The 144179-nt window shown below is 40.8% G+C and overlaps 3 protein-coding genes and 1 pseudogene across 3 annotated transcripts; all 4 read right to left on the bottom strand.

The window, feature by feature from the left end:
• Nucleotides 1-39677: 39677 nt before the first annotated feature.
• Nucleotides 39678-41232, bottom strand: LOC127083980 (NADP-dependent malic enzyme). The gene is made up of 5 exons (XM_051024344.1): nt 41099-41232; nt 40734-40885; nt 40543-40648; nt 40381-40446; nt 39678-40284 (listed from the first exon to the last, which is right to left on the bottom strand). Exons 1-5 carry the CDS (start codon nt 41159-41161, stop codon nt 40168-40170), a joined length of 504 nt encoding a protein of 167 aa, XP_050880301.1. The 5' UTR covers nt 41162-41232; the 3' UTR covers nt 39678-40167.
• Nucleotides 41233-41272: 40 nt separating this feature from the next.
• LOC127080249 (GDP-fucose transporter 1) lies at nt 41273-42914 on the bottom strand. The gene is made up of 5 exons (XM_051020577.1): nt 41977-42914; nt 41839-41944; nt 41681-41768; nt 41483-41601; nt 41273-41395 (listed from the first exon to the last, which is right to left on the bottom strand). The coding sequence occupies exons 1-5, from the start codon at nt 42765-42767 to the stop codon at nt 41273-41275; spliced, it is 1227 nt and encodes a 408-aa protein (XP_050876534.1). The 5' UTR covers nt 42768-42914.
• A 10605-nt stretch (nt 42915-53519) lies between these two features.
• Nucleotides 53520-53852, bottom strand: LOC127080248 (peroxidase 17-like). Its single transcript, XM_051020576.1, has one exon. It carries the CDS (start codon nt 53850-53852, stop codon nt 53520-53522), a length of 333 nt encoding a protein of 110 aa, XP_050876533.1.
• Nucleotides 53853-84131: 30279 nt separating this feature from the next.
• LOC127089265 (uncharacterized) lies at nt 84132-84231 on the bottom strand (annotated as a pseudogene).
• Nucleotides 84232-144179: the final 59948 nt, after the last annotated feature.

Genomic DNA, 144179 nt, shown 5'->3' with positions numbered 1-144179 from the left:
AAGAGATACAGACACGTCTACCTTTAATGTGATTTTCTGGTGGTTGACGGCCCAAAAACGTGGTCCAAGCCCTTGCACTAATCTCGGATGGTCCTACGACGACTCTACCATTGACACGTAGACCCAAAATCATACTTACTTCTTCTAAAGTTATAGTGCACTCACCAGTTGGAAAGTGAAAAGTATGTGTTTCGGGTCTCCATCATTCAAGTAGAGCATATATAAAACTTGTATCAATTACGATATCCTTCAGTTTTGCGACGTTTGCAAAACCAGAGGTTTCCAAAAAAGGACGTATAATATGTGGGGCATCAATTAACTTATGGTTTCGGGTTCTAAAAGCTCTTTCAGGTTCCACCTGATACATGCAGTGAAAACAATAAACAAAATAACAAATACATAATATATATTTATTTATAAAAAAATAACAAATAATATGTTAAACAATAAACAAAACAATAAGTATCACTTACTAATACTTGAATGTTATCATTAGTTCCCATATGTTTATCACCATCCAAAAAAAACGAGTTTGAGACATACTGAGTTGTGATAAAAATGATAGAAGTTTGAATTGTGGTAAAAATGAATTGATGATAAGTTGCAAAAGATAGAAGTGTGAGTTGTGGTAAAAATGAATTGATGATGGAGTATTTATATATATATATATATATATATATATATATATATATATATATATATATATATATATATATATATATATATATATATATATATATATATATATATATATATATATATATATATATATATATATATATATATATATATTTTCATGAAGTGTTCTAGTTAGGATTTTTACATAATGATATAATTTCATCTACTGTTCTAGGAAAACTAACATACCACTCTAATGGGCCTAAGTTAATGAAATTTAAATAATTGTCAAACATCTCATGTACATCTTCGTCATTACAAATTCAAATTTCTTCATACAACAGCATGCCATTTGAATTGATGTATGGTTTTTGATAGCGCAGAGCAACGATTTCTCTCTCAAATTCGGTAACATGACGTATCTGAGTTTGGATGTCGTTAAAACCGAAGTTTTCCATTATTCTGATTGATATTGGATCAGAAATACTATTGCAAGAATCAATTTTTTCAGATGATATTAGCTTAATAATGTATACTAGACCAATTAGGAGAGCCATGTAGGTAGCTTATGCGTTTAGAATTGTTCAGGCCTGACTTTTATACTGTGTTTGATAAGACCAAACGTGCAGTATATATACAACTTCCAAGATGGTGGACTAAAAAAATACCTTTTCAGAATTTTGTTAGTGTCCTCAATGCAGGATGGCGCATCCCAACATGGTCTCTTTTCACGTGCATTAGATGGCGCACCTACATGGCTATTGGTGCAGGAGCATGTCGTCCCAGATGGTGGACCATAACACATAATATTTCATGTGTATGGCCCCTCCTTCTCAAACTGTGGACCTCTTCTCACTTTTCAGAAGCTAGTTCAGGTCCTCCATCTCAAACGGAGAACGTCTTCTGCATGGCATACACGTTAACTTTTGGTCATTCGTTGTATATAATTGAACACTTAATTTTCAAATTTAATCATACACACAATGGCTCAAAACAATATCATAGTTCAAGTCCATTATAATGGAAGTATTTTTCCAAATGTCAATGTCGGGGTCATATTTCAAAACACAAACGTACAACAACTCAAAATACACCCCAGATCCAATTACACGCGTCTAAAAGAAAGACTCGAAAACAAGCTCCAACAACAAATATCTGATGTTTATGATCGATATCCATGTTTTAATGACGGCGCTAACAATGTGACTTATACAACAACGAAAATAGAAGACGATAATGACGTCAGATTAATGCTCCAATGCCACTCGACTTATAATTTGTCAAGTGTGATTGAATTATACGTGTGTTTAGTAGACCACAATGAGGGTCCTCAAGTAACATATCAGATGCAAACTTCTCAATCTCATCAATATCAAATGAGTCAGGAGACTATATTATCGTTGACACCAGTTCCAGATGAGGATGTCGGGGATGATAGTGACTATGAAGAAGCGCGATACATAAATACACAAAATCTTTTCAGTGGAGAAAGTGACAACTCTGACAATGATATCCCCGTGGTGCATCAACATGAAGTGCAAGATCTGTACAATCCACCACTACACATGAGAAATCCCACATACTCACATGCCGAACATGCATCAATATTTGAAACCACATAGCCACTTCGGATAGAGGGGGGGTTGCTTGGCATGAAATTTAATAGCAAAGAGGGATGTGTATTAGCCATTCACCAATTTCACATCAGAAATTGTCTTGATTATTCTGTTTATAAGTCTGATTCTAAACGACTCATAATCAAGTGTGTTAACGAGGAATGTACCTTCAAATGTAGAACATATGTGGGGAAGGGGAGTGATACGTGGGTGATCACTAAGGTTAGTGGTCCGCACACATGCATGTCTTCCACAATGTCTCAAGATAATAGAAAACTTGACTCTAATCTAAGATGTGATAGTATAAAGTCTCTAATCAACAGCGATGCCTCACTAAAAGTGAAACACATCATCACTCATATTCGGGAGACATTCAACTACACAATCTCTTACAAAAGGCATGGATTTCAAAGAATAAGGCTATCGCTGCTATTTATGGAAATTGGGAGACTTCATACAACGACCTTCCGCAATGGTTGTTGGTCATGAAAACATTTCTACCAAGTACTATAATAGAACTCGAGACCCTTAATGTATTTTCAAACGAAGGGACTCAAATTAGTGGTGCTAGAGTTTTTCACCGTCTTTTTTTGGGCTTTCCAACCATGCATCAAGGGTTTTGCATTCTGCAAACCGGTGGTTCAAGTAGATGGCACATGGTTATATGTAAAATATAGGGGAACTTTGTTAATGGTTGTGGCACAAGACGAAAATAGGAACATATTTCCAATAGCTTTTGCATTGGTAGAGGGTGAAACTCGAGAAGCATGGAGTTTTTTATTGATAAAATCTTAGAATGCATGTTACACCACAACCCAACCTATGTTTGATATCAGATTGACATGAGTCAATAAAGAGTGCCTATAATAACCCGGATAATGGCTGGCAACACCCTCCCTCATCACACGTCTATTGCATCAGACATATAGCGCAAAATTTTATGAGGGAATTTAGAGACAAGGAACTTCGAAAAAAAAGTTATTAACATGGGTATTTTCCTAAACATATCTTTGTTAACATATCTAACAATAACTTCTATATACTAATTTATTTTCATTTTCATACATAGGGTATGCATTAAACGAGGCAACATATGAATACTACAGGGGGGAGATACGTAAAGTTAACATAGCAGCGTTACAATGGGTAGACAATATTCCAAGAGAAAAATGGACGAGATCATTCGATGGAGGGAAACGATGGGGTCGTATGACTACCAACCTTGCTGAATTATTGAACTCAGTTTTAAAAGCCACACACAACCTACCTATTACTGCTTTGGTAAAATCAACATATTATCGATTGGGCACACTATTTGGGAAAAGAGGACATGACTGGACTAAAATGTTGGGTTCTAGCCGACTGTTCACTGAAAACTGCATGAAGGGAATTGAGGAGGAGGTAATCAAATCAAATAGCCACACAGTTATGTAATTTGATCGTGAGAGGTTCTGCTTCATGGTCCAAGAAATTGTGCATCATAATGACGACAGGCCGACTACTCATTACAACGTTGACCTTCAGAGTCTGACGTATGAGTGTGGAAGATTCCAAATGTTTCATGTCCCTTGCTCACATGTTATTGTAGTGTGTTCAAGCATAAGACAAGACTATTCTGTGCATATAGTTGATGTGTTCAAAGTTATAAACATATTTAAGGTCTATGAGGAGAGTTTCCTCGGGATCCCGACCGAAACAAGTTGTCCGCAATATGAAGGTGACACACTTTGCCACAACGACAACATGCGGAGAAAAAAGAAAGGTCGCCCAAACAGTTGTCGAATTAGAATTGAAATAGACAACATTGAAAAAGAAAAAAAGAGGTGTGATATTTGTCGAGAAATAGGACATATGCGCAGAAAATGTCCAAACAGGCCTGACCCTTCTACTTAGTTATGTCTGAAGTTTTAGTCTATTCAATCGCCGTTATATTTCGTGTATTTTCTTTTTCAACAAGTTTTATTTAGAGTGTAACATTTTCGTCTACAACACATGAAAGGTGACAACATAATAACAACTTCAAATAAAGATAAAACACAACAACTATTCCAACACGTTATAACAACTAATCACTCCAACACCTTTTATCATATTAGCATATTAAACGACAACAGCTAAAACAAGTGGATCTTTAACACCTCGACTAACTTCTCCACTATGCGCAGAAAACATACAAGTAACATCCAAATCATTTTCTACACGATCCCAATAATGCATGTATGTACCATCCGGGCTAGCATCCGTCAGAGTTATGTAAGGACAATAATATTCAATTTTTCTAACACGTCGAATCGGACCACCCAGCTGTCCAAAACTAGCGTTGATGGCAGAAACCAATTGTCTGAATTTCCATTGTGGATTCAAACAAACCCTCATCTGCTTATCTGTTTCAAAGAAAACAATAGAACACATAGACATGATTCACAAATATGTGGAACAATTATTTGATACAACTAATATATTCATCTGTCATATGCTTCCTCTATTTATAGAAAACCAAATGGAAAGAAAAAAAATAATATTATAATATTGTTTAGGCGGGAAAAATCTATAGCGAAAAATTATTTGGGCGGGAAAAAATATATTCTACATTTATGTACGAAATATACTATTAATTTTTTTATTTAATTTTTAAAACTTATTAAAAATATTATGTAACAATTTATTTAATTTGTTAAAAAAAATTATTAAATTTTATTTTAAATATTAATTTTTAATTAATATTAAATATTTATTACAAATATTATATAAAAAGGTATATAATTTATTAATATTAAATGATTATTAAAAATATTATATAAAAAAGTATTTAATTTATTAATATTTTTTTAAAAAATTATTTATATTAAATATAATATTTTAATTAATATTTAATATTAATTAATTATTTTAATCATTTAAAAATAATTCATAAATTAAAAAAAAAAGTGCTCCATCCCAAATGGCACATCCCAACTGCACTTCTGAGGTGTCCGCCATCTAGGATGGAGGGTCCTATAAAATATTTAAATATTCGTACTAGAAGACAAAAAAGTGGCATTGGAGGATTTTTTTTGGAAATGTGGCATTATGAGAATACTTTTTCACAGCAGTGGCATATAGGTCAAAATCTCATCTCCATTGATTCATTCAATATGTTCGCACGCGGACGAACCTAAGAAATAAATTTGTCTTTTTATCTAATAAATAAAAGTTTAATGGAAATACAATTTTTTTGATAAATAATTATCAAGTCTGTTGGCAATTAAAATCAATTGCCTAGTTGAAATAGATGTTATGGAAAGAAAATAGAACAAACTGTATTTTATATTGACGAAGGAACAAGAATACACTCATACACTATGACACACAAAGCAACACTTCAATTTCTTTCTCACACACCAAGAGCTCGTTGGAGACTCTTTATCTTTTTCTCCCAAGCTATGTTTCACACTTCTACAAATTTTATTGATTAAAGTGAAGTACAATATCCTTATTTATACTACATTAAATCCGGTTTTACATTGCACCACTGCCATTCAAGATTGTTCTACATAACTAATGGTGTATTCATGATAAGCTAGAGTGATGATGATGTTCACACATGTACAACTTAAAGCCACTTGGTAATTATCAAATTTTCTAAGTCTTTGACTATTTCAAACCTTAGTCATGAAGATTTCAATTCACTAAATTACCATAAGCTTCTAGGAGTTTCTAGCTAGCCAAGTTTAATATCTAACATCCTCCCTTAACTTGGCTTCATCATTCTGAGCATTTTCTTCAGCTTTATGAACAGGTTCACTTTGAGTGGTTTTGTAAAAATATATGCTAGTTGATCTCCTGAGATGCAAAACTCTACCACATTTTCTTTATCTTTGATTAAGTCATGAATATAGTGGTGTTTGATGTCGATATGCTTATTGCATCCATGAAACACTGGATTCTTTGTTAGAGCAATTATTGATTTGTTATCACAAAATACTTTTGTCGGACCATTTTGTTGATGTTGCAATTCGCTCAATATTCTCCGCAACCAAACTGCTTGAGTAACACAATTTGTTGCTGCAATGTACTCTGCTTCTACTGTTGACAGTGCAACTACTTGTTGTTTCTTGGAACACCTTGAAAAAACACCAGCTCCAAGATGAACAACATAACCTGAAGTACTTTTACGAGTTTCGGTTTCACCAGCCCAATCACTGTCTGTGTATCCAACCAACTCTAGCTTGCTAGAACTAGAATGAAAGATCCCTTCATCAATTGTACCTTTGACATATCTCAAGATTCACTTTGCAACTTGCCAATGGGATTGTCTTGGTGAACCCATGAATCTGCTTATGAGCCCAACTCCGTAGACTATGTCAGGTCTTGTTACAGTCAAATACTTGAGGCTTCCAACTAATCTTCTGAAGTTAGTTGATTTGTCAAGATCACTGCCACTTTCTCTTTCCAGCTTCAATCTTTCTTCCAACGGAGTCAGCATCGGCTTGCATGATTCCATCTTGAACTTCTTTAGCACATCTTTTGTATATTTCTTTTGTGAAATAAAGATTCCTTAATCTGTCTGCTTCACTTTAATGCCTAGAAAATAAGACATTAGGCCCATATCTGTCATCTCAAATTATGTGGACATGCTCTCTTTGAATTCTGCTAACAATCTGAGATTATTGACGGTGAATATCAAATCATCCACGTATAAGCAAACAATGATGATGTCTCCAGTCTGGTTTGTTTTGACATATAAAACATGCTCATAAGGACTTCTGTGAAAACCATTGTTGATGAAGTATGTGTCAATTCATGTGTACCAAGCTCTAGGCGCCTGTTTCAATCCATATAGAGCTTTCTTTAGCTTGAAGACTTTATCTTCTTCTCCTTGTTGCTGATAACTTGGTGGTTCCTCTATGTAAACTTCTTCTTCAAGCACACCATTTAAGAGAGCAGACTTGACATCCATTTGAAAAATCTTCCATCTACTCTAAGCAGCAATGGAAAGAATCATGTGTACTATGTCCATCCTTGAAACTGGAGCAAAAACTTCAAAATAATCAACGTCGGGTTTTTGTTTGTACCCTTTTGCAACTAGTTGTGCTTTGTACCGATTTACCTCTCCTTTTGGGCTGTACTTTGTTCTATTCACCCGCTTGACTCTGATTAGCTTCTTTTCTTCTGGAAGTGTTGTTAACTCCCATGTATCGTTCTTCTCGGTGGCCTAAATTTCTTCATCCATTGATTTTCTCCAATAATCTTCATTGGAAGCTTCCTCATACATAACATGATCACAATCTTCAAACAAAGCATGGTAAGTAACTTTTTCCTCCCTATCATCAAGATCCCATCTCTCCCAATTTCATAATCTTGCAAGTGACTTGGTGGGTGCCGCTCCCTCTGAGGATATTTATGAGTTGGAGAATCCATTGTTGCTTCAACTGGTGGTTCATCAGCGTCATCATGGACTTCTTCATTTTCAATAACTGGTACATGCAATAACTCATTTTTCTTTTTGGACCAGTCCCACGTTCCTTCTTCATCAAAGGTAACGTCTCAGATGATGATCATCTTTTGCGTATCTGGATTATACAACTTGTAAGCTTTCGTTTCTTCACAATTTCTGTAGATGTTTGATTGGCTGCATTTTGTGTTAAAACACTAACTGTACTTTGATGTCTTGACTGATGTCATGACATGCTTGAGTAGTATGCTGTAGGATTAGCTAATACAGGATTTACTGAATGTCAAACTGGATGTTATGACATTCATCCCTGACAGCAGATACTGAACTATAGAATAGCTAGTTTTTCTGTTATAGCTCAGTATTTATTGCAGTCTATTTTTCAGGAGAAGACCAGACCTGGCACATAGCCTATTGTCTGAATGTCAAACTGAATGTCATGTCATTCACCCTTGACAGCAGATGCTGAATTATAGGCTGGTTGGTTTTTCTGTTACAGCTCAGTATTTAGTTCAGTCTGTTTTTCAGGAGAATAACAGACCTAGCATATGGTCTATGTTCTGGACGTCAAACTGAATGTTGTGACATCCATTCCTGACAGCATATGCTAAAGTGTAGGCTAGTTAGTTTTTCTGTTTCAGTTATATCTCAGGCTATTTTTCAGGAATCTAACAGCTGAGCTAAAATCCAGGAAACTAACAACTGTGCTACAATTAATAGACCTAACAAATAGCCTATTTGTTAGCACCCTAATATGTGGAAATTAGGTTAACTTGCTTAACCTTAATTTTAGGAAATTCAAGTACAAGGCCCAAGTGCTGCATTATAAAAGGATGGCAATCCTACTTTCAGCAACTCAGGGGTTTGAAGCGTGAAGAATTAATTGTATCATCATATTTCACTGTTGTATTTTATTTGTGTCTTGTATTAGGTTTAACTTGTGAGCCAAGCAATTATCACCTAGATGATTGCATTGGACTAGGGTGTTCATTGAGTTGTAAGTGTTGTGTCACTCTAAGCTTTTAAGTGTGAGTGCTGTGTTTCTTGATTAAAGTTGTTAAGCACAATCAAGAGTTGTTTGAAGTATAACTTCGCCATTTAACTTTAAACTAATTAAAGGTTGTAATCACTGTGGTGATTGAGGGGGAGTGAGTAGGAACTCTGGTCTTAGTTTAGATTGAAATTGCATTGGGTAGGTATTAAGTGATAGGATTAAACAGTTGGTTTAAGGCCTGAATTAATACTGGTAATAGTGGATTTCCTCCCTGGCTTGGTAGCCCCCAGACGTAGGTGTGTTTGTCACCGAACTGGGTAAACAATTCGTTGTGTTATTTACTGTACTTTACATTTAAGTTCTGCATCATTCTTGTCTGCGCAGAATTGGGTGTCATAACATCCAGTGTGACATCGAAAGTCTGTTAACTAGAATTTCAGTTTCCTATAAAAATACATTTTTCTGCTTTGTCGTCAAGCTTCTTCCGTAGTTGATCAGGTATATGTGCATAAGCAACACAACCAAATACTTTTAAGTGAGTGAGATTTGGCCTTTTCCCATTCCAAGCTTCTTCATGAGTTTTGCCACAAACACGTTTTACAGGACACCTATTTAATAGGTATACATCATAAGCCACTGCTTCGGCCCAAAAACTCTTTGGTAACTTCTTACGATGCAACATGTTTCTCACCATATTCATGATAGTTCTGTTATTCCTTTCTGCCCCTCCATTTTGTTGAGGAGTGTATCTGGCGGTCATTTGATGTTTTACACCCTATTTTCTCAAGAAATCATCACAAACAATATACTTTGTTCCCCTACCAGTTCTCAAGATTTTCAAAGTAAAACCACTTCTTCTTTCAACATAGGCCATAAATCTTTTAACAGTATCACAAGCATCAGATTTATTTTTCAAGATATAAACCCACGCCTTTCTAGTAATGTCATAAATGAAATTAATAAAATATTTGCTACCTCCATTAGATGGAACTTCCATATAACATAAATCAGAGTGTACCAACTTAAGTGGTTTTGAGGCTCTGCAGGCACGTCCTTTAGAAAAAGGATCATGATGCTTCTTTCTGACTACACAAGCTTCACATAGTTGATCAAGAGCTTTGATAACAGGCAAGCCAGTAACCCATTTTTTATGTGAAATGAACTTGATGCTTTCAAAGTTGACATGTCCTAACTGCATGTGCCAAAGCCAGTTATCATTATCAGTTGTAGCTTTGTAACAGAAATCAACATCGTACTTTATGTTCATTAGAAACAGACGATTCCTTGTCATGCTTGTCTTTGCTATTAAGCCCATCTCAACGTCTTCAATGGTGTAACCTCCTTTGTTGAACTTTAGATCATAGCCTTTCTCAGCAAATAGTCCAACACTTAAGAGATTCTAAAATATACCAAGTGCATAGAATACATCTGTGATTGTAAGACCCTAATTTTGACCCTAAGATCCCTCATGGCATCATATCATTGCTCAGTGCATTGCCTCAGGGATCATGGCCTGTTTAGCTCCTTAACCCTAGGGTTGGGACTTATGTGAGTGGTTTGAGACCACCAAGCATGCTGGTATTATATATTATTTCTTCTCTTATATGATTACCAACCAAAAGCACAAAAATATGTCACTAACTCTTTTTGTTTTGAAGCTCAAGAGATCATGTGCTCCAATGCTCCTAGGAGGCTCCTAAGCTCAACGCAATGGCTAAATGAAGATGAGAAAAAGCATGACAATGGTCCATAAAGCACTTAATCATCATATATGTCTCCCAAGTATCTCAATTTTCCAATTTGATCAAGATAACCCAAAGGGCTTGAGGATTGTTTCCCAAGGAAACCCTAATTCAACTGTGCCTCAATTGTGCCTTGCTCATGAAGCAACCTCAACCTATGATCAAATTTAATCAAGGTAAGTTCTTTCATTCATTATTTTATGCATATATGAGCCTATTTGAGTCCCCTCAATCATTCATTCATCAAAGATTGGAAGTTTGGCCTTGAAAAGTTGACCAGTCAAGTCATCTAACTAAGCTGAGGATCAATGAGATACAACTTTTGATGTGTTTGTCAAATGATGATGACCCTAAGATACAAAATATTATTAAGAACCATATCAACAAGGAATTCCACTCATGTTTGGTCCTGCTACACGCTTGCACAGGCCCATGCAAGCAAGATTCAAATCCCATGCACACGAGGGAACCATGCTCTACAACCCTCTTCAGCTATAAATAGAGACTTAATCTCATTCATTTCACAACCAAGTGGAGATCTGAAGTGCTGCTGAAATGAAATCCCAACCCTTACCAAAGGAATTTTCAGATTTTCATCTCTTTTTCAAGCTTGAAATTCAACATCATTAGTTGATTTTCAAAGCTCAATTCCTTAACCTATCATCTCCATCACACTTCTAGAGCAAAAGCAGATCAAGATCATGAAGAATTCGTGGCCTTAGAATCTCCATTTCAGAGGTAACATCTCAAACTTTTTGGATCTAGATCTTGCAATTCAATGTGATTTTCTTTGGTTTGGGTGGTTTTCTGAAGTCCTCTCACTTGAGGCAGGCCAGTGGTGGTCTCAATTGTTCATTTCGTGCATTTCCAGTTGACATACCATGATCTTCCATCTCACCTTTCTCTCTAAATAGGAAGAGTGAGGATGATCCATGGATACAGTGGTGATGTACATCACCTGAGCTTCATTTTGATGTCCTTACTTTTTATTTTCATTACAAATTTTTTCCCTGCGCGTGGTGGCCGGAATCTGGTATCTCGCCGGAGAAGATGGTGGTTTCCACCACCATCCCCATGTGTTTGCTTCCCAGTCTTTGGATCGTGTCTCAATGTTATAATCTTGACCATCCAATGTGATTACTTGATTTAATGCATTATGTTGCGCGCTTGACTTAAGTCTACCTTGCATCCGCGCCTCTGAGCCATTGATCCATGCCACATCGATTAATGAATTTGATCTGGTGGTTGTACTTTTTTCTATTTTTCCTATTTTCTTTTAATTTCAGTTAATTCCATTTATTTTCAAAAATTCATAGAAAATTTATTTGAAGTCACAAAAATATGAGACCAATTCCAAATTTTTTCTTGAAAAATCTAGTCTCATTTTGATTTTTAATTATTTTTGTGACTTCATTTAATATTTTTTATGAATTATTTGATTTTTAATAGTTTTAATTCATTTATAATTACTTTCTGATATTTGAAAAATCCAAAAATATTTTCCCTAACACCTATGGATCATGATAAGTCAATGAAAAATAATCTCATCAATTTCTTATTTGATTTGAGATTTATTTGAGATTTTAGTTCATATTGTGTTATTTTTTATTGTTTTTAATTGTTTTAAAATAGTTTCTGATTTCAAAAATTGTTGAGAAAATTTGTCAAAGTTTGTTTGACTATGTTAGACCTATGAGAATTTAATTGGACTTATTGAAGTTGATTTGAATTAAATTTGAGGTTTGAGCATTTTTTTATTTATTTTGCATTTATTTTTAATTCAAAAATTACCAAAAAAATTTGTTTGACTTGTTGACTTGTGATCTTCATTTCTTTCTGTTTGGCATTGATTGGTGATGACTTGGTTCACATTTGATCAATTGAATTTGCTACTTGAATTCTCTTTCCCTCCATTTCATCTTCATCCCATTCTTTTAACATTTGGCCAATGTGTTAATGTCTTATGGTTGGTCTTAACAAATGAGAGGTTTAACCTTCTTTGATCCAAACCAAACTCAATTTGATCCAAGATCAAGTGAGTTGTTTTATGTCCAAGATAGGTTGCTTCTTGGTCAAGCAAAAAACCTAAAGTCCACACAAGGCCTTCCCCTTTTTGTTTTGGCATGGCAAGTTTATGGAGCTTGGCTTACTAGTCATGATCTCTAACTTGTGTTTATTTGCCTATAATTTTATTGACCGGCCTCAGATAGGTGTGACTACTACATTAGTCCACTTAAGATTGCTTAACATAGCGCTACATTGTCTTATGACAAACTAACATAACTTCACTAATTACTAACTTTAATTTGAGCATTTAATTTCTTGCCCTTTATTTTTAATGCTATTTATTTCTTGCTCATTTATTTATATTGCTTTTCATTTTGCTCATTTGAGCACATATTTTATGTTTATGTCATTTTCCTTTTGCTCATTTGATCTTATTATTGTATATAAATATATTGTTGTCTTGTGATTGTCTTGACTTTGTTTTGTGTGAACCTAATGCAAAAAGGAGAAAGGACTTAGAATTAGGATATACCCATGCTTAAAGGAGTTTAAGAGCAACTAGGCCTCATGCCTTTAGAATGCTAAATTTGTTAAAGAGCAACTAGGCCTCATGCCTTTAGAATGCTAAATTTCAAAGTTGACCTTAAAGAACTTCCATCTAAACTTGTTCTTTGTCCATTCCTCTTATTGTGTTGTGAACTTTTTGATGTTTGCTCTTGTGTGGTAGGGATTCCATCTTGAGATAATAAATAGGACCATTGTCATGAGTAGCCAAGTTAAGAGAGACAAGCCAAATGGAGATCCTAGGAGCTTGAATTCAATTGTTTGATTGCTTGTTTGTTTGCTAAGTTCAAAGGAAAGGAGCATCTTGAGTCATCTCTATGACTTCAAGAAAAGGAACTCCAAGGGTTTATCTTTCCCCTCTTATCTTTGTATGCTTTAGGACTAGACTTTCTCTTCTACTCCCCACTCTAACCAAGCCAAAATCCTTTCTTTCAAACTTTGACATTGTTTCAAATTAGAAACCTAGGCCTTAAGCCTTTGACTTTTCAAGATCATTTTTATCAATACTCATTGTGAATAAATCTTAATCCAACTTTGACTTCATTTTTGTAAATAAACTTAATTTGTAAATATAACTCATTTCAAGTTGGTTTTTAGTTCCAATGGCCACCTTATTAAAACCTTTTCAAAAAATTTAGTCATAGGTTTGAGTTATCATAGTGGTTGATATAAATCTCACCTCATCCTTAATGATTGGATTATAAGTCTTCCATGCTTATTATAGGGTTAACCCCTCACTAGCATGTTGAAGCCCTCCTCACATGGTGGATTGTTGGTTTAGGTTGAGTCTTCTCCCTTTGATAACAAAAGACCTTAAGGCTTTTGATCAAATCAATTCACCAATCCTTTTTGTGATTTTTACCCCGAACTACGAGGTTTTGATCCTACCTTTGTGATGGTACGTAGGCAATGGGTTCATCCATTCAAACAATAGAATTTGTAAATATAATCTATTCTCTTCTCATCCCTCCAATCTTTTGCACATATTTTCACAAATACCAACCTATAACACATATTTTTGCAAAAAGGGTTCCCTTAGAGTACTAAGGATGTTTTGGGTGCGTAAAACCTTCCCATTTCATAACCAACCCCCTTACCTAGATCTCTGACATTTTTATTAGTTTTTGATTTAAAAAACTTCTTACTTGGCTTTTGTTCGCTTTTTATCCTTTCCTTTGGACAAATAAAAGTGTGGTGGTGACTCGAATTGTATGTTTACTTTTGGTTTAGTCAATAAACCTAAAGGTAACGAAAACCCCACTACAGAAAAGTGGTGACTCTGCTGGGGACTAGTCTCCAGTGGGTTTAGCCTACTTTTTGCTTATGTGTGTTGTATGTTTATATTTATTGGTGACATATTTTTGTGCAAATTTGGGATGACTATATTGTTTGTAATGTATGAATTGCTTGATATTAATTGCTTGTATGCTTGGTGGTTTCTTGTGAGATGAGTTCTATACCCGAACTCGAGTGCACTTATGATAAGAGAATGGCATAGTCTTGTTGACTTGTGTGGAGTTATTCCTTAACAAGTTGACTTGCAAGCCCATTCACTTGGTGGAGGTCTTGTTGGGATCAATAATGTCACACGAGTAGTCGTGGTTAGGCATTACTCTTTCCAATATAAACCTTAGAAGCCAAGGACCTTAGATACCTAGCCCATCTTGGCCTATTTTAGGACGTAGTGCGAAGGTCGTTCAAGTGTAAGATTTGATACGATTGTTACACGATACTACACTCATAAGAGTCCCTCTTGAGAATATTTTTGGAGAACGAGTAGTCGTTTTATCCGATAATATCCGAAAGATGAGATGATGACTATGGGGACCCTTTTTAGAACATGATTGTCAGGTTTAACCATAGTACACTCCCATTGGGTGGTTCTTAACCGAGACTCCATGCTCGTGACTTACAACAAACCCTTGATTCGCGGTTGGTCCGTTCTCGTACATTCTCAATATCAATGGAACTTGGGTGTTGATAAGGTGTAAACCATAATCCACCAAAATGGATGATTGATATTGACGATGACTTGAGCCATCCCGTGACCTTTGTGTGGTGTGACTTGCTTGATCCTTGAGTGTGATTGTTGCATCCATGCATTCATGCATTCATATGCATCCATATCATCAACAATAAAAATTTTCAAGGAACTTAAGAGGTCCATTTGCAAGTTTTCAAACATGGATAAGCAAAGAAGGAATACGAAGAAGTACAGTTTCAGACAACCCAACTTGAAAGAGTTAAGGAGTTTGACATCTTATGTATTAGAGCCCTTGGAGTTCAAAGATCGTCATGGGAAGCTCCTGTCTATTCTCTCTGCCAAAGTGGATGAAGGTCTGATGAGTGTGTTGGTGCAGTTCTACGATCCTCTGTATCAGTGCTTCACTTTTCTGGATTTCCAGCTTTTGCCTACACTTGAGGAATATGCTTATCATGTGGGTATACCTATTCCTGACCAATTGTCGTTCAGTGGCTTGGAGAAGATCTCGTCTTCTCAAGAGATTGCTGATATGCTTCATGTGGATGTATCTGACATTATTGCTAACATGACTTCCAAAGGTGGAATCCAAGGTCTCCCATCTGATTTTCTGATTGCCAAAGCTACTTTATTTGGGAAGGCCATGAGTAAGGAAGCTTTTGAAGCCTTGTTTGTACTCCTCATCTATGGGCTAGTGTTATTTCCCAACATCGACAATTTCGTGGATGTGAACGCTATTAGGATTTTCTCTTCTCTTAATCCCGTTCCGACTCTGTTGGGTGACACTTATTTCTCTTTGCATATGAGGAATGCAAAGGGTGGTGGTTCCATTGTATGTTGTCTGCCTCTGTTGTACAAGTGGTTTATTTCGCACTTACCTCAGACGCTTGCCTTCAAGGAGAACAAGGGATGTCTACGGTGGTCTGCGAGACTTATGTCTCTCACTAATGATGATATCTCTTGGTATAATCGTGTTTATGATGGCGTTCAGATTATTGATTCTTGTGGTGAATTCTTCAATGTACCTCTTCTTGGTACGTATGGTGAAATTAACTACAACCCTGCTTTGGCTCGCCGTCAGCTTGGGTTCCCCTTAAAGGATAAACCTAACAACGTTTTATTGGAAGGCTTATTCTTTCAAGAGGGTAAAAATACCCAGAACTTGAAGGATGGGATGGCCCGTGCCTGGCGCAAAGTTCATAGGAAAGGAAGGAATGAGCTTGGTCCGAAGAATTGCATTGCTTTGGAACCTTACACCTCTTGGGTAAGGAAGAGAGCTCTTGAGTACCGCATGCCGTATGAATATCCGAGACCTACCCCTGTGGTTATGGTTGGGCCTTCAACCCTCCCTAATCAAGGAGTATAGGAGTTGAGAGATGAAGATCGTTCCCCTGCATGGGTTCGTGAGTGTGAGGAACTTTTTCGGCAACTCAAAGATAAGGATGCAGTGATAGAATTTCTAGAGCATCGGGTTATTGATGAGCCCGATGATGTAGTTACTTCTCTTCTTCCTCACTCATCTAGGTTTTGGAAGAGGAAGTATGATCAGCTTGCCAAGAAGAAGGCCGATATGGAAGCAGCTTATGAGAGAGAGGTGAAGAGGCTTCGTGCAACCTTTCTTCCGATCTCGAAGGCTTTGGACGACTGTTTCTAGGGCTCCATAGGATGTTCATTCTCCTTTTCTCTACCAAAACTGTATTACTTCTTTAGTATAAAAAGTTTCCAAATATTATTACTATGAGTGTTCCATATATTTTCAATTATTTGCAAATAGATCTCTATAAAGTTCCTCTAACAAAAAAACAAACCATATGCACAAACATTGCATGCATCATATGCATAAACAGGTTTTGTTCCGAGCTCTTGATCAGTGGTCTAACTCTTTGCTCTTCATTTATTTTGAAGACAAGCTGACGCACCGGTATAATACCAGAGCAAATCATCCAAAGATAATGGAACATCTCGAGCAAGAGAACAGGGACTTAAAGGAAGAGATTGCTAGGCTGACTGCCATGATGGAGTCAGTCCTGGCCGCACAAAGCCAAGCTTTGCCAACTCCTGCAACTCCTCCCGTGAGGACGGTCATATCTGAGATAGCTGCTTCAACTGTGCCTGCTGCAACAACCCACTTCGCTCCGCCTATGCCAGCTGGGTTCCCTTGGGGAATTCCTTCTAATTTCTTACCAGAGGGTTTCGCTCCTACTCTCGCTTCTATGCCGGCATCTAGCCTCGTCCTGTCTGTGCCACCTCCCGTTGTGCACACCCTTCTCCGCGTTGAAGACACAATTTATCACTCTGAGCCATCTAAGGGCCCAGATGTTTATGAAAAAATGGATGAAATGAAAGATCAATTCCTTGAGCTGCGTAAGGAACTGAAGACTTTGAGGGGGAAGGACCTCTTTGGGAAAAGTGCTGCTGAGTTGTGCCTAGTGCCCAACGTTAAAATCCCTGTTAAATTCAAAGTGCCTGACTTTGAGAAGTATAAGGGAAATACATGCCCGCTCAGCCATCTTGTGATGTATGCTCGCAAGATGTCAACACAGACTGACAACGACCAACTGCTGATTCACTACTTTCAGGATAGCCTGACAGGTGCTGCGCTCCGATGGTATATGGGGCTAGAGAGTGCAAGCATTCGCACTTTCAACGATCTAGGTGAGGCCTTTGTGAAGTAATACAAATACAATATGGATATGGCTCCAGACAGGGACCAATTGAGGGCGATGTCCTAGAAGAATAAGGAGACCTTCAAGGAATATGCCCAGAGATGGCGAGAACTGGCAGCTCAGATAGTGCCACCCCTGGAAGAGAAGGAGATGACAAAGATCTTCCTGAAGACGTTGAACTCTTTCTACTATGAGAGAATGATTGCTAGTGCTCCCTCAGACTTTACCGAAATGGTGAATATGGGGATGAGACTAGAGGAAGGGGTCCACGAAGGACGTTTATCTCGAGAATATGGTTCCTCAGCAAAGAAGTATGAGGGCTTTGCTAGGAAGAAAGAGGGAGAGACTCATGTTGTGTCCTCTCATGTCAAAAGAAGGCCCTCTGTAAGGAGGAAGGAAGTTCGTCCGATTAACAACCAACACCAGGTGGCTCATATAGCACCTGCTTTCAGAGAAGTGCATCATCAACAACAACAACATCGTCAACAACAACAGGCCTACCAACCTCGCAACAATAATAGCACCAGTACCAGCAACTACGAAAGGAAAAGGGTAACTTTTGATCCGATTCCGATGACCTATGCTAAGCTTTATCCTTCCTTGATTGACAGGAAGCTGATAACTCCACGAGATCCTCCTGCTGTACCAACCAATCCTCAGTGGTGGTATAAGCCTGAGCTTCATTGTGTGTATCATTCCGGGGCTCCCGGACATGACGTGGAGAACTTTTATCCATTGAAGACCAAGGTGCAAGACCTCTTGAGAAGTGGGATACTGTTTTTTGAGGACGTAGGTCCAAATGTAAAGAAGAACCCATTGCCCGAGCATGGGAAGGCAGCCGTTAACATGGTCCAGGGATGCCCTGGAAAATACGAAGTCTTGTATGTGAATAACATAAGGCAATCCTTAGTCGAGATGCATAAGCTGTTGTGTGAACACAGCCACTACGAGCATGATCATGATAGGTGCCAGGTGTGCACTATCAATGAGAGAGGATGCCGTAAGGTAAGAAGGGACATCCAAGAGATGATAGATCAAGGGATGATTGAGATACTTCAGAGTCGCAATGAGGACGAAGTTGATGTTATCACCCCTGTGTTTAAAATTCCCGAGCCTGTTGTTATCAAGTATGATGGCAGCAAGAAGAAAGTATCACCAGCTCTTGTGATAAAGCCAGCGGGCTCTGTTCCTTATGTATCAGACAAAGCTGTTCCCTACCGATATAATGCTGTCATGCTAGAGGATGGAAAGGAGGTGACGTTGCCCTTAACTTCTGTGGTAAGCATTTCAGATGTCAGTGGAGTGACCCGTAGTGGTTGTGTTTTCTCGGCTCATCCGAAATCCCACGAATACGTCGTGAAGAGAACTGCTGATAATCCTGCTGGTCCCATGGGGACTTCTTCTCCAAATAATTATGTTCCTGTTGTGAGGGGTGTTGACCCTGTTGCTGTTAAGAATAATAATACTCATATCCTGGTTGGCTAGTCTGGCATTTTGAAAGAGGATGGTGATGAGATGTTGAGGCTCATCAAAAGGAGTGAGTATAATGTTATTGATCAGCTGCTACAAACTCCATCAAAGATATTTGTCTTATCTTTGTTGATGAATTCCGAGCCACACCGCGAAGCTTTGCAGAGGGTGTTGGACGTGGCATACGTGGATCACAATGTCACAATCGAGCAGTTTGATAGCATCGTTGCAAATATAACCGCTTGCAACAACTTAAGCTTTTGTGATGTTGATCTTCCCGAGGAGGGAAAAGACCACAATTTGGATTTACACATATCTATGAACTGTAAAGACGATGCCTTGTCCAATGTGTTGGTGGACACAAGGTCATCCCTTAATGTATTGCCAACGTCCACTCTTGCTAAACTTTCATATCAGGGGCCTCCCATGAGGCAGAGTGGAGTGGTTGTGAAGGCGTTTGATGGATCATGTAAAACTGTGATCGGTGAATTAGAACTCCCGATCAAAATTGGACCTAGTGATTTCTAGATCACTTTCCAGGTCATGGACATTCATCCATCTTATAGTTGTTTGCTTGGCAGACCATGGATTCACGAGGCAGGCACCGTGACATCCACCCTACACCAAAAGTTAAAGTTCGTGAAGAACAAAAAGTTGGTGGTGATAGGGGGAGAGAAGGCTCTCTTGGTCATTCATTTATCTTCCTTCTCCTATATTGACGCTGAGGATGAGGTTGGGAATCCGTTCCAAGCCTTATCTATTGCTGAGCCTTCTAAAGGACTTTCTTCATTTGTCTCCTATAATGATGCAAAGTTGGCCATTCAGCATGGTGCAACTACTGGTTTGGGGAAATGATCAAGTTGGAAGATAATAAGTCCCGAGCTGACATAGGGTATTCTTCTGGTGTTTCCAATGATCGTGGGTTGTTCCAAAGTGGAGGTTTTATCCACACCGTTGAAGATCAGGAAGTTGCTGCCATTGTTGAAGATGATGAAGAGGAAGACCTTGGCAACTTTGTCATACCCAGAGGAATCTGCAATAATTGGGTCCCTGTTGATGTTCCAACAGTTATCCACAAGTCAACGTAATGTGTTCATTTTGTTCAAAAACCCTTCTCCCATGCCAAAAGGAGAAGTGAAGACATTGTTGACACAATTTGATTAATACAATGATATTCATTCAATAATCACATGTTAAATGTTTGTTTTCCAAAATTATTTTTTCTTTTTGCTTTTTGCATGAAATTGGTGATCACTATAAAACCATAAAATCAATCTTTTCATCTGCATAATGATTTGCTTTGTTTGAATTCTGAAATCTCTTTTATACTCGAAATCATTATGCAGGTTAATCAAACCCATTAAACATAATGATCCAACATCATCTCCCAACTTTGAGTTCTCTGTATTTGAGGCAGAAGAAGATGATATTGAAGAGATTCCTTATGAGATTACCTGTCTGCTTGAGCACGAGGAGAAGATCATTCAGCCACATCTTGAGAATCTGGAAACAGTCAACTTGGGGTCTGAAGATTGCATTTGTGAAGTAAAGATTGGGGCACTCCTTGAAGAGTTTGTTAAGAAGGGGTTGATGGAGTTGCTACGAGAATATGTCGACGTCTTTTCCTGGTCGTATAAAGACATGCCTGGTCTAGATACTTATATCGTGCAACATTTCTTGCCATTAAAACCTGAGTGTGTGCCTGTGAAGCAAAAGCTCAGAAGAACTCATCCTGATATGGCAGTGAAGATTAAATAGGAAGTTCAGAAGCAAATTGATGCGGGGTTTCTGGTGACTTCTACATATCCTCAATGGGTGGCCAATATTGTGCCCGTGCCTAAGAAAGATGGAAAAGTCTGAATGTGTGTGGATTACCGTGACTTGAATAAAGCTAGTCCAAAAGATGATTTTCCTCTACCACACATTGATATGTTGGTAGACAATATGGATAAATTCAATGTCTTTTCATTTATGGATGGATTTTCCAGTTATAATCAGATTAAAATGGCATCCGAGGATATGGAGAAGACAACATTCATCACACCTTGAGGAACATTCTGTTATCGAGTGATGCCCTTCGGTTTGAAGAACGCCGAAGCCACGTATCAACGCGCTATGACTACCTTGTTTCATGATATGATGCATAAGGAGATCGAGGTGTATGTCGATGATATGATTGCAAAGTCGAAAACGGAAGTTAAACATGTAGAACACTTGTTGAAGATTTTCCAGCGTCTGAGGAAGTACAAACTCCGCTTGAATCCAAACAAGTGTACATTTAGAGTCCGTTCCGGCAAGTTGTTGGGCTTTATTGTCAGCGAAAGAGGTATTGAAGTTGATCCTGCCAAGGTCAAAGCAATACAAGAGATGCATGCGCCCAAAACTGAGAAGCAAGTCTGAGGTTTTCTTGGCCGCTTGAATTACATTTCGAGGTTTATATCCCACATGACTGCCACATGTGCGCCTATATTCAAGCTCCTTCGGAAAGATCAGCGTCATGATTGGACCGATGATTGCCAAAAGGCCTTTGACAGTATCAAAGAGTATTTGTCTGAGCCTCCGATTCTGTCTCCGCCTGTTGAAGGGATACCTTTGATTATGTACTTGACTGTGCTTGATGATTCCATGGGATGTGTATTGGGTCAGCAAGATGAGTCAGGGAAGAAAGAGTATGCAATATACTAGTTGAGTAAAAAGTTTACTGATTGTGAGTCTCGGTACTCAATGCTTGAGAAGACATGCTGTGCTTTGGCTTGGGCTGCTAAGCGTTTACGCCAATATATGTTGAATCATACGACTTGGTTGATATCCAAAATTGATCCAATCAAGTATATCTTTGAGAAGCCTGCCTTAACTGGGAGAATTGCCCGCTGGCAGATGTTGTTATCTGAGTATGATATTGAGTATCGAGCTCAAAAAGCTATTAAAGGTAGTATCTTGGCTGACCATCTGGCACATCAACCAATTGAAGATTATCAGTCGGTGCAATACGACTTCCCTGATGAGGAGATTATGTATTTGAAGATGAAAGATTGTGATGAGCCTACGCTCGATGAAGGACCAGAGCCTGGTTCCCAATGGGGTATGGTATTCGATGGCGCTGTCAATCAGTACGGAAATGGTATTGGGGCAGTGATTATTACTCCTCAAGGCACACATTTTCCTTTTACAGCAAGGCTAACTTTCAAATGCACGAATAACATGGTAGAGTATGAGGCTTGTATTATGGGTTTGGAAGAGTGTATTGATCTTAGGATCAAACATCTTGATGTTTATGGTGATTCAGCCCTTGTTGTTAATCAGATTAAAGGTGAATGGGAAATGAATCAGCCTGGCCTCATCCCATACAGAGATTATGCGAGGAGGATTTCAACTTTCTTTACTAAGGTTGATTTCCATCATATTCCTCGAGATGAGAATCGGATGGCGGATGCTCTCGCTACGCTGGCTTCAATGATTGTAGTGAAGTATTGGAATAAAGTCCCCAATATTACTGTGATGCGTTTGGATAGACCAGCTCATGTGTTTGCAGTTGAGGAAGTAAAAGATGATAAGCCATGGTATTATGATATCAAGTGTTTTCTCCAAAGTCAGACTTACCCGCCTGGGGCATCTGTCAAAGATAAGAAAACTTTGAGGAGATTGTCTGGCAGTTTCTACCTTAATGGTGATGTGCTTTACAAGAGGAATTTTGACATGGTTCTGCTCAAATGCGTGGATAGACACGAAGCAGACCTGTTGATGACTGAAGTCCATGAGGGTTCATTTGGTACTCATTCCAATGGACATGCCATGGCAAGGAAGATGTTGAGAGCAGGCTACTATTGGCTGACAATGGAGTCTGACTGCTGCAAATATGTGAAGAAATGCCATAAGTGTCAGATTTATGCGGATAAGATTCATATTCCCCCGAAACTTCTGAATTTTATTTCCTCACCATGGCCTTTCTCCATGTGGGGAATTAACATGATTTGCATGATTGAACCAAAGGCGGCGAACGGACACCGTTTTATTCTCGTAGCCATTGATTACTTCACCAAGTGGGTTGAAGCGGCATCGTATGCAAATGTGACCAGGCAGGTGGTCGTGAAGTTTATCAAGAATCAACTTATATGCCGATATGGTGTGCCATACAAGATCATTACTGATAATGGATCTAACTTGAACAACAAGATGATGAAAGAGCTGTGTAGCGAGTTCAGGATTGCACATCATAATTCTTCTCCCTATAGACCCAAGATGAATGGGGTTGTTGAAGCTGCTAACAAGAACATCAAGAAGATTATTCAGAAGATGGTTGTTACATACAAGGATTGGCATGAGATGCTGCCATTTGCTTTGCATGGCTATCGTATATCTGTCCGCACTTCAACAGGGGTAACCCCTTTCTCCCTTGTATATGGCATGGAGGTTGTGCTCCCCGTAGAGGTCGAGATCCCATCAATGAGATTTTTGATGGAAGCCAAGTTGACTGAGGCTGAATGGGTTCAGAGTCGTTATGACCAACTGAATTTGATTGAAGAGAAGAGATTAACTGCCATGTGCCATGGTCAGTTGTATCAACAAAGGATGAAGAAAGCCTTTGATAAGAAGGTCAAGCCTTGTGTGTTCCGAGAAGGTGACCTTGTGCTCAAGAAAGTCTTATCTTTCACGCCCGATTCCAGGGGCAAGTGGACTCCAAACTATGAAGGTCCATATGTCGTTAAGAGAGCCTTTTCAGGCAGTGCTTTGTTGCTTACAACTATGGATGGGGAGAATTTCACTCGTCTTGTGAATTCAGATGCAGTCAAGAAATACTTCGCCTAAAAATAAAATAAAAAAATAGAATAGCTCGCTAAGTTGAAAACCCGAAAGGGCGACTTAGGCAAAAATGAGCGTCTCGGTGGATTGAAAACCCGTAAGGGCGGTCTAGACAAAAATTAGAGACATAAAAAGAAATGAATATATATATATCCCGCTAGATTGAGTACCTCACCATGGGGCAATCTAGGCAAAAATTAGGGATTTGGCAAGTAACTGCATCCTGACAGGACTTTGCTCAACAACTGTCATCTGTTAGGGATTCTCGCTCAATCATCGTCAACCGAAGCATTAAATACAGTGAATTCAGAGTTGGTGGAGAAACGGTCATTATGTTCAATGTAGCCTTTTTCCATATATATCACCAATTTCAAATTTGTAAAGATCCATGGAGTCTCGCCATTTGCGGACTGCCATTCCATTAAATAAATTTGAGCCTTTATCCAATTCTTGGCACTCTTACTTGTTTCTGTTAACAGATGTTTGCATGTTTTAATTGATAAATATCATCGTTTTAAACAAATAAAGTTTTATAAATTGTTTTAAACAGAATGAACATTCACAATGACTAAAAGGATAAATGGAATGTCCTCAGTGCTTTCCCAAGGATAGTACGATTTCCAAAAGGTAAGACATTTGTTCACGTTCTGGCATGTTTATATCCTCTTCATCAGCTGTCATGTTCTCTCCTCAGCAGGAAGTGGTATGGAGCAGTTGGTGGAGGGTCTGTTCCTCTTTCCATCCCTGGTATGTCACGTGTTGACTAAGGATTTGTTTCTGATTCCCTCAGCCAAGGCAGTGTCCTTTGAAGGTTGCCTACAGTTTATCCCCAGCAGGTTACCTGACCCGAATTTGATAATTCGTATCCTCTTCATGTTTGAAGAGTTTCTTCTAAGTATTGAGAGATGATGAGGAGGATGTGTTGCTTCCTTCCCCAGCGGAGCAAATTATTCTTTCTCCCCTTAGCAGAGATGTCTCTCTAGCAGTTAGAAGGGAATATTTTGATTGATGGGTATTTTGTTTGGTGTTGTTCCCCCATGAAATTTCACATCATTCCTTGATAAATTCCCCAGTAGAGTTTCTTCTACGGCGGATCTTATTGATATTCAGCCACCTGTTCCCGAGAATTGAGAAGTCCTTGGTAGTTGAGAGTTGTGACTTTGCCTATCCCCAGCGGTGATCAATGTCTTCCGGTATTTGATCATCCCCACCAGAACTGAATTCTCCTGTAGGCTTTGCCCTTCTTTTTGAGTTGTTGCGTCGGATGTCCGTTCGTGATTCTCGGACTTGTTTGTGTTAGACATGTCTGTTTGTCAGCATTAATCATACACAAATCATACATATACATGCATAATCATATCATTATGATATTTATGATTTGCATTCTTTGCCTTATATCTTTGGTTGTTATCTCCTGCTATTGGTGAAATGTTCTTCCCCAAGCAGACGTTTGTGTCTGATCTCTCCATTTAGAGTCAGCCTCATAGGCAGAAAGTGTCTATCTTTCCTTTTATTCCCCACTGAGTTATGTCCTCATGGATGATTATTGTTTCGGTTTCCTCCCCAGTTGCGTATCGGGATGGAATTACTCCCCCTGAGTTATATCCTCATCGGGTTGAGTCTTGTTTGATTGTGTCTTTCTAGTTTGTTCCTAGACTAACTCCTTTCTTGTTATCCCCTGCAGTTCCCTGTGGTTTAGTTGTTCAATTGCTCAGTAACCAGTAATTGTTCATCCTTTTCCCCAGTAGATCTCGTGGCCTTCTACCCAGTAATCGGTGGTTGTAAGTCCTATTTCTGTGGTTTTCTACCCAGTAGCCGGTAGATGTAATCCCCTATTTGTTGGTTATCTTTACCCAGTAATCGGTATTGATATTCCTTCATTTTTGAGTATACCACCCAGTAACCGGTGATATATCTCTTGGATAATTGCTTTTGTCAGGAAATTTATCCCTTGCGAGTCATCTTTCATTTACCCTTGTTTGGTAATGATTGTTTCTCCTTCTGATTGGTCATCATTATATACCCAGTAACCGATATCCAGATGTCCTTTCTTTTCGGTTGATTTATCCTTCATTAACCCAGTAACCGGTTGTGGATAATCTTCCATGCGAGTATGTTATCTACGTTATGACGGTAATAGATAATATATCTCATGCGCTCTTCAGTCGAAGTCTTCTTCTTCCCCAGTTGAGTAAGATTCGTATTTCCTTGTGGAATCGAATGTCCATCCTGTAAGTCGAGTTTGCTTTTTCAGCCCTCCTTTCGGATGATGAGTGTCTTGGATATGTTCCCAATTCACGCATGGTTGGTCACCTATTATATGCCAAGTAACCGGTATCACTGGTGTTCCTTCCTTCTACTCCCTATTATGACTTTTTGTCCCCTGTGGAGTTAGATTTTCTTGAGTTGAGATGTGCCTTTTGGGTCCTCCTCAGATGTTTTGGATGATTGATATCTCTCACCCTTATACCGGTCTTAGATATTCCTTCTCCCTGAGCATGTTGTTCTCTCACCCAATAACCGGTGTTTTGATGACATGTCTCTCTTTGAGTTTATTACCCGGTAATATCTCGTTATTTCTTCCTCAGCTGGGTCCTTTGTGGACATGCCTGTCTGAGTGCGGATCTTTACCCGACGTGTCCTTTATGGATAGTTTTGCTGTATTGGCATATTTCCCAATACATGCATCTTTGCGTCAGCTCGAGTCTTTCCATCGATTTATTTTCCTGGAATCCCTTCGTGTCTCCCAACAAGTTTTCAAGTCGTGGCCTGCTCACGCATTTTTTACTTTTCCCCAGAGTCTCTATCTCCCTAGTGAGTGCGTTACTCCCATGGATTTTTTCAGTTCCTTCTGATTTCTTTTCCTTTGTGGCAATCATTCACCATGAAGATTTTATTTTGCATGCATACATTTGCATCATGAGGTCTCTTAAGGACCAAAATTCGTCTCTTTGTTATTATTTAAGACCATTCTACCTCGTCGAGACGAAGATTTTAACCTTCATATCTACGGCTAGAATGACCTTAAATAGGGGCATCTGTAAGACCCTAATTTTGACCCTAAGATCCCTCATGGCATCATATTATTACTCAGTGCATTGCCTCAAGGATCATGTCCTGTTTAGCTCCTTAACCCTAGGGTTGGGACTTGTGTGAGTGGTTTGATACCACCAAGCATGCTTGTATTATATATTATTGCTTCTCTTATTTGATTACTAAGCAAAAGCACAAAAATATGTCACTAACTCTTTTTGTTTTGAAGCTCAAGAGATCATGTGCTCCAATGCTCCTAGGAGGCTCCTAAGCTCAATGCAATGGCTAGATGAAGATGAGAAAAAGCATGAAAATGGTCCACAAAGCTCTTAATCATCATATATGTCTCCCAAGTATCTCAATTTTCCAATTTGATCAAGATAACCCAAAGGGCTTGAGGATTGTTTCCCAAGGAAACCCTAATTCAACTATGCCTCAACTGTGCCTTGCTCATGAAGCAACCTCAACCTATGATCAAATTTAATCAAGGGAAGTTCTTTCATTCATTATTTTATGCATATATGAGTCTATTTGAGGCCCCTCAATCATTCATTCATCAAAGATTGGAAGTTTGTCCTTGAAAATTGACCAGTCAAGTCATCTAACTAAGCTGAGGATCAATGAGATACAACTTTTGATGTGTTTGTCAAATGATGATGACCCCAAGATACAAAATATTCTTAAGAACCATATGAACAAATTTCATGTTCATCAAAAATATATTTGAAAATTGGAAGGTCATCATTCATTTCAAAACATTATAGGTCATTTTGATTAAAACCCTAATTTTGGGTCAACTTCCCAAGGACCTAACTTCCTTAATTTTTATGATTTTAAGGTGAGACCAAATGAATTGGAAAGATTAAGATGTCAACTTCAAATTTTATTTTGGACAAAATTTAATAGTCCTAAAATAAATACATGTGATAATACAAAACATTATAGGTCACCTTGGACCTAAGTCATTGAATTAAAAAAAGTGCCAAACTTCAAATGCCCATAACTTTTTCATGAAAAATCCAAATGATGCAAAATTTAAGTCTAAATTGATCATATTTAAAATATATACAACTTTGATGTTGGAGGGTTTTCCATTCGAAGCTTGCATCATGCAAACAAAGGGGTTTGAAGAGGCTTGCTTTTGGTGAAAATTTTCAAAGGGTGACTTAGACATGTTTTGTGCCCAAACTTTCACAGCCAGTTTTCATTAATTTCCAAATGCCAAATGAATTTTTTCCCAACATGACTTTTGTTCCTTATTTCAAGGGCTTTCCAACCATTACTCACATTAATTTTTTGGACTTTCCTTGTGTGAATTTCGAAGAGCTTTCTCTTTATGTTCATTTTTGCATTTCATGATATAACTTGATGTGCGAGCTTGTGTAATTCATTGTGCACGTCCAAAACCATTCCATGAGGTATCAGCAAGGAATTCCACTCATTTTTGGGCCTGTTACACGCTTGCACAGGCCCATGCAAGCAAGATTTAAATCCCATGCACACGAGGGAACCATGCTCTACAGCCCTCTTCAGCTATAAATAGAGACTCAATCTCATTCATTTCACAACCAAGTGGAGATCTGAAGTGCCGCTGAATTGAAATCCCAACCCTTACCAAAGGAATTTTCAGATTTTCATCTCTTTTTCAAGCTTGAAATTCAACATCATTAGTTGATTTTCAAAGCTCAATTCCTTAACCTATCATCTCCATCACACTTCCAGAGCAAAAGCAGATCAAGATCTTGAAGAATTCGTGGCCTTAGAAGCTCCATTTCAAAGGTAGCATCTCAAACTTTTTGGATCTAAATCTTGCAATTCAATGTGATTTTCTTTGGTTTGTGTGGTTTTCTAAAGTCCTTTCACTTGAGGCAGGCCAGTGGTGGTCTCAATTGTTCATTTCGTGCATTTCTAGTTGACATAACATGATCTTCCATCTCACATTTCTCTATAAATAGGAAGAGTGAGGATGATCCATGGATATAGTGGTGATGTACATCACCTGAGCTTTATTTTGATGTCCTTACTTTTTATTTTCATTACAATTTTTTTCCCTGCGCGTGGTGGCTGGAATCTGGTATCTCGGCGTGTTTGCTTCCCAGCCTTTGGATCGTGTCTAAATGTTATAATCTTGACCATCCAATGTGATTACTTGATTTAATGCATTATGTTGCACGCTTGACTTAAGTCTACCTTGCATCCGCGCCTCTAATCCATTGATCCATGCCACGTCAATTAATGAATTTGATCTGGTGGCTGTGCTTTTTTCTATTTTTCCTATTTTCTTTTAATTTCAGTTAATTCCATTTGTTTTCAAAAATTCATAGAAAATTTATTTGAAGTCACAAAAATATGAGACCAATTCCAATTTTTTTTTGAAAAATCTAGTTTCATATTTTGATTTTTAATTATTTTTGTGACTTCATTTAATATTTTTTTTGTGAATTATTTGATTTTTAATAGTTTTAATTCATTTTTAATTACTTTCTGATATTTGAAAAATCCAAAAATATTATCCTAACACTTATGGATCATGATAAGTCAATGAAAAATAGTCTCATCAATTTCTTATTTGATTTGAGATTTATTTGAGATTTTAATTCATATTATGTTATTTTTTATTGTTTTTAATTGTTTTAAAATAGTTTCTGATTTCAAAAATTGTTGAGAAAATTTGTCAAAGTTTGTTTGACCATGTTAGACCTATGAGAATTTAATTGGACTTGTTGAAGTTGATTTGAATTAAATTTGTGGTTTGACCATATTTTGTTTATTTTATTTTGCATTTATTTTTAATTCAAAAATTACCAAAAAAATTTGTTTGACTTGTGATCTTCATTTCTTTCTTTGATCAATTGAATTTGATACTTGAATTCTCTTTCCCTCCATTTCATCTTCATCCCATTCTTTTAACATTTGGCCAATGAGTTAATGTCTTATGGTTGGTCTTAACAAATGAGAGGTTTAACCTTCTTTGATCCAAACCAAAATCAATTTGATCCAAGATCAAGTGAGTTGTTTTGTGTCCAAGATAGGTTGCTTCTTGGTCAAGCAGAAAACCTAAAGTTCATACAAGGCCTTCCCCTTTTTGTTTTGGCATGGCAAGTTTATGGAGCTTGGCTCACTAGTCATGATCTCTAACTTGTGTTTATTTGCCTATAGTTTTATTGACCGACCTCAGATAGGTGTGACTACTACATTAGTCCACTTACGATTGCTTAACATAACGCTACATTGTCTTATGACAAACTCACATAACTTCACTAATTACTAACTTTAATTTGAGCATTTAATTTCTTGCCCTTTACTTTTAATGCTATTTATTTCTTGCTCATTTATTCATATTGCTTTTCATTTTGCTCACTGTCGCAACCTGAAAAATACAGTGCGCGAAAAAAACAACCGGCGAAAGAAAAAGACAGAAGAGTCGCCACCGTGCGTTATTCATCCCAAAGGAGGGAAAGGAAACGCTCGAAGTAAACCTGGAAAAGGAAGGAACAAGACGGGGTCTCGCAACCAAATCTTGGGTTCGGGAGTCAGTTATGCGAAGGGAAGGTATTAGCACCCCTACGCATCCATAGTACTCTACGGGATCCACTTTTGTGGTTTTTGTCTAAAGGGTATGGGTTTACCTAATGTGTTTATTTACTAAAAAGGTTAAGAGAAATGACTCGTGCGGATGTCGCATCCACTGCATACGTATCTCATCTGAATATGAGAATCAGAGTCTTCGTAGCTCGGCTGACCTATGGGTTGGGGGATGTGTGCTCGCTAAGACATCGCGTCTTATGCCTACGTATCTCATCTGGAATGAGAATCAGAGCAAGCCGTAGTTCGGCTAACTACGGGGTTGTGGATTGGGTTTTGGACGAACGACGTCACTACGCAATCTACCGGATGCTCGACCTTTGGAGACTTACTCACCTGTAGTAGAAGGAGTAAACGTGTGTTTAGGAGAAGAAAAATCAATGAAGGGTTAGGGTTTGGGAACGCTCATGCAAAAGGGTAATGAGGATAAGACCTCATAGCTCTTAACCCTGGACAAAGGAACCTGTAAAAAAAAAACACAAAAACATTGCCTCCTATCGAGGTCTTCCAGCTAGGAAAGCAGTAAAATGCGGGAAAAATGTAAAAGTACCACGCGGATAAAGATCCGAAGTAACAGCAATTAGAGGAATGAGAAACCCAGGGATCCTTCCAAGCTAAACACCATCAAAGAAAGTGGGTCAGTACAGGTAATCGGAATGAAACCTCCAGGAGGTATCCCACAAATAAAGTGGGAAACCACGCAAGTTATCCCTGCAAACGTCATGTGAGCCCTCACAAAAACTCAACAAACAGGTTAGAGACAAAAAAAAGGGTAATCAAGGGTTGCCCCCCAAATCAAAATGTAACCACATGAATCATGCCCTTTCAATTCACAAAAAGCTCACAAAAAGCAACCAAGGGTAGGAGGCCTAAACCTCTTGTCAAACACATGCATCAAAAGGGTATCAAATTCACCCATAATACCTCATACATTTAGAGCATTCAAATTAAAGGCATAAAGATGATGGATATAGGGCAAACCTGATTGGAGAGCTTGATTGAAATTGAGTTGCACCCGGGAGGTTTACAAAACAATCTTTAGGGTTTATGTGAGGCAGAAGTGATTCTGTGCAGTTGAGTTCCCTTCAGGGTTTGGAGGCTGCTCTGAACTCTGTTAGTTCTTCTCTCACTATCTTTTTCCTCAGGGTTTTGTTCCAAGGAAACCTCAGAGTATTTTGCTTCTCTTCCTTTTTCTCTCTAGTGAATCTCCCAGTGTAACTCCAAGTGTGTTTTCCTCTACTGAAACTTCAGTATTTATAGACTGATTTTCGTGGGTAGTGGGCTCAAATGAGGGAGACCCAAGTCCAAAAAAATTTGTTATATTTTATTTATTTATTTAATTAATTTTATTTATTTATTTATTTTTAACTTTTTTTTTTTCGTTTTTTTTTTCGTTTTTTTTCCCAGGAAAAATGAAGGGTATATTTTGGGGTATTACAGCTGCCCCTATTCAATCAACTGGAGACCCGGAAAGAAGATGGCAGCTGCTTTCGTACTTTCGAGGTATCAAGGGATTGAATACAATAAAAGCCCAAAAATTTGCACTGAAGTGAAGTGAAGTAACAATGTCTGTTAGAATCGGCAAAGAGGTGGTCTTGAAAGAAGAATCCGTCTGGTACGGTGAGAGTCAGTCTGAATATCGAAAAAGAATGTTAAACTGGATACCAAAATAAATGGTAACACAGAAATAACCATGGCCTGAATGCCGCTCATCAGTCTGAATACTGGAAAGGACTTCGATCTGAACATCGGAAAATTGGCCTGAATGCCACAAGTCGCATCGACCTGAACGTCGGAAACTTCTTCGATCTGAACATCGGAAAGACTTGGCCTGAATGCCACTTCGATCTGAATATCGGGAAAACTGGCCTGAATGCCACTTCGATCTGAATATCGGAACACTGGCCTGAATGCCACTTCGATCTGAATATCGGAACACTGGCCTGAATGCCATAAGTCGCATCGACCTGACCGTCGAAAACTTCTTCGATCTGAACATCGGAAAACTGGCCTGAACGCCACTTCGGTCTGAATACCAGAAACTGGCTTGAACACCACTTCGATCTGAATATCGGAAATTGGCCTGAACGCCACTTCGATCTGAATATCGGAAATTGGCCTGAACGCCACTTCGATCTGAATATCGGAAATTCTTCATACCTGTCAGCATCGGCAAAAATAGGGAATGATAATAGAGGCGGCGCATGGGCCAATGACACTTGCTGGGGATAACCAAGGTGGGTCATGAACAATCTTCAGTCTGATTATTGGAAACAACTTCTAGCTTATCACTTGGGATACCGAGAATGTTTTATGCTTACATGCGTATGTTTGAATCTTTCAATGGTGTAATGCTCCATGAAAATGGAAATGCTACGCGATTTGGGAGGATGCAATGCAATATGATTCTACATGCAGGGATGCGAAATGCTGGGTAGAATGCCAAGCTGAGGCAAGGGGATCTACTGGGGAAATGATCACCATCCTTCTGGATTCTGGCAAGGCTGTTGGAGATGCACAGCGCAAAGAATTCTGTGGGGAAATGACCCGCCACACGGTGTTCTAGCAATGACAAAATACCGAGATTCTGACTGGGGAGAGAACGACACTGAACACCTGCTGTTGGGGAAAGCGATAGTGGTTCTGGCAACCACGATCTGCGAGAGATGACTCAACAGGGGAAGCAAACACTGATACGGTACCGAGGTTCTGCTTCAAGGAAAGAAACCATGGATCTGGCGTTGGGATTATCGATTTGGCCTCGAACTCTAAGGAGCAGCCACTTCTGCTGGGAAGATACAGTCTGGCACTGTCAACTCCGCTGGGGATATATAGTCTGGCACTGTCAACTCTACTGGGGAGTGTATGTCCTGAAACAAACGCTTGGGGAAGTACAGTGGTGAGAACCTGCTGGGGATTGAAGAATCCAACACTCTGATCAGCTCTGCAGGGATAAGACACCAGATTCGTTTGTTGGTGACTTCACTGGGGAAGATATTCACGATCATCTGTAGGGGATTTTACGGAAATTCCCCGAGGGTATCTGTTCTGAATAGACGATCCAAAGCACTTAAAATTTACAACAATTTTAAATGTTTATTAAGCATGTACCTGTAAAGCCCTTATGTGTCATGATGCAATGTTTATCAAAAATTCGGACGTCATTTTTGCAAACAAAACAGTAAAATGAAAATGAAAACAGAGATATACTGAATAACATGATTTTATTGATTGAATGGCCTCTGAATAGGCATTTACATCAGGAAGCAATCCCTGGAAAGAGGTAATCGCACAAAAGATAAAAACAGAAATTAATCTAATGGCAATGTGAAATGGATTTCTATTGGGTTCCAATTCTGCTATGACTTGCTCGTCTTCAAGATCCTCCAGATGATCAGCCTTCTGAAAAGGTGATTGGACTGTTTCCTACCTTTCGAAAATTTCCAGTCATCGACATGAGATGAGATTCAGAACTAACTCAGAACGCAGTCATTCGCTTAATCCCTAACTTTTGCCTGGATCGCCCTTTTCGGGTTTTCAATCCACCGGGATACCCATTTTTGCCTAAGTTGCCTTTTCAGGTTTTCAACTTACCGGGTGTACGATCTTTTCATTTTTAATCCCTAATTTTTGCCCGAACCTTTTCATTTTCTTGGTTCGTCGGGATGCCCATTTTTTGCCTGGACTATTCTTTTTACTGTCCAGCGGGTCTATTTTATGCGAAGTATTTTTTTTACTGCGTCTGAGTTCACAGGGGAAGTGAAGTTTTCACCATCCATAGTTGCAAGCATTAAGGCCCCACCATCAAAAACCTTGGTGACAATATACGGTCCATCATAGTTAGGAGTCCACTTGCCCCTGTGATCTGTCTGAGGAGGAAGGATCCTTTTCAACACTAAATCTCCGACTTGGAAACAACGAGGACGCACTTTCTGATCAAAGGCTCTCTTCATCCGACTCTGATACAACTGCCCATGACAAATGGCTGCCATTCGCCTCTCTTCGATAAGACTCAACTCATTGAACCTTGTCCGAATCCATTCGGCTTCGTCTAACTTGACATCCAACAAGACTCTTAGAGAAGGAATCTCCACTTCAACAGGTAGGACTGCTTCCATACCATATACCAGGGAGTAAGGGGTTGCCCCGGTCAATGTACGTACTGAAGTGCGGTACCCATGCAAGGCGAAAGGTAGCATCTCATGCCAATCTCTGTACGTGACGACCCTCTTCTGCACAATCTTCTTTATGTTCTTATTTGCCGCCTCAACAGCGCCGTTCATCTTAGGGCGGTAAGGGGAAGAATTGTGATGCTGAATGTTGAAGTTCTGACACAACTCCTTCATCATTTTGTTGTTTAGAACCATTATCAGTAATGATTCTTTCGGGAATCCCATAGCGACAAATGATTTCTTTCTTGATGAAACGTGCAACCACATGTCTGGTGACATTCGTGAACGACGCTGCTTCGACCCACTTGGTGAAATAGTCGATGGCAACAAGGATGAAGCGATGCCCATTGGAAGCAGTCGGCTCAATCTTTCCAATCATGTCAATGCCCCACATAGCAAATGGCCACGGCGAAGACATCACATTCAGAGGATTCGGCGGTACATGCACCTTATCAGCATAAATCTGGCATTTATGACACTTCCGAGCATACTTGAAACAATTTAATTCCATGGTCATCCAATAATAACCCGATCTCAACAATTTCTTAGCCATTGCATGTCCGTCGGCATGAGTACTGAAGGAACCTTCATGAACTTCCTGCATTAACATGTCCGCCTCGTGTCTGTCCACGCATCTGAGCAAAACCATGTCGAAGTTCCTCTTATACAGCACATCGTCTTTGTTCAAGAAGAAACTGCCTACCAATCTTCTCAAAGTCTTTCTGTCATTGTTGGATGCCCCTGCAGGGTACTCTTGATTCTTCAGAAAGCACTTGATATCGTGATACCAGGGCTTGTCATCGACTACCAGTTCAGCAGCAAACACATATGCGGCCCTGTCAAGGCGCATCACATCGATCCTGGGAGCATGGTTCCAACGAATTACCATGATCATGGAGGATAGAGTAGCAAGTGCGTCTGCCATCTGGTTCTCATCACGAGGTATATGATACAATTTTACTGTTATGAAGAAAGTCAACAGTCTTCTCGTGTAATCTCTGTAGGGGACCAGAGTGGGCTGGAGAGTATTCCAATCACCATTTACTTGATTGATCACCAGAGCTGAATCTCCGAAGATGTCCAAAGTCTTGATTCTCAAATCAATGGCTTGCTCAATACCCAAGATACAGGCCTCGTACTCAGCTTCATTATTTGTGCACTCAAAAGTCAAACGAGCGGTGAAAGGTATGTGGGCACCTTTCGGAGTTGTAATGACAACACCAATTCCACTTCCTCTAGCATTGACAGCCCCATCAAACAACAAAGTCCACTTTTCGTTTGGATCAGGTCCCTCCTCAACAACTGGCTCTTCACAGTCTTTCATCTTGAGGAACATGACGTCTTCATCTGGAAAATCAAACTTCATCGGCTCATAATCATCAATCGGCTGCTGAGCAAGATAGTCCGACAGAACACTCCCTTTGATGGCTTTCTGGGATGTATACTGGATATCGTACTCTGTCAGTACCATTTGCCAACGAGCCACCCTTCCGGTGAGAGCTGGCTTCTCGAATATGTATTTGACTGGATCCATCTTAGAAATCAACAAGGTAGTATGGTTCAACATATACTGCCTCAGTCGGCGAGCAGCCCAGGCCAAAGCACAACAAGTTTTCTCAAGCTGCGAATATTTGACTTCACAGTCGGTAAACTTTTTGCTAAGGTAGTATATGGCATGCTCTTTTCGACCAGACTCGTCATGCTGTCCCAATACACACCCCATCGAGTTCTTAGTCACTGATAGGTACATTATCAGAGGTCTCCCAGGAACTGGAGGTATAAGGACCGGAGGTTTCTGTAGATACTCTTTTATCTTCTCGAAAGCCCTTTGACAATCTTCATTCCACCTGATAGCCTGATCTTTCTTCAGCAATTTGAAAATTGGCTCACACGTGGTTGTTAGGTGAGAGATGAACCTTGCAATGTAGTTCAACCTCCCTAAGAAACTACGAACTTGCTTCTCTGTTCTTGGCTCAGGCATTTCCTGTATTGCTTTCACTTTGTCAGGATCCACCTCAATCCCTTTTCCGCTAACAATAAAACCCAGCAATTTTCCCGATCTCACCCCGAAAGTGCACTTGTTCGGGTTAAGTCTCAGTTTGAATTTCCTCAAACGCTCAAACAGTTTCTACAAATTCACCAAATGTTCTTATTCTGTCTGAGATTTGGCAATCATATCATCCACATAAACCTCGATTTCATGATGAATCATATCATGGAACAGAGTTACCATAGCTCGTTGATATGTTGCTCCGGCATTTTTCAGACCAAACGGCATCACCTTGTAGCAGAAGGTGCCCCATGGGGTTATAAAAGTTGTGTTTTCCATGTCTTCTGGTGCCATCTTGATTTGGTTATAGCCAGAAAAGCCATCCATGAAGGAGAATACCGAGAACTGAGCTGTATTATCCACCAAAACGTCGATGTGAGGTAATGGGAAATCATCTTTAGGGCTAGCTCTGTTCAGATCCCGGTAGTCGACACACATCCGTACCTTTCCATCCTTCTTAGGTACTGGGACGATGTTTGCAACCCATGGCGGATAATTGGTGACTGCTAGAAACCCTGCATCCAACTGCTTTTGCACTTCTTCCTTTATCTTGACAGCCATCTCTGGTCTTGTTCTTCTGAGCTTCTGCTTGACCGGAGGACAACCTTCTTTGAGAGGCAAGCGGTGTACCACAATGTCTGTGTCCAGCCCAGGCATGTCCTGATAAGACCAGGCGAAGATGTCAACATACTCTTGCAGCAATCCAATCAGCCCTTTCTTCACATCATCTCTCAAAACAGCCCCTATCTTGATTTCTCTCTTGGCGTCCTCGGTGCCGAGATTAATCACTTCAACAGACTCTTGATGCGGTTGAATAACCCCTTCCTCTTGTTTTAATAACCTGGTAAGCTCTTCAGGGAGTTCACAGTCTTCATCACCCTCTTCTTCAGCTTGAAAGATTGGATTTTCAAAGTCGAAACGAGCCGTAGCAGAAACGTTATCAATAGGACCCGATGATATGCATCTGCATGAGTGATGGTATGTGCTTATGAGTGTGAACAAGAAGTGAAAACTAAACAAAACATTGCCATTTTTTTTTATTTTGAAAAACTGCAAAAATAGAAAGACAGGGAACGAAATATTTGAATGCAAAAATACGTCCTTTATTTATGATAAAAATGCAAGTGTCACATAGACGGGCCCTACAATAAGTCATTACGCCCTGGGAGGAACGTAAGACTTGGATATGCATGAATAAACAAAGAAAATTACTCTTCAAGAAGAGTGACTTGGATAATCTCTTCAGAAGACCAATTGTTGATGACTTCACCCGGGATCCTCGGACGCACCCAGTTGTCGATGTCACAATCACTATCCTCATCTTCCTCGTTGACCGCAGAGACTTGGCCATACTGAATGATGCCAGCACTGGAGAAAGTGATCGGCCCCTGAAGTGTTGTAGAAGTCAAAACTGGCTGATACCCAATCCCGAACTTATCTTCTTTCACTGGTAATTCCAACACACGCCCCCAACCGGGAGCAACACCTGAATCCACCACGGCCCGTGCCTGCTTAAAGGATGAGATAGAGGCACCCGCTTTAACCTCTTCCACAGACTCTTGGACAGACAAATCTTCAACCTGGAGGATACCTTTGTCGAGCAAGGTCTGGATACCCTGCTGTAGCTTCAAACAACCTCCACTCTGAGTGGCACAATCCAAACAACCCTTCCCACAACCGGGGAAAACATCGGCCTTCAGCAAGCATCCTTTGATATCCAACAATGGAGTCTTCAACTTCAACACATCCTTAATGGACTTGGCTTTTCCCTCTATCATGTTAACGTTCGTACCACCATGCTGGGGCATGGGATTGTTGACGACATTAGGAGCCGGTGCAAGGTCGATGGCCTTTGAATCTATGAGGTCCTGAACTACGTGCTTAAAAGCTTTGCAGTTCTCAATATTGTGGCCAGGTGCCCCAGAGTGGAAGCTACACCTAGCGTTGGCGTCGTAACCCACCGGAAGTCTACCAATAGGAGGAGCCAGAGTGCGCAGTTGCACAAGTTGTCACTACAACAAACAAGACCTTAGACAACGCTCTTTTTAGCCTTAGACAGCGCTTTAAAGCGCTGTCTAAACCTCCGCTGCTAAAGGTTTAGACAGCGCTTTTTTAAATCTTAAAAGCGCTGTCTAAGCCCCCCCCCCCTTAGACAGCGCTTTGGCCAAAAGCGCTTTATAAGACCCTCCTATTTTAATTTTTTTAGGTATACCTTAGACAGCGCTTTTTAAAAAGCGCTGTCTAAGCCCCCCCCTTAGACAGCGCTTTTCAAAAAGCGCTGTCTAAGCCCCTCCTATTTTAATTTTTTTAGGTATACCTTAGACAGCGCTTTTCAAAAAGCGCTGTCTAAGCCCCCCCTTAGACAGCGCTTTTGCCTAAAGCGCTTTCTAATCCCCCCCCCCCTTAGACAGCGTTTTTTACAAAAGCGCTGTCTAAGGTATACGAAATTTTTTGAAGCTTTTGTTTTAAACCACATTTTTTCCAGGTTTATAAACCAGAATTTCTACCTGTTTTCAACCAGATTTTGACAGACAATTATCACATTTTATATATGCCATTTTGGCCTTTTTTCTACCAATTTTTGGCTAACAAATATATATATATATATATACCAATTCAAACCACTCATCTCAATCTCATTACTCACTCAACATCTCAATTAAGCTGATTAGTATTCAGACAGATCATTTAAGCTGTCAAAATGACTTTTATTTTGGGTCCAAAGTTTGATTATTTTATGAAACAAGACATTGACCCAATCCATTTAATGTGTATGATCCATTCAATTAATTTAGGTTAAGTACCTGTACCACCAACTTTTGATTATTGGATTAAGTATAGTGAAAAATTGTGTAATCCTTAAAAGCAGTGATTTAACTAGTAGTGAATGAATGAAGATATATAAATATAATTGTAAACAACACTAAATAAAGAAATTGAATGGATGAGTATGAAAGTGACGAATCCAATAGCAATGAATAAATTTTGTCTGTACAGATAAAGATTAAACTTAAGAACAAAACAAAATCTAATCCAAAATTCCCCAACCCAATTTAATTTAAAAGAAAATAAAAACAAGAAATTGAAAACTAGCTAGTGCGTGCTAGAATATGTGCGATTCATATTCACTGCACTATATAACAACAAATTCAATTCAATTTAATTAAAAATAAAATAATTTTACGGTGTGTGAATAAAGCTACGCCGTTTCGTCATTGTCTTCGTCCGAAAACAAACGAGGCCGTTTGGCGGTTACCGGTAACGGACTTTCCGCCTCTTGTTCACCGTTTCCGGCGAGATTGACGTTAATTTTGTTCTTCTTGGAATCACCAGCGGTGAATTCTACCGGAGACCAGAATTCAGTGAGAGGTGCGGGTAGGTTGAGGTCAAAGCCAACAAAATGTAGCCTCATATAAATACAAGTAAAATGTAGCCTCATATATATGTAATACAAACCTTCCCAGTTGCCCTCTTTTGTCTAAGGCCAATGTAAAACTCATCATTCAGTAATTTCTCATTATTTGTCCCCACGTCAATCGTAATCGGCAAACACTAGCAACCAGAAAGGGAAAATAAGAAGAATGAACAACAAAATCATGCATGATACAATGATAAAATGAAAAGAGACATTAGATGGAAAATGCTTACTGCTGAAGGACGAACTCCTCCTAGTGCTGAGTACAAAGCCAATTTACCAACAGGAATTCCCATACCCTGAAGCACATACAACACAGTTAAATCTATTTTACCATAAAATCAAGGTGAATCATAAGGTCTTAAGAGTTTGATTTTAATCTTGTTGAGAAATACCTGGCATCCGAGATCTCCGAGTCCCAAAATCCGTTCACCGTCAGTTACAACAATAACCTGAATACTCCTTTCTGGCCAGTTTTTCAAAACCTCAAGAATTTTACCCCTGCAAAAGTCAACAGCAGATGTATATAAGCCTGCAATGAATGCCGTCCTTAAAATTGTATACAAACGGAAAAATGAAATCATACTTTTCTTTCAAACTAATGTAAAGACCCTGAGGACGCTTGAATATGCTCCCATATTTCTGGCAAGCCTCGCCAACAACCGGAGTATATACAATCGGGAGTAATTCTTCAACATTGTCGATAAGAAGTTTATAAAACAGTCTTTCATTCCTCTCCTGTTGACCACAAAACAACATCATGCTTCTGTGTTACATTTCAACTTTCATATACTCATTGCATATAAATGTCACAAGTCATCATGTATTTGCAATGATCATGCATTGCAGACAACATGAGTAATACTAATAGCAGTATGATGAACAAAAGAATAACAAATATGATGTTGTTAATATCATGTAATAATGATGAGTTGGAGGGTGAATGCATGCCTGAAGGTCCATCATGGCCATGTACTTTTGCAAGGGAACCTCGTATTGACGGATGTTATGCATAAGTTTCTTCTCCTGGAGAAAATAAATAATACTATTGAGAACCAAACAAAGAAAAGGAAAACAAGATCCTGAAATATTTATCTGATTTATGGATAAAATAAATAAATAATACTATTGAGACCAAGGTGGAAGGTCATGATGGCTATTTCCAAACGTAACCGTTGCAGCCGATTTCGTGTCATAATTTGCAAGAAATGCAACACAAACACTACTACTTATGTAGTACACATGTGCCTATAAGATCAAATTAACAAAACAAATCTTCAACACAGTAACAATTTTGAACCTTAATTTTATCATGAACTAGATAATAGAATTTACCTCGAGGTTTTTCCCGAAATATGTGACCGTAGGATCCACAGCAATCAAAGCTGGCTCACACTGTTTTATTGCCTTATGCAAGTCTCTCAAATGTCCCCATTTTGGTTCATTCACAAGTCCTAACATTTTGTAACACTTTAAAATGTTTCTAACTGTTATAACTCAAAACACGCAAACAATTTAAACCTTAACGCGTACCATATTCGTCAATAGGAGCATCATAATCATAGCTTGTTGCAATGAAAAGACCACTCGATGTTCGACCAAAATTAGTCCCTCCATGATACTGCATTCAAATATAAGATATCAGACAAAAATCAAAGTTTCTATAACATAAACTTAGATGTAACATATACCATGTAGTAGTTAACAAAGGAGCCGCGATTTTGTATGAATCTTGCAACTGAGTATGCCAAATCTTCGATCGGTCTATGAGATATACCGCTACCAAAATCAGTGTACCTGTAGAACATGTAACAAAAATTAAACATTTGACCCCAGTAACCGTAAAAGCAGTAGCCGAAACCGCTTTTCTCGCAGCAAATCCAAAGAAACTGATAAGCAAACCAAACACACAAGACAAAGAAACCGCAAGAAACGCATTCATCTCAAACAAACTCCCGGTACTCGAATTAATCGCATTCGAAACCTCAAAATTCTCTCCAGTTAGAAACCAAAAGAAAGGAGCAATCATTAAAGACAAGACATTGTTATAAAGAACAAAACCCCAAGTATTCAACCCAAGACTCATAACCATATGCTTGATATAAACCATCTCAGTAGTAATCGTAACCAAATAAGCAAAAGCCCATGAATAAGCGGTAAGAGTAAAACCCGAATCGGTAGCAACATAACCAACGGCACCAGCAAGAATAACAACAAGCGAGAAAAAAGTAAGGTTAGAAGGCGAAGGTTGACCTCGAAAAGCGGTATCAGCGAGAGCAACAAGAAGAGGGGCAAGAGATCTGAAAACAATGAAGGTATCAACGTTAGCGTGACGGAGTAGATTCGTGTTGGTGAAGATAGCGAGGAAGAAAACGAGTGCGGCAGGGAAGAATTTCTTGGCGATCGGAATGGTGAAAGGATCGTGATGAAGAAACCCTAATTTTCCGAAAAGGTAAACGCCGAGAGCTGAAGTGAGGTACTGTAAAGCGGTTAAGAGACCAGGGTAGTTGAATTGAGTGATGGCGTATTTGTTGATTATCGCTAACAAGCTTGAACAGGGAGCGTAACCTATCACCAAACCGCTTGTGGCGTAGTGCGGTGGCTTGGTTGATGATGACATTGTTGCGGTTTTTTTTGAAGGATTCAACAATGGTGTGAATTGGTTGGGATTTTTTTTTATGGTGTTTGAAAATGAAGTGGATCACCGACACTAGAGAAAAATGGGGTTTTTAGGGTTGATTGGATTGGAGGAAATTGGTGTTTGTGTGTGTGTGTGTCAGTGAAGTGTAAATTGGGAGCAGAATGAGTAGAGGAAAAATGAAGAGGGAAAGAGGACAGCGCTTTTGTTTTTAATTTTTTTTTTAATTTAAAGACTTTAGACAACGCTTTATCAAAAGCGCTGACTAAGGTCTATATTTAAAAGCGCTTTCTAAAAGCGCTGTCTAAGGGGGGGTCTTAGACAGCGCTTTTAGAAAGCGCTGTCTAAGACCCCCCCTTAGACAGCGCTTTCATTATTCTTTTGGAACATTTTCCGTGTTTTATTTTAATTTTAACCTTAGACAGCGCTTTCTTTTAAAAGCGCTGTCTAAGATGCGCTGTTAAAACTCATTTTTGGCGTAGTGTGTAGTTGTTGAAGACTAGAAAGCAACTGAGCGTACGACATTGGAAGGGTGTCGAAACGCCGGTCCATCATCCTTTGCCTCTGTTGATAAGCGGGTCTATTACCCGGTTGCTGCTGCTGTTGATACTGAGCTGGTTGACGTTGTGATTGTTATTGTTGTAGTGGCGCTGCAGCTGGAATGGTCACAGCCGCAACATACGGTTGCTGATGATAATTCTGAAAATTATTCCTCCGGTTATCCCTGTTCTGATAAGAAGATATGGCATTTGCATCCCCTTCTCTCCTCTTCTGTCCCTGAATGAACGACTTCTTCACCCCTGATGAGGATCCACCTCCACTCTGGCTCTTATAGGTCTTTAGGTAATTCTCCCCCTTTTCTCCAGTAGAGACCACATCAGCAAAGTTGGAAGCATTGCACCCCACCAGACGCTCCAGATAAGGTCCAGGCAGCGTATTCATGAACATGTTGGCCATTTCCTTTTCCAACATAGGAGGCTGAACACGTGAAGCTGTATCCCTCCAGCGTTGAGCGTATTCCCTGAAGCACTCATTGCTTTTAAGAGACAGATTCTGAAGTTGAGTTCTGTCCGGAGCCATGTCTGCATTATACTAATACTGCTTCACGAAAGCCTCTGCCAAATCCCTCTAGCAACGGATGTGGGCTCTGTCCAGCCTCATATACCATTCCAAGGATGCCCCAGCTAGGCTGTCCTGGAAGAAGTACATAAGTAGCTTCTCGTCATCAGAGTATGCAACCATTTTACGGAAATAGGCTTGCACGTGAATTTTGGGGCAAGAGCTGCCATTGTATTTGTCAAATATCGGGACCTTGAATTTTGGTGGCACTCTCACACTTGGGACCAGCCCCAAGTCAGCAACATCTACTCCCAGAAGATTCTGTCCTTCCACTGCTTTCAACCTCTCTTCCAATCTTCTAAGCATGGGGTCCATGCCAAAGTCTTCCTGAAGCAAGGGGAACTGATCATCCTGACCATCCTGAATGGGTTGTTGATCTAGGTTGACATGCGGGATCGGGATAGGCCCCGGTCCATTGGGACCATTAGCCTCTCCAGCTGGAGGATCAACCAACGTCTCTGGTTGAGTAATAGGGGGATCCCTCTGTACCAACAATCTAAGCTCCTGCTGTCCTTGAGCCACCCCTTGAACCAAATCCATGAATTGATTCATGCGAATCTTCATCTCGGCGAGCTCTGCTTGTAGGCTCTCCATCGCTCTCTGTTGATTCCTTCGGGTACCGTATCGGTGAATGCCTGAGTCAGCTATCCTGCTAGTGGGACACCAAACAATATGAGAACACTGCAGCGGTACCTGTTATGCAAGATATGACAATGAATATGTAAATGCAATGCCATGTTTATCAAATCCGAAAGGTATTCTACCCCCTTGATTCCAGTCTCACATCAGGCGAATAGTGCAAGAAGACTGAGTCATGGATAAACTTCTGAGATCAAGATGCAACAAAGGGAAACCAACATACAAATGAGTTCCAGGAAAGGGGCTTTAGCCAAAAGTACATCAAAAGAGGATCCCCACAACAAGCTTGTGGATTATCACTACACAGCAACAAAACAAAAAGTAAAGGGAGGAACATAAACCAGGGATCAGCCTCCTGTATACAACCCATAAGGACTGCTCCTCACTTCATCCAGTAATGCCACCGTGTCGGGATGATCTGGAGATTCTGTCAAATGCCGGATAAGCAGATTCCTCTTGTGAATGATCCCATCCAGTTCGTTGATGTGCTCTCTGTAGTAATTCCCATCATCTTCTCCGAATACCTCTTCAAGTCTGGATTTCTTCAAACCTGCCAACACCTTGAGTTCTTCAATCTGTCCTCGAGCCTCATGGAGTTGATCTGTGATGTAGCCATTAGTAGAACGGGCGCACAGAAGCTCATTGTTTTTCCCCTTCAGCAAAGTCGTCAATTTCTCTATCTGACCAGTCAGTTCGGCTACTGTCTCCTCCTCCTTTGCCTTCCGAGAAGTTGAAAATGCATCCCATTGCTCCTGCCACCCAGCTAATTTACCATGAGCATCTACTAACTGCTGCTTGACTCGCCTCAACTCAGAACTGGATGATCTCAAGGCTTCGTCTGTCTTCCTGAAGAAGTCCTCCTCCACAGCAAATCTCCTCTCTGCTTCCTTTTGCAATCTGACGGCTTCCCCCTTCTGATATTCTGCCTCATGGAATTGATGCATACAGTCTTGCAACTTCTCGCTTAACTCTGAGTTCTTGGTTTGAAGTCCCTCCATGGCACTCTTCAACTTGTCGTACTCCTCTCGACTCACCATTGTTGACTGCCCAGGAGTAGGTGGATACAAAGGTTCTTCAATAGGGAACGGCAGACCAAACTCTTCGACTCTTCCTTGAAGCCACTCTTCATACCGAGGGTAAGTTCTACAATCTCCTTTTCCAAGGACGGTTCTTCCTCTCTTGATCACCTTGAGCCAGGCCTCAGCTGCCTTACGGGGATACCGTCAAATCAGGCGAAGAATGGATTAAAGCATATCCAAACTGTCTAACTGCTAGAGAAGGATTATAGTTGATTCCTCCTCTTCTTCCTACCAACGGAACATTTGGGAAGTTCCCACAACTATGAATAATATCTGCCCGAAGCAAGCTCCGGTCGGACCACCCAGGAATATCTTCAGCTCTCAACCCCATCAATCTCTTCGACCAACTCAACGAGTCCTTGACATTAACGAACACTCCTGATTTGGGTAGGTGAGAACTGAACCACCTATAAAACAAAGGCACACAACAATTCAACAATCCCCCTTTTCTATTCTTATTTCTGTGGTGCACTGAATGAAAGAAATCTCCTAGCAAGGTCGGTACTGGATTTCTCAACACGAAGAGGCGTATTGCGTCCATGTCCACAAATTTGGCAACATTAGGGAACAAGACAATCCCATACACGCAAAGAGCCAACACAGCATTGAAACCCCTCTGGTTACCGTTTTCCAGCTTCTTCTTTGCTTCTCCCAGTAAGAAACTCAGATGAAAACCACTAACTTCTCCCTTCTGACACATATTAGCCTTCCAGACTGATTCCTCCAAATATGTGGTTGAAGCAACCATGCTGAGATCAGGCAGAAACTCAGAACTGTAGAACAATAACTGTGACCTGATAGGAACTCTGAGAAAACTGGCAATCTCCTCCAGAGTAGGGACCAAGATATAATCCGGGAATGTGAAACATCTCAGTGGAGGGTCATAGAACTGTAGCAGTGTGAATAGGGCGTCATGTTGATCTTTGGAAAGAACCGTGACGAAACTTAGAATCAGACCGTAATCCTCTCGAAATCCTTCTAGAGAACCAGGATCCATTAACTGCATCAACTGTTGGATGGGCTCCAGACAGACCACCGGAAACTTGTAGGCGACAAGTCTCTTTCTGTCAATATCCATCTTAAGAGAACCAGAAAAACTCCGACTGGAATCAAGAAGAAGATGTAAACCCCCTTGAAATGGATAAACATGTGTTAAATGATATGAATGCAAATGATGTGATGATGTGAATGCAGTGCAGTGGTATGTCACTCAGGATTGCTGTATCTACTTGAACATCTGTCGGGTTACACTGTCTGAAGAGAAAACCACTGAGGAATATAATACAAGATCAAAGCTCTGCTCCAGAAAACCGGGTTGGTTGGAGGTTAAGGTTTCCTGAATTTAGCCCGCCCCTCACTGGTAGGTTCTAAGAACAGAAGTTCGTCAACTTCAGTCCTTCAGTCGCGAATAATACGTTTACCACTGAAGGTTTGGCATTATTACGGGATAAAAGACCTCCACTGACTCCCCTCAACAGGACATCCTAAAGCAAGTTCCCAGTCTCGGGGTCCTCGGATTGATCAGCGAGAATGCGCCCACCAGAGCTAACATAATCACGTCTCGGAGGAGAGGCCTCGACTGAGTTCTCGGGAAATGGTCACCAGAGTCGACGATTTCTAAAGGAACATCATGTCGTTACGGAACATCCGTAGGACATAATTTATCCAAGAGAAACCTCGTCTGGGTGTGGTTCTTCACGAACGACTTAACGTAGCAACATGCCACGCAAGCCTCATGATCATCCACTCTAAAACCTGTGTGTACACTCAAGCCTGGGTAATGAGCTTATCTCTCGTGGAACATCCCATCCCAACAAACAAACAACAGCTCCAACAGATACAACAAGTAAGTAAATAAATGTACAAAAGCATGAACACCCAATGAACAAGAAAATCACACAAGCTAGGAGGGACTCGCTTAGGGAAGATGGACCAGCAAGAGGTCAACTTCTTGGTTCCCAGCAGAGTCGCCAGCTGTCGCAACCTGAAAAATACAGTGCGCGAAAAAAATAACCGGCGAAAGAAAAAGACAGAAGAGTCGCCACCGTGCGTTATTCATCCCAAAGGAGGGAAAGGAAACGCTCGAAGTAAACCTGGAAAAGGAAGGAACAAGACGGGGTCTCGCAACCAAATCTTGGGTTCGGGAGTCGGTTATGCGAAGGGAAGGTATTAGCACCCCTACGCATCCATAGTACTCTACGGGATCCACTTTTGTGGTTTTTGTCTAAAGGGTATGGGTTTACCTAATGTGTTTATTTACTAAAAAGGTTAAGAGAAATGACTCGCGCGGATGTCGCATCCACTGCATACGTATCTTATCTGAATATGAGAATCAGAGTCTTCGTAGCTCGGTTGACCTATGGGTTGGGGGATGTGTGCTCGCTAAGACATCGCGTCTTATGCCTACGTATCTCATCTGGAATGAGAATCAGAGCAAGCCGTAGTTCGACAAACTACGGGGTTGTGGATTGGGTTTTGGACAAACGACGTCACTATGCAATCTACCGGATGCTCGACCTTTGGAGACTTACTCACCTGTAGTAGAAGGAGTAAACGTGTGTTTAGGAGAAGAAAAATCAATGAAGGGTTAGGGTTTGGGAACGCTCATGCAAAAGGGTAATGAGGATAAGACCTCATAGCTCTTAACCCTGGACAAAGGAACCTGTAAAAAAAAAACACAAAAACATTGCCTCCTATCGAGGTCTTCCAGCTAGGAAAGCAGTAAAATACGGGAAAAATGTAAAAGTACCACGCGGATAAAGATCCGAAGTAACAACAATTAGAGGAATGAGAAACCCAGGGATCCTTCCAAGCTAAACACCATCAAAGAAAGTGGGTCAGTACAGGTAATCGGAATGAAACCTCCAGGGGGTATCCCACAAATAAAGTGGAAAACCACGCAAGTTATCCCTGCAAACGTCATGTGAGCCCTCACAAAAACTCAACAAACAGGTTAGAGACAAAAAAAAAGGGTAATCAAGGGTTGCCCCCCAAATCAAAATGTAACCACATGAATCATGCCCTTTTAATTCACAAAAAGCTCACAAAAAGCAACCAAGGGTAGGAGGCCTAAACCTCTTGTCAAACACATGCATCAAAAGGGTATCAAATTCACCCATAATACCTCATACATTTAGAGCATTCAAATTAAAGGCATAAAGATGATGGATATAGGGCAAACCTGATTGGAGAGCTTGATTGAAATTGAGTTGCACCCGGGAGGTTTACAAAACAATATTTAGGGTTTATGTGAGGCAGAGGTGATTCTGTGCAGTTGAGTTCCCTTCAGGGTTTGGAGGCTGCTCTGAACTCTGTTAGTTCTTCTCTCACTATCTTTTTCCTCAGGGTTTTGTTCCAAGGAAACCTCAGAGTATTTTGCTTCTCTTCCTTTTTCTCTCCAGTGAATCTCCCAGTGTAACTCCAAGTGTGTTTTCCTCTACTGAAACTTCAGTATTTATAGACTGATTTTCGTGGGTAGTGGGCTCAAATGAGGGAGACCCAAGTCCAAAAAAATTGTTATATTTTATTTATTTATTTATTTTTAACTTTTTTTTTTCAGGAAAAATGAAGGGTAAATTTTGGGGTATTACACTCACTTGAGCACATATTTTATGTTTATGTCATTTTCCTTTTCCTCATTTGAGCTCATTATTGTATATAAATATATTGTTGTCTTGTGATTGTCTTGACTTTATTTTGTGTGAACCTAATGCAAAAAGGAGAAAGAACTTAGAATTAGGATATACCCATGCTTAAAGGAGTTCAAGAGCAACTAGGCCTCATGCCCTTAGAATGCTAAATTTGTTAAAGAGCAACTAGGCCTCATGCCTTTAGAATGCTAAATTTCAAAGTTGACCTTAAAGAACTTCCCATCTAAACTTGTTCTTTGTCCATTCCTCTTATTGTATTGTGAACTTTTTGATGTTTGCTCTTGTGTGGTAGGGATTCCATCTTGAGATAATAAAGAGGACCATTGTCATGAGTAGCCAAGTTAAGAGAGACAAGCCAAATGGAGATCCTAGGAGCTTGAATTCAATTGTGTGATTGCTTGTTTGTTTTCTAAGTCCAAAGGAAAGGAGCATCTTGAGTCATCTCTATGACTTCAAGAAAAGGAACTCCAAGGGTTTATCTTTCCCCTCTTATCTTTGTATGCTTTAGGACTAGCCTTTCTCTTCTACTCCCCACTCTAACCAAGCCAAAATCTTTTCTTTCAAACTTTGACATTGTTTCAAATTAGAAACCTAGGCCTTAAGCCTTTGACTTTTCAAGACCATTTTTATCAATACTCATTGTGAATAAATCTTAATCCAACTTTGACTTCATTTTTGTAAATAAACTTAATTTGTAAATATAACTCATTTCAAGTTGTTTTGGGGTTCCAATGGCCACCTTATTAAAACCTTTTCAAAAAAATTAGTCATAGGTTTGAGTTATCATAGTGGTTGATGTAAATCTCACCTCATCCTTAGTTATTGGATTATAAGTCTTCCATGCTTATTATAGGGTTAACCCCTCACTAGCATGTTGAAGCCCTCCTCACATGGTGGATTGTTGGTTTAGGTTGAGTCTTCTCCCTTTGATAACAAAAGACCTTAAGGCTTTTGATCAAATCAATTCACCAATCCTTTTTGTGATTTTTACCCCGAACTACGAGGTTTTGATCCTACCTTTGTGATGGTACGTAGGCAATGGGTTCATCCATTCAAACAATAGAATTTGTAAATATAATCTATTCTCTTCTCATCCCTCCAATCTTTTGCACATATTTTCACAAATACCAACCTATAACACATACTTTGCAAAAAGGGTTCCCTTAGAGTACTAAGGATGTTTTGGGTGCGTAAAACCTTCCCATTTCATAACCAACCCCCTTACCTAGATCTCTAACATTTTTATTAGTTTTTGATTTGAAAAACTTCTTACTTGGCTTTTGTTTACTTTTGCCTTTCCTTTGGACAAATAAAAGTGTGGTGGCGACTCGAATTGTATGTTTACTTTTGGTTTAGTCAATAAACCTAAAGGTAACGAAAACCCCGCTACAGTGATATAGTTCAATGATTCATCCTTCAATCTGATGGCGACCTTCCTTTTTCCCAACACCTCAAGCTTCGAGTTATCACCAAGCTTGACCTTGGCATGAAAATTTTCATCTAGATCGAAAAATAAATCTTTATTCTTGCTTAAATGATTATTGCAACCTGTATCTAACAACCATTGATTCTCATTTTTTTCCGCAGCTACAACGTGGCATGTTGTAAGCACCATCTTCTTTCATCTTCAGTTTCCGTAACCCGAGCATGGCTATCTCTAATATTCACTGGTCTAACACGACACTTTCGACTATAGTGACCATACTTTTTACAGTTATGGCACTGAATGTGAGATTTGCATTCCGATTGAACGTGTTCTTACTTGTGGCATTTGTGACATTGAATATTATATTTATTTTGAAAAGAATCATTACCTCGTGTTCCGTGGCCCGAATCAGTTTGAGGATTCTGCCATCTGCCTCTGAAATTCTGACCCCTTTGGAAGTGGTTCACCTTTCTCTGCAAAGATCCCTCTTTTCTCACATTAGTTTGAGCTTTCAAAGCTTGCTCAAACGTGCCATGTGTTCTCTCATTCATCCGCATCTCACGAGACTCCAAAGATGCTTGCAAATCATTTAGAGTCATCATGGAGAGATCTTTTGCTTCCTCAGTAGCTGCTACACCGTAATCAAATCGTGTTGAGAGGGTGCACATAATTTTCTCCACAACTTCTCTTTCTTTTACGTCATAACCGTTGGATTTCATTTCATTAACGAGTTTGTCTATCCGTGAAAAATAATCATGAATACTCTCATCTCTTCCTTACTCCATCAGCTCGAACTGACGTTTCAAGCCTTGCAAACTTATCTGTTTGACTGGATCAACACCTTCATATGTTTTGAGTAAAATTTCCTAAGCCTCTTTTGCTGATTTGGCATGGAAAATATTCTCAAAAACATGCAACTCCACAGATTGACATATCAAGAACAAAGCCTTCTCGTTAAGCAAACGATCTTTCACAACTTGTTGTTCATTGGCTTTTCCTTTATCTTCTTTCGTTGGTTTGGTAATACCTTTCCTCAAAATTTCTCCATACCCACTGGTTGTTAAACAAAGATCCATCAAGAGTTTCCACATTTCAAAATTTAATTTGCCATCGAACTTGAAAACAGTTGTTTGCACCTGCTGACTTGATCCTTCACTTGCACTTGCCGCCATGTTGATACAACCAGACTCTGATACCAGATGTTGGCAATTAAAATCAATTGCCTAGTGTAGCGGGAAATTCATGATCATCAAGTTATTGACAAGCTAGAGATCAATTAACAAGAGTCGCCACCGCGCTTTTATTGTTTCCAAGGGAAAAGGGAAAAAGTATGAACAAAACCCAAATAGTAAGAAGTTTTCAAATAAAAACTAATAAAAGTCAGAGATCACAGGTAAGGGGGTTGGTTACACAGAGGGAAGGTGTTAGCACCCAAAGTGTCCTAGGTACTCCTATGAAGCCCTTTTTGTGTGCATATGTATTTTGTACAAAGTGATGTTTACAAACTAATAGAATGGGGGGATGAGAAAAGAATTCATTAATTATATTTTTTTGTGTTTGACAAGACCTTCGGACTTGTGCCTACGTACCAACATAAAAATGAGGGATCAAAACCTCGTAGTTCGGGCTACAAATTTCAAAGTGGATGCATTGATTTTAACAAAATTTAAGTTTGAAAGGCACAAAGGCCTAAAATGATTTGAATGAGTTAGTTCTTTTTGGCTTTTTTGAAAGTTTAAGTCAAGTATAGTTAAGTTTATTTACAAGTTTGATTTAAGAAAATAAGTTTGAAAAGACAATGGCATAAGGCCAAAGTTTCTACCTTTTTGCAAAAGTGGTCAAAGTTTAGAACAAAAATAGTTCACACAAAGAAGATTTTGAAAATGGAGGGAGATATTTTGAAATTAAAGAAATGGGGTCTTTGCTGTTCAAAAGGAGTGTTTCTGCAAAGCACTTTGGATGCTCAGACACAGAATTACCCTATGCATGTTAGATTCAAGAAAAGGTATCCTTTCTTCTCTGCTTTGACCTCATATCAATTTGGGATGTTTTTTTGGACTTTGCCCTCTGACTATTGGTTAATGGTTTTGCACTTTAGGTTTTGCAAATTGACTGATTAATGTGTTCCCCCCTTATTTTTTTTTTACCGCAGTAAAAGAATGGTGAGCATGGTTTGCTGCAACCTTGTTGAATTGGCCTTGCATTGCCCTGTTGGATCCCTTCGTTCAGTTCATCAGGTGGTAAGTGGCTAAGCATGGTTTTTCTTATGTGAGGCTCATGTTGGTTTTGGCCACTGCAGGATACAGGACCAATGCATTTGCTTCCAAATTCATGCCTCAAGGATAGCCATTACAATGGGATAGCAAGTCCTGTAAATCCAATGTGTTGGTAGCTTCATTTGGATTGTTGTAGCCTGAAGTGGTGCTGCACAGGGCCAAGACTTTGATGGATTGCAAGGCATGGGTTTAGTTTATGGGTATGCAGTAGGATGTTGGCTTGTCTACAAGTATTGGTTGTGATTGAGTTTCAAGGTAATCACCTTGGTTCAGCTTGGCCTGCTACAAGGTATGTCTTGATCAGTTGTGTGGTGAAATCTCCATGACCTTGCACTTGTTTGTTTCATCTTGGGGCAGTACAACACAAAGAATGGAATTACAAATCGTGATTAAATCCATGTTGATGTGCACCTCATGGTGTGGACCGATAGGATATGTGCTTGCACTTGGCCTGCATCATTTATTCACTGATTTGTTCTTGCTTCTGGTTGAGCTTGTGCAGGTTTGGCATTGCAGCAGGGTATAGCAGGGCAAATGGCTTTGAGTTAGAAATATGTTATGTGTACTGCAGGTTTCATTGATCCATTATTATGCTGCTTTGATTCTTCTTGAACAGGGTGCAGTATTAGGCTACTTGGACTTGGCATGATATTGTTTGAGTCTTCTTGCCTTGCTGTTAAACTGTCTAATCTTCCTAACTTCACTTCCCAATCAGGTCCTCCTGTCAGTGCTACAGCATCTCTAGAAGCCATGATTATGATATTAGCACAAGAAACAACTCCAGGACAAGCTTTCTCAAGAGCCTCTTTAACCCTGTCAACAACCTCAAATGATCTCAGAGAATTTATATTAGAAAGGGTCAATTTCTCTCCAAGCATCGTTGGTGTATCATCAAGCAACATAGAAGCATCACACCCATTAGTTCATCTTCCTGGGGAACTATTTCTGCAGTTTGCATCTGCATTGAGAATTGAAATTAACCGAGGATTTTCTGCCTTAAGGTTCAATTGGAAAACACAACATTGGCGAGAAGTAAGAACAGCATCAACCAACACAAGAATTCAATGTTGGATCTCCTTGTTGAATTCTGCTGGAAAGATTACTAAAAATGCTTCAGATGTTTCAGACGCACAATTAAGCACAACATCATCCTGTTTCATAGCAACCTCAACATTAATTTCAATTGACACAAACACCAGTGATATTGACTGTTCACCATTTTGAGGTAACTCATTCAATTTACTGTCAGAGCCTTCTGCAATTATCTGATTTGGCTTGGGATTTTCTCACTTGTCTGTTATAATCATCTTCTGTTTTCTGCAGCAGTGAACTCAGTTCCTCTAACTGTCCATGGTTTTTTTTTGTCTGTTGTAGGTTCAGGTCGTATGGTTCATGGTTGTATGGCCTAGCTCAAACCATTGTTCCAACTTCAGTCATCATATCATGACCTTATGGAGTTCATGTTTTGATTTGGCTGCTGCAGTACCATGATGGCAAGATGTGTCAAGGTGAGTGCAAAACCATAATTCATGTGCATTGCTTTGTTAAATTAACCATGTATGTGCCATGTTTGATCATGTGATTAAGGTGTCTGGTTTTGATTTCTCTTGCCTTGGTTTGCAGTATTGCTGCAGGATGGTGTTTAGCAATGGTTTTGCAGATTTTGTGCAAAGTTGTTATGGTTTGGTTAGCATGACTCGGGTGGCAGTGTGCTTAGGAGTTGTTGATTGGTACAGGTCAAGCAGGACCACTGCAGACTCCTGGTTTTGTTGCCTTGCAAATCATAGTTTTACTTGCTTCATCATTTGGCCAGTTTTTTTTTGGGCTGTGAGTTGGCTTTCCTACAGGATTTACACAAGTTGGACTCAGTTGTGCATGCTAACTCAGTTTATGGACTGCTGCAAGCAAGTTTCCTCCTGGCTTGGATAAGTACCAACTATGCTGCCAACTGGTTTTGCAGGCTTGGTTGTAGTTGCTGCAGATGGTATGCTCGATTTTGCATGGTTGGATCATGGTTCTGATGAAGTAGGTTAGGTTGTTTCATGATATATCAACAACATTTCATGGATTGTTCATTGATGGAGTTTCTTGTTGGTTATGACTTGGTGATGTAGCAGGTCCGAGATTTTGGAAATTCCCTGGTTTGTTGTAAGTTGCTCCTTACACTTCCAGTGTTGTTGCTCACTGCATGTAGCAGGTCTGGTTTGTATTGTATGAACTGGAACATAATGCCTTGTACCTTACTGTCACCTATTGTTAACTGTGGCTCAAGTTTGGTGCAGGATGGCTTGAGTCAGCAAATAAATGTTCCCAGTGGAGAAGGGTGTTGGTGACTGCAAGTTCAACTCCAGTTGGATTGATCGAAATCAAAGGCTATGTGGTGATGATCAAGGTAACTTAACCATTATCTCAAGCTGTGCATCATTGTCCTGTTTCTGTTGGGAGTTCATGGCCATGTGCTATTTGGTTTTGCCTGCTGCTGATGCTTCATGGCTGCTGCAGGAATCTTAATGACAACATGTTATTCGTGTGAAACCAAAACCAAACTCGAGCATCATCTTTGGCCAATGTAAATGTGATGTCTAGTGCAACTGTGATATTTGGTTGTAGTGACTGTCAGCCCATTTAAGTCGTGCAGAAGCAAGGTTTGGCCAAACCAAAGGGACAAGTCCAACCAAGATGCACATGAGGTTAACAAAGAGAAGTTTCTTGGCCAAGAAGATACAAGGTCAAATTCATCACACAAGACTCATGGATGGTGAACAAAGGCTAAAGTGGATTAGATTAGGTTTAAGAGAGTAAAAAGAAAGAAGATTAACTTTGGTCAAAGTTGACCAAAAAGTCAACTGTTGACTAAAGTCAACAAATGGTCAAAATTCTCCTTTCTTTGTATTTTTCTTGTAAAGGGGCATTGAATTTATAATTATGGGGAAACTTTTGGGTTTAGGGAATTTGGGTTGACTTTGGTCAAAGTTGACCAAAAAGTCAACTGTTGACCAAAGTCAACAATTGGTCAAAGTGTCAATTTTTTGTATTTTTCTTGTATGGAATCATATGTACTGGTTTAAACAATGACATGAAATAAATTGAAATGGATTAACAAATGGTTGAAATTGGTTTCACAATTGGCTTGAATGTTTGACTTTTGCAAAGAAAAAAAAAACTTGACTGATAATGTATATGAACAAGACCATGAAATGAGACCATAAGGTTAGGGTTTTGGCATAGTATCCATGAACCAATAACAAGACTAGCAAGTGGCTAGAAACACAAGAAACTTGGTTGTTCAGATGACCCAGACCATAGATGTATCCACAATCACAACACCATGACTCTGGATCAAAACCACAATCCTCATACAAAACCAAAGTAAAGTTAGGCCAAGCATGCCAAACAAACATAAAAGATTTAGGACCAAAATCGGGGTATGACAGCTGCCCCTATTTAAGCGTCTTCAACTAGAGAATATGAAGCAGGGTATTCTTCATATGATCAAAGTGGGAGATGGTTAAATACTAAGAAGACCCGGATTTTGATCCTGAATCCGTATGAAATAATTAACAATGTCTGTCAGAATCGGCAAAGAAGCAATCTCGAAAGAAGAGTCCGTCTGGTACCGTGAAAATCGGCCTGAGTACCGAAACAGAAAGTTGACCTGGATACCAAAATAAATGGTAACACAGGAATACCCATGGCCTGAATGCCACACATTAGTCTGAACACTAAGCATTGGAATATGAGAGTATCAATGTTGGTCTGATCACCGGAAATCTGGCCTGAACGCCACTTCGGTCTGGATACCGGAAACTGGCCTGAATGCCACAAGTTGCATCGACCTGAATGTCGGAAACTTCTTCGATCTGAAAATCGGCGATTGGCCTGAACGCCACTTCGGTCTGGATACCGCCTCGGTCTGAACACCGGAAAATCGGCCTGAATGCCATAAGTACATCGACCTGATCGTCGGAAACTTCTTCGATCTGAAAATCGGAAATTGGCCTGAACGCCACTTCGGTCTGAATACCGCCTCGGTCTGAACACCGGAAAATTGGCCTGAATGTCATAAGTACATCGACCTGATCGTCGGAAACTTCTTCGATCTGAAAATCGGAAATTGGCCTGAACGCCACTTCGGTTTGAATACCGCCTAATTACTGGCCTGAATGCCACTTCGGTCTGGATACCGGGAGCTACTGGCCTGAATGCCACTTCGGTCTGGATACCGGGAACTACTGGCCTGAATGCCACTTCGGTCTGGATACCGGGAACTACTGGCCTGAATGCCACTTCGGTCTGGATACCGGGAACTACTGGCCTGAAGGCCACTTCGGTCTGGATACCGGGAACTGGCCTGAATGCCACTTCGGTCTGGATACCGGAAAAAACTGGCCTGAATGCCACTTCGGTCTGAATACCGGAAACTGGCCTGAATGCCACAAGTACTTCGACCTGATCGTCGGAAACTTCTTCGATCTGAAAATGGAAATTGGCCTGAACGCCACTTCGGTCTGAATACCGCCTCGGTCTGAACACCGGAAAATTGGCCTGAATGCCATAAGTACATCGACCTGATCGTCGGAAACTTCTTCGATCTGAAAATCGGAAATTGGCTTGAACGCCACTTCGGTCTGGATACCGGAAAAAACTTCATGTCTATCAGCATTGGCGAAGATAACAAAACAGTGATACGTGAGCCGGCACGCATGCCAAAGACCCAAGCTGGGGATAACAATCGAAAGATTGACCAAAGAGTGCATGAGATATATTATCTGTAGCCGTCAAAATGTAGATAATACACTCGCATGGAAGATTATCCATAACCGGGTTGTAGGTTGTTAAATGAATAATCGACCGAAAAGAAAGGCATTAGGGTACCAGGACCATGCATGCAAAAGATGACCAATCAAAAGAGGATAAAGTTGCTAACTCGGAGCAAATACCCAAAAGAAAGGGGAAGACCCACTGGGGACAATACTGCTTGATCAGGGCAAGTATCCAAAGGGGACAAGACTATCAATACCACAAAGAGGGGATTACATCTACCGGTTTGTAGGCAGAAAACCACAGAAAAGTAACCAGTCATCGACCAGGATGAGCACAAAGGGTTAACTCTGCTAGGGGATGAAAGTGGGATTTTACAACTACCAGTTAGTAGGTAGAAAACCACAAAGATAGGACTTACAACTACCGGTTCGTTGGTAGAAGCCAAAAATTCCGCTGAGGATGAGATGAATGAGTGCCTAGGTCAAGAGTCGGTAAACATCTCTCGATCATAAACCAACACAAAGAGTTTTAAATAGAAACAAAGTTTTCATCATATATTTACCATTAAAGAGTTTACATATGAGGATCCTTACATTTACACACAAAGCTAGTAATCACCTACATCTAACCTTGACAAATGGATGACTTAGCTACTCATTTTCATGGTAGCTTGGTCGGCAAGTAAGGAAAGAAGGTTGATCAACATCCAAGTCGGATAATCGAAGTTGGATGGGAATCCACCTTCTTTTTGTAGAAGATGGTTCTAAGATGAAGAGAAATGAAAACTAGGGCATAAAGATCCCAAGAACAATGCTGCAAAAATATCTAGAAGAAAGTACAAAAGTGGAAAAAGTTGGTAAAAATGAGGTATGGTGCTCAAAAGTGGCACCTGCTACTTATAGACCACTGCTGGGCTGTCATGTTCGCTAGGCGAGCAGAATGGCTCGCCTAGCGAGGGTCTAAAATGGGCACATAAGGCCCCTGCGCCCAGAGAAAACAGGGCCTGATGAACTGTCATGTTCGCCTAGCGAACATACCTTCGCCTAGCGAAGGACACGCTTCAACCTTCGCCCCAGCGAGGTTGAGAGGTTTTGCTACTGGAATGCTCGCTGGGGACTCGCTAGAGCTTCGCCTAGCGAGTGAGTGCTGACTGCGTTTTTCACCAAAACAGAACGAACTCGCTACCACCTTCGCCTTCAGCTCGCCTGGCGAATTAATTTGACAATTTACTGGAGCTTTTCGCCAGGAACTCGCCTAGCGAACCAATGCTTCGCCACAGCCTCGCCTAGCGAGCAGGCTGATGAAATGCTTGTATTCTTTGGTTCCTTTGCCAATTTTCTTGTGTCTTCATTTTCAATTAGTTCATGTCTTTCCTGCACAATAACACACAAATCAAAGGCACCAAGCTTGTTTATCAATGTAATGCATTCCATGTAAAACAAATGTGGTTTTGACAATTTTAGCAAGGAAAAAGAGTGAAAGATGCCCACATATGATAGCTCAAATAAGCACTTTTGGGCATCTAACAACTCTCCCCAACTAGATTCTTGCTTGTCCTCAAGCAAAGTATGCCTCTTGAAGGACAAGAGGATTTGCTTTAAGAAACTGGTTTCTCCGAAGTTGGATAAACGGCTCAAACACAAGCGAAATCAGCAAATACAAGTTCCCAACGGTTCGAATAAAATAATACATAAGAACTAAAACTTAAATAGCAATGCAAAATATTTATCTATCTACAACAATACTATTCTGAATGAATCATCCTATCTCTCCTCTTCGAATAAGGAATGAAGATTTTGCGCGTTTGCAACCGCGGGACTAATCTCACTCTCTAACAAATAATGAAGAAATCAAATAGATTCATACAATGTCTAACAATTAAAAATGGTACTGTGGAAGCATAAAGATCACTAAGGGCTTTTCGGTTGAAGCTTGGTTAGGTTAACAAACAAGGGTCATTTCTAAGGCCATTGAAACGAAAGTGCCGATGCAAAAGAGACATTCACAGTATTATTCACACTACTCGACTTTGTTTCATTTGTTTCTTATTTGAAACCTTCACAACACATATTCCACAACTCAATTTTTATTTTTCACTATTTTTCTTCCAAGCAAGCATTCATTTTCATTTTTTCTATTTTTGTTCTTTTCTTTCACATCAAATATACAAAACAGATGTTTCTTTTCTATATTTTCTATACATATATTTTTCTCTGCTTGCTCGGTTTTTCTTTTCTTTTTCAAGAGTTGTGGTACTTACCAATTCTTTTTCGTTCTCCCCAACTTATTTCTTCCACACCCTAAGTGAATGCTCTTAACTTTTTACGGCAAAAGAACAATAATCAAGATTTTCCGGGTTGTAAAAAAAAAGATTTTTGAGATCTCGCTTTATTTCAAGCCGAGATTCAACTGTTTAGGCTCAAAGGGGTTAACAAATACTCTCTCTGCTCACAGGTAAGTTGTTTTTGGATGTAGTTGTGCTCGAAAGAAAACAAGTGCCTTGATCATTTCTAATTGCTTCCACAATTTCACAATAATAAAAGACAAAGAATGAATCACATGAATCAACAAAACTTATTAGAATTCAGCATTTAAGTGAACAATGGAGGTTTCCTCACAATTTGTGGTTTTAAGTTCTAGATGAAGCATTCATTCAATTATGTTGCAAAAAGACAATATTCAATTTACCAAAAAAAGTAAAGTTCCTAATGCATTCTAAAATTCTAGCCGAAGGTAACCATGTACCTTAGCTTCATTCACTTGTTTATTCTTATCATTGCCATCCAAGCTCGGATGCACCTTCATTGGGTACTTCTTGAGGAGCAACCAATCTAGAAGGGTTTGCCACTCAATCAACCAAAAATTTATTAAACACACAAAATTAAAAACATAATTAAATAACATTAACTGAAAATATAAATTTGTTCATGGGGGATAAAACACCCCAATAGTACAACACCAAAATCAAGATACAAAATCCGAAAATACAAATAGAAATAACATAAAAACTGAAAACACACAAAAACTTAACCCACTAAGGGCTCAGGACTCCTCCTCGCTATCGGCCTCAGAACCGGTAGCCTCATCATCAACATCATCATCATCAGCACCCACCCCCTCACCATAGACAGGCCTATCCACAGGCCAGTCAGCGTTAAGCATAAACTGCTCACGCGCCAACACTGTAGTAGGGCGAACCTTAGTTACACGGATTCGGAAATGTGAAGTGAGAAGAGTTTGCAATCGACCGAAAAGAGCAAGTGTTGGTGATAAAGATGCAAATGAGAGAGTTTGAGAAGCCTAGCACAAATTCCTCAGCAGAGCCGTTCAGAAATTTTTTTGAAGGTTTGGGGCAAAATGGCCCTGCTGAGATTTAAATAGTAAACAGTACTGCAGCGCTCGCTGCTGCCTCGCCTAGCGAGCAGCTAGCGAGCGTGCTCGCTACTGCCTCGCCTAGCGAGCTGCAAGCGAGTGTGACAGCAAGTTCATTGGCAAATGCAGCACTTGCAAGTCATCCAGCATGGGTTTAGCACAGTGTACTCAATACAACATAAAACATAAAACAGTAAATACTTACAATGTTGGGGTGCCTCCCAACTAGCGCTTGTTTAACGTCGGCTAAGCTCGACGGTGCGATGCTCACAGAGGAGCATCGAGCGGCTGAGCACAACTCTCGCGATCCACATGACCGCCGAGATACACTTTCAATCGTTGGCCATTCACGGTCCAACTATCTTTCTTGTCCATGTCTTCAATGACAATGGCCCCGTACTCTTTTACTTCTTTCACCCGAAATGGCCCGGACCATTTTGATTTCAACTTCCCGGGAAACAACTTCAACCGGGAGTTGAACAATAGGACCAATTGTCCGGGCACAAATTCTTTGCTACGGATCTTCTTGTCGTGATACTTCTTTGCTTTTTCCTTGTACAACCAACTTGAGTGGTATGCGGCATTGCGCATCTCCTCCAACTCAAGTAGTTGTACTTTCCTTTTGTTACCGGCCAACTCATGTTCAAAATTTAAAAACTTTAGGGCCCACAAGGCCTTGTGCTCCAATTCAACCGGCAAATGGCAAGTTTTACCAAATACCAATTGAAAGGGAGTTAGGCCAATTGGAGCTTTAAAGGCCGTACGGTAGGCCCATAATGCTTCGTCCAATTTTTGGGACCACTCTTTTTTAGAATTAGACACGGTTTTTTCTAGGATTCTCTTAATCTCTCGATTAGAGACCTCCGCTTGCCCGTTAGCCTGAGGGTGGTACGGAGTTGTCACCCTATGCGATACACCATAATGTTTTAGAATTGTTTCCAAAGGTGCATTGCAAAAGTGTGACCCTCCGTCACTTATCAACACTCGGGGGGTTCCAAAACGGGAAAATATGTTTTTCTTTAAAAATTTTATCACCGTTTTGGCATCCGCCCGAGGTGAGGCAATCGCCTCAACCCACTTAGAGACATAATCGACAGCAACAAGCATGTACTCATTCCCATAAGAGGGTGGGAAAGGTCCTACAAAATCTATGCCCCAACAATCAAACACTTCCACTTCTTGGATATTTTGGAGAGGCATCTCATCTCTCTTACCTATACCACCGCTTCTTTGGCAACTGTCACAACTTTGCGCATGGGTATGTGCGTCTTTGAAAATAGTTGGCCAATAAAATCCCGATTGAAGAATTTTAGTGGCCGTTCTAACCCCATTATAATGTCCGCCATAAGGCGAGTTGTGACAATGCCAAAGGATGCTCTGGGCTTCATCACCAGTTACGCATCTCCTTAACAGGTTATCGCTACCCAACTTAAACAAGTATGGATCATCCCAAACATAATACTTCGCATCCGAAAGGAACTTCCTCTTTTGGTTCAAAGTTAGGTCGGCAGGCACAAAACCACTAGCCTTGTGGTTTGCAAAGTCTGCAAACCACGGCCTAACTTGAACCTTAAACAATTTTTCATCAGGAAATTCTTCCCGGATTTCTTTTTCAGACGCGGTAACCTCCACGTTCACTAATCGGGATAAATGATCCGCTACCAAGTTTTCCGACCCCTTCTTGTCTTTGATTTCCACATCGAATTCTTGTAACAAGAGGATCCAACAGATGAGCCTTTGCTTCGAATCCGGTTTGGTTAGCAGATATTTAATCGCCGCGTGATCGGTATACACAACGACTTTAGACCCTATAAGATAAGACCTAAACTTTTCTAGCGCATACACTATTGCGAGTAGTTCTTTTTCCGTTGTGGCATAATTTATTTGAGCCTCGTTAAGAACCTTACTCGCATAATGTATCGCATGAAAAGTTTTATCTTTTCTTTGGCCAAGTACCGCTCCAACAGCATAGTCACTCGCGTCACACATTAGTTCAAAATTTTCATTCCAATCGGGAGCGACTATTATTGGAGCGGTAACCAATTTTTCTTTTAAAACCTCAAAAGCTTGCAAACAATCTTCGGTGAAGAGAAATACCTGGTCCTTGGCGAGCAAATTGCTCAAAGGCTTAGCCACCTTTGAGAAGTCCTTGATGAAGCGCCGGTAGAACCCCGCGTGCCCCAAAAAGCTACGGATGCCCTTCACATTCACCGGAGGGGGTAATTTTTCAATTACTTCAACCTTAGCTCTATCCACTTCAAGCCCCCTTCTAGAGACTTTGTGGCCTAGCACTGTCATACCCCGATTTTGGTCCTGAATTTTTTTATGTTTTTATTTTTGTTTAGCACGCTTAACCTGCACAGACCAAAGCCAAAAACCAAGCATAAGGTTGATATTGACACAGTGGAGAAGTTTCAGACTTTAAGGAAGCAGGAGCAGAAATATTTTGATGACATGGTTCAACAATGCAAGGATGTAGGCGCAACCCTTGTTATTTGCCAATGGGGTTTTGATGATGAAGCAAATCATCTCTTGATGACAGGAACTTGCCAGCTGTTAGGTAGGTTGGTGGTGTTGAGTTGGAATTGATTGCCATAGCAACAAGTGGAAGAATTGTTCCCAGGTCCCAGGAATTAACTGCAGAAAAGTTAGGAAAGGTTGGTATCGTCAGAGAGAAAGCATTTGGAACAACTAAAGACCGGATGCTGTACATTGAGCACTGTGCTAATTCAAGGGCTGTGTTGTGGTGATTTCTATATATTTCAAGGATGTTTCTTTCAGAAGGTCACAAGCATCAAGTTGTTTTCAGTTTATGGTTTTGTTTCTATTTGGTGCTTATTGCTGCACAGGATAATATCACTGACCCTACCGAAGTTGAAGCATTAAAAGCCATAAAAGAAAGGTTGATTGATCCTAATGGAAATTTGAGCAGTTGGATACGCGGAGACCCATGTACATCTCGCTGGACAGGAATTTTATGTTTCAATGAAACATTAATTGATGGCTATTTACACGTTCAAGAATTGCAACTAATGAATTTGAGCTTGTCCGAAAATTTGGCACCAGAAATTGGCAGCTTAGCTTATATGGAAAGATTGAACTTCATGTGGAACAAAATAATTGGGAGTATTCCAAAGGAAATTGGCAATATCAAATCTCTAGTCCTCCTGCTATTAAATGGAAATCTATTAACAGGTTCACTGCCGGATGAGCTTGGCTTTCTTCCGAACCTTGGCAGAATACAAATCAATCAAGTTCATATATCAGGACCTCTACCAGCATCATTTGCAAACCTGAACAACACAAGCAATAACATTCAAGGGTTGTTCATATTCCTGTCAGAAGTCTGCATAATCCATTACTACAATTGTTCCAAGTTACATCAAGAATCTAAATTTTGTGTATTCTTATTACATATAATAAGCATTACATTACATCATCAAACATCTACTGCCTAGGTGTACTCCTTTTGAGTTACTAGTTCATTTTGACTCTAAAAAAGCACATATTGCAACAATGTCTGATCTTCATCGTAGGATTCTTCCTCCAGCTTTCCTATCAGAAAATCCTAAGGAGGCTGGCTTTTGTCTTTGGCTGCTGCATCCAGAATCTCTCCATCACCACTCAACCAGAACAAAATTCGCAGCAGACCTCAAACCGGTATGTTTTGTCAGCCTGCAAGGTTTCATCACAAAGTTCAATCAATTTCCAAATGACAACCCCATATCCTTATCATTTGTGTTCCAACTAATCATCATAACCATACCTTTGTGACCTGAGATCAATGTGAACCTGTAAGGCAAGAGCAACTTCACACATTGAGTCATCAATCCATATTGACCATGATGCTGCTTCCCATACCAGGGCGCATACTAGCTGAACCAGGCTAGTTATCCTGCTGCACAAGCCCTGCATTCACCACAAACAAGACACCACAATGACATGATCATGTACTACACTTACAGTGGTTAATTGGACAAGACAACTCATTTGGATTTGGCATTGAATTCACTTTGGCAAGTATTCTGCAATTCAGTTCTGAATTCTACTTGGAAATTCCCATTGCTGTTTTGGTAAGATTGCTTCAATCTGGATCAGAGACCATGGTTAGTAGTGCATTAAGTGCTCTTCTTGTATTGGAAAGTGATGATGGAACTAGCGCAGTCGCAGAAGCAATGGCTGAAACTGGTGCCGTAGAGGTACTCTTGGAGCTCCTAAGATCTCACCAGGTATTACACAACTGCATACAAACATTCACCAAGTTGACTTGCAGCGAACCTAAGGCAGTCTATGAACCTGTACAACAACATGATTACTAGACCTGCATCGAAACAACAGTCAGCAGTCAGGTTGCAGTGAAAACAAACCACCCTCCAAGGGTGCATACTAATTGAAGCCAAGCCAAACCTCCAAAGCCATCACAGGGATATGTCCTGCACCAACAAAACAGTTACCAAGTCTAAAATCTTGTTGAGGCTCGCTACTGAATTTAATGTCATTGTCCTGAACTGTGAACTACTAACACAGTGAGTTTACTTGGATTTGAAAGCAAGGGGCATTGGCCATGTATCTTGCAGCATCCATGTCCATCATCAAATACCAAGCATACAGTGATCACAAAGAGTATAGTAACAGTTCACTACTAACACCAATTAACAAAGATAACATGCCATGAGTATGGTTCGGTGATTGTGCTCAATACCTGCAGTCCACACAACACGTTGCCAAGCCAGTTGCCTTGTCGTGCCTTGCTGCAATGCCGGACCTGCACAAGCTCAAAACCAGAAACAAGAACAAATCAGTGCATAAATTATGCAAGCTTAGTGCAAACACATATCCTATCCATCCACACCACGAGATGTGCCTTAATATGGATGTAATCATGATTATCAGCAGACAGACCAACTCAAACCTACCAAACATGGACACCACCACCAACAACAACCATCTTCGATTCCAGGATGCTGATGAAGTTATCGAAGATGCTGCTGAAACTTCCAACCTTGACCAATCCATGGGTGGTTGCGAACTTGATGATTCAAATGACAAAACCAGCGTTGATTACTACTTTGATTCTTACTCTCACTTTGGGATTCATGAAGAAATGTTGAAGGACACTGTTAGAACCAAAATTGAAATTCATCAGACACCATTTTCACTGCATTAAAAAGGTAAAGGTTAATTAGCCCACAGTAAATTTCAAAACATCAGAAAATTCCCAAATTGGAGTAGAGATAAAGTTCAAGGAAGAAAGCGAAGGTTCAGATTACCGTTTCGAACATAGTATCAAAAAGGTCAATCCAATTTCTGGACACCGAAGAGACTTCACAGAGTTACTCCTTTTGAACAGCAAGGACCCTTTTGAAACCCTAATTCAAAAAATATAAAGAGAAAGGTTGAATCAGTAAAGGGACAACAACGAAAAATTGGAGAAAACAACAACAAAAATCGGAGGCGGACCAAACCCACCAAATCAAAACCCTAAATCCCAAATCAAAAAAAACAGTGTTGGAAAGGAAGGAAAAGACTCGAGCTCACCTAATTCGTCGTCTCCAAAGGTGAGATTTCTTTTGTTGAGCATTCGAGTTTGAATGAGCGTCTGAGTTTGAGAGAGACGAGATTGAGAAAGTTTGCTGAGAGCGTGAGAGAGTTCGTGGGTAGCGCCGGAGGGCGAATGAGAGATTGGGAGAAGCGAGTGAGGTTAAGCGAAGGTTGAGGACGATGAGAGAGAGATTCTTCGAGAGTGTGAGAGGAGTTCGTGAGAGTGTGAGTGAGATTGGGAAACAACGAGTCTGCTACTATTCCAATTTTATTTTCTTTTTCTTTAAATCACTTTAAATAGGATAGTTTTTAGAAACCTTAAAGATTTTGTTTAAACTTCCTAAGTAGCTAATAAGTGTTTCCATGTTTCCAATTCATATTCCCTGGAAAAACCCAACAGCCAGGCGGCTGGGTTTAACTACGGGTAGTCTAACAGACTTTTTTTTTTATTTCAGTTTTAATTCCTTTTTTAATTTATCTTAGTTTATATATTTAACGTAGTATCACAGTAGCAGATAATCATAAGTGGTCTGGTGGAGAAGGGCAGTGTTCATATTCTTGAGTGGGGTGGGTTCAATACTCATGTGTGGCTTTTTTTTTGGCATTTTATTTCTTTTAGCTATATTATTTTTTTTTCTTTCTTTTAGCATTTTCGTTTCTTTTTATGTTTATGCCTTTATATGTTCATTTTGTTAATAATGTAAAGTTGTTGTATTTTAATTTAATTCAAAACCATTTTAAAACTATAAAAATCATATTTTTCTCGATTTAATATCGAGCCCATTTTTTACACCCTTGTAAGTCGATTGCTTTTTAAGCATCGCCATCAACCTCACATAGCTTACTCTTGGGCTTCCTTACAATGAGACATGTTCCTTGCACTTACACTCATACATTGTTTAATGCTTCATTATTTCATTCTTTGATTATTTGATTCGATTATATACTTGTTTATATCTTACTTGTTTGATTAACTGTGGCCTACTTGTATGGTGTATAAGGCATGTATTATTATTGTTTGTTTGCCATGAACAATCCCCATTCATAACAAATGTATCCCTCTCCCATGAAATGTATAATATTTATTCTTTCATTCTTTATTCATCTGTTAATACAAGAATTAAAATGAACATTCGATAACCATTTCAAAGCAAGATTAAAACCTCGATCCAACGTCGAGTAATCATTTCTCAAAACCTAACAGAACCAGCACGTATTCATCCACCCTTTTGTAAGTCGATTGCTTTATGCATCGCCATCAACCTTGTAAGTCGATTGCTCTATGCATCGCCATCAACCTTGTAAGTCGATTGCTTCATGCATCGCCATCTACCCTTATCCCTAACACTTCTCCTTGCTCCATTCGTCGATTCTTGTTCCGATTAGGTAGCACCCATTAGATAGAACCCTTTGCATGATAACATAGGTAGGATTCCCATATCCTTTTGCATGATAACATAGGTAGGATTCCCATATCCTTTGTATGATAACATAGGTAGGATTCCCATATCTTTTTGTATGATAACATAGTTAGAATCCCCATTTCCTTTGCATGCTAACGTTAGGTAGATATTCCCATTTGTAAATCCTAACACCTAAGTACACATTGCATGACAACTCTAGGGCAGAGCTTCCCCATTTCTTTTAGACCTTTCGTGTGTCTCCGATCTTGTGGCATGTAGTCCGTTCTATTGCAAAGAGGTAACTGCCTAAGACTCGATTCAGCGAGCTGCGACACCTACTGCTAGGACGTGAACACATCGCCCACTCTCCTTTGACACAACTGGTGTCCTCCTTTCGTAAGTCCATATTCAGATGGAAACCCCCACCAGGGGAACTACGTCGCCCTGATTCTCATACCAGATGAGGTACATAGGCAGGAGATCGTGCGAGATCTCTCCGGGCACCCTTTTCTTTCTTTTTGTGTGTGTGCTTGACAGTTATAGGCTCGAGTTCCCGACTCCCTATTAACTTGTTTGGTTGTTGTGTGCTTGGAAGCTGATGTAAGTCCATCGAGTGGCATTCGGGTTCCAGTGTGCGTGTGTTTTGGTTCGGATGCCGATGTAAGTCCAGTAATTGGCGTTCGGGCTCCACGTTTGCCTTCTTGTGTGTGTTTTGGTTCGGATGCTGATGTAAGTCCAGTGATTGGCAGTCGGGCTCCACGTTTGCCTCTTTGTGAGTTTGTTTGGTTCGGATGCTGATGTAAGCCCAGTGATTGGCATTCAGGCTCCACGTTTGCCTGTGTTTTTTTGTGTGCGTGTTAGCCGAACTACGGCAACTCTGATTCTCATGTTCAGATGAGATACGTAGGCACAAGATGCGATGTCTTGCCGAGTTTGACTAACGACTAACAACTAACCCTTGTCTGCTTTCGCCCTTGTTGCGATCCTTTCTCTCGCCCTCGTTGCGATCGAGACCTTTCCTTTCTCTTGCCCCAGTCGTAATCGAGACCCTTATTCCCGTAGTTAGCCGAACTACGGCAACTCTGATTCTCATGTTCAGATGAGATACGTAGGCATAAGATGCGATGTCTTGCCGAGTTTGACTAACGACTAACAACTAACCCTTGTCTGCTTTCGCCCTTGTTGCGATCCTTTCTCTCGCCCTCGTTGCGATCGAGACCTTTCCTTTCTCTTGCCCCAGTCGCAATCGAGACCCTTACTCCCGTAGTTAGCTGAACTACGTTTTTGCTCTGATTCTCATTCCCGATGAGATACGTAGGCATAAGACTCGATGTCTTAGCGAGCACACTTATCCTTAACCCATAGGTACCCGAGCTACGAAGACTCTGATTCTCATATTCAGATGAGATACGTATGCAGTGGATGCGACATCTGTGCGAGTCATTTTCTTTGACCCTTTCTTTTAGTAAATAGTACATTAGATAAACATACACCCTTTAGACAAGAAACAACAAGAGTGGATCCCGTAGAGTACTACGGATGCGTAGGGGTGCTAATACCTTCCCTTCGCATAATCGACTCCCGAACCCAAGATTTGGTTGCGAGACCTTGTCTTTTCCTTTCCTCTCTTCAGGTTTACTTCGAGCGTTTCCTTTCCCTCTTTTGGGATAAATAACGCACGGTGGCGACTCTTCTGTCATTTCTTTCTCGCCGGTTGTTTTTTCGCACCTCTGTATTTTTCGGGTTGCGACAGCTGGCGACTCTGCTGGGGACGTGGTTTCCCTAAGCGAGTCCCTCCTAGCTTTTGTAGGTTTCTTGTTTATTGGGTGTTTATTCTTTTGTACAGTTATTTATTTTCAGCATTTACCTGCTTTACCTTATTGCATTCATGTGCATATGTTTGCTGTATCTGCTGTCGTTTATCTGTTTGTTGGGGTGGGGTGTTCTATGAGAGGTAAGCCCATTACCCAGGCTTGAGTGTACACACAGATTTTAGAGTGGATGTTCATGAGGCTTGCGTGGCATGTTGCTACGTTAAGTCGTTCGTGAAGAACCACACCCAGACGAGGTTTCTCTTGGATATATTATGTCCTACGGATGTTCCGTAACGACATGATGTTCCTCTAGAAATTGTCGACTCTGGTGACCATTTTCCGAGAACTCAGTCGAGGCCTCTCCTCCGAGACGTGATTATGTTAGCTCTGGTGGGCGCATTCTCGCTGCTTAATCCGAGGACCCCGAGACTGGGAACTTGCTTTAGGATATCCTGTTGAGGGGAGTCAGCAGAGGTCTTTTATCCCGTAATAATGCTAAACCTTCAGTGGTAAACGTATTATTCTCGACTGAAGGGCTGAAGCTGACAAACTTCTGTTCTTAGAACCTACCAGTGAGGGGAGGGTTTGATCTCTACAGATACGGCTTCTGCCAGTGGTGCTGTGATGGTGACTTTGGTTCAGCCAAATTTATGGACGTTTATTTCTGGGACGCCGGAGTTATGTCCGTGGTTTATCAGCGGGTTCCGTTTATTTCGGATCCCTGGGCTGAATCTGAGGGTGCTCACTCAGATGGTGACTCAGTTCTCCAGACATGGGTTCAGATGCCAGTTGATCAGATTGACTTTGGGTTTCAGATGGTTGTGATCAGAGTTCAAGCCGAAGCTTCGGATCCTGTGTGCCGAGATGCACAGCCTGCCAGTCTTGGCTCCATCATTTGCATCATAGCATGTTTATTTTCCAAAAAATAATAATGCATGAAAAAAGTTAACTCGCATGTGCATATCCTTTTCAGGATCATTCATGATAAAATAGTATCCGCATCATATGCATATCATGCACATATCATCCTTGCATTGCAGACATGCTTGGGAGAGACTTCTCACTCTGGGTTTTGACTGAGACTGGATTGTTGATCATCGTCCGCACCGCAACCAGATTGAATCATCAGAGGAGTATGGATCAAGTCCAAGCTGAGTTGGCTGAGATGAGGGCAAACATGGCCCAGTTCATGACCATGATGCAAGGAGTTGTTCATGGGCAAGAGGAGCTGCGTGCCTTAGCCCAGAGACAGGAAGCTGTGATTCTGCCGCCCAGTCGTGCTTCACCAGAGGGGGTCCTTGTCAATGATCAAATTACTGCTGTCACTATTCCCGTCAACAACTATGCCGTGGGTGAAGATTTGAGGGGTATTATAATCAGTGGACAGCCCCTTGCTACAGAGACTGTTAATGTCAGAGCAACTCTTGCTCCGGTTCGCCATCCTGGCTCTTCAAATCCTTCAAGTTCTAAAAAGCCATCCTCTGGGGCACCCAGAAGGGGAGAGGGTGAAACAAACGTTATGCACCGTCGGAGGAGTGTGAACAAAGGACAGTATCGGCAAGTTGCTGCTGTGACTATTCCAGCCACTCAAACTCAACAACAACAGAGAAGACCAACTCAGCAATATCAGCATCAACAACATCGTCCTCAGCAGCAGGCTTACCGGCCTCCCAATGGTAATCAAGCCAGTACGAGTAATGAGAGGAAGAAGATCATTTTTGATCCGATCCCTATGTCCTATGCAGAGCTGTATCCCTCTTTGATAGAGCGGAACTTGATTACTCCCAGAGACCCGCCGGCTATACCCGTCAACCCTAGGTGGTGGTATAGGCCTGAACAGCATTGTGTGTATCATTCGGGTGCTCCTGGTCATGATGTGGATAGTTGTTTCCAGCTGAAGATGAAGGTTCAAGACCTTGTGAGGTCAGGGATTCTGAGCTTTGAAGACTTAGGTCCCCGTGTTAATCAAGCTTGAAGACGGCAAGTCCCGGGTTGGCGATGGTTGTTCTTCTGAGGTCTTCAACGAAGAGGTTTGTTCAAAAGCAGAAGTTGCTGATGCAAAGGATACTGACAGTTGTTATCCCTGGTGGGATCTATCACAAATGGGTCACTGTGGGTGTTCCTACAGTTGTTCAGAAGTCAGAGTAATAATCACTTTGTTTAAAAACCCTTCTCCCATTCCAAAAGGAGAAGTGATGACATTGTTGGCAACATTTTGTGCAATGATATTTTCATTCAAATAAATGCATGTTAAACATTTGTTTTTTCCAATTGTTTTCCTTTTTCGCTTTTTACATGAAATTGGTGATCACAAAAAACCCTAAAAACAGGAATAAAAACAATCTTTTCATCTGCATAACGATTGTCTTGTTTGATTTCCAAAAAGCTTTTCATATCAAAATCATTATGCAGGTTGTTTCTTAAACCCATTGAACACAATGATCTGACGTCATCTCCCAATTGTGAATTCCCTGTATTCGAAGCGGAAGAAGATGATGTTGAAGGGATTCCTGACGAGATTTTCCGACTTCTTGAGCAAGAAAAGAAGATCACTCAGCTGTATCTCGAGAATCAGCAGAACAGCCAACTGGGGAATAAAAAAAAAGAAAAAAGAAAATACAAAGAAAGAAGAGGGTGCAAGATCAAAAGAAAGAAAGAAAGAAACAAAAGAAAAAATAGCACCCTCAAAGTCCCAAGTTGACTGATGCTGAATTCGATCGAAAAGAAGAGATTAACTGCCATGTGTCATGGTCAGTTATATCAGCGGAGAGTGACGAAAGCACGCTATAAGAAGGTCAAGCCTCGTGTGTTCCGAGGGACCCGGTGCTCTGAGACTTACAGCAATGGATGAAGAAGTTCACTCGTCCTGTGAATCCAGATGCAGTCAAGAAATACTTCGCCTAAAACAAAAGAAAAGCAAAAAAGCTCGCTAAGTCGAACACCCCAAGGGGCAACTTAGGCAAAAAGGAGCGTCTCGGTGGATTGAAAACCCGAAAGGGCGATCCAGGCAAAAGTTAGAGACATTAAAAAAAAAAAAAAGAATTCGCATCCCGCTAGATTGAGCACCTCACACTGGGGCAATCTAGGCAAAAATTAGGGATTTGGCAAGTAACTGCATCTTGACAAGACCGTGTTCTATATCTATCATCCGTCAGGAATCTTCGATGCGTCGTCGACTGAAGCTCTGAATACATCGAAATTCAGAATGGTAGAGTAAGGGTCATTATGTTCAATGTAGCCCTCTCCAATATATATCACCGATTTCAAACTTGTACAGATCTATGGAGTCTCGCCCTTTGCAGACTACCATTCCATCACATCAATTTGAGCTTTTATCCAATTATTTGCACTCTTATTTGTTTCAACTCAACAAACGTTTTGCATGTTTTAATTGATAAAGTATCATTGTTTTTCAAAATAAATAAATTTTCAAAATTGTTCTCAAACTAAGTGAATATTCACAATGATGGAAGGATACTTAGGAGACCCACAGTGCTCTCCCAAGGGCGGTATGATTACCAACAGGTAAGACAATTGTTCGTATCTCGAGCATGACTGTATCTTTTCCCTGTAGAACCTCTCATGGTTTCTCCTCAGCGAGATTGCCCAGTGTAGTGTTGGTTGAAGTTGTTCATCTTCATGTCCCCGGCAGTGCAGTTTTTTTCTTCCAAGTCCCTATTAGCACCTATAGTGGGGCATCCCCAGTAGAGTGCTGTTTGAGCCCTATTGTGGGGCATCCCTAGCAAGTTTGCTGTTTGGACGCTTTTGTGGGGCAGTCCTAGGCAGAGCATTTATTGAAGACTTCGACTTTCCTCTCTCCAGCAGAGCAGTCTTCCTCCCTCCCCCATCATGGGTGCTCTTCTTGGAAGATTCAGTATTTGGTGGATTGACATCCAGTACTCCATCATGTCCTCAGATAGATCCCCAGCGGAGTTGTTAGCATGAGGAGCTTTATTAATGCCTATCTATCTTCATCAGAGATCTGGTTGCTTCTGAGTATCTCTGATTTCCAGCACGAGTTGTTGTGGCGCGTCCGCCAGTATGTTGAACTCTTTTCTCCGGTTATGACTGACGATCCCTCCGGAAACCTCTGGTGGCCTTCCTCCCCAGCAGGATGGTGTTGCTCCCTGATATCCCAGTCTCCAGTGGATTTTCTTGGCTCTCTGGTGACTTTGGTTTTCCCTCTGAAAGAGTGGTGCCGGATGGTTGATTCCCGGACCTGTGTGTTGAGCATGTCTGTTTGTCAGCATTCATCATACATTTTTTTAGATATAATGCATACATGCATAATCATAGCATTCGGATACTCATGATGCAGCTGTTGCCGTGTATCTGTTGATGGTTGTCTCCTGCTATTTGTTGATACAGATCTCTCCAGTAGATCCTCCTCTAGCAGATGTGGGTGTGTCTGATCTCTCCATGTAGATCCAACCCCTTAAGCAGAAAGTGTCTATCCTTTACTGCCATTTCCCCACTGAGATACATCCTCGTGGATGACGGTTGTTTCCGTTCCCTCCCTAATGGGATGGATTTTCCCTATTGAGTTCTTTCCTCATTAGGATGAGTCCTGATCCAGTCTGCCTTTTTGGATCGATCCTAAACTGGCTTCCTGTTGGCTGTCTCCCGTGCTTCCCTGGGGCATAAATGAATAGTCGCTCACTAACCGGCACTCATTCATCTTATCCTCAGCGGAATTTGTTGGCTTCTACCTACGAACCGGTAGCTGTAAGTCCTTTCTTTACGGTCTTCTACCCACTACCCGGTAGTTGTAAATCTTTTTTTTTTCTCACTCTGTCTCTCAGCAGATCGTTTGGTGGCTTCTACCAACGAACCGGTAGTTGTAAGTCCTATCTTTGTGGTTTTCTACTTACAAACTGGTAGTTGTAAAATCCCACTTTCCTTCCCTAGCAGAGTTAACCCTTTGTGCTCATCCTATTGATGACTGGTTACTTTTCTGTGGCTTCTACCAACGAACCGGTAGTTGTAAGTCCTATCTTTGTGGTTTTCTACTTACAAACTGGTAGTTGTAAAATCCCACTTTCCTTCCCTAGCAGAGTTAACCCTTTGTGCTCATCCTATTGATGACTGGTTACTTTTCTGTGGCTTCTACCAACGAACCGGTAGTTGTAAGTCCTATCTTTGTGGTTTTCTACTTACAAACTGGTAGTTGTAAAATCCCACTTTCATCCCCTTGGTGGAGTTAACCCTGTGTGCTCATCCTATCGATGTCTGGTTACTTTTCCGTGGTTTTCTGCCTACTAACCGGTAGATGTAATCCCCTCTTTGTGGTATTGATAGTCTTGTCCCCTTTGGATACTTGCCCTGATCAAGCAGTATTGTCCCCAATGGGTCTTCCCCTTTCTTTTGGGTATTTGCTCCGAGTTAGCAACTTTATCCTCTTTTGATTGGTCATCTTTTGCATGCCTAGTCCTGGTACCCTGATGCCTTTCTTTTCGGTCGATTATTCATTTAACAACCTGCAACCTGGTTATGGATAATCTTCCATGCGAGTGTATTATCTACGTTTTGACGGCTATAGATAATATATCTCATGCACTCTTTGGTCAATCTTTCGATTGTTATCCCCAGCATAGGTCTTTGGCATGCGTGCCGGCTCACGTATCACTGTTTTCTTATCTTCGCCGATGCAGATAGACATGAAGAAGTTCCCGGTATCCAGACCGAAGTGGCATTCAGGCCAGAGTTCTCGGTATCCAGACCGAAGTGGCATTCAGGCCAGTTTTCCCGGTATCCAGACCGAAGTGGCGTTCAGGCCAGTTCCCGGTATCCAGACCGAAGTGGCATTCAGGCCAGAGTTCCCGGTATCCAGACCGAAGTGGCATTCAAGTCAGTCTTTCCCGATTTTCAGATCGAAGAAGTTCCCGGTATCCAGACCGAAGTGTTATTCAGGCCAGAGTTCCCGGTATCCAGACCGAAGTGGCATTCAGGCCAGTTTTCCCGGTATCCAGACCGAAGTGGCGTTCAGGCCAGTTCCCGGTATCCAGACCGAAATGGAATTCAGGCCAGTTTTCCTGGTATCCAGACCGAAGTGGCATTCAAGCCAGTCTTTCCCGATTTTCAGATCGAAGAAGTTTTCCCGGTATCCAGACCGAAGTGGCATTCAGGCCAGAGTTCCCGGTATCCAGACCGAAGTGGCATTCAGGCCAGTTTTCCCGGTATCCAGACCGAAGTGGCGTTCAGGCCAGTTCCCGGTATCCAGACCGAAGTGGCATTCAGGCCAGAGTTCCCGGTATCCAGACCAAAGTGGCATTCAAGCCAGTCTTTCCCGATTTTCAGATCGAAGAAGTTTTCCCGGTATCCAGACCGAAGTGGCATTCAGGCCAGAGTTCCCGGTATCCAGACCGAAGTGGCATTCAGGCCAGTTTTCCCGGTATCCAGACCGAAGTGGCGTTCAGGCCAGTTCCCGGTATCCAGACCGAAGTGGCATTCAGGCCAGAGTTCCCGGTATCCAGACCGAAGTGGCATTCAAGTCAGTCTTTCCCGATTTTCAGATCGAAGAAGTTCCCGGTATCCAGACCGAAGTGGCATTCAGGCCAGAGTTCCCGGTATCCAGACCGAAGTGGCATTCAGGCCAGTTTTCCCGGTATCCAGACCGAAGTGGCGTTCAGGCCAGTTCCCGGTATCCAGACCGAAATGGCATTCAGGCCAGTTTTCCCGGTATCCAGACCGAAGTGGCATTCAAGCCAGTCTTTCCCGATTTTCAGATCGAAGAAGTTTTCCTGGTATCCAGACCGAAGTGGCATTCAGGCCAGAGTTCCCGGTATCCAGACCGAAGTGGCATTCAGGCCAGTTTTCCCGGTATCCAGACCGAAGTGGCGTTCAGGCCAGTTCCCGGTATCCAGACCGAAGTGGCATTCAGGCCAGAGTTTCCGGTATCCAGACCGAAGTGGCATTCAAGCCAGTCTTTCCCGATTTTCAGATCGAAGAAGTTTTCCCGGTATCCAGACCGAAGTGGCATTCAGGCCAGAGTTCCCGGTATCCAGACCGAAGTGGCATTCAGGCCAGTTTTCCCGGTATCCAGACCGAAGTGGCGTTCAGGCCAGTTCCCGGTATCCAGACCGAAGTGGCATTCAGGCCAGAGTTCCCGGTATCCAGACCGAAGTGGCATTCAAGCCAGTCTTTCCCGATTTTTAGATCGAAGAAGTTTTCCCGGTATCCAGACCGAAGTGGCATTCAGGCCAGAGTTCCCGGTATCCAGACCGAAGTGGCATTCAGGCCAGTTTTCCCGGTATCCAGACCGAAGTGGCGTTCAGGCCAGTTCCCGGTATCCAGACCGAAGTGGCATTCAGGCCAGAGTTCCCGGTATCCAGACCGAAGTGGCATTCAAGTCAGTCTTTCCCGATTTTCAGATCGAAGAAGTTCCCGGTATCCAGACCGAAGTGGCATTCAGGCCAGAGTTCCCGGTATCCAGACCGAAGTGGCATTCAGGCCAGTTTTCCCCGTATCCAGACCGAAGTGGCGTTCAGGCCAGTTCCCGGTATCCAGACCGAAATGACATTCAGGCCAGTTTTCCCGGTATCCAGACCGAAGTGGCATTCAAGCCAGTCTTTCCCGATTTTCAGATCGAAGAAGTTTCCGGTATCCAGACCGAAGTGGCATTCAGGCCAGTTTTTCCGATATCCAGATCAAAGTGGCGTTCAGACCAGATTTCCGGTGATCAAACCAACATTTATACTCTCATATTCCGATGCTTAGTGCGGTGTTCAGGCCATGGGTATTCCTGTGTTACCATTTATTTTGGTATCCAGGTCAACTTTTTGTTTCGGTACTCAGGCCGATTTTCACCGTACCAGACGGATTCTTCTTTTGAGATTGCTTCTTTGCCGATTCTGACAGGCATGGTTAATTATTTCATAGAGATTCAAGATCAAAATCTGGGTCTTCTTAGTATTTAACCATCTCCCACTACGATCATATGAAGAACGTCCTGCTTCATCTTCTCTAGTTGAAGACGCTTAAATAGGGGCAACTGTCATACCCCGATTTTGGTCCTGAATTTTTTTATGTTTTTATTTTTGTTTAGCACGCTTAACCTGCACAGACCAAAGCCAAAAACCAAGCATAAGGTTGATATTGACACAGTGGAGAAGTTTCAGACTTTAAGGAAGCAGGAGCAGAAATATTTTGATGACATGGTTCAACAATGCAAGGATGTAGGCGCAACCCTTGTTATTTGCCAATGGGGTTTTGATGATGAAGCAAATCATCTCTTGATGACAGGAACTTGCCAGCTGTTAGGTGGGTTGGTGGTGTTGAGTTGGAATTGATTGCCATAGCAACAAGTGGAAGAATTGTTCCCAGGTCCCAGGAATTAACTGCAGAAAAGTTAGGAAAGGTTGGTATCGTCAGAGAGAAAGCATTTGGAACAACTAAAGACCGGATGCTGTACATTGAGCACTGTGCTAATTCAAGGGCTGTGTTGTGGTGATTTCTATATATTTCAAGGATGTTTCTTTCAGAAGGTCACAAGCATCAAGTTGTTTTCAGTTTATGGTTTTGTTTCTATTTGGTGCTTATTGCTGCATAGGATAATATCACTGACCCTACCGAAGTTGAAGCATTAAAAGCCATAAAAGAAAGGTTGATTGATCCTAATGGAAATTTGAGCAGTTGGATACGCGGAGACCCATGTACATCTCGCTGGACAGGAATTTTATGTTTCAATGAAACATTAATTGATGGCTATTTACACGTTCAAGAATTGCAACTAATGAATTTGAGCTTGTCCGAAAATTTGGCACCAGAAATTGGCAGCTTAGCTTATATGGAAAGATTGAACTTCATGTGGAACAAAATAATTGGGAGTATTCCAAAGGAAATTGGCAATATCAAATCTCTAGTCCTCCTGCTATTAAATGGAAATCTATTAACAGGTTCACTGCCGGATGAGCTTGGCTTTCTTCCGAACCTTGGCAGAATACAAATCAATCAAGTTCATATATCAGGACCTCTACCAGCATCATTTGCAAACCTGAACAACACAAGCAATAACATTCAAGGGTTGTTCATATTCCTGTCAGAAGTCTGCATAATCCATTACTACAATTGTTCCAAGTTACATCAAGAATCTAAATTTTGTGTATTCTTATTACATATAATAAGCATTACATTACATCATCAAACATCTACTGCCTAGGTGTACTCCTTTTGAGTTACTAGTTCATTTTGACTCTAAAAAAGCACATATTGCAACAATGTCTGATCTTCATCGTAGGATTCTTCCTCCAGCTTTCCTATCAGAAAATCCTAAGGAGGCTGGCTTTTGTCTTTGGCTGCTGCATCCAGAATCTCTCCATCACCACTCAACCAGAACAAAATTCGCAGCAGACCTCAAACCGGTATGTTTTGTCAGCCTGCAAGGTTTCATCACAAAGTTCAATCAATTTCCAAATGACAACCCCATATCCTTATCATTTGTGTTCCAACTAATCATCATAACCATACCTTTGTGACCTGAGATCAATGTGAACCTGTAAGGCAAGAGCAACTTCACACATTGAGTCATCAATCCATATTGACCATGATGCTGCTTCCCATACCAGGGCGCATACTAGCTGAACCAGGCTAGTTATCCTGCTGCACAAGCCCTGCATTCACCACAAACAAGACACCACAATGACATGATCATGTACTACACTTACAGTGGTTAATTGGACAAGACAACTCATTTGGATTTGGCATTGAATTCACTTTGGCAAGTATTCTGCAATTCAGTTCTGAATTCTACTTGGAAATTCCCATTGCTGTTTTGGTAAGATTGCTTCAATCTGGATCAGAGACCATGGTTAGTAGTGCATTAAGTGCTCTTCTTGTATTGGAAAGTGATGATGGAACTAGCGCAGTCGCAGAAGCAATGGCTGAAACTGGTGCCGTAGAGGTACTCTTGGAGCTCCTAAGATCTCACCAGGTATTACACAACTGCATACAAACATTCACCAAGTTGACTTGCAGCGAACCTAAGGCAGTCTATGAACCTGCACAACAACATGATTACTAGACCTGCATCGAAACAACAGTCAGCAGTCAGGTTGCAGTGAAAACAAACCACCCTCCAAGGGTGCATACTAATTGAAGCCAAGCCAAACCTCCAAAGCCATCACAGGGATAAGTCCTGCACCAACAAAACAGTTACCAAGTCTAAAATCCTGTTGAGGCTCGCTACTGAATTTAATGTCATTGTCCTGAACTGTGAACTACTAACACAGTGAGTTTACTTGGATTTGAAAGCAAGGGGCATTGGCCATGTATCTTGCAGCATCCATGTCCATCATCAAATACCAAGCATACAGTGATCACAAAGAGTATAGTAACATTTCACTACTAACACCAATTAACAAAGATAACATGCCATGAGTATGGTTCGGTGATTGTGCTCAATACCTGCAGTCCACACAACACGTTGCCAAGCCAGTTGCCTTGTCGTGCCTTGCTGCAATGTCGGACCTGCACAAGCTCAAAACCAGAAACAAGAACAAATCAGTGCATAAATTATGCAGGCTTAGTGCAAACACATATCCTATCCATCCACACCACGAGATGTGCCTTAATATGGATGTAATCATGATTATCAGCAGACAGACCAACTCAAACCTACCAAACATGGACACCACCACCAACAACAACCATCTTCGATTCCAGGATGCTGATGAAGTTATCGAAGATGCTGCTGAAACTTCCAACCTTGACCAATCCATGGGTGGTTGCGAACTTGATGATTCAAATGACAAAACCAGCGTTGATTACTACTTTGATTCTTACTCTCACTTTGGGATTCATGAAGAAATGTTGAAGGACACTGTTAGAACCAAAATTGAAATTCATCAGACACCATTTTCACTGCATTAAAAAGGTAAAGGTTAATTAGCCCACAGTAAATTTCAAAACATCAGAAAATTCCCAAATTGGAGTAGAGATAAAGTTCACGGAAGAAAGCGAAGGTTCAGATTACCGTTTCGAACATAGTATCAAAAAGGTCAATCCAATTTCTGGACACCGAAGAGACTTCACAGAGTTACTCCTTTTGAACAGCAAGGACCCTTTTGAAACCCTAATTCAAAAAATATAAAGAGAAAGGTTGAATCAGTAAAGGGACAACAACGAAAAATTGGAGAAAACAACAACAAAAATCGGAGGCGGACCAAACCCACCAAATCAAAACCCTAAATCCCAAATAAAAAAAACAGTGTTGGAAAGGAAGGAAAAGACTCGAGCTCACCTAATTCGTCGTCTCCAAAGGTGAGATTTCTTTTGTTGAGCATTCGAGTTTGAATGAGCGTCTGAGTTTGAGAGAGACGAGATTGAGAAAGTTTGCTGAGAGCGTGAGAGAGTTCGTGGGTAGCGCCGGAGGGCGAATGAGAGATTGGGAGAAGCGAGTGAGGTTAAGCGAAGGTTGAGGACGATGAGAGAGAGATTCTTCGAGAGTGTGAGAGGAGTTCGTGAGAGTGTGAGTGAGATTGGGAAACAACGAGTCTGCTACTATTCCAATTTTATTTTCTTTTTCTTTAAATCACTTTAAATAGGATAGTTTTTAGAAACCTTAAAGATTTTGTTTAAACTTCCTAAGTAGCTAATAAGTGTTTCCATGTTTCCAATTCATATTCCCTGGAAAAACCCAACAGCCAGGCGGCTGGGTTTAACTACGGGTAGTCTAACAGACTTTTTTTTTTATTTCAGTTTTAATTCCTTTTTTAATTTATCTTAGTTTATATATTTAACGTAGTATCACAGTAGCAGATAATCATAAGTGGTCTGGTGGAGAAGGGCAGTGTTCATATTCTTGAGTGGGGTGGGTTCAATACTTGATAACACGAAATTATATCGCTTTTTAAGACTTAATTCAATTAAATTATTTTATCATTTACACTAATTTATCCCATTTTATCAGATATTATGCAGTATTTCTCTTCTATTTATATCAGGTACCCATTTTGAAGCAAAAGTGAAAAAGGGAAGAAAAGGAGGTGTAAAAAGCAACAAAAAGGAGAGAAAAGGAACCAAAGGCCAAAGCCCAGCCCAAAGCGCACAAGTCACCAATGCTGTGCCTGTGACGGACGTCACAGGACGCGTGACGAGCGTCACGCGAAGGAGCCTTGTGACGGACGTCACACATAGCGTGACGAGCGTCACGCAACCCCACTACCTTTGTGGCGCAAGTATCGCCCTCAGAAGGACTTGAAGAATAACGTTAAGGAATTGGTCTCCTATATGCACGCCGTGGATATAGCCACGCTGAAGAAGGAGAGAAACGGAATGCTGCTACCAAGGCTATTATAAATAGCCGTCTCACAAACCAAAAGTTAGACAGTTTTTGCACGCTCAGTTTTGCGGAAGCTCTGCCAAATTTATTTTTTTCACGCCTTTGCTTATTTTTCTTCCTTTCCAGCATCGTCCATTTTATTTATTTTATTTTGCAAGCTTTGCTTTCTTTTTCCCTTGCAATTTATTTTCCCCCGTTCATAGCTTTTAGATATTTTTCGCGTAGTAGTTTCTACACCGGAAACTACTGGGCAACTTTATACCGGATTTAACCTTACGTTATATTCGAGTTTTTTTATTTCCTTGATTTAATTTACTGTTTAATTGAAGAATCGAAGAACAAATCCTGCCGGCTTGTGGTGGAGTGTTCAAGACCATTGTATTACGCATTCAGGTTCTTTAATTGTTATTTAATTTTTATGCTTTATTCTATTGTTTATTTGCATTGCCTGCCTGAAATGAGTCTGTGTATGCATGATATTAATTATTATTTAGTAAGCATGTCTGGCTAATTTGCCTAGGTATCGGTATGTAAAGTAAGCAGAAAGAGGGATCAAAACTAAGTCGGTCTATTCAAACTTAAAATTAGAATCAATCTTTTTACGGTCTTAACTTACAGGTTTAATAACAAGATTTTTTACAAAGGTAAAAGACATAAAGAAGTTGAAACCAACAGAGCGAGAGTTTGAGGTTTTAACTGGACAGTGTAAGTTAGTCATTAAATCTATCTCAGGGCGAGAGCAAGTTTTAGAATTAATTAAATTCTGACCTTTTTCCAAAAAGTATTTTTAAAGATTGAATGTGAGGACGAGAGTTAAGCATTTAGATTTAATTGTATAACCTAAGTCAACAGAGCGAAAGTTTGAGATAAGGGTGTTTAAAACGGTCAGTATTTTCTTAAAAAGAGTTTCTGCAACTTTATTGTTTTCAAAATATGATTTTTGACTTAATTATAAGTGACAGCAACATTAACATAAGATCATGGTTTCTTCAACAGAGCGAGAGTTTGAGATAAAACCTTTAACCAATAAAGTTAGTCGAAACGATTTATTTTAAAACCGAGAGACCGACAAGGAATTGATTCCCTAGTTTTGACGAACCACATACCGATATCCGTTTTATTAATATTTAATCTAGATATTAGTTTAGCTCTTAGCTCCCTTTTCCCCAAACAATCAAACATTTTCACCTTAGATTTACGTAGTAACCTTAGATAACGGTACATCGATTCATAAGTCCCTGTGGGATCGATATCTTTTAAAACTACGCGATAGAACTGTGCACTTGCAGTTTGTATCCCATTCTCGACTCGCACAGTCGAGCGATCAAGTTTTTGGCGCCGTTGCCGGGGACTTTTATTCAATCGATATCGTAACTCTTCCGTTACGCTGTAGAGACTAAGGTTTCTTTTTCCTTCTATTCTTTCTTTCGTTGATTTGTATGCCACGCACTCGCTCTCAAGGCGAACCGCTCTATTTACGAATCAACGATATCGAACTATATCTCCGAGTCTTACGACGAATTCGGGAATATCGTGCTGAAAACAATCTCCCTCCTATAAACCTTCCTGATATCAAAAACATTTTTCCTTCTTTAACCGAGATGGCAGAACCAGCTCGTGCTCTTAGAGATTACGCCGCTCCATCGCAAGATGAACCGCATTCAAGTATTGCTCCGCCCGCAATCGAAGCAAACAACTTTGAACTTAAACCTTCACTGCTGCAGGCTGTGCAACAGAACCAATTCTCTGGAAATCTTACCGAAGATCCAAACCTTCATTTATCCGTATTTGTTCAATATGCTGATACTGTTAAAGCTAATGGTGTCACTTCAGAGGCAATTCGACTTCGTCTTTTTCCTTTCTCATTAAGAGATAGCGCTAGAAGATGGCTTCAATCTCTACCTTCCAACTCAGTCACCACATGGAACGAGTTGAAGAAAGTTTTCCTTGCCCGATATTTTCCGCCAAGCAAAACAGCTATGTTAAGAGCCCAGATAAACGGATTTAAACAGAAAGACAACGAGTCTCTTTTCGAAGCATGGGAAAGATACAAAGACATGATGAGACTTTGCCCACACCATGGTTTGGAAGACTGGTTAGTAATTCACACATTTTATAATGGTCTCTTATACAATACAAGGTTAACAATAGACGCCGCTGCAGGTGGTGCATTAATGAACAAACCTTATGCTGATGCTTACCAGCTTATCGAGAGCATGGCCCAAAACCACTATCAGTGGGGAACCGAACGAACAACAGTGGAAAAACCTCAACCGAAAACTGGCATGTACGAGATAAGTAACCTTGATCACGTCAATGCAAAAGTGGATGCTTTGGTCCAGAAGATTGAAAGTTTAAATGTATCACCACCAACCGCCGTGGTTGCTATAGCTCAGAATTGCGAGGTCTGTGGAATCCAAGGCCACACTCCTGCGGAATGTCAACTCTTGACTGGAATCCAAACAGAGCAAGTAAACTATGCTCAAGGAAGCCCCTATTCGAATACCTATAACCCAAATTGGAAGAATCATCCAAACTTTTCATATAAGAGTAATAATGCTTTATACGCACCTGGACAGTCTCCGAATCAAACCCCATCTATACCTCCGGGGTACCAGAAACCAAATCCTAACAATAATACCCCTAGAAAATCCAACTTGGAAATCATGATGGAAAACTTTATAGCTTCCCAACAACAAACCAATAAAGATTTCTTAAACCAGAACATACACACTGGCGAACAACTTAAACAACTAGCAAGCAAAGTAGATGCCTTGGCTACCCATAACAAAATGTTAGAAACCCAAATATCTCAAGTAGCTCAACAACAAGCACCTACTGCTGCACCAACTGGTACATTCCCTGGACAGCCCCAACCTAATCCGAGAAGCCAAGCTCATGCAATTATATTAAGAAGTGGAACGGAAGTGGAAGGACCGTCTGATCCAAGGATAGAAAACCAAAGCCCTAAGAAATCTACTGAGGAAAGTGAACCTAAGGAAAAGGAAGAGAGTAATAAGGATACCCTAGAAAAGAAGGAACCTTATGTACCTCCACCACCTTACAAACCACCTATACCTTACCCTCAAAGGCTTGTTAAAACCAAAGATGTAGGTCAATTTAGAAAATTTGTTGATCTCCTTAAGCAATTAAACGTTACAATTCCATTTACCGAAGCTATTACGCAGATGCCCTCATATGCTAAATTCTTAAAAGAAATTCTTTCTAATAAAAGGAAACTTGAGGATAGTGAAACCGTTACACTCCCTGCCGAATGTAGCGCTATAATCCAAAACATGCCCCCTAAACTCAAGGATCCAGGTAGCTTCTCTATACCCTGTCACATAGGAAAATTTGTCATCGACAAAGCCTTATGCGATTTAGGAGCCGGAATTAGCGTTATGCCTTTATCCATATGTAAGAGACTGGAAATGGGAGAATTAAGACCGACCAAGATGTCTGTACAACTAGCAGATCGTTCCATCAAATATCCTGTAGGAATCCTTGAGAACGTTCCCGTACGCATAGGTCAGTTTTACATTCCCACTGACTTCACAATTATGGATATTAGAGAAGATGATACTACACCTATTATACTAGGAAGACCATTCTTAGCAACTGCCGGTGCAATCATAGACGTAAAACGAGGAAGACTCACCTTCGAAGTAGGTGAAGAGAAAATTGAATTCATTCTTTCCAAATTCTTGAAAGCACCTGCAATAGAAGATACATGTTACTTCATGGATATCATCGATGAATGCATAAAAGAAGCAGAGTCAGGAGAAGACAAATCATCAGACTATCTTTTAGAAGACAAATCTAAACAATGCTTAGCAATAACACCAGATCCTACGCAGTGTCTTAACAAACCAACCCCTGATTTGAAAACACTTCCCAAAAATCTGAGATATGAATTCCTAGACTTAGAACTTGAACGACCTGTGATAGTCAATGCAGATCTAGGAAGACTCGAAACAGAAAAACTCCTACATATCTTAAGAAAATATCCAACCGCACTAGGATACCACATAACCGATCTTAAAGGAATAAGCCCTTCTATTTGTATGCATCGCATCATGTTAGAAGAAGACGGTAAAACCTCTAGGGAACACCAGAGAAGACTAAATCCGATCCTAAGTGAGGTAGTAAAGAAAGAAATAACCAAGTTATTAGAAGCAGGTATTATATATCCTATATCTGATAGCAAATGGGTCAGTCCCGTACACGTTGTACCAAAGAAAGGAGGCATAACCGTTATTGAAAACGAAAAAGGAGAAACTATAACTAAACGAATCGAATCGGGATGGAGAATGTGCATTGATTATAGGAAACTAAACAAAGCAACCCGAAAAGATCATTTCCCTTTACCATTCATTGACCAAATGTTAGAACGACTAGCTAAACATTCACATTTCTGTTATTTGGACGGTTATTCAGGCTTCTTTCAAATACCAATTCACCCTGATGACCAAGAAAAGACAACATTCACATGCCCTTTTGGTACCTTCGCGTATAGACGAATGCCGTTTGGTCTGTGTAATGCCCCTGCAACTTTTCAAAGATGCATGATGGCAATTTTCGCCGACTTTCTCGAAAACATCATGGAAGTATTCATGGATGACTTTTCTGTATACGGACAAAGTTTCGAAGAATGCCTTGAAAACCTGGAAAGAGTTCTTGAACGATGTGTAAAAGTAAACTTAGTACTTAATTGGGAAAAGTGCCACTTTATGGTACAAGAAGGAATTGTTTTAGGACACATCATCTCGAACAGAGGAATTGAAGTAGACAAAGCCAAAATAGAGGTAATCGAAAATCTTCAACCCCCAAGAACCGTGAGAGAAGTACGAAGCTTTTTAGGACACGCCGGTTTCTACCGACGATTCATCAAAGACTTCTCTAAGATAACTAACCCTTTAACCGGACTATTAATGAAAGATGCTGAATTCATATTCGACGATAACTGTTTAAAAGCATTTCAAACTCTTAAACAAGCATTGATCTCCGCACCCATTATGCAGACACCAGACTGGAATGAACCATTCGAAATAATGTGCGATGCCAGTGATTATGCTGTAGGTGCTGTTTTAGGACAAAAAAAGGATAAAAAGCTTCATGTTATATATTACGCTAGCAGAACCCTGGATGAAGCACAGATGAATTATGCCACAACCGAGAAAGAACTCCTAGCAGTAGTATTTGCGCTAGATAAATTTCGTTCTTACTTGGTAGGAGCCAAAATAATAGTTTACACTGATCACGCTGCTATCAGGTACCTTCTAACAAAAAAGGATGCTAAACCTAGACTCCTAAGATGGATCTTGTTACTACAAGAATTCGACTTAGAAATCAAGGACAAGAAAGGAACTGAGAACGTAGTAGCAGACCACCTCTCTAGACTTGAGAACCTTGAACCAGAAAGAACATCCATTAATGATGATTTCTCGTATGACAAACTCATAGCTACTTTGGAAGAGAACAACTCCGACATGCAAGTAGAAACCACCTTAGCTATATCTGTCATACCATGGTACGCTGATCTAGTCAATTATTTAGCTGCCGGAATAGTTCCACCTACTTTATCTTACCAGCAGAAGAAAAGATTCTTCCATGACATAAAACACTATTACTGGGATGATCCCTTACTTTTCAAAAGAGGTCCCGATGGTATTTTCCGTCGATGTGTACCCGAAGAAGAGGTAGAAAATATAATCCAACACTGTCACTCCGCGCCTTATGGTGGACACACAAGTACATCCAAGACCTGTTCTAAAATCCTACAAGCTGGCTTTTATTGGCCAACTATATGGAAGGACGTACATGCGGCTATTAAGGAGTGTGACAGATGTCAACGCACGGGAAACATATCTAGACGTGACGAGATGCCACAAAAAGGTATTTTGGAAGTAGAGATTTTTGACGTGTGGGGAATAGACTTCATGGGACCGTTTCCATCCTCCTTCGGTAACAAGTACATACTCGTGGCGGTTGACTACGTATCAAAGTGGATCGAAGCTATAGCTTCTCCAACTAATGACACCCGAGTAGTAACTAGACTCTTTAAAAATATAATATTTCCGAGATTTGGCATCCCAAGGATAGTAGTCAGTGATGGTGGATCGCACTTTATATCCAAGATACTCGAAAAACTACTACTTAAATATGGAGTGAGACATAGGATAGCAACACCTTACCACCCTCAAACCAGTGGACAAGTGGAAGTATCTAACAGAGAAATCAAGCAAATATTAGAAAAAACGGTCGCCACTTCAAGGAAAGATTGGTCATTGAAATTACCAGAAGCTTTATGGGCATACCGAACTGCTTATAAAACTCCCATAGGGACGACCCCATTTAAGCTCATTTATGGAAAATCCTGTCACCTCCCGGTAGAATTAGAACACAAAGCCTATTGGGCTATTAGAAATTTAAATTTGAATTATAAAACCGCCGGTGAAAAGAGAATCCTTGACATAAACGAACTAGAGGAACTCAGAAGAGACGCCTATGAAAATGCCAAAATCTATAAAGAAAGAACAAAACAATGGCATGATAAGCGTATATCAAGGAAAATCTTCAAGCAAGGCGACGCAGTACTCTTATTTAACTCCAGACTAAAATTATTCCCGGGAAAACTACGATCCAGATGGTCAGGACCTTTCCATATCACTAAAATCTTTCCCAGTGGAGCGGTAGAAATTAAAGGACAATCTACAGAACCGTTCACCGTAAACGGGCAACGTCTGAAACATTATCACTATGCGGAAACCAACGAGGATTCGCAAATTCTACACTTAGACGAAACGCCCCCAGGACTCATAGACTATATTTAACAGTTTCTTTGTCGAGCTTGCGACATTTAAACAAAGCGCTTAGTGGGAGACAACCCACAAATTAATCTGTTATTTTATTATTTTATTATTATTATCATTCCTCTATTTTTCTCTTAATTATTCTTTTAATTTCTATTTAGTATTCATTATTGATTTATTCAAAAAGAAAAAAAATATATCTATATATTATAATAATAATTCTATTCTTCTTTCGGCATTTGGCCAAATCCTGACTTAAACTCATGTTTTCTTTTCTCTAGTTAACACTAACCAGATGGGACATTCTGACCGTATGGGTATCAAGTTCAGAGGAATGGCTCAGAAACGAAGGTTTGAAGAACTAGCCACTAGGGAGATGCTACCTAGTTTATATGCTGATGATTGGGCTATGACTGCCCTTGGACTGAGACAGAGTGTCCTGTTTTTGCTGAATCAGATAGGATGGGAGACCTCCCCTATCCTGAGACCTTTCACCACCTACCGGAGGCTCACACTAGAATTCCTTAGTTCATTAATCTATCTACCTAGCCATGGAAAAGGAATTACCAGAGGTTTTATCCAGTTCAGAATGTTCAATATGGAGTACCAATTTAATACTAGAGACTTCACCAACCTTTTGGGTTTTCCTACCTCCTTTGATACATTCACTATAAGCCAGGAAGAACTTCTTGAATATAGAGAGCTTGAACACTTTTGGGGTAAGCTGACTGGAAATGATGAGCCCGAAGAACATGAGTTTCTCTCTGGAAACATACATAACCCGGCTTTTCGCTATTTCCATAAGATCCTGACCCACACTTTATTTGGGAAGAAGCCAAATAGTACTTCAGTTTCACGTGATGAACTCTTCATCATATTTTGTGCTTCCCAGAACCGTCCAGTAAACGGTGCTACTTTTATGTTAGCTAATTTGGACCACCTTATCCAGGATGAGAGAGCACCCATTAGAATAGGCGGCCTGATAACTATGATAGGTAATGCTATTGGACTACGTCAGCCTATGCTTGACCTGAACCCTTTTTGTGGCATTACCACTATGAGTATACCTTTCCTCTTCAACACTATGTTTATAGCAAACATAGGGTCTGATGAGTTTGAGCTTGTTATTGATAACCAGGTTCTCTGCCTATTCACCCTGCCCGATCCTAGGACTAGTGTTCATAACCAAAGGAACTGGCTCTATAACCTGAATGAAACCCCAACTCCTGCTGGATCCACTGAATCCATCCAGGATTATGAGATTTGTGATGACTATGAGCACTATATTGACCATACCTCTCTTGCTGAATCTGACCCTCAGACTCCATCCGGCTACCATGATATTGATCCTCCTCCTCAGCCTGTCCTGACCGAAGAATCAGCCATGCCTGATCTCCGACATCATATGCCAGGAACAGATATTAAAACCGTCATTGAAGCCTTGATGTCAGAACAAAACGCCCTCAGGGAAGATTTCCACAGCTTGAGACTTGCAGTCCTAGAACACATGAGCAGCACGGCAAGTCAGTTACGTATGTTACGGCATCATGTTAACTCTTTTACTCCTCCGGCCAGAGATCCGAAGATAGATGGAATTTAGTTATTTCTTCATTCTAAGTTATTTAGTTTTAGGCTAGATTTTTTCATTAATGTTATTTGAATTCATGTTTATTTCTATTTCATTTTATTATTTTCCCTTCCTGTAATACATTATGATCCTTTTTATTGAAGCTGTTTAGTTAATTTATTTTGCAATGCCTATTATGCTCTACTGTTATTACTTATTATTATTATTATACAAAGCAATTATTATTATTATACAAAGCAAGTAAGCATGCATACTAAATTAAGCTACAGACTAAAACGTTCATAAGCAGAATAAAATATTTAATTACGCTACCAAGTGATTCTGTGAAGCGCTACTAAGCCTTTCCAAAAGGAAGTGTGACGAGCGTCACACCATCCGTGACGGGCGGCACACTTAGTACCTGTTACGAGCGTCACAGCCTTGTGACGAGCGTAACGCCTCTCAGATATGTGAACGTTAGGGAGCCGTTGGAGACGAACGTTACACCCCCCACCTTTTTACATTCCCCATTCATTTTTCATTTACCACAATTAATTACTTTTCAACCACTCTTTCTTTTCACCTCCCACATTTTACCTATAAATACCCTCCAAACTTCCTTCTTTCACCACAAACAACTCTCTCATATCAAATATACACTTCTTTTCCTTTCCAAATCACTCATTCAAAAATCCATCACAATGGCGGGAAGTCAAAACTTCGGAAATATCATCTTCCGATCCGGAGATGACAACTATCAGCAAGAGCAATTCGAGCGCTTCCAACAGCGAGGCGTCGCTCCCACCAGGTACCCCGATTTAACTTGTTTACAACAATTGGGCTTACTCCACGGTATCGAGTGGATGCTCCGTAGAGCCGATTTAACCTTCCTTTGCACCCATAACCAACCCACCTATCCTTCCCTAACCTTAGAATTCCTAAGCTCTTACGACTACACCACTCCCGCCGGTGAAGGTGAATTCCTAACCGGTACAGCAACCTTCCGTATGTTTAACACCGAGTACTCTCTAACCCAACGCCAATTGAGTGCCATGCTACAATTTCCCACAGAAGGTCTGCTCCATGCCAGAATTCCCCCAACCTCAAACTGGAACACAGTTCTAGTTTTCGACCTTTTTAAGAAAATTTCCGGTATAAATACCAACAACTGGGAAGAACTCCTTCTCTCCCACATCCATAACCCCACCATCCGTTATTTTCTCCGTATCCTGCAAAACACACTCTTTGGAAGACCAAACAACAGTAAGGTCAACTCAAAAGAACTCTTTTTCCTCCAGTGCGTTTTCGAATCGGATACTACGGTAAACGCCGCCTCTTTTCTCCTTCATCATATCCGCACCTTATGTGCTAGAGGCCGGCAACCATTCATAATTGGCGGATTAATAACCTCCATAGCACTTGGCCTGAACCTAGGGGATAAACTCCAAACTTTAGAATCCCTTCCACCCCTGTCTATGGATATCGGCTATTGTCGCTCCAGCCGCCTGATTAAAAACAGAGTAGGCGGAGGCTATTATCTGATGGTGAACAACCAAGCAGTCCCAAGTGTTGTGCTACCCAATACCACCCTAACCGATGTCACAAACCCGAACCGCCACCTCTACGATCTTAGCGCTCCTGAAACCACCGAGCCTTCACAAACAAACCAACAAACAGATGAGTTTGAAGAAATGGAACAAGGCGATCATCCGCCAACACAACCGTCAGTCCCGCTCAACCCTTCCAGTAATGCAGCCGGCCCATCCTCCCAACGTCGTCGACGACGAAGGCCTGCGACCAACGATGACATTATGGATGCTATCGATGGAATGCAGGCACAGAATACAGAGATGATGCAGATGATGCGTCAAATGCAACAGCAACAGGATGCTCGGAATGCCATAACCGACCAGCGGTTTACTGAGTTGTTTAGCAGATTCGACAGCTTAGACATACGTCAAAGATCACCAGGACCAAGAACCAGAGGTGGAAGGCAGCCTTAGTTGTATTTTTTCTTTTTCCTTTCCATTTTGTATTTCTTTCCCTTCAAACATCGAGGACTATGTTTAGTTCAAGTATGGGGGGGAAATTATTCTTTCCATTCCCATCTTTGTTTCAAGTTTGTACTCTCCCTTTTCATTGTTATTTCCTTATAAAAACAAATTTTTTTTTTTTAAGTTAAGTCCTGAATGTGAAAAAGTTTCTATTATCTATTTCCCTCAACTTTCTTGAGCCATAACAAAAATTTTAACACACCCAATAAGTATAAAGGTCGCCTACTTTATAAAATTTGAGTGAAATCAAAACAAAATCATTACCATAACAACGCTCTGAGAACCTCAATATGTTAGATCAGGATAAGTACCTATCATACCGATTCCTCGAACTTTTAGTTCTATGGCAACCCCAAGTAGTTTATACAGAAGTCAGCACCATCTTAATAGCAAACTACGTGGAGAGCCGATGAATATAAGTGAATGATCCCCAAAGTAACCTAAGATAATTAAATTAGGTGACCCTTACCGGATCATTTAATCTAAAGGTTGCAAATCATGCAAAAGCACAATACGAAAGATCCATTATGAATTGGTTCAGTAGGAATCTGGTACTGAACTTGGTAGGGCGGACTACGGTTCGATCCCCCGCAATTTGCAATGGACTGAATAATGAAGTTATCCGACTTATGTACCAGAACTTCTAGCTAAAAGCGGATCATAGACACTAACCGGTTACTCCACTATGTGCGCGAAAGGATAAAGGGCTTAATGTGATTTCGCTAGAATGAAAACGGGCAAAATAAGACTAAAGGAACCAGGATAGCTATCATAGGGTACTTGAACTGATTGGCATAAGGTAGGGTTATCTAAGTTGTAACGGTAGTTGTTGATGTCAAGATTTAACTCAAATCCTCCTAAACAAAAACCCATTGGCAACCTAGTACGAATTGATGTGTGCTTTAAAATTTCATCCGGCTAAAACTTTTAACAAGTTCTATACTGAATTTTGCTTGAGGACAAGCAAAGATTTAAGTATGGGGGAGTTTGATAACACGAAATTATATCGCTTTTTAAGACTTAATTCAATTAAATTATTTTATCATTTACACTAATTTATCCCATTTTATCAGATATTATGCAGTATTTCTCTTCTATTTATATCAGGTACCCATTTTGAAGCAAAAGTGAAAAAGGGAAGAAAAGGAGGTGTAAAAAGCAACAAAAAGGAGAGAAAAGGAACCAAAGGCCAAAGCCCAGCCCAAAGCGCACAAGTCACCAATGCTGTGCCTGTGACGGACGTCACAGGACGCGTGACGAGCGTCACGCGAAGGAGCCTTGTGACGGACGTCACACATAGCGTGACGAGCGTCACGCAACCCCACTACCTTTGTGGCGCAAGTATCGCCCTCAGAAGGACTTGAAGAATAACGTTAAGGAATTGGTCTCCTATATGCACGCCGTGGATATAGCCACGCTGAAGAAGGAGAGAAACGGAATGCTGCTACCAAGGCTATTATAAATAGCCGTCTCACAAACCAAAAGTTAGACAGTTTTTGCACGCTCAGTTTTGCGGAAGCTCTGCCAAATTTATTTTTTTCACGCCTTTGCTTATTTTTCTTCCTTTCCAGCATCGTCCATTTTATTTATTTTATTTTGCAAGCTTTGCTTTCTTTTTCCCTTGCAATTTATTTTCCCCCGTTCATAGCTTTTAGATATTTTTCGCGTAGTAGTTTCTACACCGGAAACTACTGGGCAACTTTATACCGGATTTAACCTTACGTTATATTCGAGTTTTTTTATTTCCTTGATTTAATTTACTGTTTAATTGAAGAATCGAAGAACAAATCCTGCCGGCTTGTGGTGGAGTGTTCAAGACCATTGTATTACGCATTCAGGTTCTTTAATTGTTATTTAATTTTTATGCTTTATTCTATTGTTTATTTGCATTGCCTGCCTGAAATGAGTCTGTGTATGCATGATATTAATTATTATTTAGTAAGCATGTCTGGCTAATTTGCCTAGGTATCGGTATGTAAAGTAAGCAGAAAGAGGGATCAAAACTAAGTCGGTCTATTCAAACTTAAAATTAGAATCAATCTTTTTACGGTCTTAACTTACAGGTTTAATAACAAGATTTTTTACAAAGGTAAAAGACATAAAGAAGTTGAAACCAACAGAGCGAGAGTTTGAGGTTTTAACTGGACAGTGTAAGTTAGTCATTAAATCTATCTCAGGGCGAGAGCAAGTTTTAGAATTAATTAAATTCTGACCTTTTTCCAAAAAGTATTTTTAAAGATTGAATGTGAGGACGAGAGTTAAGCATTTAGATTTAATTGTATAACCTAAGTCAACAGAGCGAAAGTTTGAGATAAGGGTGTTTAAAACGGTCAGTATTTTCTTAAAAAGAGTTTCTGCAACTTTATTGTTTTCAAAATATGATTTTTGACTTAATTATAAGTGACAGCAACATTAACATAAGATCATGGTTTCTTCAACAGAGCGAGAGTTTGAGATAAAACCTTTAACCAATAAAGTTAGTCGAAACGATTTATTTTAAAACCGAGAGACCGACAAGGAATTGATTCCCTAGTTTTGACGAACCACATACCGATATCCGTTTTATTAATATTTAATCTAGATATTAGTTTAGCTCTTAGCTCCCTTTTCCCCAAACAATCAAACATTTTCACCTTAGATTTACGTAGTAACCTTAGATAACGGTACATCGATTCATAAGTCCTTGTGGGATCGATATCTTTTAAAACTACGCGATAGAACTGTGCACTTGCAGTTTGTATCCCATTCTCGACTCGCACAGTCGAGCGATCAATACTCATGTGTGGCTTTTTTTTTGGCATTTTATTTCTTTTAGCTATATTATTTTTTTTTCTTTCTTTTAGTATTTTCGTTTCTTTTTATGTTTATGCCTTTATATGTTCATTTTGTTAATAATGTAAAGTTGTTGTATTTTAATTTAATTCAAAACCATTTTAAAACTATAAAAATCATATTTTTCTCGATTTAATATCGAGCCCATTTTTTACACCCTTGTAAGTCGATTGCTTTTTAAGCATCGCCATCAACCTCACATAGCTTACTCTTGGGCTTCCTTACAATGAGACATGTTCCTTGCACTTACACTCATACATTGTTTAATGCTTCATTATTTCATTCTTTGATTATTTGATTCGATTATATACTTGTTTATATCTTACTTGTTTGATTAACTGTGGCCTACTTGTATGGTGTATAAGGCATGTATTATTATTGTTTGTTTGCCATGAACAATCCCCATTCATAACAAATGTATCCCTCTCCCATGAAATGTATAATATTTATTCTTTCATTCTTTATTCATCTGTTAATACAAGAATTAAATGAACATTCGATAACCATTTCAAAGCAAGATCAAAACCTCGATCCAACGTCGAGTAATCATTTCTCAAAACCTAACAGAACCAGCACGTATTCATCCACCCTTTTGTAAGTCGATTGCTTTATGCATCGCCATCAACCTTGTAAGTCGATTGCTCTATGCATCGCCATCAACCTTGTAAGTCGATTGCTTCATGCATCGCCATCTACCCTTATCCCTAACACTTCTCCTTACTCCATTCGTCGATTCTTGTTCCGATTAGGTAGCACCCATTAGATAGAACCCTTTGCATGATAACATAGGTAGGATTCCCATATCCTTTTGCATGATAACATAGGTAGGATTCCCATATCCTTTGTATGATAACATAGGTAGGATTCCCATATCTTTTTGTATGATAACATAGTTAGAATCCCCATTTCCTTTGCATGCTAACGTTAGGTAGATATTCCCATTTGTAAATCCTAACACCTAAGTACACATTGCATGACAACTCTAGGGCAGAGCTTCCCCATTTGTTTTAGACCTTTCGTGTGTCTCCGATCTTGTGGCATGTAGTCCGTTCTATTGCAAAGAGGTAACTGCCTAAGACTCGATTCAGCGAGCTGCGACACCTACTGCTAGGACGTGAACACATCGCCCACTCTCCTTTGACACAACTGGTGTCCTCCTTTCGTAAGTCCATATTCAGATGGCAACCCCCACCAGGGGAACTACGTCGCCCTGATTCTCATACCAGATGAGGTACGTAGGCAGGAGATCGTGCGAGATCTCTCCGGGCACCCTTTTCTTTCTTTTTGTGTGTGTGCTTGACAGTTATAGGCTCGAGTTCCCGACTCCCTATTAACTTGTTTGGTTGTTGTGTGCTTGGAAGCTGATGTAAGTCCATCGAGTGGCATTCGGGTTCCAGTGTGCGTGTGTTTTGGTTCGGATGCCGATGTAAGTCCAGTAATTGGCGTTCGGGCTCCACGTTTGCCTTCTTGTGTGTGTTTTGGTTCGGATGCTGATGTAAGTCCAGTGATTGGCAGTCGGGCTCCACGTTTGCCTCTTTGTGAGTTTGTTTGGTTCGGATGCTGATGTAAGCCCAGTGATTGGCATTCAGGCTCCACGTTTGCCTGTGTTTGTTTGTGTGCGTGTTAGCCGAACTACGGCAACTCTGATTCTCATGTTCAGATGAGATACGTAGGCACAAGATGCGATGTCTTGCCGAGTTTGACTAACGACTAACAACTAACCCTTGTCTGCTTTCGCCCTTGTTGCGATCCTTTCTCTCGCCCTCGTTGCGATCGAGACCTTTCCTTTCTCTTGCCCCAGTCGCAATCGAGACCCTTATTCCCGTAGTTAGCCGAACTACGGCAACTCTGATTCTCATGTTCAGATGAGATACGTAGGCATAAGATGCGATGTCTTGCCGAGTTTGACTAACGACTAACAACTAACCCTTGTCTGCTTTCGCCCTTGTTGCGATCCTTTCTCTCGCCCTCGTTGCGATCGGGACCTTTCCTTTCTCTTGCCCCAGTCGCAATCGAGACCCTTATTCCCGTAGTTAGCTGAACTACGTTTTTGCTCTGATTCTCATTCCCGATGAGATACGTAGGCATAAGACTCGATGTCTTAGCGAGCACACTTATCCTTAACCCATAGGTACCCGAGCTACGAAGACTCTGATTCTCATATTCAGATGAGATACGTATGCAGTGGATGCGACATCTGTGCGAGTCATTTTCTTTGACCCTTTCTTTTAGTAAATAGTACATTAGATAAACATACACCCTTTAGACAAGAAACAACAAGAGTGGATCCCGTAGAGTACTACGGATGCGCAGGGGTGCTAATACCTTCCCTTCGCATAATCGACTCCCGAACCCAAGATTTGGTTGCGAGACCTTGTCTTTTCCTTTCCTCTCTTCAGGTTTACTTCGAGCGTTTCCTTTCCCTCTTTTGGGATAAATAACGCACGGTGGCGACTCTTCTGTCATTTCTTTCTCGCCGGTTGTTTTTTCGCACCTCTGTATTTTTCGGGTTGCGACAGCTGGCGAATCTGCTGGGGACGTGGTTTCCCTAAGCGAGTCCCTCCTAGCTTTTGTAGGTTTCTTGTTTATTGGGTGTTTATTCTTTTGTACAGTTATTTATTTTCAGCGTTTACCTGCTTTACCTTATTGCATTCATGTGCATATGTTTGTTGTATCTGCTGTCGTTTATCTGTTTGTTGGGGTGGGGTGTTCTATGAGAGGTAAGCCCATTACCCAGGCTTGAGTGTACACACAGATTTTAGAGTGGATGTTCATGAGGCTTGCGTGGCATGTTGCTATGTTAAGTCGTTCGTGAAGAACCACACCCAGACGAGGTTTCTCTTGGATATATTATGTCCTACGGATGTTCCGTAACGACATGATGTTCCTCTAGAAATTGTCGACTCTGGTGACCATTTTCCGAGAACTCAGTCGAGGCCTCTCCTCCGAGACGTGATTATGTTAGCTCTGGTGGGCGCATTCTCGCTGCTTAATCCGAGGACCCCGAGACTGGGAACTTGCTTTAGGATATCCTGTTGAGGGGAGTCAGCAGAGGTCTTTTATCCCGTAATAATGCTAAACCTTCAGTGGTAAACGTATTATTCTCGACTGAAGGGCTGAAGCTGACAAACTTCTGTTCTTAGAACCTACCAGTGAGGGGAGGGTTTGATCTCTACAGATACGGCTTCTGCCAGTGGTGCTGTGATGGTGACTTTGGTTCAGCCAAATTTATGGACGTTTATTTCTGGGACGCCGGAGTTATGTCCGTGGTTTATCAGCGGGTTCCGTTTATTTCGGATCCCTGGGCTGAATCTGTGGGTGCTCACTCAGATGGTGACTCAGTTCTCCAGACATGGGTTCAGATGCCAGTTGATCAGATTGACTTTGGGTTTCAGATGGTTGTGATCAGAGTTCAAGCCGAAGCTTCGGATCCTGTGTGCCGAGATGCACAGCCTGCCAGTCTTGGCTCCATCATTTGCATCATAGCATGTTTATTTTCCAAAAAATAATAATGCATGAAAAAAGTTAACTCGCATGTACATATCCTTTTCAGGATCATTCATGATAAAATAGTATCCGCATCATATGCATATCATGCACATATCATCCTTGCATTGCAGACATGCTTGGGAGAGACTTCTCACTCTGGGTTTTGACTGAGACTGGATTGTTGATCATCGTCCGCACCGCAACCAGATTGAATCATCAGAGGAGTATGGATCAAGTCCAAGCTGAGTTGGCTGAGATGAGGGCAAACATGGCCCAGTTCATGACCATGATGCAAGGAGTTGTTCATGGGCAAGAGGAGCTGCGTGCCTTAGCCCAGAGACAGGAAGCTGTGATTCTGCCGCCCAGTCGTGCTTCACCAGAGGGGGTCCTTGTCAATGATCAAATTACTGCTGTCACTATTCCCGTCAACAACTATGCCGTGGGTGAAGATTTGAGGGGTATTATAATCAGTGGACAGCCCCTTGCTACAGAGACTGTTAATGTCAGAGCAACTCTTGCTCCGGTTCGCCATCCTGGCTCTTCAAATCCTTCAAGTTCTAAAAAGCCATCCTCTGGGGCACCCAGAAGGGGAGAGGGTGAAACAAACGTTATGCACCGTCGGAGGAGTGTGAACAAAGGACAGTATCGGCAAGTTGCTGCTGTGACTATTCCAGCCACTCAAACTCAACAACAACAGAGAAGACCAACTCAGCAATATCAGCATCAACAACATCGTCCTCAGCAGCAGGCTTACCGGCCTCCCAATGGTAATCAAGCCAGTACGAGTAATGAGAGGAAGAAGATCATTTTTGATCCGATCCCTATGTCCTATGCAGAGCTGTATCCCTCTTTGATAGAGCGGAACTTGATTACTCCCAGAGACCCGCCGGCTATACCCGTCAACCCTCGGTGGTGGTATAGGCCTGAACAGCATTGTGTGTATCATTCGGGTGCTCCTGGTCATGATGTGGATAGTTGTTTCCAGCTGAAGATGAAGGTTCAAGACCTTGTGAGGTCAGGGATTCTGAGCTTTGAAGACTTAGGTCCCCGTGTTAATCAAGCTTGAAGACGGCAAGTCCCGGGTTGGCGATGGTTGTTCTTCTGAGGTCTTCAACGAAGAGGTTTGTTCAAAAGCAGAAGTTGCTGATGCAAAGGATACTGACAGTTGTTATCCCTGGTGGGATCTATCACAAATGGGTCACTGTGGGTGTTCCTACAGTTGTTCAGAAGTCAGAGTAATAATCACTTTGTTTAAAAACCCTTCTCCCATGCCAAAAGGAGAAGTGATGACATTGTTGGCAACATTTTGTGCAATGATATTTTCATTCAAATAAATGCATGTTAAACATTTGTTTTTTCCAATTGTTTTCCTTTTTCGCTTTTTACATGAAATTGGTGATCACAAAAAACCCTAAAAACAGGAATAAAAACAATCTTTTCATCTGCATAACGATTGTCTTGTTTGATTTCCAAAAAGCTTTTCATATCAAAATCATTATGCAGGTTGTTTCTTAAACCCATTGAACACAATGATCTGACGTCATCTCCCAATTGTGAATTCCCTGTATTCGAAGCGGAAGAAGATGATGTTGAAGGGATTCCTGACGAGATTTTCCGACTTCTTGAGCAAGAAAAGAAGATCACTCAGCTGTATCTCGAGAATCAGCAGAACAGCCAACTGGGGAATAAAAAAAAAGAAAAAAGAAAATACAAAGAAAGAAGAGGGTGCAAGATCAAAAGAAAGAAAGAAAGAAACAAAAGAAAAAATAGCACCCTCAAAGTCCCAAGTTGACTGATGCTGAATTCGATCGAAAAGAAGAGATTAACTGCCATGTGTCATGGTCAGTTATATCAGCGGAGAGTGACGAAAGCACGCTATAAGAAGGTCAAGCCTCGTGTGTTCCGAGGGACCCGGTGCTCTGAGACTTACAGCAATGGATGAAGAAGTTCACTCGTCCTGTGAATCCAGATGCAGTCAAGAAATACTTCGCCTAAAACAAAAGAAAAGCAAAAACGCTCGCTAAGTCGAACACCCCAAGGGGCAACTTAGGCAAAAAGGAGCGTCTCGGTGGATTGAAAACCCGAAAGGGCGATCCAGGCAAAAGTTAGAGACATTAAAAAAAAAAAGAATTCGCATCCCGCTAGATTGAGCACCTCACACTGGGGCAATCTAGGCAAAAATTAGGGATTTGGCAAGTAACTGCATCTTGACAAGACCGTGTTCTATATCTATCATCCGTCAGGAATCCTCGATGCATCGTCGACTGAAGCTCTGAATACATCGAAATTCAGAATGGTAGAGTAAGGGTCATTATGTTCAATGTAGCCCTCTCCAATATATATCACCGATTTCAAACTTGTACAGATCTATGGAGTCTCGCCCTTTGCAGACTACCATTCCATCACATCAATTTGAGCTTTTATCCAATTATTTGCACTCTTATTTGTTTCAACTCAACAAACGTTTTGCATGTTTTAATTGATAAAGTATCATTGTTTTTCAAAATAAATAAATTTTTCAAAATTGTTCTCAAACTAAGTGAATATTCACAATGATGGAAGGATACTTAGGAGACCCACAGTGCTCTCCCAAGGGCGGTATGATTACCAACAGGTAAGACAATTGTTCGTATCTCGAGCATGACTGTATCTTTTCCCTGTAGAACCTCTCATGGTTTCTCCTCAGCGAGATTGCCCAGTGTAGTGTTGGTTGAAGTTGTTCATCTTCATGTCCCCGGCAGTGCAGTTTTTTTCTTCCAAGTCCCTATTAGCACCTATAGTGGGGCATCCCCAGTAGAGTGCTGTTTGAGCCCTATTGTGGGGCATCCCTAGCAAGTTTGCTATTTGGACGCTTTTGTGGGGCAGTCCTAGGCAGAGCATTTATTGAAGACTTCGACTTTCCTCTCTCCAGCAGAGCAGTCTTCCTCCCTCCCCCAGCATGGGTGCTCTTCTTGGAAGATTCAGTATTTGGTGGATTGACATCCAGTACTCCATCATGTCCTCAGATAGATCCCCAGCGGAGTTGTTAGCATGAGGAGCTTTATTAATGCCTATCTATCTTCATCAGAGATCTGGTTGCTTCTGAGTATCTCTGATTTCCAGCACGAGTTGTTGTGGCGCGTCCGCCAGTATGTTGAACTCTTTTCTCCGGTTATGACTGACGATCCCTCCGGAAACCTCTGGTGGCCTTCCTCCCCAGCAGGATGGTGTTGCTCCCTGATATCCCAGTCTCCAGTGGATTTTCTTGGCTCTCTGGTGACTTTGGTTTTCCCTCTGAAAGAGTGGTGCCGGATGGTTGATTCCCGGACCTGTGTGTTGAGCATGTCTGTTTGTCAGCATTCATCATACATTTTTTTAGATATAATGCATACATGCATAATCATAGCATTCGGATACTCATGATGCAGCTGTTGCTGTGTATCTGTTGATGGTTGTCTCCTGCTATTTGTTGATACAGATCTCTCCAGTAGATCCTCCTCTAGCAGATGTGGGTGTGTCTGATCTCTCCATGTAGATCCAACCCCTTAAGCAGAAAGTGTCTATCCTTTACTGCCATTTCCCCACTGAGATACATCCTCGTGGATGACGGTTGTTTCCGTTCCCTCCCTAATGGGATGGGTTTTCCCTATTGAGTTCTTTCCTCATTAGGATGAGTCCTGATCCAGTCTGCCTTTTTGGATCGATCCTAAACTGGCTTCCTGTTGGCTGTCTCCCGTGCTTCCCTGGGGCATAAATGAATAGTCGCTCACTAACCGGCACTCATTCATCTTATCCTCAGCGGAATTTGTTGGCTTCTACCTACGAACCGGTAGCTGTAAGTCCTTTCTTTACGGTCTTCTACCCACTACCCGGTAGTTGTAAATCTTTTTTTTTCTCACTCTGTCTCTCAGCAGATCGTTTGGTGGCTTCTACCAACGAACCGGTAGTTGTAAGTCCTATCTTTGTGGTTTTCTACTTACAAACTGGTAGTTGTAAAATCCCACTTTCCTTCCCTAGCAGAGTTAACCCTTTGTGCTCATCCTATTGATGACTGGTTACTTTTCTGTGGCTTCTACCAACGAACCGGTAGTTGTAAGTCCTATCTTTGTGGTTTTCTACTTACAAACTGGTAGTTGTAAAATCCCACTTTCCTTCCCTAGCAGAGTTAACCCTTTGTGCTCATCCTATTGATGACTGGTTACTTTTCTGTGGCTTCTACCAACGAACCGGTAGTTGTAAGTCCTATCTTTGTGGTTTTCTACTTACAAACTGGTAGTTGTAAAATCCCACTTTCATCCCCTTGGTGGAGTTAACCCTGTGTGCTCATCCTATCGATGACTGGTTACTTTTCCGTGGTTTTCTGCCTACTAACCGGTAGATGTAATCCCCTCTTTGTGGTATTGATAGTCTTGTCCCCTTTGGATACTTGCCCTGATCAAGCAGTATTGTCCCCAATGGGTCTTCCCCTTTCTTTTGGGTATTTGCTCCGAGTTAGCAACTTTATCCTCTTTTGATTGGTCATCTTTTGCATGCCTAGTCCTGGTACCCTGATGCCTTTCTTTTCGGTCGATTATTCATTTAACAACCTGCAACCTGGTTATGGATAATCTTCCATGCGAGTGTATTATCTACGTTTTGACGGCTATAGATAATATATCTCATGCACTCTTTGGTCAATCTTTCGATTGTTATCCCCAGCATAGGTCTTTGGCATGCGTGCCGGCTCACGTATCACTGTTTTCTTATCTTCGCCGATGCAGATAGACATGAAGAAGTTCCCGGTATCCAGACCGAAGTGGCATTCAGGCCAGAGTTCTCGGTATCCAGACCGAAGTGGCATTCAGGCCAGTTTTCCCGGTATCCAGACCGAAGTGGCGTTCAGGCCAGTTCCCGGTATCCAGACCGAAGTGGCATTCAGGCCAGAGTTCCCGGTATCCAGACCGAAGTGGCATTCAAGTCAGTCTTTCCCGATTTTCAGATCGAAGAAGTTCCCGGTATCCAGACCGAAGTGGCATTCAGGCCAGAGTTCCCGGTATCCAGACCGAAGTGGCATTCAGGCCAGTTTTCCCGGTATCCAGACCGAAGTGGCGTTCAGGCCAGTTCCCGGTATCCAGACCGAAATGGCATTCAGGCCAGTTTTCCTGGTATCCAGACCGAAGTGGCATTCAAGCCAGTCTTTCCCGATTTTCAGATCGAAGAAGTTTTCCCGGTATCCAGACCGAAGTGGCATTCAGGCCAGAGTTCCCGGTATCCAGACCGAAGTGGCATTCAGGCCAGTTTTCCCGGTATCCAGACCGAAGTGGCGTTCAGGCCAGTTCCCGGTATCCAGACCGAAGTGGCATTCAGGCCAGAGTTCCCGGTATCCAGACCGAAGTGGCATTCAAGCCAGTCTTTCCCGATTTTCAGATCGAAGAATTTTTCCCGGTATCCAGACCGAAGTGGCATTCAGGCCAGAGTTCCCGGTATCCAGACCGAAGTGGCATTCAGGCCAGTTTTCCCGGTATCCAGACCGAAGTGGCGTTCAGGCCAGTTCCCGGTATCCAGACCGAAGTGGCATTCAGGCCAGAGTTCCCGGTATCCAGACCGAAGTGGCATTCAAGTCAGTCTTTCCCGATTTTCAGATCGAAGAAGTTCCCGGTATCCAGACCGAAGTGGCATTCAGGCCAGAGTTCCCGGTATCCAGACCGAAGTGGCATTCAGGCCAGTTTTCCCGGTATCCAGACCGAAGTGGCGTTCAGGCCAGTTCCCGGTATCCAGACCGAAATGGCATTCAGGCCAGTTTTCCCGGTATCCAGACCGAAGTGGCATTCAAGCCAGTCTTTCCCGATTTTCAGATCGAAGAAGTTTTCCCGGTATCCAGACCGAAGTGGCATTCAGGCCAGAGTTCCCGGTATCCAGACCGAAGTGGCATTCAGGCCAGTTTTCCCGGTATCCAGACCGAAGTGGCGTTCAGGCTAGTTCCCGGTATCCAGACCGAAGTGGCATTCAGGCCAGAGTTCCCGGTATCCAGACCGAAGTGGCATTCAAGCCAGTCTTTCCCGATTTTCAGATCGAAGAAGTTTTCCCGGTATCCAGACCGAAGTGGCATTCAGGCCAGAGTTCCCGGTATCCAGACCGAAGTGACATTCAGGCCAGTTTTCCCGGTATCCAGACCGAAGTGGCGTTCAGGCCAGTTCCCGGTATCCAGACCGAAGTGGCATTCAGGCCAGAGTTCCCGGTATCCAGACCGAAGTGGCAATCAAGCCAGTCTTTCCCGATTTTCAGATCGAAGAAGTTTTCCCGGTATCCAGACCGAAGTGGCATTCAGGCCAGAGTTCCCGGTATCCAGACCGAAGTGGCATTCAGGCCAGTTTTCCCGGTATCCAGACCGAAGTGGCGTTCAGGCCAGTTCCCGGTATCCAGACCGAAGTGGCATTCAGGCCAGAGTTCCCGGTATCCAGACCGAAGTGGCATTCAAGTCAGTCTTTCCCGATTTTCAGATCGAAGAAGTTCCCGGTATCCAGACCGAAGTGGCATTCAGGCCAGAGTTCCCGGTATCCAGACCGAAGTGGCATTCAGGCCAGTTTTCCCGGTATCCAGACCGAAGTGGCGTTCAGGCCAGTTCCCGGTATCCAGACCGAAATGGCATTCAGGCCTGTTTTCCCGGTATCCAGATCGAAGTGGCATTCAAGCCAGTCTTTCCCGATTTTCAGATCGAAGAAGTTTCCGGTATCCAGACCGAAGTGGCATTCAGGCCAGTTTTTCCGATATCCAGATCAAAGTGGTGTTCAGACCAGATTTCCGGTGATCAAACCAACATTTATACTCTCATATTCCGATGCTTAGTGCGGCGTTCAGGCCATGGGTATTCCTGTGTTACCATTTATTTTGGTATCCAGGTCAACTTTCTGTTTCGGTACTCAGGCCGATTTTCACCGTACCAGACGGATTCTTCTTTTGAGATTGCTTCTTTGCCGATTCTGACAGGCATGGTTAATTATTTCATAGAGATTCAAGATCAAAATCTGGGTCTTCTTAGTATTTAACCATCTCCCACTACGATCATATGAAGAACGTCCTGCTTCATCTTCTCTAGTTGAAGACGCTTAAATAGGGGCAACTGTCATACCCCGATTTTGGTCCTGAATTTTTTTATGTTTTTATTTTTGTTTAGCACGCTTAACCTGCACAGACCAAAGCCAAAAACCAAGCATAAGGTTGATATTGACACAGTGGAGAAGTTTCAGACTTTAAGGAAGCAGGAGCAGAAATATTTTGATGACATGGTTCAACAATGCAAGGATGTAGGCGCAACCCTTGTTATTTGCCAATGGGGTTTTGATGATGAAGCAAATCATCTCTTGATGACAGGAACTTGCCAGCTGTTAGGTGGGTTGGTGGTGTTGAGTTGGAATTGATTGCCATAGCAACAAGTGGAAGAATTGTTCCCAGGTCCCAGGAATTAACTGCAGAAAAGTTAGGAAAGGTTGGTATCGTCAGAGAGAAAGCATTTGGAACAACTAAAGACCGGATGCTGTACATTGAGCACTGTGCTAATTCAAGGGCTGTGTTGTGGTGATTTCTATATATTTCAAGGATGTTTCTTTCAGAAGGTCACAAGCATCAAGTTGTTTTCAGTTTATGGTTTTGTTTCTATTTGGTGCTTATTGCTGCACAGGATAATATCACTGACCCTACCGAAGTTGAAGCATTAAAAGCCATAAAAGAAAGGTTGATTGATCCTAATGGAAATTTGAGCAGTTGGATACGCGGAGACCCATGTACATCTCGCTGGACAGGAATTTTATGTTTCAATGAAACATTAATTGATGGCTATTTACACGTTCAAGAATTGCAACTAATGAATTTGAGCTTGTCCGGAAATTTGGCACCAGAAATTGGCAGCTTAGCTTATATGGAAAGATTGAACTTCATGTGGAACAAAATAATTGGGAGTATTCCAAAGGAAATTGGCAATATCAAATCTCTAGTCCTCCTGCTATTAAATGGAAATCTATTAACAGGTTCACTGCCGGATGAGCTTGGCTTTCTTCCGAACCTTGGCAGAATACAAATCAATCAAGTTCATATATCAGGACATCTACCAGCATCATTTGCAAACCTGAACAACACAAGCAATAACATTCAAGGGTTGTTCATATTCCTGTCAGAAGTCTGCATAATCCATTACTACAATTGTTCCAAGTTACATCAAGAATCTAAATTTTGTGTATTCTTATTACATATAATAAGCATTACATTACATCATCAAACATCTACTGCCTAGGTGTACTCCTTTTGAGTTACTAGTTCATTTTGACTCTAAAAAAGCACATATTGCAACAATGTCTGATCTTCATCGTAGGATTCTTCCTCCAGCTTTCCTATCAGAAAATCCTAAGGAGGCTGGCTTTTGTCTTTGGCTGCTGCATCCAGAATCTCTCCATCACCACTCAACCAGAACAAAATTCGCAGCAGACCTCAAACCGGTATGTTTTGTCAGCCTGCAAGGTTTCATCACAAAGTTCAATCAATTTCCAAATGACAACCCCATATCCTTATCATTTGTGTTCCAACTAATCATCATAACCATACCTTTGTGACCTGAGATCAATGTGAACCTGTAAGGCAAGAGCAACTTCACACATTGAGTCATCAATCCATATTGACCATGATGCTGCTTCCCATACCAGGGCGCATACTAGCTGAACCAGGCTAGTTATCCTGCTGCACAAGCCCTGCATTCACCACAAATAAGACACCACAATGACATGATCATGTACTACACTTACAGTGGTTAATTGGACAAGACAACTCATTTGGATTTGGCATTGAATTCACTTTGGCAAGTATTCTGCAATTCAGTTCTGAATTCTACTTGGAAATTCCCATTGCTGTTTTGGTAAGATTGCTTCAATCTGGATCAGAGACCATGGTTAGTAGTGCATTAAGTGCTCTTCTTGTATTGGAAAGTGATGATGGAACTAGCGCAGTCGCAGAAGCAATGGCTGAAACTGGTGCCGTAGAGGTACTCTTGGAGCTCCTAAGATCTCACCAGGTATTACACAACTGCATACAAACATTCACCAAGTTGACTTGCAGCGAACCTAAGGCAGTCTATGAACCTGCACAACAACATGATTACTAGACCTGCATCGAAACAACAGTCAGCAGTCAGGTTGCAGTGAAAACAAACCACCCTCCAAGGGTGCATACTAATTGAAGCCAAGCCAAACCTCCAAAGCCATCACAGGGATAAGTCCTGCACCAACAAAACAGTTACCAAGTCTAAAATCCTGTTGAGGCTCGCTACTGAATTTAATGTCATTGTCCTGAACTGTGAACTACTAACACAGTGAGTTTACTTGGATTTGAAAGCAAAGGGCATTGGCCATGTATCTTGCAGCATCCATGTCCATCATCAAATACCAAGCATACAGTGATCACAAAGAGTATAGTAACAGTTCACTACTAACACCAATTAACAAAGATAACATGCCATGAGTATGGTTCGGTGATTGTGCTCAATACCTGCAGTCCACACAACACGTTGCCAAGCCAGTTGCCTTGTCGTGCCTTGCTGCAATGCCGGACCTGCACAAGCTCAAAACCAGAAACAAGAACAAATCAGTGCATAAATTATGCAGGCTTAGTGCAAACACATATCCTATCCATCCACACCACGAGATGTGCCTTAATATGGATGTAATCATGATTATCAGCAGACAGACCAACTCAAACCTACCAAACATGGACACCACCAACAACAACAACCATCTTCGATTCCAGGATGCTGATGAAGTTATCGAAGATGCTGCTGAAACTTCCAACCTTGACCAATCCATGGGTGGTTGCGAACTTGATGATTCAAATGACAAAACCAGCGTTGATTACTACTTTGATTCTTACTCTCACTTTGGGATTCATGAAGAAATGTTGAAGGACACTGTTAGAACCAAAATTGAAATTCATCAGACACCATTTTCACTGCATTAAAAAGGTAAAGGTTAATTAGCCCACAGTAAATTTCAAAACATCAGAAAATTCCCAAATTGGAGTAGAGATAAAGTTCACGGAAGAAAGCGAAGGTTCAGATTACCGTTTCGAACATAGTATCAAAAAGGTCAATCCAATTTCTGGACACCGAAGAGACTTCACAGAGTTACTCCTTTTGAACAGCAAGGACCCTTTTGAAACCCTAATTCAAAAAATATAAAGAGAAAGGTTGAATCAGTAAAGGGACAACAACGAAAAATTGGAGAAAACAACAACAAAAATCGGAGGCGGACCAAACCCACCAAATCAAAACCCTAAATCCCAAATCAAAAAAAACAGTGTTGGAAAGGAAGGAAAAGACTCGAGCTCACCTGATTCGTCGTCTCCAAAGGTGAGATTTCTTTTGTTGAGCATTCGAGTTTGAATGAGCGTCTGAGTTTGAGAGAGACGAGATTGAGAAAGTTTGCTGAGAGCGTGAGAGAGTTCGTGGGTAGCGCCGGAGGGCGAATGAGAGATTGGGAGAAGCGAGTGAGGTTAAGCGAAGGTTGAGGACGATGAGAGAGAGATTCTTCGAGAGTGTGAGAGGAGTTCGTGAGAGTGTGAGTGAGATTGGGAAACAACGAGTCTGCTACTATTCCAATTTTATTTTCTTTTTCTTTAAATCACTTTAAATAGGATAGTTTTTAGAAACCTTAAAGATTTTGTTTAAACTTCCTAAGTAGCTAATAAGTGTTTCCATGTTTCCAATTCATATTCCCTGGAAAAACCCAACAGCCAGGCGGCTGGGTTTAACTACGGGTAGTCTAACAGACTTTTTTTTTATTTCAGTTTTAATTCCTTTTTAATTTATCTTAGTTTATATATTTAACGTAGTATCACAGTAGCAGATAATCATAAGTGGTCTGGTGGAGAAGGGCAGTGTTCATATTCTTGAGTGGGGTGGGTTCAATACTCATGTGTGGCTTTTTTTTTGGCATTTTATTTCTTTTAGCTATATTATTTTTTTTTCTTTCTTTTAGCATTTTCGTTTCTTTTTATGTTTATGCCTTTATATGTTCATTTTGTTAATAATGTAAAGTTGTTGTATTTTAATTTAATTCAAAACCATTTTAAAACTATAAAAATCATATTTTTCTCGATTTAATATCGAGCCCATTTTTTACACCCTTGTAAGTCGATTGCTTTTTAAGCATCGCCATCAACCTCACATAGCTTACTCTTGGGCTTCCTTACAATGAGACATGTTCCTTGCACTTACACTCTGTAAGACCCCAATTTTGGGCCCTAAGATCCCTCATGGCCCATATCATATCATGTCATAACCTCAAGGATCATTGCATGCCTTTGTCCCCTTCTAGTGGGTAGGTTGCCTTGTGGTTTGTTTCTTGATCACCAAGCATACTTTGCATTTGTATATTCTTGCTTTTCATATGTTTATTAACCAAAAAGTACAAAAATATTGTCAGTCTAACCTTGTTGCTTGCAGTGGAAGCAATCATCAGAAATTAGGTCAAAGACAGTCATTGATCAGTCAAAGCAATGGATGATGGCCATTCTTGTGGAATTTGGGCATCAGGATCATTAATCAAAGGTTCATACATCTTGAGACATCATTTGAAGACAAGTTCTCAAGGAATTAGGGTTTGGAATTCATCAGAAGTGGTCCAGTCACTCAAAACCCTAGAAAAGTCAAACTTGGTCAACTGTTGATTTAATCAAGAATTTGATGGATAGAATTGATTTGAAGAAGCTCATTCATGCTTGTATAAGCCTCATCTATCATGTCAAACCTCATCATGGAATAAAATCAAGTCAAATCGGAAATTTTCCAGAAATAGCAAGTGGACCTGTAATTTCAACTGCCAAAAATGGAAACTTCTTGATCTTAAACTTACATCATGATACAAGCTTCAAATGAATTTTTGCCCAACAAAAAAGTTGAATATCTTGTTCTCCCATTTTCAAAAAGTCCAAGAACTCTCAAATCCCATGTGTGGTTGTCAAGATATGATCAAATCATTTTCACCAATTTTTGAACTTCAACAAGCCATATCTCTCAAACCATAAGGCCAAATTTGGTGGGGTTTTTTCCTACAAACCACATTTTTCATCCTCTTTCCAAAAATATAAATTTCATGACCTAAAACCTCACCATTCAAAATGGCATTTTTGGACCTTTTTCATTTAAATTCAAAGTTTGACCAAACTTTGACTTTTTGAGTTTTTGACTTTTTCTTGATTTGGTCAATTGGGAAATGCTTTAAACCATATTTGAAACTTGCTCAAAGTCCTAAACCATCATCATACCACTTTTTTACCATCATTTTAACCTAAAATTCAAAGTTGGCAAAAGGTGCAAAAAGGAAGTACATAAGCAAAACACATACAACAATTCTGCAGCAGACCAAAAGCAGCAATTGGCATGGTCATTTGCAGCATGCTCAGGCCCAACTCGAGCCAGTTTGCACCTCCAATTCCACATTCTTCCACTTAGCAAAAATGCATTTGGTCTTCATTAAGCTAAACCAATTTACCACATGATTAAGTGATGATTAACAGATGATATTTAAAGCCATTCTTCTGCATTTCCAACCCTAGTCTTTAGCAGCCACCAACAGAAAAACACATACTCTCTCATTTGCATTTTGGCTCGAGTGAATTTTTCTGCCAAACCCTTGGAAACCCTTGAACCACCTTCATCCCTTCGTCATCCAAACCACATTTTGAAGCTTTCCCAACCTCAATTCCCTTGCTGTAACAGCTTTCCCACTCTGTTTTCTCAAAGCTCAACAAATGGCAAATCGAGCTGTGAGATCTTCCAAGCATTCTTGAGCTTGTCTACACCAAGTATCCTTCATTGCCAAGCACGAGGAGGGACTGTTCGAGCACAACAGCTTCAAAACACCACTGCATCACCATTGTGCTTCAAGTTTGGTAATATTTCGAACTTCATCATTCATTAAGCCATGCCATGTTCCATGTAGGTCTCACTTGGTAGTTTGATTTAAGCTTTGAATCACATTAAACAGATGACTATGCTGTGAGATATCTTGATTTTCATTTTGGTGAACAAATGCATATTCCCTCGATTTGGCTTGGTTATAATGATTTGATGAAAAGCAATGCCATGTTTGTAATACTGAACGTTTGGTGATGCTATTTGTATGCTTGATTGGTGATTCTGGGATTTTTGCTCTTGGTTGAATGCATGATAATTGAATGTTTACATGCTACTGTTAACCTTGCCCTGCCCAGAAAAATTGCATGAATGTGCTTATGCTGTTTTTGATTGATGTTAGTTGACGTTAGTTATTGCATGAGCATTGAGGCTGGTTAGGTTTATTTTGTTCATGGTTGATAAATGTTGCTGAATGATGTTGCTTTACCATTACCATGCTGATGTATGTTTGGTCGAGTCATGTTTGTTTTGATGTTGGTAACTACACAATGAACCATGCTTAAAAATCCATGAAACATGTTGTGTGCTGTTGTTTGTTTTGTTTGAATGTTGATGAACAACCATTGGCCATACTTTTCCTTGTGTCTGTTTGAAGTTGCCTGCATGATGGTGAAGCATGATAAATTGATACTACTGCTGTCCAAATTTATGCCCTGTCCAGAAATTTGCCATACTCGTGTTTATTAGTTGCTGGATGATATTACCTGAACCAATGCCATTTTATTGTGGGATGTTGCTTATGAACTGAACATGTTAGCCATGCTGTTGTTTGTTTGCTTGTTGGTTGGAACTTCAATTAATGATGGATTTTGATGAACACATTATGCTATTGCTGAACCATGGCTGCTGTTTGAACCTTAGAACTTGCCCAGGATTTTTGCATTGAATGTGTAGGGTTTGTGTTGTTTGGGTGCATGAGTATGGTTGCATCATTGCCATATTGTGTTTTTTTTCCTGCTGTTGGAATTTTGCTGTTAGTTGAGCAACATAAGCTTGACTTGCTGTTTTGCTGTCTTAAGTTGACCAGAAAATCCACATAATTGATGTTTGATTGTGTTGGTCATGGATGTTTGACTTGTGTGTTGTTACATGTTGCTGTTCACTTGTTGTTGTTTTTTTTGATCGATTGATTGAAGCTATCAACCATGCTACAAATTGATGATGAACTTGATACCATGCTCATTGCTGTTATGAAACCTTACTGCAGTTTAGAAAAACCTCATGAATTGCATTTGAATGCTGAATGCTATGCTGCTATGTGCTTTTGCTCATGTGTTGGGTGATTTAAATAATGAACATGATGCTGCATGAATTTCCAGAAAATCTATTTGAATGATGATTACATGATCTTGATTGTTTGCTGCTGTTGTTGCCAATGCCATGTGGTATGCTGTTGATTGCTTGATGAGTAAACATTGCCAAATGCTATGCTGATTGCGTGTTTGCTGTTTGATGCTGTTTGGATGTTGGCTGAATTTGTTTGAAGTTTAACATGAGCCATGCTGTGTTAGAAACCCTAAGGGTTTTATGTGAAAAAAACAGAAAATATGAACATGGATTGGCCCGAGTACTGTTGCATTGGGCAACAGCCAATCACAACATTTCATCACCTTTGCCTTATGCTGTGTCGTTTCATTTAAGTTGGCAGAAATTACAAGTCTGCCATCGGTTGACTCCTAGTTGACCAATTTGCCATGCTTTCATGTTCATATTTCATCAATTATTCATCAAACTTCCATAATTCATTTTCAATTCAATTTTTATCCAAAAATCTTGAAATTTTTTCCTCATACTCATGAATGTGTCTAGAATTTTATGGTGAATTTTAATTAATTTTCCATTGGTTGGATTTTAATTGATAATTATTTTCTTGACATGTATGCCAAAATGATACATTGTGCCATTCCTTTTGTGAAATCGTCATATTGCATCCAATGCCTTTGAAATTTTTTGTGGTGAAACTAGACACATTGACCTTCATTTCCATATAAAGTTTGTGCATTTATCATTTGTGGATTGAGAGTTATGATTTTTTTGAAGTTATGTGTTGAATTTGGTGCTATACCATGATCATGCATTTTCACAATTTTTTTTTCACACACTTCCCTACATCCAAATGACTCCAAATTTTGCATGAATGATCCCTTGTATGTCTAATTGATGTATGAATTTTCTTGGAATTAATCTTGCTGTTTTCCATTTGATTGAGAATTTTCTTCCATATGTGGTCATTTGTTGATTTTTTGTGCTATGCCTTGCCAAATCTTTTGTGAAATTCTCAAATCTTATCATATGTCCATGAAATTTCATATGTGATAACTAGACATCTTGAGCTTTGCATTGGTGTTAATCTCATTCATTTCTCTTCTGTTTTCAAATTGATATGATTTTTTTGAAGTTGACCTATGCTTGTTGACTTTCACCATGCTTACTTGAATTTGGTTTGACTTCATGATTTTACTTGACTGCCTTCCTCTCATCCAAATGCATTGAAATTTGACATGCTAGCTATGTTAGATGTTAGGATTGAGTGTGATTTATTTCATGATTTTTGAGATTGTTTAAGTTGACTTTTGAATGAAGTCTTTGCTGTTGACTTTTGTATGCTTCTCTTGCCATGCTTTGCATCCTTTTGCACATGAAATGACCATGATGCATGATATAATTATGATTCCAATTGAGAATGCTTCTTGAATGATTAAACTTGGTTTGAGTTGACTTTTCCTTGCTGCCTTGACTCTTTCTTTCATCTTTGACCCTAGGCTAGCCCTAGTGGTCTTCTAAGCTTATGTTGAGTTCATCTGTTTCAGGTTGAGCACCAATGCCCCAAAGACCTTTCAATTTTGATTGAGTTGGTTTGTTTAATGTGCTAACCTTTGTGTTGTAGGTGACTCATGTGCTTGAGTCTTTGTGCCTTGCACAATTGATCCCTCTGTGGTTGACTTTTGTTTATCCATTTGCCTTTGATTTTGACTGTTGAACTGTTTGCTAATAAGTTTGACTTTTTCAGGTACTTTAGTTGCCTAAGTTCTCTGAACTTGCTTGCTTTGCTTTTTAGCATTTGCTTTGAGGTATAAATACTTCTTCTTCATGTAGTCTGGAGACCCGGTCTGTTATTTGACCGGGCAAACTGTCTGAAGTCCTCCCTAAGAGGCAATGCCTGTGTTTGTTTAAAATTGTCCCAAGCAGGAAAAGTCCTTCAAGTAAGGCAATTGGTGGAAGGTAGGGATAAGCAATCTATCCCCCACTATTCAGTGTGTCCTCTCTTTGCTCCCATTACATGGTTGAAGCAATGAGATAAATACCCAAGATCTAATCGAGTCAATAATGTGGAGAGAGTTCCTACTTTCTGAACTCCCACACTTTCTTTGATGCTCTCTCTGATCTGAGATAGAAGCAATGAGGCACACCCCTCATCTCCTTTTCATCTGCTTCACCTGAGCCCCTCAATGGCCAAGTTAAGAGCGACCTTTACCTATTACAGTGGACTTTCAAAGTCAAACCCTCTTGTGTGAGCCCCCATTGTTTGGCTATAGAGTGTGCTGTTTGCTATTCATTGATTGATTGATTGCTTCATGTGCACTTGCTTGCTTGTATGCTATGCATTTATCATCATCATCAATTGTCATTAGTGCATGATCATCTCATTTGTTTTGTGATGCTATCATTGTTGTTTGCCCATTGAGGACAATTGTAAGTCCATTGCTTTGGCATTTGCTCCTATGACATGGAAATGAGTATAAGACCATCACTTTGGCCACTCATCTTATCTCTGCTCATTGCTTTGTTTATTTGTATGTGAGGATACAACTGTAAGTCCCTGCAAGTTGGCGTTTGTTATCCTAGGATCATACTGTGGATGTTAGAGTAAGCCCAAACAGATTGGCATCTTACATCCATGCTTTGCTTTTGTTTGTCTATGTGAGGATACAGCTATAAGTCCCTGCAAGTTGGCATCTGTTCTCCTGTGATCATAAGTTGATTTGCTTGATTGTATGAGAAATTGCAATTGTAAGTCTCTGCAAGTTGGCTTTTGCTTTCTCATCATCTCATGTTGCATTGCTCTTGTATGTGAGGATCCTTGTAAGTCCCTGCTATGTGGCATTGGTTTTCCTAGGACCATACAGTGGAGTTAACCTAAGTCCAGACAGATTGGCAGTTAACTTCCATAGTTCATCTTTGTTTTTCTTTTGAGGAGATTAGTGTAAGACCATTGAGTGGCATCTGATATCCATTTCTGTTTTAGGAGACTGGTGTAAATCCATTTATTGGTATCCGGTATCCGTTTCTATTTCTTTGCCTGTGGAGATTAGTGTAAGTCCATTGAGTGGCATCAGATATCCCGTTTTGTTTTAGGAGATTGGTATAAGACCATTGATTGGCATCCGATATCCGCTTTTGCTTGCTTTGCTTGTTTGTTATTAATTGCTATTCCAAAGGACACACTTGAATCATCTGCTATATGATTTCAAGAAGTGAACCTTCTAAGAAGTTTTACTTTCCATCTTCATCCATTCATCATTCATTATGTCCTAGACTTTTCACACTTTATCTTTCAAACTTGACATAAGTGTTGTGCAAACATCTTCACGTTTTCTAACTAAAAACCTGGACTCAAGTCCTTGACTCTTTTTTCAAAACTCCATTTCATAATACTTATCTGAATCAATCTTAATCATACTTTGACTTCACTTTCATAATCACAATCAATTAACTTCACTCATTCACTTGTTTTGGCTCTGTCCATTGTTAATCTTTTCACATTAGCCATAGGTTTCAATTATCTTTGTGGTTGATGTAAATCTTGCCTATCCTTAGTGAGTCGACAGTAAGACTTCCGTACTTCAAACAGGGCTAACCCCTCAAGTACGTCGAAGCTATCCTCGCATGGTGGATGTTGTTTTTGGTCGAGTGTTCTCCCATGGATAATGAAAAGCCTCAGTGCTTGTGTTTAAAACTGAATCCACCAACTTTTGGAAATCTTTTAGCCGAACTACGGCGTTCTGATCCTTACCTTTGATGGAAGGTACGTAGGCAACGGGTTCATCCGTTCGAACCCAATAATCCCAATAACACAAAAATAAATAACTAACTTGTATATTCTTTTCTCATCATCCCAATCATGTTTGCACAATCTTTATGTCATAACAAATAATAATTTTGCATAACAAGTGTGAAAAGGGCTCCCTAGGAGTACCTAGGACGTAATGGGTGCCTAACACCTTCCCATTGCGTAATTTACCCCTTACCCAGAATCTCTGATCTTTTTATTAGTTTTCTACGTGTAAAACTTCTTAGGCTTTTGTTCGCTTTTTAGCCAGTCCTTTGGATAAATAAAAGTGCGGTGGCGACTCGAAAAATTTCAATGTATCTCTTAGCTTATGATTTAATCGATAGATCATATAGCGACGAATACACCGCTACAGAAAAGTGGCGACTCTGCTGGGGAGAATAACTCCTTGGTGGTATTGCCTACTTTTCACCCTTGTTGTGCTATATTGTTATTCTTTATCTGACATATTTTTGTACAATTTGGGATGAATGTATTGATTGTAATGTGTGAATTGCTTGATATACATTTGCTGTTTGCTTTGGTGATCTGTGAGATGAGTTCTATACCCGAACTCGAGTGCTCTCTAGGATAGGAGAATGGCATAGTCTTGTTGACTGGTGTGGAGTAGTCCTTAGCCAGTTGACTTGCGAGCCCATTCACTTGGTGGAGGTCATGTTGAACTAATAATGTCACACAAGTTATTTGTGGTTAGGCATTATTCTTTCAATCATGTTCCGCAGAAGCCAAGGACCTTAGTTTACCAAACCCATCTTGGCCTATTTTTAGGACCGTAGTGCGGAGGTCGTTCAGATGTCAGTTCTGATACGATTGTTACGCGATACTACACTCATAAGAGTTTATCTTGAGAATATTCTTGGAATACGAGTATTTGTTCCTCCGATAATATTCGAAAGATGGAACGATGATTATGGGAACCTCTGATAGAACATGTCTGGCAGGTTTAAACCCTAGTACACTCCCTTTGGGTGGTTCTTAACCGAGACTCCATGCTCGTGACTCTCAACAAACCCGTGATTCGTGGTTGAGTCGTTCAAACATTGTTAATATCAATGGATCCCGGATCAGGTGTAAAACCTAAGATCCACCAAAGCGGCTGGTTGATATTAAGAATGTCTGAACCGGTTCGTGTACCGTTAATATCAATGGAACTTGGGTGTCGATAAGGTGAAAACCTAAATCCACCAAAATGGATGATTGATATTAGGGATACAATGAGCTTTCCCACGACCTTTGTTTGGTGTGCCTTGCTTGATCCTTGAGTGTGATTGTTGCATTCATGCATTCACGCATTCATCTACATCCATATCATCAAAAAAAAAAAAAAAAAAAAAAGAAAATTTTCAAGGAACTCAAAGGAGTTTATTTGCAAAAAATTTCAAAACATGAAAAAACCGGGAAAATTTTTTCACCTGATATATCTGATGAGATATTCTCATGTATGATCAAAATGCTTAAAACTTCAAAGTTTGCAAATAAAACCCTCGGGTTCCTTTGATAAAAAACAAGCATATGCATAAACACTTCATGCATCATTTACATAAACAGGTGTTTTGTTCCGGTCTCCCGTCCTGTGGTCTGACCCTGCGATCTTCATTTATTTTGAAGACGCACCTTGCCGGTATTATACCAGAGCCGACTCTGCCAGATTGATGGATCATCCTGAGCTAGAGAATTGTGAACTCCGAGGAGGATTTTGCCGGCCTAAGTGCTTTTGATGGATTTACTCCTGTTGATGGATTTATTCCTGTTGATGGATTTATTCCTGGTTAACCGATCCCGGGCTGGCATTGGCTACTGTTCTGGGGCACTTAAGGAGTAAGGTTTGTTCGCAAGTGGAGGATTCATCCATGCTGATCAACCTGCAGAAGAAGAAGAGGCTGCTGCTATCTTGGAAGATGCAGAAGATCTGAATAATTTCATCATTCCTGGTGGTGTTTTGCCACAATTGGGTCGCTGTGGATGTTCCTACGGTCATTCATAAGTCAGCGTGATTTGCTCATCTTGTTGAAAACCCTTCTCCCATGCCAAAAGGAGAAGTGATGACGTTGTTGGCAGCATTTAATACAATGATGTTTTCATTCAATTAATGCATTGTTAAACATTTGTTTTTCCATTTGTTTTCACTTTTTGCTTTTCTTTATGAAATCAGTGATCACAAAAAACCCTGAAAAACAAAAACAACTTTTTCATCTGCATAACTGATTTGCTTGTTTAAAATTCAAAAGCTTTTCATTATCCAGAATCATTATGCAGGGATTTCTAAACCCATTGAACATAATGATCCAACGCCATCTCCCAATCTTGAAGTCCTTGTATCTGAGGCAGAGGAAGATGATGTTAAAGGGGATTCCTGACGAGATTACCCACCGCCTTGAGCACACAAAGAAGCTCATTCAGCTGTATCATGAAAATCAGCAAACCAGTCAAACTGGGGATTTTAAAAAAAAAAAAAAAAAAAAAAAAAAAAAAAAAAAAAGAGGGTGAAAAAGATGAAAAATCAAAAATCAGCAAAATTTTTTTTTTTTTTCAAAATCTTTTCAAAAGAAAAAAAGAAAAATTATACCCTCAAGTCCCTAGTTGACTAATGCTGAATGGATTCAGAGTCGTTATGACCAACTGAATTTGATTGAAGAAAAGAGATTAACTGCCATGTGCCATGGTCAGTTGTACCAACAGAGAATGAAGAAAGCATTCGACAAGGAGGTCAAGCCTCGTGTGTTCCGAGAAGGTGACCTTGTGCTCAAGAAAGTTTTGTCTTTCGCGCCCGATTCCAGGGGCAAGTGGACTCCAAACTACGAGGGTCCATATGTTGTTAAGAGAGCCTTTTCAGGCGGTGCTTTAATGCTTACAACAATGGATGGGGAGGATTTCACTCGTCCTGTGAATTCAGATGCAGTCAAGAGATACTTTGCCTAAAAAAAAAAAGTATATGCAAATGAAAAAAAAAAAAACAAATGAAAAAAACAGAATAGCTCGCTAAGTTGAAAACCCGAAAGGGCGGCTTAGGCAAAAATGAGCGTCTCGGTGGAGAACCCGCAAGGGTAATCCAGGCAAAAATTAGAGACTTGAAAAAAGAGATATATTTGCATCCCGCTAGATTGAGTACCTCACTCTGGGGCAATCTAGGCAAAAATTAGGGATTTGGCAAGTAACTGCATCCTGACAAGACTTTCTGTTCATCAGTCGTCATTTCGTCAGAAGATTCTCGATTCGTCGTCAACTGAAGCTTCGGATACATCGAGATTCAAATTGGTAGAGAAAGGATCATTATGTTCAATGTAGCCCTCTTCCAATATATATCACTGATTTCAAATTTGTACAGATTTATGGAGTCTTGCCATTTGCAGACTACCATTCCATCAAATCAATTTGAGCTTTTTATCCATTTATTTGCACTCTTATTTGTTTCAATTCAACAAATGTTTTGCATGTTTTAAATTGATAAAATGTCATTGTTTTAAACAAATCAAATTTTTCAAAATTGTTGTTTTAAACAAAGTGAACATTCACAAGATTGAAAGGATACTCAAGAATATCTCAGTGCTCTCCCGAGGGTGGCATGATTCCCAACAGGTAAGACATTTGTTCGTATTCCTGGTTTGGGTGTATCTTCTTTCTCCAGACCTTTGTTGAGGTTATCCCTCAAGCAGAGTTGTTGTTGGGGTTGTTCCCCAGTACAGTCGCAAGTAAGTGTTGTTGAAGACTTCGTTCTCTCCAGCAGCAGTTCTTTCCCAGCATGGGTATTTTCTTGAGAAGTTTCGGCGGTTGATGGTTTGTCATCCTGGTGCCCCGTCACTTTCTCCAGTGGGTTGTATCCCCAAACTTTATTTGTCTCCTCGGCACAGTCATGAGTATAACTGATTGATTGATACTCCCCTCGGAGTCGCGAGTAGAACTGTCATTGATATCCCCACCAGAGTTGCAAGTGGAGTTGTTACCGCTTTTCCCCATGCAGTGCGCCAGCAGGATTTGTCTGTTTCCTCAGCACGATCGTTTTCTTTTTGAAGATTCGGTAAGTCAGTGGTTTGATACCCGGTACTTTACCCTTTCCCCGGCGAAGTCGTCTGTGGAATTGTTGCTATCTCTCCATCAGAGTTTTTCTCTTCAGCAGAGCAGGATTTATTTTCCTACTCAGTGGTTGTTTGGGTTGACATCCCAGTATATTTCAACCATCTTTTCCTCAGCGTAGTCTGCAGAGTGTTTGTTGTGGCAGTTTTCGCCTGTTGAATACTCTTCAATCCCCAGTATGGTCGGATGATGGCTTTGGCCTCCAGTGAACGGATTTATTTCCTGACTGTTTGTGATCCCCAGTAGAGTGGCTCGTATTGCAGAATCTACTTGTTGTGATCAGTTTGCTTTGAATATTCTCCCCAAGTGGAGCGGTTCGTCGCAGAATCTACTTGTTTGATCTGTCCTCCCTCAGTGGTTTGTTCCCCAAGAGAGTAGCCGACAGTTTTCCCCAGTAGAGTTGCTCATGCAGTTACACTCTATTTGGATGATATCATTCTCCCTCAGTGGGTTGTTCCCCAATGGAGTTATGTGGATTTGCTTCTACAGCAGTTCGTGTTCGTGCTTGTGCTTATGCACCTTTCGTTTCTCAGTTAACACTGGGATCCCCTGCAGATACTTTGGGATTTCTCTTGTTCCCCTACAGATTTGTCTTGGTGGCTGTTTTTGCCCGTTGTGACTTTCTGTACCCTGTTTTAGGATGTTTCCTGATACCTCTTTTTCTCTGCTTCTTCAGCAGTACTCGTAGATCTTTGCTTTACAGCATGTGGATCTCCACAGATTGGCTCTCCAGCTGGTTTTTCCCCTGGAAGTATAATACCGGACGTTTGTTCCTGAACCTGTTTGTGTTAGAATTGTCTGTTTTGTCAGCATTCATCAAACATCAATCACGCATATTCATGCATATTCATAAACATTCAGATATTCATGTTGCATTTCTCGCCATATATCTTTTGTTTATCGTGTCTCCTGCTATGGTGATATAGATCTCTTTACAGATCTCCCCAAGCAGATGTCGGGTGTTTAAAAATCTCTCCACATAGAGTCAGCCCATAAGCAGAAAGTATGTTGTCTTTCCTTCTGCAGTTCCCCACTGAGATTATCCTCGTGGATGACGGTTTCTTCCGTTTCCTCCCAACACATATATTGGGATGGATTTTCCTATTTGAGTTATATCCTCATTAGGACGTGTCTTTATTCAGTCTGTCTCTTCGGATCATTCCCGAATTGGCTATTTGTCAGATATCTTGTGTTTCCCAGTGGGTTGTTCCCCAGTGGAATGTTTTTCGGGCCTCTGCCTACAAACCAGCAGTTGTAAGTCCTATCTTTCCTGGCTTTTCTTGACAGAATTTGTGGTTATACACCCTTTTATTCTCCAGCCAGAGTTTTGGTTTTCTACCTACTACCCGGTAGTTGTAAATCCTATTTTTCTTGCTCTTCAGCAGTTTGTGGTTTGTTATAAACCCTATTTTGGTTTCCCGTGCGGATTTGTGGTTTGTTCTATCCCCACGCGGAGTTGTTGGTCTTCTACCCCGTATTCGGTAGATGTAAACCCTAATTTTTGTGGTTGTCTTCATCCAGTATTTGATGATGATTTTCCTTTGCTTGTATAAGTTGCTCAGATCAGCACTTATATCCTCAGCAAGTCTTTTGTGGATAATTGCCGTATGCTAGCAATTTTATCCCCAGTGGGTCTTTTCACCGTATGCTAGTGATTTTGTTCCCCGGATCATTGGTTGTTCACCAGTGCATCCCCAGCTAGTCTTCTGTGGATAATTGCCGGATGCTTGCAAATTATCCTCAGCAGGTCGCCTTTCATTTACCCTTTTGTTGGTAATGTCTGTTGCTCCCTTTTGATTGGTCATCACTATACACCTATTCTGGTATCCCGATGCCTTTCTTTTCGGATTTTTATCCTTAAACAACCCAGTAACCGGTTCAGGATAATCTTCCATGCGAGGTAATTATTCACGTTTTGACGGCTATGAATAATATATCTCATGCGCTCTTTAGTTGGAATCCTTTGTTGATTTCCCCCAACTGAGCAAGATTCGTATTCTTTGTGGAATTGAATATCCATCCTTTAAACAAGTCTGCTGTTCTAGCTTTCTTTCGGATGATGAGTGTTTTGGAACACACACCAATTCACGCTTTTTGCCCATCCTTTAACCAGTTTGCGTTTAGGGTGATGAGTGTTTTGGAACACACACCAATTCACGTTTTTTTGACCATCCTTTAAACAAGTCTGCTGTTCTAGCTTTCTTTCGGATGATGAGTGTCTTGGAACACACACCAATTCACATTTTTTCAGCCATCCTTTAAACAAGTCTGCTGTTCTAGCTTTCTTTCGGATGATGAGTGTTTTGGAACACACACCAATTCACGTTTTTTGCCCATCCTTTAACCAGTTCGCGTTTTGGATGATGAGTGTTTTGGAACACACACCAATTCACGCCTTTTGTCCATCCTTTAAACAAGTCTGCTGTTCTAGCTTTCTTTCGGATGATGAGTGTTTTGGAACACACACCAATTCACGTTTTTTCTCCATCCTTTAAACAAGTCTGCTGTTCTAGCTTTCTTTCGGATGATGAGTGTTTTGGAACACACACCAATTCACGTTTTTGACCATCCTTTAACCAATTTGCGTTTTGGATGATGAGTGTTTTGGAACACAAACCAATTCACGTCTTCGGATTTTATCCTTAAACAACCCAGTAACCGGTTCAGGATAATTTTCCCTTCGAGTATATTATTCACGGTCTGCCGGTAATGAATAATATGTCTCGTTCACTCTTGGGTCAATCCTTTGTTGTTTTCCCCTCAGAGTAAGATTTGCATTCTTTACAGAATCAAATATCCATCCTATAAACAAGTTTGCTTTCGCTCACTTCAGGATGATGAGTGTTTTGGAACACACACCAATTCACGCTTTGGTCGGTCACCTGTTACATACCTACAACCCGGTATCCTTGGTGTTCCTTCCTGAGTTTGTTACCCTTACCGGTAGCATCTCATTTTGCTTGTTACTTCCCCAGTGGAGTTTTCTTTTGCTTCTCCTCAGGAGTCAGCTTGTGTCTCCCCAATGGACTTATTTTCCTTTGGAATTATTTTCCAGTGTGAGTCCTTCACTCCCCAGTGAGTTCTCCAGTCTGTTTTCCTTGATCAGAATCGTGTTTTGATCACGTTATGTCAGTTTTGTTTTTCCCCAGTTTGGAGTCGTGTTTTGTTCACACATTTCTTTTTCTTTTATTATCCCCATAGAGTCTTGTTAGAGTCTCTGTTCCTGGTGAGTGTATTACTCCGATGGATCGTCTTTTCTTCTGTGTGAATCATATTCCCCACAAAATTTGTGTCTTTTGCATACATACATTCGCATCATGAGGTCTCTTAGGGACCAAAATTTGTCTCATTACTGTTATTTAAGCCCATTCTACCGCGTCGAGATGAAGATTTCTAAACTTCACTTCTCCGGCTAGAATGACCTTAAATAGGGGCATCTGTAAGACCCCAATTTTGGGCCCTAAGATCCCTCATGGCCCATATCATATCATGTCATAACCTCAAGGATCATTGCATGCCTTTGTCCCCTTCTAGTGGGTAGGTTGCCTTGTGGTTTGTTTCTTGATCACCAAGCATACTTTGCATTTGTATATTCTTGCTTTTCATATGTTTATTAACCAAAAAGTACAAAAATATTGTCAGTCTAACCTTGTTGCTTGCAGTGGAAGCAATCATCAGAAATTAGGTCAAAGACAGTCATTGATCAGTCAAAGCAATGGATGATGGCCATTCTTGTGGAATTTGGGCATCAGGATCATTAATCAAAGGTTCATACATCTTGAGACATCATTTGAAGACAAGTTCTCAAGGAATTAGGGTTTGGAATTCATCAGAAGTGGTCCAGTCACTCAAAACCCTAGAAAAGTCAAACTTGGTCAACTGTTGATTTAATCAAGAATTTGATGGATAGAATTGATTTGAAGAAGCTCATTCATGCTTGTATAAGCCTCATCTATCATGTCAAACCTCATCATGGAATAAAATCAAGTCAAATCGGAAATTTTCCAGAAATAGCAAGTGGACCTGTAATTTCAACTGCCAAAAATGGAAACTTCTTGATCTTAAACTTACATCATGATACAAGCTTCAAATGAATTTTTGCCCAACATGAAAGTTGAAGATCTTGTTCTCCCATTTTCAAAAAGTCCAAGAACTCTCAAATCCCATGTGTGGTTGTCAAGATATGATCAAATCATTTTCACCAATTTTTGAACTTCAACAAGCCATATCTCTCAAACCATAAGGCCAAATTTGGTGGGGTTTTTTCCTACAAACCACATTTTTCATCCTCTTTCCAAAAATATAAATTTCATGACCTAAAACCTCACCATTCAAAATGGCATTTTTGGACCTTTTTCATTTAAATTCAAAGTTTGACCAAACTTTGACTTTTTGAGTTTTTGACTTTTTCTTGATTTGGTCAATTGGGAAATGCTTTAAACCATATTTGAAACTTGCTCAAAGTCCTAAACCATCATCATACCACTTTTTTACCATCATTTTAACCTAAAATTCAAAGTTGGCAAAAGGTGCAAAAAGGAAGTACATAAGCAAAACACATACAACAATTCTGCAGCAGACCAAAAGCAGCAATTGGCATGGTCATTTGCAGCATGCTCAGGCCCAACTCGAGCCAGTTTGCACCTCCAATTCCACATTCTTCCACTTAGCAAAAATGCATTTGGTCTTCATTAAGCTAAACCAATTTACCACATGATTAAGTGATGATTAACAGATGATATTTAAAGCCATTCTTCTGCATTTCCAACCCTAGTCTTTAGCAGCCACCAACAGAAAAACACATACTCTCTCATTTGCATTTTGGCTCGAGTGAATTTTTCTGCCAAACCCTTGGAAACCCTTGAACCACCTTCATCCCTTCGTCATCCAAACCACATTTTGAAGCTTTCCCAACCTCAATTCCCTTGCTGTAACAGCTTTCCCACTCTGTTTTCTCAAAGCTCAACAAATGGCAAATCGAGCTGTGAGATCTTCCAAGCATTCTTGAGCTTGTCTACACCAAGTATCCTTCATTGCCAAGCACGAGGAGGGACTGTTCGAGCACAACAGCTTCAAAACACCACTGCATCACCATTGTGCTTCAAGTTTGGTAATATTTCGAACTTCATCATTCATTAAGCCATGCCATGTTCCATGTAGGTCTCACTTGGTAGTTTGATTTAAGCTTTGAATCACATTAAACAGATGACTATGCTGTGAGATATCTTGATTTTCATTTTGGTGAACAAATGCATATTCCCTCGATTTGGCTTGGTTATAATGATTTGATGAAAAGCAATGCCATGTTTGTAATACTGAACGTTTGGTGATGCTATTTGTATGCTTGATTGGTGATTCTGGGATTTTTGCTCTTGGTTGAATGCATGATAATTGAATGTTTACATGCTACTGTTAACCTTGCCCTGCCCAGAAAAATTGCATGAATGTGCTTATGCTGTTTTTGATTGATGTTAGTTGACGTTAGTTATTGCATGAGCATTGAGGCTGGTTAGGTTTATTTTGTTCATGGTTGATAAATGTTGCTGAATGATGTTGCTTTACCATTACCATGCTGATGTATGTTTGGTCGAGTCATGTTTGTTTTGATGTTGGTAACTACACAATGAACCATGCTTAAAAATCCATGAAACATGTTGTGTGCTGTTGTTTGTTTTGTTTGAATGTTGATGAACAACCATTGGCCATACTTTTCCTTGTGTCTGTTTGAAGTTGCCTGCATGATGGTGAAGCATGATAAATTGATACTACTGCTGTCCAAATTTATGCCCTGTCCAGAAATTTGCCATACTCGTGTTTATTAGTTGCTGGATGATATTACCTGAACCAATGCCATTTTATTGTGGGATGTTGCTTATGAACTGAACATGTTAGCCATGCTGTTGTTTGTTTGCTTGTTGGTTGGAACTTCAATTAATGATGGATTTTGATGAACACATTATGCTATTGCTGAACCATGGTTGCTGTTTGAACCTTAGAACTTGCCCAGGATTTTTGCATTGAATGTGTAGGGTTTGTGTTGTTTGGGTGCATGAGTATGGTTGCATCATTGCCATATTGTGTTTTTTTTCCTGCTGTTGGAATTTTGCTGTTAGTTGAGCAACATAAGCTTGACTTGCTGTTTTGCTGTCTTAAGTTGACCAGAAAATCCACATAATTGATGTTTGATTGTGTTGGTCATGGATGTTTGACTTGTGTGTTGTTACATGTTGCTGTTCACTTGTTGTTGTTTTTTTTGATCGATTGATTGAAGCTATCAACCATGCTACAAATTGATGATGAACTTGATACCATGCTCATTGCTGTTATGAAACCTTACTGCAGTTTAGAAAAACCTCATGAATTGCATTTGAATGCTGAATGCTATGCTGCTATGTGCTTTTGCTCATGTGTTGGGTGATTTAAATAATGAACATGATGCTGCATGAATTTCCAGAAAATCTATTTGAATGATGATTACATGATCTTGATTGTTTGCTGCTGTTGTTGCCAATGCCATGTGGTATGCTGTTGATTGCTTGATGAGTAAACATTGCCAAATGCTATGCTGATTGCGTGTTTGCTGTTTGATGCTGTTTGGATGTTGGCTGAATTTGTTTGAAGTTTAACATGAGCCATGCTGTGTTAGAAACCCTAAGGGTTTTATGTGAAAAAAACAGAAAATATGAACATGGATTGGCCCGAGTACTGTTGCATTGGGCAACAGCCAATCACAACATTTCATCACCTTTGCCTTATGCTGTGTCGTTTCATTTAAGTTGGCAGAAATTACAAGTCTGCCATCGGTTGACTCCTAGTTGACCAATTTGCCATGCTTTCATGTTCATATTTCATCAATTATTCATCAAACTTCCATAATTCATTTTCAATTCAATTTTTATCCAAAAATCTTGAAATTTTTTCCTCATACTCATGAATGTGTCTAGAATTTTATGGTGAATTTTAATTAATTTTCCATTGGTTGGATTTTAATTGATAATTATTTTCTTGACATGTATGCCAAAATGATACATTGTGCCATTCCTTTTGTGAAATCGTCATATTGCATCCAATGCCTTTGAAATTTTTGTGGTGAAACTAGACACATTGACCTTCATTTCCATATAAAGTTTGTGCATTTATCATTTGTGGATTGAGAGTTATGATTTTTTTGAAGTTATGTGTTGAATTTGGTGCTATACCATGATCATGCATTTTCACAATTTTTTTTCACACACTTCCCTACATCCAAATGACTCCAAATTTTGCATGAATGATCCCTTGTATGTCTAATTGATGTATGAATTTTCTTGGAATTAATCTTGCTGTTTTCCATTTGATTGAGAATTTTCTTCCATATGTGGTCATTTGTTGATTTTTTGTGCTATGCCTTGCCAAATCTTTTGTGAAATTCTCAAATCTTATCATATGTCCATGAAATTTCATATGTGATAACTAGACATCTTGAGCTTTGCATTGGTGTTAATCTCATTCATTTCTCTTCTGTTTTCAAATTGATATGATTTTTTTGAAGTTGACCTATGCTTGTTGACTTTCACCATGCTTACTTGAATTTGGTTTGACTTCATGATTTTACTTGACTGCCTTCCTCTCATCCAAATGCATTGAAATTTGACATGCTAGCTATGTTAGATGTTAGGATTGAGTGTGATTTATTTCATGATTTTTGAGATTGTTTAAGTTGACTTTTGAATGAAGTCTTTGCTGTTGACTTTTGTATGCTTCTCTTGCCATGCTTTGCATCCTTTTGCACATGAAATGACCATGATGCATGATATAATTATGATTCCAATTGAGAATGCTTCTTGAATGATTAAACTTGGTTTGAGTTGACTTTTCCTTGCTGCCTTGACTCTTTCTTTCATCTTTGACCCTAGGCTAGCCCTAGTGGTCTTCTAAGCTTATGTTGAGTTCATCTGTTTCAGGTTGAGCACCAATGCCCCAAAGACCTTTCAATTTTGATTGAGTTGGTTTGTTTAATGTGCTAACCTTTGTGTTGTAGGTGACTCATGTGCTTGAGTCTTTGTGCCTTGCACAATTGATCCCTCTGTGGTTGACTTTTGTTTATCCATTTGCCTTTGATTTTGACTGTTGAACTGTTTGCTAATAAGTTTGACTTTTTCAGGTACTTTAGTTGCCTAAGTTCTCTGAACTTGCTTGCTTTGCTTTTTAGCATTTGCTTTGAGGTATAAATACTTCTTCTTCATGTAGTCTGGAGACCCGGTCTGTTATTTGACCGGGCAAACTGTCTGAAGTCCTCCCTAAGAGGCAATGCCTGTGTTTGTTTAAAATTGTCCCAAGCAGGAAAAGTCCTTCAAGTAAGGCAATTGGTGGAAGGTAGGGATAAGCAATCTATCCCCCACTATTCAGTGTGTCCTCTCTTTGCTCCCATTACATGGTTGAAGCAATGAGATAAATACCCAAGATCTAATCGAGTCAATAATGTGGAGAGAGTTCCTACTTTCTGAACTCCCACACTTTCTTTGATGCTCTCTCTGATCTGAGATAGAAGCAATGAGGCACACCCCTCATCTCCTTTTCATCTGCTTCACCTGAGCCCCTCAATGGCCAAGTTAAGAGCGACCTTTACCTATTACAGTGGACTTTCAAAGTCAAACCCTCTTGTGTGAGCCCCCATTGTTTGGCTATAGAGTGTGCTGTTTGCTATTCATTGATTGATTGATTGCTTCATGTGCACTTGCTTGCTTGTATGCTATGCATTTATCATCATCATCAATTGTCATTAGTGCATGATCATCTCATTTGTTTTGTGATGCTATCATTGTTGTTTGCCCATTGAGGACAATTGTAAGTCCATTGCTTTGGCATTTGCTCCTATGACATGGAAATGAGTATAAGACCATCACTTTGGCCACTCATCTTATCTCTGCTCATTGCTTTGTTTATTTGTATGTGAGGATACAACTGTAAGTCCCTGCAAGTTGGCGTTTGTTATCCTAGGATCATACTGTGGATGTTAGAATAAGCCCAGACAGATTGGCATCTTACATCCATGCTTTGCTTTTGTTTGTCTATGTGAGGATACAGCTATAAGTCCCTGCAAGTTGGCATCTGTTCTCCTGTGATCATAAGTTGATTTGCTTGATTGTATGAGAAATTGCAATTGTAAGTCTCTGCAAGTTGGCTTTTGCTTTCTCATCATCTCATGTTGCATTGCTCTTGTATGTGAGGATCCTTGTAAGTCCCTGCTATGTGGCATTGGTTTTCCTAGGACCATACAGTGGAGTTAACCTAAGTCCAGACAGATTGGCAGTTAACTTCCATAGTTCATCTTTGTTTTTCTTTTGAGGAGATTAGTGTAAGACCATTGAGTGGCATCTGATATCCATTTCTGTTTTAGGAGACTGGTGTAAATCCATTTATTGGTATCCGGTATCCGTTTCTATTTCTTTGCCTGTGGAGATTAGTGTAAGTCCATTGAGTGGCATCAGATATCCCGTTTTGTTTTAGGAGATTGGTATAAGACCATTGATTGGCATCCGATATCCGCTTTTGCTTGCTTTGCTTGTTTGTTATTAATTGCTATTCCAAAGGACACACTTGAATCATCTGCTATATGATTTCAAGAAGTGAACCTTCTAAGAAGTTTTACTTTCCATCTTCATCCATTCATCATTCATTATGTCCTAGACTTTTCACACTTTATCTTTCAAACTTGACATAAGTGTTGTGCAAACATCTTCACGTTTTCTAACTAAAAACCTGGACTCAAGTCCTTGACTCTTTTTTCAAAACTCCATTTCATAATACTTATCTGAATCAATCTTAATCATACTTTGACTTCACTTTCATAATCACAATCAATTAACTTCACTCATTCACTTGTTTTGGCTCTGTCCATTGTTAATCTTTTCACATTAGCCATAGGTTTCAATTATCTTTGTGGTTGATGTAAATCTTGCCTATCCTTAGTGAGTCGACAGTAAGACTTCCGTACTTCAAACAGGGCTAACCCCTCAAGTACGTCGAAGCTATCCTCGCATGGTGGATGTTGTTTTTGGTCGAGTGTTCTCCCATGGATAATGAAAAGCCTCAGTGCTTGTGTTTAAAACTGAATCCACCAACTTTTGGAAATCTTTTAGCCGAACTACGGCGTTCTGATCCTTACCTTTGATGGAAGGTACGTAGGCAACGGGTTCATCCGTTCGAACCCAATAATCCCAATAACACAAAAATAAATAACTAACTTGTATATTCTTTTCTCATCATCCCAATCATGTTTGCACAATCTTTATGTCATAACAAATAATAATTTTGCATAACAAGTGTGAAAAGGGCTCCCTAGGAGTACCTAGGACGTAATGGGTGCCTAACACCTTCCCATTGCGTAATTTACCCCTTACCCAGAATCTCTGATCTTTTTATTAGTTTTCTACGTGTAAAACTTCTTAGGCTTTTGTTCGCTTTTTAGCCAGTCCTTTGGATAAATAAAAGTGCGGTGGCGACTCGAAAAATTTCAATGTATCTCTTAGCTTATGATTTAATCGATAGATCATATAGCGACGAATACACCGCTACACACTCATACATTGTTTAATGCTTCATTATTTCATTCTTTGATTATTTGATTCGATTATATACTTGTTTATATCTTACTTGTTTGATTAACTGTGGCCTACTTGTATGGTGTATAAGGCATGTATTATTATTGTTTGTTTGCCATGAACAATCCCCATTCATAACAAATGTATCCCTCTCCCATGAAATGTATAATATTTATTCTTTCATTCTTTATTCATCTGTTAATACAAGAATTAAAATGAACATTCGATAACCATTTCAAAGCAAGATCAAAACCTCGATCCAACGTCGAGTAATCATTTCTCAAAACCTAACAGAACCAGCACGTATTCATCCACCCTTTTGTAAGTCGATTGCTTTATGCATCGCCATCAACCTTGTAAGTCGATTGCTCTATGCATCGCCATCAACCTTGTAAGTCGATTGCTTCATGCATCGCCATCTACCCTTATCCCTAACACTTCTCCTTGCTCCATTCGTCGATTCTTGTTCCGATTAGGTAGCACCCATTAGATAGAACCCTTTGCATGATAACATAGGTAGGATTCCCATATCCTTTTGCATGATAACATAGGTAGGATTCCCATATCCTTTGTATGATAACATAGGTAGGATTCCCATATCTTTTTGTATGATAACATAGTTAGAATCCCCATTTCCTTTGCATGCTAACGTTAGGTAGATATTCCCATTTGTAAATCCTAACACCTAAGTACACATTGCATGACAACTCTAGGGCAGAGCTTCCCCATTTGTTTTAGACCTTTCGTGTGTCTCCGATCTTGTGGCATGTAGTCCGTTCTATTGCAAAGAGGTAACTGCCTAAGACTCGATTCAGCGAGCTGCGACACCTACTGCTAGGACGTGAACACATCGCCCACTCTCCTTTGACACAACTGGTGTCCTCCTTTCGTAAGTCCATATTCAGATGGCAACCCCCACCAGGGGAACTACGTCGCCCTGATTCTCATACCAGATGAGGTACGTAGGCAGGAGATCGTGCGAGATCTCTCCGGGCACCCTTTTCTTTCTTTTTGTGTGTGTGCTTGACAGTTATAGGCTCGAGTTCCCGACTCCCTATTAACTTGTTTGGTTGTTGTGTGCTTGGAAGCTGATGTAAGTCCATCGAGTGGCATTCGGGTTCCAGTGTGCGTGTGTTTTGGTTCGGATGCCGATGTAAGTCCAGTAATTGGCGTTCGGGCTCCACGTTTGCCTTCTTGTGTGTGTTTTGGTTCGGATGCTGATGTAAGTCCAGTGATTGGCAGTCGGGCTCCACGTTTGCCTCTTTGTGAGTTTGTTTGGTTCGGATGCTGATGTAAGCCCAGTGATTGGCATTCAGGCTCCACGTTTGCCTGTGTTTGTTTGTGTGCGTGTTAGCCGAACTACGGCAACTCTGATTCTCATGTTCAGGTGAGATACGTAGGCACAAGATGCGATGTCTTGCCGAGTTTGACTAACGACTAACAACTAACCCTTGTCTGCTTTCGCCCTTGTTGCGATCCTTTCTCTCGCCCTCGTTGCGATCGAGACCTTTCCTTTCTCTTGCCCCAGTCGCAATCGAGACCCTTATTCCCGTAGTTAGCCGAACTACGGCAACTCTGATTCTCATGTTCAGATGAGATACGTAGGCACAAGATGCGATGTCTTGCCGAGTTTGACTAACGACTAACAACTAACCCTTGTCTGCTTTCGCCCTTGTTGCGATCCTTTCTCTCGCCCTCGTTGCGATCGAGGCCTTTCCTTTCTCTTGCCCCAGTCGCAATCGAGACCCTTATTCCCGTAGTTAGCTGAACTACGTTTTTGCTCTGATTCTCATTCCCGATGAGATACGTAGGCATAAGACTCGATGTCTTAGCGAGCACACTTATCCTTAACCCATAGGTACCCGAGCTACGAAGACTCTGATTCTCATATTCAGATGAGATACGTATGCAGTGGATGCGACATCTGTGCGAGTCATTTTCTTTGACCCTTTCTTTTAGTAAATAGTACATTAGATAAACATACACCCTTTAGACAAGAAACAACAAGAGTGGATCCCGTAGAGTACTACGGATGCGTAGGGGTGCTAATACCTTCCCTTCGCATAATCGACTCCCGAACCCAAGATTTGGTTGCGAGACCTTGTCTTTTCCTTTCCTCTCTTCAGGTTTACTTCGAGCGTTTCCTTTCCCTCTTTTGGGATAAATAACGCACGGTGGCGACTCTTCTGTCAATTCTTTCTCGCCGGTTGTTTTTTCGCACCTCTGTATTTTTCGGGTTGCGACAAGCACGATCCCCTCGGTCACCATGAAGTGACACTTCTCCCAATTAAGCACCAAATTGGTCTTCACACACCTTTCCAACACCGTCTTCAAATTTGCCAAGCATAGACTAAACGTCCCACCAAATACCGAGAAGTCATCCATGAAGACTTCCATTGTTTTCTCTATCAGATCGGCAAAAATGGCTTGGACACATCGTTGGAAGGTCGTCGGTGCATTGCACAGCCCAAAGGGCATTTTTCTGTATGCGAACACCCCAAACGGACACGTGAAAGCCGTCTTCTCATGATCAACCGGGTCAACCGCAATTTGGTTATACCCGGAGTAGCCGTCCAAAAAACAATAGTATTGTTGGCCCGATAGTCTTTCGAGCATTTGATCCATAAATGGGAGTGGAAAATGGTCCTTTCGAGTCGCGGTATTCAACCGTCTATAATCTATACACATTCTCCACCCCGTGGCAACTTTAGTCGGGATCAATTCGTCTTTGTCATTTCGGATTACGGTCATTCCACCCTTCTTCGGAACCACGTGCACGGGACTAACCCACGGACTATCCGAGATCGGGTAAATCATTCCCGCATCCAATAGCTTCACCACTTCCTTTCTTACAACCTCCTTCATCGTAGGATTTAAGCGGCGTTGTGGTTGAGCCACCGGCTTAAAATCTTCCTCCATCAAAATCTTGTGCATACAATAGGATGGACTAATTCCTTTTAGATCGGAAAGAGTCCAACCCATAGCTTCTTGATTGGTTTTTAGCACAATGATTAGACGGGCTTCTTCTTCTTTTGTCAAAAGGTTGCTTATGATGACCGGCTTTGCCTCGGTCTCATCTAGAAACACATATTTCAAAGTCGAAGGTAACTCTTTTAATTCAATTGGCGCTTTCTCGTCAATGACCTCCTTCTTCAAGTTTTCTTCCTCTACTTCCCACGGTTGTAGGTCTTCCAAACTATCAAGTTCCTTTAAGCATTCCTCAAGAGCTAGCTCCTCTTCAACAGTGAAAACCTCCAATGAGTCGTCAAGAGCTAACTCCATAGGAGATATCTCATGAATATGCTTTGAAACCTCCATAATAGCGTCTTCGATCACATCGATGCGAAAGCTATCATTTCTATCCTTGGAATGCTTCATCGCCTCAAATAGATCAAATGTGACTTCCTCATTTTGAACTCGCACCTTCATTAAACCGTCATCAACATCTATCATCATTCTTGCGGTCTTCATGAATGGTCGGCCCAAGATGAGCGGAGCATCATCATCTTCCTCCATATCAATTACAATAAAATCCACCGGGAAAAAGAATTTGTCGACCTTCACCAAAACATCTTGGGCTACGCCATGAGGATGGGTCGTCGACTTATCCGCCAATTGCAACGTCATTCGGATGGACTTAATCTCGATGTTGCCAAGCCTCTTGATAATTGACAAAGGTATAAGATTAATGCTCGACCCCAAGTCAATAAGTCCTTTCCCGACATAAACGTCACCAATTTTAACCGGCAATGTAACTCTTCCCGGATCAACCTCTTTCTTAGGAAGCGTCCTTTGAATAATGGCACTACAGCTCGCATCAAGGACGATGGTCTCCGGTTCCGTATACCTCCGCTTTTTGGTTAGTATGTCCTTCATGAATTTGGCATACTTTGGCATTTGTTCCAAGGCTTCAGCAAACGGAATGTTGATTTGCAACTGTTTAAAAATATCCATGAACCGGGCGTAATGCCGTTCATTCTCCCTTTTGGAAGGAGCATGCGGATAAGGAAGGTTTTGGATAGGAGTAGTGCTCACTACCTCCTTTCCCTTTGCAATTCTAGCACTCTTCCATCTAGGCTTTTTCACTACCTCCCTTATTACCTCATCACTTTTATTTTCCTCAATCTCCACACCTTTTTCTTTTTCAACTTCACCATTATTTCTATTTTTTTCAACTTCTTCCTCATCACTCCACACTCCTATTTCACCATCAACATTTTCCTCCACTATTTCCTCCTCAATTTCTTTCTCTTTCTCTCTTTGTTCACTCTCAACTCTTTTTTCATTCTCACTACCCAACTCCCTCCCACTTCTCGTCATAATCGCCTTACAATGCTCCTTAGGATTTGTTTGCGTATTAGCCGAAAAAGAAGGACCGGTTTGTTGTTCAGCGAGTTGCTTGGCAAGTTGCCCAACCTGAGTCTCGAGATTTTTTATGGCCGCGTCATTACTCTTTTGATTGGCCATTGACATTTGCATGAATTGCGTCAATGTCTCTTCCAATTTAGAATTGACGACCGGCGGTTGTTGAGATTGATACGGATTTTGGGGAGGGTTTTGACGGCTAGAAGAACCACCTCCATAACCTTGGTTATGATAATAGTTGCTTCTAGGTTGGAACCCTTGGTTCCCTTGGAATTGTTGTTGTTGTTGTTGTTGTTGTTGTTGAGGGTGCGGTTGATAAGGTTGTTGTTGTCTCGGTTGATAGTCCCGTTGATTGGCCATGTAGTTTACTTCGTCAAAACCGGGAGGTGGACAAAATCCGGTGTCATGTTCACCTTTACAAAGTTCACAACAAGCTATTTGTTTAGCTTTTGACGGTTCTCTTAACTCTTTGATTTGTTGCGTTAAGAGTTCCACTTGTTGTGAGATGAGCTTGTTTTGGGCAAGGATGGCATCATTCGTCCCTAACTCAAGCACTCCCGCCTTCTTCAAAGAATTTCCACGACTTTGACTCTGAAGATCATTTAGAGCCATTCGATTGATAATGTTTGTGGCTTCTTCGGCACTTTTTGACATCAACGAGCCACCCGAGGTGGCATCCAACAACGTCTTGCAGTTTGGTTGAAGTCCATTTCTGAAGATATGGATTTGAGTCAATTCATCAAATCCATGCCCTTTACATTTCCTAAGCATGGACTTGAATCTCTCCCACGCTTCATTCAAAGATTCACTGGTTCCTTGAGAAAACACCGAGATGGCCGTCTTTGATTCCATGAATCGGTTATGGGAGAAAAATCTTTCAATGAATTTCTCTTCTAACACGTTCCAGTCTGTCATTACGGCTGGTGTTTGATCGAGATACCAATCCTTTGCTTTTCCGAGCAAAGCGTGGGGAAATAATCGTCTGAACAACGGAAGCTCCTGAGCCTGATCCACTCCGGCAGCCAATGCTATCTCATAAAATTTTGTGAGAAAAGCAAATGGGTCTTCATGGTCCATTCCGGTGAATGGACTCCCATATAATAAATTCAGAGTTCCCGTTTTCATCTCAGCTTGCCTTCCTGTGTGGTTGGCAAACTGAGCGGTGTTCCTTGGACTATTGATACATGGAGTAGAAATAGGTGGTGGTGGTTGTGGCTCCATGTTTGGTATGAATGGGTGTGGATTTGTGGTTGAAGAACGTTCTCCTTGCTCTTGGCGTTGTCTAGCCTGTTGCCTCCTACGTCTCGTTTTGCTATTGAGCCTCCTTGCGGTTCTCTCGATCTCAGGATCAAAAAGAAGTTCGTCCACAGGGATTTGCCCTCGCATAAAACGTAAGCTGCACACTAAACCAAACAAATTACAAGCACAAGTCAAAAATTCACAAGCTAAAACTTAAACAACCATTGCGATGCTTGCAATATCAATTTACAATCCCCGGCAACGGCGCCATTTTGTTGAAATGTATATTTCGTGTCGGGTTTTTGTTATCGTATCCACAGGGATTGTAAGATATCACCGCCGTTCGATGGTTGTATTAATCTTAACTTAATGTAACAATAGGGTTTTGGTTTTAATCAAGTTATCTTGCATTAAAAGTAATATATTGCGGTAAAGGTTTTGGTTTGAATAAATGAGAAATATTGCCAAAGTTAGGTTTCAATGATCACTTTGCATGTATTTGCTCGGTCAACAATCTTATAAACTCCTTTAGATGATAAATCATTTCACAAAGTCCTCTCAATATGTTTCTCTCGAACACATATTGTGAGTTTTGCCATTTTGATCCATTGTTTCTCTCGAACACAATCTATCAAAATGACAACTTTTTGGTTCAACCTTATGGTGAACAAAATCATTCGTTACTATCTCTAGCTAACAAACAAGTTTGGATGAAAACCTAGGTCAAGAGTCGGTAAACATCTCTCGATCATAAACCAACACAAAGAGTTTTAAATAGAAACAAAGTTTTCATCATATATTTACCATTAAAGAGTTTACATATGAGGATCCTTACATTTACACACAAAGCTAGTAATCACCTACATCTAACCTTGACAAATGGATGACTTAGCTACTCATTTTCATGGTAGCTTGGTCGGCAAGTAAGGAAAGAAGGTTGATCAACATCCAAGTCGGATAATCGAAGTTGGATGGGAATCCACCTTCTTTTTGTAGAAGATGGTTCTAAGATGAAGAGAAATGAAAACTAGGGCATAAAGATCCCAAGAACAATGCTGCAAAAATATCTAGAAGAAAGTACAAAAGTGGAAAAAGTTGGTAAAAATGAGGTATGGTGCTCAAAAGTGGCACCTGCTACTTATAGACCACTGCTGGGCTGTCATGTTCGCTAGGCGAGCAGAATGGCTCGCCTAGCGAGGGTCTAAAATGGGCACATAAGGCCCCTGCGCCCAGAGAAAACAGGGCCTGATGAACTGTCATGTTCGCCTAGCGAACATACCTTCGCCTAGCGAAGGACACGCTTCAACCTTCGCCCCAGCGAGGTTGAGAGGTTTTGCTACTGGAATGCTCGCTGGGGACTCGCTAGAGCTTCGCCTAGCGAGTGAGTGCTGGCTGCGTTTTTCACCAAAACAGAACGAACTCGCTACCACCTTCGCCTTCAGCTCGCCTGGCGAATTAATTTGACAATTTACTGGAGCTTTTCGCCAGGAACTCGCCTAGCGAACCAATGCTTCGCCACAGCCTCGCCTAGCGAGCAGGCTGATGAAATGCTTGTATTCTTTGGTTCCTTTGCCAATTTTCTTGTGTCTTCATTTTCAATTAGTTCATGTCTTTCCTGCACAATAACACACAAATCAAAGGCACCAAGCTTGTTTATCAATGTAATGCATTCCATGTAAAACAAATGTGGTTTTGACAATTTTAGCAAGGAAAAAGAGTGAAAGATGCCCACATATGATAGCTCAAATAAGCACTTTTGGGCATCTAACAGCCGGTTAGTGAGGAACCATTCATTTATGCCCCAGAGAAGTACAAGAGACAGCGAACAAGAAGCCAATTTAGGATCGATCCAAAAAGGCAAACTGAATCAAGACTCATCCTAATGAGGAAAGAACTCAATAGGGAAAACCCATCCCATTATGGAGGGAACGGAAGCAACCGTCATCCACGAGGATGTATCTCGGTGGGGAGCGCAGAAGGAATGGTGGACATTTTCTGCTTAAGGGGTCGACTCTATATGGAGAGATCAGACACGCCCACATATGCTAGGGGAATTGAACCAAGCTTGCAAAATGATGCCAACTTCGGGGAGTAACACTGCTGGGGATACCCACTCAACTAAGGAGTCACTCGTTGGGAAAACACCAACTTCTCAACCATGCTGATGAACCCAATTCTGAAGCCGATCCAATGGCGCGATGCTAAACTCTTTCCAACAACCCAATCTCGGCTGGTCACCACGGCCTAGGGCTAATGGACATGTTTGGAATGTTGATGCATGAGTTTTTTTTTTTTTTTTTACACAATACCCCATGATCATGGAAATGCTATGCACTAATGATGCAATATGCTATGCTTATCTAAATGATGAATGCATAAACACACGTCTCCTCCAGAGACAACACCGGGGAACTCCAGGAACTGTGCTGAGGATCTTATAATCACGTCAACTTCCACCCTGCTGGGGAAAGACAAACCTTGCTGAGGATGCACTCCATCGAACCCGAACTGCTTGGAGATTACCCTGCTAGGGGAGGCAACCCATTCTTATCTCTACTGGGGATGATTTTCTCCGAACCCGATCCGCTTGGGGACCTCGCTGAGGGAAAACCATCAACACAAACCCTACTGGGAAGGCAGTAACCTTCAGGCTCGCTGAGGAGACACTGATCTCAAATCTGTTAGGGAGGTAACCCTCTCACACCCACTGGGGAAATACAGCTTATTGGACACGGAACACCTGTTGAGTCGCCGAACAGCGGCATCCATCGTCCACCCACAGTGTCGGCTTTCCTCTTTTGAGAACACCCAGACTCGCCTAGACTCCTCTGACTCATCCCACGAAGATCGAATTCCTGGGATTCATACAAACTTTCCAGTCCTTAGACTTTGAAGATGATTAATCCTCCAGGGTCGCCGTCACAACTCTGTCACGGGCTTTTCACCGTTTGTCTATCCATTGCCCCTGGTCGGGCTCTGCAGGGATCTCTTTTGTCAAAAGGTTTCATACCACTACATGCCATCGAATGAAGATATCAAACAGCACCCGCACAAGAGATTGTTAGATAAAAGCGTGCCCCAGGCGTGCCCCATATTTCAACACCTAGGTCACTCAAACTTCCGAATAAGATTTCCGGATTTCAATCTTATAAGCACGCATCGGAAGAGACCTCTATGTTTCAAAATGCAACTATTCTTATCAAAACGAATGGATGTTTTCGTGATCAAAACGGGAATGAAAACGAAAACAAAATTATTTGACTGAACACGCATTTATTGACTGAAACAAAAAGGTGGCTCAGAACTGAGCGACGCACAGGAGGCAAACCCTGGAAAGAGGTGATTGCGCACAAAAGGAAAAATCTATCCTAATGGCAATGTGAAACCGTGATCTCATCGGGTTCCAACTCAGTTACACCTCATATGTCCATAAGACTTTCCGCACTTTCGGCCTTCTGAACAAGACGCTTCCGATTCGATCTCTGTCGGAGATTATCCAAGTCATTCAAAGCCCAAACGATCATGCTAGACACAGTTGTTCGTTTCATTCCCTCTTTTGCCTGGACCGCCCTTTCAGGTTTCAGTCCACCGGGATACCCTTTTTTGCCCAAGTCGCCTTTGTGAGGTTTTCGACTTGCCGGGTGTACGGTTCTTTTCTTTTATTATCCCTAACTTTTGCCCGAACCTTTCTTCTTTTTTCTTGGTTCTTCGAGATGCCCCTTTTTTGCCTGGACTCTTTTATTCTTTTTGTCCAGCGGGCCTCTTTTTCACGAAGTATCTTTTAACTGCGTCCGCATTCACAGGGGATGGAAAATCCTCATCATCCGTGGTCGTCAGCAACAAGGCTCTGTCAGAGAAAACCCTTTTTGACCACGAACGGACATTCATAATTGTTTATCCACTTGCCCCACGATCGTCTTGAGGAGGAAGGATCCTTTTCAACACCACATCTCTTCCATGCTACCCACGAGGTCGCACTTCTCGGTCAACAACACGCTTCATTTACTGGGTACAACTGCCCCATGACAAGTAACTGTCAGCCTCTTTTCTCAACCAGGCTCAACGCGTTATACCGAGTTCTCATCCACTCGCCTTTTTCTAACTTCTCATCCATCCGGACTCTTTACAATGAAATCTAGCCTCCAGCGGGCAAGATCACTTCCATCCCATACCGCATGAGGAAGGCGTTGCCCCAGTAGATGCACGTACCAAAGTACGACACTCAGGATACCAACTTCGTATTCAGCCACTATCATTGGTGCGTTCACATGTTATTGGGGAAGCACTAGCTTACTCTCTTTAAACTCTCCCCATCAGACATCAAAACCCGTTCGGATTCGGGGTCAGGCCCCTCCTCCGGGATCGGTCATTCTCAATCTTTCGATTCGAGTACCTCGAGATGTCCTCATCAGGGACTTCAGACTTCCTTGGTTGACAATCATCAGTGGGTTGTTGGGCGAGATAACCATACAATACCCTCCTCTTGGTTGCTTTCTAGGAGGTATACTGAATATCGTATTCAATCGACATCACTTGCCCTCTCGCAACTCGTCCGTTCGATGCTAGCTCCTCAAGCACATACTTGATCAGATCCATTTTGGACATCCACAAGGTGGTATGAACCAACATACACTGTCTCAATCGGCGAGCAGCCTATGCCAAAGTACATCAAGTTTTCTCGAGCAGTGAGTGTATTGTTTCACAGTCGATAAACTTTTTGCTTAGGTAAATTGCGTGCTCTTTTCGACAAGACTAGTCATACTGACTCAATACGCACCTCATAGACCCCTTAAGGGCTGTCAGGTACCAGATTAGCATGTCGTTTCTTCCCCGGAAGGTATCAGAATCAAAGTTTCCTGCTACTCCTTTTTTTTTTCTTTCCATGCCCCTTGGCAGTCCTCATTCCACCTGACCATTTGATTTCTCTCTTTTTTTGTTTATTTTTGGTTCAGGCGTTTCTAGTACTTTTTTTTTTTTTTTGCAGGATCAACCTTGATTCCTCTTTCGTTCGCAACATGCCTCGGCAGCTTGCTGGACAGCACTCCATAAGTGTGCTAATTCGAACTCAACAGTATGAGTTATCTCTACCTGTCAAACAACTTGATCCATCGGATGCCCCTCTTCTGCTTGGGACTTTGCCATCATGTCATCAACATGGCATTTGCTTTCACGATGAATCATATCATGAAACAAAGTCACCGTAGCCCTTTGATCCGTGGCACCGGCCTTCTTCTTCACCTTATAACAAGAAGGTACTCTTTGGTGTGATGGACATTGTTTACTCCATATCATCTGGCGACAATTCCACTTGATTTTGGCCAGAAAGCCATCCATGAAGGTAAACACCGAGAATTGAGCTGTACTATCAAACAATGCATCAATGTGAAGTACCGGGAATTCATCTCTAGAACTAGCTCTATTCACGTCTTGACAGTCCACACACATTCTCATCTTATCATCCTTTCTCGGCGCCAGCCGTTTCTCTGGAGGACAGTCTTCTCTCCATGGTAGCTCGTGCCCCACAACATGGGTATCCCACCCTGGTGTATCTTGATGCAACCAGGTGAAGATATCAACCCGCTCTTTCAACAGGGCTACCATTCTGTTCTCGACTCGCCTCTGAAGCGGCCTCAACTTTCATTTCCCTTCTGACCTCGGCGGTACTTGGGATGACAATCTTGACTCGCTCCTCGTGTGGTTGAATCACCTTCTCCTCTTGTTTCAATAACCTGGCTAATTCCAGCAGATCACAATCTTCTTCGCCTTCTTCTTCGGCATGATAGATCGGATTGTCGAAGTCATACAAAGGTGTAACCAAATTGTTATCGATGAGATCAGGAGGGTAATCACTTTTGAGGTTGGAACGAGACAAGTTCAAAAGAAAAACGAAAAACATTGCCATTTTTATTTTTTTTAAACTGTAAAAAAAAATGAAAAACAGGGAACACCGCTTTTAATCACAAAAACATCCATTTATTACTGATGCAAAACGTTGCAAAATGAAACACATGAGATGGCCCTTACAATGGACCAGTACGTTTCGGGCAAAACGTATGGCTTTCATGCAAACAAAATTAAAACAGAAATACTACACTTCCGGATGAGCGACAGTGTAAGACCCCAATTTTGGCCCTAAGATCCCTCATGGCCCATATCATATCATATCATGGCCTCAAGGATCATTGCATGCCCTAGCTTCCCTCCTAGTGGGTAGGTTGCTTTGTGAGTGTGGTTCTTGATCACCAAGCATGTCTTGCATTTGTATATCTTTGCTTTTCATTTGTTTACTAACCAAAAAGTACAAAAATATTGTCATCTAACCATGTTACTTGCAGCTGAAGCAATTATCAGCCAATTAGGTCAAAATCAGTCAAAGGCAGTCATTGCAGTGGATGGTGGCCATTCTTGAAGAATTTGGGCACCATGATCAATCATCAAGAGTTCATATATGTTGTGACATCATTTGGAATCAAGATCTCAAGGAATTAGGGTTTGGAATTCATCAGAAGGTGGTTCAGTCATCCAAAACCCTAGAAAGTCAAACTTGGTCAACTGTCCATTTAATCAGGGATTTGATGGTGGGATTTGGTCTGAGAGGTCTCATTCATGCCTATATAAGCTTCATATATCATGTCAAGCATCCACAATGAAGAAAATAAAGTCAGACAAGAAATTTCCAGAAATAGAAGGTTGACCTGTAATTGGAATCAGCCAAAAATGGAAACTTCTTGATCTTAAACTTACATCATGATACAAGCTTCAAATGAATTTTTTCCCAACATGAAAGTTGAAGATCTTGTTCTCCCATTTCCAAAAAGTCCAAGAACACTCAATTCCCATGTATGGTTGGCAAGTTATGATCAATTCAATCTCAAAAATTTGTGAACTTCAAAAGGCCATATCTCTCAAACCATTTGGCCAAATTTGGTGGGGTTTTTTCCTACAAGTCATATTTAACCTCCTCTTTCCAAAAATGTCATCCTCATGCACCAAAACATCACCATTCAAAAGGGCCTTTTTGGACTTGTCTTAATTAAT

Source organism: Lathyrus oleraceus, chromosome 5 (assembly GCF_024323335.1).
Source record: "Lathyrus oleraceus cultivar Zhongwan6 chromosome 5, CAAS_Psat_ZW6_1.0, whole genome shotgun sequence".
NCBI classification, from domain to species: Eukaryota; Viridiplantae; Streptophyta; class Magnoliopsida; order Fabales; family Fabaceae; genus Lathyrus; species Lathyrus oleraceus.
This window is presented reverse-complemented; position numbering and strand designations above follow the sequence as displayed.

What these genes read in the sequence shown, in the direction of transcription:
- LOC127083980 (XM_051024344.1), bottom strand. Translation starts at nt 41,161, where the DNA reads ATGCATAACATCCGTCAATACGAGGTTCCCTTGCAAAAGTACATGGCC. An exon ending in TGGCCATGATGGACCTTCAG is followed by an intron (nt 40,886 to 41,098) that starts GCATGCATTCAC and finishes TGTGGTCAACAG; the next exon opens with GAGAGGAATGAAAGACTGTT. An exon ending in TACATTAGTTTGAAAGAAAA is followed by an intron (nt 40,649 to 40,733) that starts GTATGATTTCAT and finishes TGACTTTTGCAG; the next exon opens with GGGTAAAATTCTTGAGGTTT.
- LOC127080249 (XM_051020577.1), bottom strand. Translation starts at nt 42,767, where the DNA reads ATGTCATCATCAACCAAGCCACCGCACTACGCCACAAGCGGTTTGGTG. An exon ending in CCTTTGTTAACTACTACATG is followed by an intron (nt 41,769 to 41,838) that starts GTATATGTTACA and finishes ATTTGAATGCAG; the next exon opens with TATCATGGAGGGACTAATTT. An exon ending in ATTTCGGGAAAAACCTCGAG is followed by an intron (nt 41,396 to 41,482) that starts GTAAATTCTATT and finishes TTGATCTTATAG; the next exon opens with GCACATGTGTACTACATAAG.
- LOC127080248 (XM_051020576.1), bottom strand. Translation starts at nt 53,852, where the DNA reads ATGCTTGGAGAGAAATTGACCCTTTCTAATATAAATTCTCTGAGATCA.